Here is a 144,179-nt window from a genome sequence, read left to right as displayed (position 1 = left end):
ATAAGTACAGAAATATAAATTTGGGAGCAGTGTGTACATGACAAAATAAAAACCCTATTCATCTCAACAACATCAAAAATATGTTTTTTCAAATGCAAAAGTGATGGATAAGAAAAAAATATGATTTTTCTGGTATTGTTTAAAATCCACCACACTTAACTAGTGAACACCTTAACCAATAAGCCATATCATGCATTGGTTGTGTCATAATGCTTAAACGTACTTCTGAAATGCATTAAAAAAAGTAAATCTTTGAAACTATAAATTTTTAAATAAGAAATAAATTCTTCTATTTAAATATAATTTTAAACATCATTTAACAGCAGATCCATAAGAAAACTCCTTCTTCAGATACATCAAGGCAAATCAAATCTGTAAAGAAATGTATATTTGTCATTACACAAGTGTAAATCATTATGGAACTTAAAAAAAAACAATTTAATAAATTGAAAACATTTCTGTGGCATACTTATCAGCTAAACTGAGACTCCCGATCTGACATAGTAAAGCAACAATTGAGATTGTTCATGTACACAAACATATTATACAACAACTGAATGGAGTTTTTGAACATGATAAAATTCTTAACTGAAATCAAATGGCAATCTAACCTTAATATGTAAAATGAATTTAAACCATTGAAATGAATCATATTAAGAACTAAAATAAATAATTAGAACAATTACATGTGAATATATCCAACACAAAATAATGGCCGTTTGCCATTGAGCTCCAATTCTTGAATTAGAGCAGAGCTACATTTTTTTTAAAATGAAAGTGACAAGAGAAAATGAATTTGAACTGTAAATCAGAGGAATCACTGATCTGAAGTTCTATTCACAGCCATTGTTAGAGCCACACTTAAGCAACATTCAATTCTCAAATGCTCAAAATAATTTGACAAAGTACAAGATTAGTACATACTTTACACTTTCAAAATGAGCTGGAACTAGAGGTGGAAAAAAATAAAGCAATTAGGAAAAGGGAAAATGATTATCAATGCTAATTAAAAGCTTTTGCTAATTTTGTGAATTTGCTGAAATGAACAATGGCATGCTAGTTTCCATCCTTCTAGTTCATTTTTAATGGATATTAACACATCATTTTGGGCACGAGCATGAATAAAACCTACACTTTTAACACTTTGAGGATACATGACCTATTGAACTTACAATAACTGAAAGTCTGCAAGTGGACTTAGCAGCAACCGTTCACGCTTTATGAATTCCTCCTCTTTGGTATTGCTCCAGTGCTTGAACTCATACGAGGAGCTCTCTGGGGAAACAAACATTCTTATTAAGTAACTGCTTGACAAGATGATAAAAACCACTTATTCAAAGATGAAAAATATTTAACCATTCAAAAGGACAAATTATTAAATTAATGTTATCCTTACAATAATATCAACAAGTAAAAATCATTCCACTCCACCATGAATGAAACTTGAAACCTCCCCCTCAGATGTATAAAGGTATGAAACCTGTATGTATCAAACCATATCAAAAATGTTTCTTTATAAAGGCTCATGTACATGAGTAATTGTTTTAGAGTGTGAAATTTTTTTAATCCAGTGCATCGTGATACAAATAATGGAAAAAACTGCAAAAGAAATCATACGAGGGTCATCCGGAAAGTAGTACCCGTTCGTGAAATAAAGACACAAAAGTAAATATTAACAAACATAAAAAATTTTATTTGAAAGAGGATACTTTAAACTACTTCTCAACATAATCTCCAAGCAAATTAAGGCATTTGTCATAACGTGTGACAAGTTTCTGTATTCCTGCTGCATAGTCCTTCGCCGCCAGCTCATTGAGATACGCGAGGGACCCATCTTGCACAAATTTTTGCATAATGCAGATGGTGTTTAACAATTTCATGAACAATTGTTCGAGAAACATTGGGAAAATGCTCACAGATGTCATCAATTGTGACGCGCCGATCGTTCCTCACAAATTCGTCAACTGAGCTCACCAGTTGGTCTGTAATGACAGACGGTCTCCCCGAACGCTCATCGTCGTGTGTGTTCCCCCTCCCCATGTTGAAGTTGCGACACCACCGCCGAACAGACGACTCGTCCATTACATTGTCTCCATACACCTCCTTTAATTGGCGATGAATATCACATGGGCGAACGTTTCTTGCATTGAGGAATTTAATCACTGCCCTCACTTCACAACTGGCGGCGTTCTCAATTTTTTTAAACATTGTAAACAATCACAGAAACAACACAGGCAATGCTAGCGTCACGCAACTTGGCTCAGAGAAGGCAGACAAGCCACTGAAGCTATCTGACCTCGTCCAGCGGCTACTCGCGTCGTCAGCACTTCATGCGGCACGAACGGGTACTACTTTCCGGATGACCCTCATATAAATACAGGGTTTCACATTTGAAAAACTATATGGTACGTGATTAAAATGTTTCAAATTGTGGGAGAACATAAATTCCGATTACACAAGTATGACATTTAACTGTGGATGATAACCCCAGGAAGTAGCTTCAAGTTTTAATATTGATGGCTTCAGGGGATCTGTGAATGGCTTAATGGATTTATACTTAGGCACAGATCAATGGCAGGGATAGAGGGGCAAATTGAAGCCATATACATTGTTATAAATGTCATTATGAAAGAACTGCATGATGCTATAAAAACAACATTAAAATACTTTATTAACTAAATAGTAAAATTTCAATGCTTTGTTGAAGGCAGTTAGTGTTCACCAGAATAAAAGCAGTATGAAGACCAAAGACTGCTTATTTTGACTTTAAACTTATACTTGTGCAGTTATAATTCAACAAAATTCATGATTATGGCTCTTTAAGTTTGTACCTAAAAAGCCTAAAGCTGTGCCCAGACTCATTAGGCATTAGGGAGCATGCATTAAGGTGCCTAAATGTTAGGCGCCAAATGGAAAGCCACCTTGAGTGAGGACACCCTGCACAGTACCATTGCAATCTATGTAGCTAAGAATAAAAAATGAACAGATTATTATGTCCTCATGTAAATATTTTGATATTTTAGATAGCTTGTGCAAATGTACAATTTCAAAACCACGTAACATTTTTTGTGTAATTCTGAGCTCACTTTAAATTTCAGTCGGGTCTTTTATTTAAAATATCTATTTCTTTCTTATAGTGGGTGCATTTGAAAAGTGATGCAGGTGAATTTCCCGCACCACTCCTATTGGTCGGAGTGATATCCAACCACTTGGAGTAGGTGGAGGGGACGCTAAGCTTTGCTGCAAAACTGGTCTCAGTGTTCTCAAAGCTGTGGAAGCGGCAGGATATCAGTTATTGTAAACCTCTGTGTGCCAACTGTGTCACGAAAAAAATGGAAACGACGATTGAGCAACGCCATGTGATTACTAAGTTTTCCGCTAAACTGAAAAAAAATCTCTTGAGGAGACTAACAAAATGGTTCAAGGCTTACTGAGACTCTGCTCTGTCCTACTCACAAGTTTTGAGGTGGTTAATGACCTTTAAGGAGGGCCGGGAGGAGTTTCAAGACGAACAATGCTCAGGGCAGCCAACAACCAGCAAAACCAAAACCAATGTGACTCGTGGTCAACAAATGTTGGTCTCTGACCATCAATAGAGTATCAAGATGGTTGCCAATGATCATTATATTTAACTCCATAGATTATCCATCTTTTATATTTTGCTTCAATTATTAGCTCGGATAGGAATACATTTCAATAATTTAAACTTTTTTATGGTATTTTTCTCCAGGGTAATTTTTCAGTCATTAGTCCTTGTCAGTAATCATTTTAAGAAACCCTTTCTGCCATATGTAGTTCATTTATATTCATGGGTACTTTTATAGCTGAATGTTTCATATTGCTAAGCATAGTAGCAATTAAATATTTATCCCACAATTAGTCTTTGTCATCGCTTTTTCATTTTTTATGGCTTCATTACTTTGTGGGCTTACGTAGTGAAGTGGTAACTCCTTTGGCAAAGGTTTGACGAACGACCTATGATTACCCAGTTGGATTCATGCAGACAGCTATATTTTTACTAACGACATTACTAAATGCTTACACTCTCCAATCACAACATTACGCTCGAAGATTATTTTCCGTGATGTTTCTATATCAAAATAAACTTTAACAAGCATACAAATGAGGCATGGTTCCAAACAATGACAAAAACAATGTTCTCAGTCATGAAATGAAGCACCAAATAAAGAAATATATATTCTTACCTCTACATTTCAAATATCTGTATACAATAACTTGATAAAATAAAGTTATTACAAGAATTAAACATCGCGTGGAAGATGCCAAATTTCTCTTGCCTAAGGAAAGCTCCGCCTTCACATTTCAACGGAAGTAGTATAGCCATCTCACATTAATAAAGCCTAAGTTTTTTCAACTAGTAAAAGTCTACTCTCTCAAACAATAAACAATGTTATTGTGACCAACATATATAATAACCTACGCAGCCACAACATATATAATACACTCCTGCAATAGCGATTATTCATCTGCTAGTTGTCTAGCACTTTGCATTTTGGGATTGCAGTATGGCATATTTAGGATACACTTCTTGTGCTCTAAATCCAGTGGCCGAAATACAAGGTGTGCCAAAAAAAGACGACTGATTTTATTCTGCGCAAACCGTTTAACGGATTGAAATGAGAAAGTGCACCATGCAGTGACACATCAGATGACTAAAACGAGAGGTGTTGTGGTTTTTTACGTCAAGTCATTATGCAGCAGCAGCGGCATGTGCCTTAACCTTTTCGTTGCCACGTACAACGACAGCAATGAAGGAGCTAGAGCAACAGCGTGTGTGCGTGAAATTTTGTTTCAAACTTGGCGAAAGTGTTACAGAGACATTTGGAATGATTCAGCAAGCCTTTGTTAATGAAGCTATGAGTGCAAGCTAGTGTTTCAAGTGGTACAGTCGTTTTAAATCGGGGAGAACCTCGACAGATGAAGGTTGACGAACAGCCTTCCACTTTGACAGACCCCAACCATGTGAAATTGGTGAATGATTTGGCACGGGCAAATCACCGTTCAACTGTAAGGGAGACAGCCGAGGAAGTGAACATTAGTTTTGGATCCTGTCAGACAATTTTGACAGACATTTTGGGCATGACGAGCATCGTATCAAAATTCATCCCGCGGTTGCTGACTGATGAACAGAGACAAAAACGAGTGGACATTTGTCAGGAACTCCTGGATTGAGCCAATGCCGACCCAGAGTTTCTTACAACCATCGTAACCAGGGACAAAACCTGGGTTAACGGTTATGATGTTGAGACAAAGGCCCAGTCTTCTCAGTGGAAAGGTCCTCATTCTCCAAGACCATTGAAAGCCTGCATGTCCTGGTCCAATGTAAAGGTCATGATGGTGTGTTTCTTCAATTGGGAAGGGCTGATTCCATACGAATACAACCCTTAAGGTCAAACCGCCAACGAAGATTTCTACTTTAAATTTATGAAGAGACAGGGTTGCAGTGAGCCAAAAGAGGCCGGACATGAGGAGACAAAATGCATAGCGTTTCCACCACGATAACATGCCGGCTCACACAGCGCTGATCGTGACAAGAGTTTTTTGCCAGAACCAGAACTTCTGTGATCCCACAACCCTACTCTCCAGAAGTGAGTCCATCAGACTTTTTTTTGTTTCCAAAGTTGAAATCAAACTTGAAAGGGTACTGATTTGACTCTATTGTGGAAATTAGAACTTATTGTACAGCAGACCTGAAGGGGATCCCTAAGGCGGCTTACCAGGCAGGATTCGAGAGCTGGAAGAAACGTTGGCAAATGTGTGTGACGTCAGCCATGGCATGTACTTCGACGACGACAAGTTTGATTAAGCTGTATCCATCAAAATAAACAAGTTATAAAATCAGTCCTGTCTCATTTTGGTTACACCTTGTAGGTGTCTAAATTTGTGCCCTCTCACTGCCTGATGAGTTTGGACACCCTTCAAGATAGCATTCACCCTAAATGGAGCAATTTAGGCATTTAAATGATGAGTTTGAACACAGCTTAATTTATTGCCTTGGGAGTGACTACAACATGCAATTAAATAATTTGGGTAATGTTAATATTTACATGTTTTATTCAATGTTTTAGTATTTAATATTTTGCTATTTGATACAAATAGATGCTGTCTCTTGATATATGACCAAAAGATTTATCCAGTTTAGCTAATGAGGAGTCCTCTCGCACCATGGATTTATGTTCACATGAAGGATGAATCCACCAAAGTAATTGCAGCAGTATTTCCTGTAGTTCTTGGAATTAATTGAAATACATTTCCCAGTGGATTTACATTTAAAGTAATTTTCATGACTTATATCCTAAAAAAATATACTAAAAAATACGAAGGATTTTTTTCTACTATTTCCAATATTTTTTAATTTTCTTTGCATGAATAGCATTGGCTAATTAAACATTGATTTTATTTTTGTCCTTAATGTATTAACATTAAAATCCCCTTGTTGATTAAACCCGATTCATTCAACATCTTTGAAATCCTCACACTAATCATAACAAACCCAAAAAATAAAATATCACGCAATGTCCTCACTAGTATTTCCCCATAGTTATGCACACAAGCTTATCCCCCTGGTGAAAGAAGACTCTTTACTTTTTAAAATTTAATTTTTTTATTACGACCTAGGTTTTGTTACAGCATAACATCTGTAGCTTCAACCTGAAGATTTTATACCTGTAATGAAACCTAGGCCGTAATGAAAAAATTATACGTGAAAAATCAAAGTATCTTCTTTTATCATGAAGGATTTCTATCTACCATGTTAACCCTGCAACTGTCATTTATCCCCCTGAAAAAATGTTTATGTAGGTGTTGATTCTATTGATAATTTAAAGGGCATCATTCATCCATACACATTAGACCTACAACATAGTATTAGTTTTGGAAGACAATCTCACCAAAATCTTCCCATGCCGCCCTTGGATTTGCCACTCCTCATCCAGGTAAGTAAAGTCACGTGCTCGGTCATCATCAGTAATACTCTTATCTGATGATAATCCCATTTTTGCAGCTAGCTTTGACTCCTCCAGCTTGCTCTTATATGCTTCCAACACAGCAGTCGATTTCTTTGTTTTAGAAGAATCCATTGCACTGTGATTCCACCAATCTTGGGCAGGTGGAATCTTACAATTTTTGGTGTCATCATTATGCACTTTGGATTTAGGCACCAAATCATTTACACCACCATCATTATTATTAGGTTTCTTGTTTTTATCCTTAGAAACAGAGCCTGTAGACTGTTGGGGACTATTCCAAGGCTGTGGTGATTTCCTCTTGCCTTCATTATCATTGACTGAAATATAGAAGAGAGTAAACATGAACTAAAACCTAGAGACACAAATAACAATAATAAAAAATTAAACCCTTTAGAATTAAATTGATCTGCAGAAAGATTCTCGAGTTAATACCATGGGCACATTTGGAATGAGATATCTGTAAATGTAATTACCTTACTACCAAAATACATTAATTATTAAGAAAACTCCTGGTCAATGTAAGTTATAGTAGGGCAACAGTACATGTATTAAAAGATATAAAATATATTAATACATCCAAGTTATGTAGGATATCAATAATTCCTACAAAACTTGATTGATTTATTCTGGATGGTCACTCTATTATATCAGATTTACAGACTTTAGATTTTTTAGAGTTATCTGCTAAACAACTTTTAGTTAGTTATTTTAGAGCAACAAGTCACAATTTTAATCGGCAATCAATTTAAATTCTCAAATATGTATTATTACTTAAATAAAAGTTTAAAACTTCCTCTATCTTCAGTTCTAGGAGTGAGGTTTATTTTAACAAAGTAACAAACAATAGGCTATTAATGCAAATACTTATTTTCTTCTGCACATGAAAATTCATCAACGACTGACCAAGTTTTTCACCTTCATACCATTCCAGTTATTCATGATTAATGGCTATTGATAAACAACCACTAAAAAGAATACTACCACAATAAACAAAAACCCCTGAACAAGAATGGGAGAATGGAAGAAACTCACTGCAGCTGATGAGAGTTTGAACTTGGCTATCATCTACATCGGCTGCAGTCACATCCAAAATTGCAATTTTTAACACCCACCACCACCACAGTTAACAATCCAAAGGTCATTTTGTTAGGCGAGGGTAGAGCTTCACCTAGTACTAAGCTTAATGATGTAAGAAATTCAGACCTTAGGGTTAGCCATGCCAGTTCCTTACCTTGTCCGACCTATGGTTTCCCAAGAAGATCTGGTACCTAAAAATCACACAGTAATGATGAAGCTGAGGGTGCCCAGAGGTAAACCCAGGCCCTCTGGTAAATAGACCAATGCTCTACCCACAGCTGGTATACTACGTCCTTTTCTTTGGCATCACTTATGAAATTTTCATTCCCATAATTATTTTGAAAAATTATTTCAGATGCATAAGTAAATTTAAATAAAAATATTGAAAAGCTGAGTGTGATAAAGATTTTGTGAAAGCACCAATAACTCCTTACACCTAACAAGGTATCAATATCTATTCATCATGCAAACACTGGCAATAATTTTATGGTTTCCACTGTTTATTGCAAAACTTTAGCCTACATAAACCTTTTTTTATATTTTGCCTTTTTTCAGCCATTCTTTTGCTTCTTAGAAGCCTCTGAAGAAAAGTTTTGTATAAATGAATGTTTATACGATGTGTATACAGGATGCAGAAACTTAACTTCCTTTTTTCAAATGCAAAATGCTTTCAAAAAGTAAATTATGTTGCCGCACCCAGTAGAACAAACATGAAGCTTTCAGAATATGTATAATACTTTGCTCCACAACAGAAGTGACCAGGGAAATGTGCTTTCAAAGACCATGCCTCCAACGTCAGCAAGATCATCAATAGCAAGAGATATTTAGATGCACCCAAAATAAGAATAGAAGTGTACACCAAGAAATTGGCCAAGCTGACGCCATTTAGAGCACAGTCCAGAAAAACAATGCTTAGCAGGGGTGGTTCTCAGGATTGTCTGGATCTGGAGTATTTTTGGGATCAACACTTCTTCTCAAATTGCAGCGAGCATCTTCAGTAGAGAAGTTACTCAAGCAAATCAAAAAGAAATGGGCCCAAAATTCCTCCACATGCAGCCAATCCTAAGAACCACCCCTGTATCATCCCATTGCTGAGAAAACCTACAATCTACTAATAGTGAGTTTACATCACAAGGTTACTCATGAAATGAGCACCTATATAACAAAAGGAAGTTATGGCATACAAACAGTGGAAGTAAGGAGTGTTCTGGACAATTGCAAGGCTGGAAGTCTTTATATTACTATAAATGACCTTTGTGACCTGGAGGGCAACTAGTGTTCATATAAAAGGAGAAAGAGCTATGACACCAGAGAAGGTTGGCAGTGTAAAATTAATTTATTTTTGTTTTCGATAAAAATGCTTCAAAAGAACGATTAAGGATTTTACCATCCACAGGTGAATTAAAAAGGAAGTCTTTTTGATACTCTGGGTCAACGTTCATGCTTGCCTTCAAAAACCACATTCATCTTGCCTCAATAAACATGAAGATCTACTGATACTGATTGCTTCAAGTACTCTTAGATGAGATGATAACAAGATTTGCTTGAGGTAAATAATTTCAGGTCTATTGACTATGCTTCATTGGTTGTAAAAACAATCTATAAATATACTTGTAACACCTAAAATGTTTCACTAAAAACCAACAAGACATGTTAAAGTTGCATAAATCGAATTATATCATGGTCAGTTTAAATACAAGACATCAGACTCCTTTTTAATGACCAGATAGCAGTAGATGAACTAAAATTTTGAAATTATAAGAGAAAATGACTTACTGGACCATTGGGCCAATTTTAATGCAATTGACTGTTCCTTTGGAGGGCGAAGTGGGACAACTTCTCCTGGAAGGGTTTGACAAACTGCCCCCATAATGCTTTCCAGGTTAGCAGCATTCCTACCCACTTTTTCATCTTTTTTTGCTTTACCCTGGCCCAATGGCAGGCGATTTTGTCCACGCCCACATCCACTAAATCTTCCATTATCTATGGTAACTCCAGCTGCTGTTGCTGCTGCTTCAGTATCCATAGGCCTGAGAAATAACAGAAAGCTTTGAAGTCAAACATAATGGTGTGAACTTAAATAATGAAGTTTTTACATCCAAAAAAATCAATTAATGTATATAAACAGCATATCAAGAAATAGTAATGGGCTCGCTGAATTTGTTAACTGCATAATTTTACTATAAGGTATCACCATCCACACTCATTAATCACAGGAACCAAACTGTTTTAATGACACTAGTGGAGCAGTATGCAACCCAAAAACAACTACTGTACACAGTGATAACATAACTAGTTTCTCACATACTCCTACAGTAATCCACCATTTAAGGTAGATTTTGGATTGACACAGACTAAACATGCCTAGCCTAACAACACAATGTAAAACCCCACACAACAATAAATGTTAGTGGTTTCTACACAATCTATCCCCCTTCACTGCATTCAACAAGCCTATTATTTTCTTACCCCATCCTTGCTTCCCTAGCATTCCCCCTTTTGTCACAGTCTTCAGCTTTCCATCACTAATCCAAATGATCTTTAACCATCATTTCTGCCTTTTGATTTCTCCCAACAACCCTCTCTTCTTCCCCATCATATCAAGTACTTCTTTGTTTGCTTTCCTTTCTGTCCATTATAACAGTTCCATCCTTCTCCATAACCACATCTCAAAAGCAAAGGATAGCAAGAAAAAACTTCAAGATATTGGAAGTGAATGGTTACATAGCTAACGCATATGGTATACTGAAGGATTTCTACAGTTGGAATCTCAGTTGATGACAGATATTTTTTCACCCATTATTCCTTCTATTTCCATTCTCAACACACCTCTATGACATGATGTTTAATCCCATCTATAATTCTGTGAATTTTTCCTCTCTTCCTTATACCATGTTTGCCTCCTTTGAATTGTAACTTTTCATCTAGCATTTCTTGAACCAAGCTATACTTATCCACTCTATATCCCTTTACTATTTCTGAGACAACTGACCTAAATCCTTTGCCATAAAGTCAATAAACCCTTTCCACAAATCTCTGTTGAGCTCAAATAACTTCCCAGTCTTACCCGACATGCTAAGTATATTCCTTCCTTTAATCCAACCGGATACTTCAAATACTTTCTTATATGGCACTTCTAACATTCTTCGATTTCATTATCTCTTCTGTCTTTTTTTTCCCAAAAGAAAATATAATGAAACTACTTCTTCCAAGGTGATAATCTGATTATCACAATGACTGTTGGATCTGCAACCATTCCTTCCCGCTAGAATAGGTTGATGCTAGAATTCTTCTTATATGACTGTACTGCTACCCCGTAATATTTCCACCCTTCTTTGCCTTATTATTAGGCACCCAGCAACTGTCATTACAATTATATCAGCAACTGTACTTAAAGTTACCAAAACTAGATCCCTGCCCATAAGGGTGGTCATATACACTGAAAATGTTTGTCTCCAACACCTAGATAATCTTATTTCTCAAAAAGGAGTATTCGTGGAAACATATTATTTCAATTAAAATACGCAAGTAATGGCTTGATTTTGAAAGAAGTACATAAGATACTCTAAATTTATTTGTGATAAAATACCCCAAATATCATAGGACTATCCTAAGAATATACATGTAATATTCATTATAACGTTAAATTTAAAAAATAAATTTATACAATTAAATAATTCATATAAAAATTAAGTTCAACACGTACTTTCCATCGCGAAACTGCGTCATTTTCATCCTTTCCACTAGCCGGAAAGCCCTCCTCTCAGATCTAGTAGCTCCATGCTGAGCACTACACATGAAAATGCCAAAACAGAAAAAGCAGCATATATCAACATATACCTTCCATGGAACAACAACTGTCGATTAGTTTCATTAGAAAAAATCCAATCCAACAAGAAAGAAATAGGTTTAAGTACCGTAAAATTGGCTGATTCTCTAAGTGCTGAGTGGGGTCATAAGTATATGCAGGTTCAGAAGGATCATCCCAATTCTCTTCGCAGGGTGGTATATCTGGCAGTTTGTACGAAGTTACTGGTTCTGCAACTTCCGATGCCACTTCAAGGGAGAGTGGAAAAAATGTGAAGTGATACATACCCTCGCCACTACTTAAATTATACAATAAATCAACTATCAACATAAATACGTACTGAAATATCTTTCGGAATCGACAATTTTTCGGTTGGGGCAAACCTTCATATGCTCTGCCAATTCTTCTTTATTTACATGATGGGTGGCATCCAATGGGCAGATTACTTTTTCTTCCACGGCTCTATCCTAAGAGTTTTAAACGGACAAAAAACCATTACTAACAGGGGTTATACCGAATCCGGGCGGAACAGAACTTAAATGTCTTGATTAACCAACAGCTTCTCTTTTCCAGCACAGTATACATAATCAGTAAGCATTGGAAATATTTAGGCACTACGCTACGAGATGGAGAAACTTCCATTGTTGATCACAAATTTGGAGATACATTTGCTTGATAACATAACTTTGTAACACTCCAGTAATAGTAAATCATAAAGAATACGAAAATAACTTACCCTTAAGTTTCTACGACATTTCACCAAATGATATTGAAAGCGAGCCCGCAATATTCTGTGGCTCGGATTATAAGGGCATGAAGTATATCCAGGATCCATACCAGAATTGTCTGAATTCCCTTTGCTTCCGGAACCCATAGTTAATTTTATTTCATAGGACACTTAAGGAGAAATACAGAAACAATGGAGATCAGATTTGACCTGCCTGTCAATCCTCCGAACGACTTTCACAACAGTCTGGTCACGACAGACACTTTCAATTGAATAGCTAAACACGCAGTACTCAGTTTGATAACTATTTTAGTTAAAAACGTTCTCGTAAAATTTAAATTTCAAGTCATATGCATGAAAAATATTTATATTTATAAAAAATAATTTAAAGAGATTGCTTCTGATTTTTTAATACATAAATAAAAAATAATACGTGAACTTAAAATAACATTTGACTTGTATGAAGAAGGTTACAAAAAAGAAACATTTCTAATGCATGACAATGTAACGACCATTCATTCTAATTACATTAGAGCTTTAACTGTGTAATTTCGTGTTTGTTATGTGCCCAATTAATTTCGTACAATATTCCTTGAGAACGTAGAACTTTAAAATCACCAGCATGTGATACTAATTGGAAACGTTTCTGGTAATCCAATCCGCGGATTGGTTACTGCAGCTACTACATTCTACTCTATTTTAATGCAAGGCTGCATATTCCAGGGAGAATAATGTGGTAGTTTACCGTTGCCTTCCACCTCACAGTTCGGCGGCCGATGCCGTGAACTTCACTCTCACTCGCAGCTGTTGCCAGGCCGACCTACTTGGCCTGCGGTTTTTGGTATAATTATCAGCTAAATAACACCCCCTCAGCCCTCTTAGAAAGAAAATATTCTCCCACGAACACATTGCTCTTGAATTCGCATCTAATGCGCATTGTTAAAGGATAAAATTAAATATCATTTTATTAAACAATAGATTTTGAATTCCTTCAGGGAATTGAAACGGGTGGGTGGTGACGAAGGGGTTCATGTGACGCTCTCGGTCTGCAGCCTTGTCCCGAGGATTGATCGTGGACCTCTGATTTGGAGCCGAGTGGAAGGCATCAATCAGAGGTGCGTGCTTTCTGCAGAGATATCGGGGCGTCCTTCGTCGACCTTCAGCCAGCGATCCAATCATGTAGAAACCCCCTGAACCGTTCTAGTGTTCATTACACGTCTGAGGCCGCCAGGTGTGTAGCGGGTAGGATATTCGAGCACTGAAGGGCTTTTTTTGGATTAAAGTGCGTCAATTGGTGCGTATCTAACTTCTTCTGTGACAAATTCTGTAGCTTTAAATGAAGTGAGGTTCAGTGCTAGCAAATAATTCATTTAATACGAATCAGATAGAATCGGAAGGAAACATTTTTTAAGGGATTAAATATTAATAAGAAGACGATCCTTGTTAAAAATTCCAAAAAGCCGTTATGGCAAGGATACATCTCTATTGGCATTTGATTGCCGTAGATTAAAAAACAAAGTCTCAGAATAGCATCACCTTATTGAAAGCACAGTCGCAGATATAATTATTGGGACATGCAGGTGGTTAACCACTGAAATTGCCAACGGTGAAATTTTCCCAAAATGCTTTTCAATTAACAGAAATGATAGAACAAATAGAATCGTGGGCTGTGTCTTAATTGCAGTTGAAAATTATGTCGTCAGTAGGGCTGAGGTAATTCCGAGTAATGATTTGGAAAGCGTTAGGTGCTCAATTAAAAGTCCTCGATCCAAAAGAATTAATGTATGCGCGTTTTGCAGACCACCAGCCGACAAATTCAATTCAATACTAGAATTAGATCAACAACTCAAAGGTTTCTTATACCAACACAATGACCGCGGCGTTATAATCCGTGGAGATTTCAATGTCCCATCAATTATTTAGAGCACACATAATTAGCCGAATTGGACCGCGTTAATAAAATTAAAGAGATTAAGTGTAGAACGGATGGATGGACGTCTCTTTAGCAGTGCTGCTCAACATGTATTATTACCCCCATCGTACTACGGTAGGAGAGTTCATGCTAATCAAATTAGAGAGATTAAGTGTGGAACAGAAGGATTTAAGATGTCATTTTTTCCACGAACGATAGGGGATCATAATAACATTGTTATTTTCGGGCAAAATTATTCTGGAGTGTACTCACTCCCAACCACACACATGTGGCTTGCAGGGTATATCAATAAATAGAAAAATAAATAAATTACTTTAAACAATGTCACCAATCGTTCCAAGGTTTCTTCTGATTTTAACCTCGTCTATTTTTGTTTAAATTGCATGGATTTGTTCTGTTTTGAGTTAAATTTTGCTTGGGTTTTTCAAAATATGGTCCATGAGCTATGGAAATCGTTATACACTTTATCCGTTTTATTTATATTAGAATTTCTTTCCAAAATTGTAAACGCTCAGCGGAACCAAATCTTACCCGAATAGTTTTGCCCAAACATGACCCTACCGCGGTCGAACAATGTTATTATGATCCCCAATCGTTCGTGGAAAAAATGACATCTTAAATCTATCTGTTCCACACTTAATCTCTCTAATTTTATTAGCATGATCTCTCCTGCTGTAGTATGATGGGGGTAGCAATATATTTTCAACTTTACTGCTAAAGAGACCTTCCAATTTATGCTAGAGCTTCAATTTAACCTCCGTGGGTGATTCCCAGCCTAGCTGTTCTAATATTTTGGATTCGCTACTAAGTTTATCATAAAAACGTTTTACAAATGTAACTCTTCTACGCTACACGCGATCCGATACGGAAATCAATCCAACTTCGTGAGGATCCCTTATACTTGCATCATATTCTAAATGAGGCCTTTCCAATGACAGATAACATTTCTCTTTGACCTTTTCATCACATTTACCAAGTAAGCTTCTAATAAATCCTATTTTTTTGTTATTTTGTCCACATACTCCCCGTTTATGTTTCACCCAGTGAGAGTAACGCCTTGGTATTTAATTAAGTCTACACGTTCCATTTTGGCGTTCCCAATGCACTAGGCGTTCGGGATGGAATTACACTTTTTCCAAGAATTTATCACTGCGCACTTTTTAAGTTTAATTATAATTTCCAAGTGTAACACCTGCGTTGTATAGCATTATGGTCAGCTGATAAAGCTGCTGCGTCCACAGGATCACGGATATCACGGTAAACCACTCCATCGTCGGCAAATAAACGTATCTTACTAGTGACTACGGAGTCAATGTCGTTTATGTTAGCGGGAATAGAAGAGGCCCGATAGCACATATAAGTTAGTCTTCTTGAAATAAATCGATTCGTTTGATTCAGAAAAACGGGCGTGGAATGCAGTTAGACGTCATAAACACATTTGTTTCTCGTCTGCCATTGTATCACTGCCAGTTTATGGTGACGGCAAACGCGCTCGCAGTTTTGACAGTGAGGGATGACTGACTCTTACTGAAGATAGAGGAAGCCTTGTTGGCGGGCGTCGAAGCGTAGTTCAAGGGTATTTGAGACGTGTTGAGTTTTTTTTCCTTCCTTCTGGTTTAATTTTATTATTTACTGGGAGTTCACGAAAATTCCTGTGGCCAATTAGCTTAAAGGATAACTGTTTCTAAAAGGGAAATTCTAGACTGTCGTAAAAGGGTCAATGCAAAATAATGCGCGAGGCATTGAGTATCTCAGCTGTTGATTTTATTGATTGAACGCTCGTTAATATTAAAGGTCTGTGGGTAATCACCCCCTGCAACACACCCTAACGTTAGCTTGCGGGGTACCATGTGAGTGTGTGTATATTTCTCAACAAATTAGAGATAATCTAAAAGTGAAATGGAATTTCAGCTTTCCTCCATGAAGATATTATAATATTTAGATTCTAGCCTAAGCATTGGATTCTTTCAAATCTTCATTACATATCAAGGTGGAGTCTGTAGGCATTATCTGTGGAGTAAATTTATAGACATTGACTGAGATTTTCCACCTGAAATTAGCATCTAACAATTTTTTTCTACGCGGACAAGATTTTCACAGAAACATGAAATCGTTACCAAACTGGGCATATTTTCAGACTACGAAACTTCAGGATCTTTTCTAAGTAATTGCCTCGTTTCTTGACGAGTCGTTCCCAAAGTGGGCGCTACCACTCGTCTAGAGACGAGGCAAATACTTAGAAACCCCCCAGGGGGGTGCTCTAATCTATGGGGGCGAAAAGAGGTAAGGGGGCGGCCGGGGGGTGCCGGAGGGTCCTGACAATGTGACATTTGGGAAGGCTCGGTAGCCTTCCTTTAGTCTCCGTTTTTAAGCTTCGTTTTTAACTGTTACATTGTTTCCCGCATCTGGAAGTGATTTAAACCATGTGTTTACTTACATTTTAAAGTAGGAACAGTTAAAAAATATTTCCAAGCCTTTCTCGCGCAAGGGAAACTTTTGAAGGGGTTTTATCTCATTTGATATATCGTTGGCACTAATTCACGACAGTACTTCGGCAGTAAGGTTTTGCATTCAATATTTACCTAGATATGCATTTTCCAAACAATTCGGTTCCACCGATATTATCAAGGCTGCAATGGTAAGCTATTTTTCATCCATCGCATGATATCATTCTTGTTATAGTACTATCATATAATTTTTTGTATAATTTTACGTTGGCGAAGTATATTACGAAAACGGCTATAATATTGTTTATACTTTCATGAAATGGTAAAATATAGTTCAAAAAGAGGACCTTTTCTCTCATACCTCATGTATACGAGGGTGATTCGAAAAGTAAGGTCTCTTATTTTTTTCATGAAAAATCAAATTTATTCTCAACTTTGCGTACATCGTTGGAAAGGTCGAGCATTTAGCTATTTTTCAGCATAGTTGCCTTGACGATCAATCACCTTTTGTATCCTTTTAAGCAGCTTTTTAATACCGGCGTCGTAACTCTCTCCCGCCGCGTTGCGAAGCCAACTGACGACTGCTTCTTACACTTCCTCGTCTGACTTGAATTTCTGTCCTCCAAGGTGTTTTTTGAGAGAGGGAAACAAGTGGCAGTCGCTGGGGGCAACTTCCGGGCTGTAAGGAGGGTGGTCGATGATATCCCAGCCGAATTCATTGAGTAGGGTGGTCGTGCGGATTCATAGAGTGCCTTATAAACGAGCACATGACTATTTGCTTACTATGCGAAAGGGTGTTTTCAAATGAGGCGGTGAAGCCTTTCAGAATAGTTGATAATTTTTTTAACATTTTTTCAGTAACTTCGTGACAGAGTGCAAAATCGCCCAGCACTTTCAAGTATGTTGTTTAATGCTTCAAAACATATCACTGATGGTTTGCGTGCATCATGCAATATTTCACTATTAATTGCCAAATCTGGAAAGCCACATACAATTGGTGAAGAACTCATCTTACCGACAGTAAATTAATTCCCGAGTACTATTCTGCATAAGCCACCATATGACACAGTAAAAATTAGTCCCCTAAGCAACACTTCAGTTCAACGACGAATAGATGAAAAAGCTGAAAATCTAAAAGATATATTGCGCAGCATCCTGAGAACAACAGACTGTGCATTACAGTTGGACGAGTCAACTTTGCCAAGTATGAATGAATCTGTGTTCTGACTTACGTACGCTTTATTAAAGATGAAAATCTACCTCAAGAGTTTTTGTTTGCAAAGCAATTCGAAACTTACGTTAAAGGAGAGACAATATTTCGTATCGTAGAGCAGTTCTTCAAGGACGAACAAATTCTACTTTCTAACATACTTGCTGTTGCGACAGACGGAGCTCCGTCAATGACTAGTCGTCACCATGGTTGTATTGCATACTTGAGAAAATATGTACCACATTTTTTCGCTATTCACTCAGTCATTCACCGACTATATCTAGCGGCTAAAATACTGAGTGATCGCCTTCACAAGTCCTCAAACATTATTATTACAGCGGTTAACTACATCAAAGCCCATGCTCTTAATGATCGATTCTTTCGAGAGTTGTGTGATGAGAACGACGAAGATTTCAAACGTTTGTTACCATACACGGAAATTAGTTGGCTATCAAAAGGCAATTGTATAAGGCGCTTCTATAATCTTTTTGACGCTGTCGTGCAGTTTTTTTAGGAGAAAGATGCTTTTCTCAGCGGCAACCTTAAAGAGATTAGGAGTGACGTTGCATTTTTGTCTGAACTATTTGCAAAGTTCAATGAAATAAATTTACAATTATGGGGAAATGATAATGACCTTATAAATGCCAAATCTGGCGTCACTGTGTTTATTTCCTAGTTGATTTTATTTAAGCGCAAAGTAGGTCGCCGCGAGCTTTATCACTTCTTGCCCTGCTTAAGCTAGAAGAGCGAGCTGGCATGGATGATGGTGATTTGAGTCTTTTGTGACCATTTAGTCTCCTTGCATAGAAATATGACTCACCGATTTGAAGATCTTCTTTTGCTGGAAATTCCAGACTGGGTAATAAATCTAATTGTAGAATGGAGGAAGTTTGAGTATTAGAGGAAGAATTATTTGAACTACAAAATGACGTCGAATTTGAAACCAAAGTTTAAGATAAATTATCTAGTTTTGGTTACCGAAGGAGGTTTCCGATAGTTATCCTGCATTATGTATGATGGTTAAAAAACTCCTTGCATCTGTGACTGCAGATTTGGTGGAACGTGGTTTTAGTGCAGTTATTCAGCTTGTTTCCAAGCAGAGAAACATACTTCAGGTTTGTGAACACGGTGATTTAAGACTCCTGCTAAGTGACATTAAACCGGACGTTGAAAAACTGATATCAGGTCGTCAAGCCCATCCATCCCATAAAATTGTATGTGATGGAAATATGCCATTAAATTAGGCAATAGAATCTCTTTAAATGACTTCTAGGCCATGAAAAACCACAATAAATAGTCACATGATTGTTTAACTAATTTAAACAGCATGATTGGTTATTCTATTTTTATAAATTGAAAATGGTACCTTCATGGCTGCCGAAGATGAAAGGAACATGTCTACATCTACATCTACTTAATACCCCGCAAGCCGCCACAAGGGCGTGTGGCGGGGGGTGTTAGGACACCACCCGTAATTTAGAAAAGAAAAAAAAACCGCATGCTGGAACCACAAATTCATACATCCACAAAAAAACATGGCATAGATTCATGCAAGAACACTTCCACCCCACACACATGCAAACACTAAAACTACATCTTATATACACATGCACCTAAAAGTATACCTAACAGCTTTGTAGTGTTTAACTTTGCTCCGACTTGTAAATTCAATGTTTTTAATATTTCTAAAGTGACTTCGGTTTCTTACTATTATGATTTATGATATATAAAATATGAATATGTTTCTTACTATTATGATTAAACGATGATGTCCTAGCATACCACGGTTGTTTGGCGTACTATCATTGAAACTTTTACAATAAAAATTAAGCTAACAATGTACCATAAAAATAAAATATTGAACAATAAACAATCCGAATAAAAAATCAATAATCAACTTTCATCGAGCAACTCTTTTAGCAGTCATTGCTTAAATGAATTAATTTCGGAGAAAAAAATAAGTAACTGGCAGTATTGAACGAAAGCCGAGTTGAAATCACCAGACACAAATTATTCATTCCATAGCGCAGGCTGTTTGTTCATGGCTATGCCACAATAGGTCGTCAGGGCAAGGGGAAGGGAGAAACCATGAGGGGCTGATTGAGTGCTTGTGCACAGGAGAGAGGAAAACGACGTGAACAAATGTACACTGACGAGCCAAATCACAGATTAAGCCTGCTTTTTCCATGCATTTGCTGTAATCTGAATCACTAATTCATCCATTTATCGACGACTATGTTCTGAAATTGGGTCATTGCTCGTGAATGAATTTTCTCATCCTAATACTCCAACCTCACAGTAACCACTTGAACAACCTCCCCTCTTCCGCAATGCCCTCATTCCTCGTTCTAGCTCTGATTCACTGCGACCTAACCACGTAAAATTTTCCATTGCTCCGTATTATGGGTGTAGTAAGGATGGGGTAAAAATCGCGAGGTAACAGCAGGAGGTGCTTTAAGACGGGCAGGGGGTAGGAGAAAGAATAACTAAGTTGCATTTCGCGAAGAGCCGCGGAAGCTAAGACACACTGAAAAAGATAAGTATGTATGTTATAATAAATGAGTTTATTCCGTTAAAAAATCTACATCTACTAAATACCCCGCAATCCGCCGCAAGGGCGTGTGGCGGGGGGTGTTAGGACACCACCCGTAATTTAGAAAAGAAAGAGAAAAAAAAACCGCATGCAATAACCACAAAATCATATATCCAAAAAAAAACTTGGCATAAATTCATGCATGAACACTTACACCCCACACACATGCAAACACTCAAACTACCAACTAACATACACATGCACCTACATATATACCTAATATCCTTGCAATATTTAATTTTGTTCCGACTTGTAAATTTAATGTTTTTAATATTTCTAAAGTGACTTGGGTTTCTTACTATTATGATTTCTGATTTTTCGGGGAAAGAATGTATCTATCTGTACTGGAATCTATCTCCCTTATTTAACTTTGTGGTCTGATCTACCTAAGTAGTGTGGGGCCGTTATAATTCCTTTGAATATGTTTGAGTAAACTCAAGATGGGTGATAGTCCACGGAAACCATCAACAACCTACCTCTATACGGTAGACTTAACAGTGATATCAATGAAAACCGCTAAAGTAAAAAGTAAACACTGAAAGAGTATTCTCACCGACATTGAATTCAAAAATAAGACATTGAATGAAAAATAATTTTTTTTATTATCAATGGTTATCATCACACTGATAGAAACTTGAGATACTCGTATATGTGATTCGAATTTGACCTAATAAAATCCGCTTGTAGTTGCGAAAAAGCATTGATGCCGCCCTAACCCTTCCGCATATATCTAGGTTACTCGTAACAATGTTAGCATAAGTCGAGACTATACGAGTGCCTACGGCAGCAGTACATTTGATTTGTAAGTATAAATGTTAATTCATCTACAACAGCCGCCGCAAGGGCGTTTTTAATCAATTTATTGAAGAGAAAAGCATTCCCTGTCAATACAAGATTTGAAATATCGATAAACATAACATTTTTAGGTTTAACTTTGTGGAATTTCTCCATGATGAGGGTAAAGAAAGAAACTTTGCACTTCCACGTAAAGATTTAATATTTCACTAAATTATTGGTGAAATATTAAATCTTAACGTGGAAGTGCAAAGGTTCTTTCTTTACCCTCGTCTTGAAATATCGAGTTAAAAAGGCATGAAATGAAAATGAGGATACGGTCTTTGAGCAAGAGATCGGTGTATGGCGGCCGAGTCTGCTTCAGGTCCGAATTCTGGCAGACACAGATATATACTCGTATGTCGTTGAAATTAGTGGTTGGGATCTTCACCATGGTAGTCCAGTATGCAGATATGAATCATTGGTGATATCGAAAGTGTATTATGATCCCCATCGCACTACGGGAGGAGAAATCACATAAATAAAATTAGAGAGATTAAGTGTACATCTACATCCATATTACCCCGCAAGCTGCCGCAAGGGCGTGTGGCTGGGGCTGTTAGATCACCACCCGTAAAAGAAAACAAAACCACATGCAAGACCAGCATGTGAAAGCCATCCAACGACGGATGTGTAGAACAGAGAGATATAAAATGTTATTTTTCCCACGAACGACAAGGAATCAGAATAACGTTGTCCGGTAGCGCTTGGGGGGGTAGTATTTAGGGTCAAAAGTAGTCTGGTGTATAACCCATCCCAGGGGTGGTGGCTTGCAGGGTACATCATACATCTAAATCCAAAAAAACCCTTGTCTGTAGAGTGATTATAATGTTAGGAATGGAACGTACAATTTGAATTTTTCTCTCATTTTCCGTATTTAAGAGATTCGATGAAGGACCAGGAAGTTTTGTGAAGAAGTTTTTATTTCATTTTTGTCTATTTATGTACCCTGCAAGCCATCGCTAAGGTGTGTGGCAGGGGGTGAATACACACCAGACTAATTTTTACCCGAATATGACTCTACCGCGATCGGATAATGTTATTATGATCCCATATCGTTCGTGGAAAAAATGATATCTTAAATGGTAAGTTGATGCAGATTTATGCAGGATGTTTAACAGAGAAAGAATTCAGTTCGAAGGTGGAAATAGGGCGGCATTTGTCGGCATGTGGCAAGAAGAGCTGTAATTCCAGCAAAACCCCCAACACAGATGGACAGTGGAAGATTCTAATAATTGAAAAGATGTTCTTGATTACGTCAACGTGTTTTTTGGCGTCGGGGAGAGGAAAAGATCCTTTTCAAGGACAGTATTCTTGTGTGTGTGCTTAGGGTTGCCGTAGAAAGTTTGACCACTGGTTGAGTGGGGTTCAGGAATGGTGTGAGAGTCGCCCGCTTCCCTCCATCCCCCCCGCTGGTTCCTTCGGCTTCTGAGAAGATTCGGAAGCATAGGCTTGGGGTGTTGGAGGAAGGTTGTCAAATGTGTGAAGTTCGAGAGAATTTAAGAAACAGGGGTGGAGGTTCTGGTCAGGGTGAGTCCTTCCAGGCAGAGTGGAAACCGACGTAGAAGGAGGAAGCGCATAGCGTGGATAACTTTTTATGACGATGTGGAAATCTGTTCTTTAATTAGTTTAGAGTTTAGTTACTGTATCAAATGTGTGGCAGAGGGGGCTATAATATTAGTATTGGTAATGGGTATATTTTGTCGATATCCTGCATGTATTTCAAATAGATCCATCTTTTTAACAATCCTCCCGCATGATTTGAATATATCCTTTGGATGAAAATTCTTGGATGTGGGTAGCTTCTGTCGTGTGATTCCCGAACCAACTCCAGAAGAATTTTTGTGGCACTTATACTTTCGTCGGAAAAGTTATTGACGAATCTAGCCTCCCAGCGTTGAACCTTCCCAATTTCTCGAACGAGGCCTTCACCCGTCAGGTGCCACGCTCTACGTGTACTTAACTTCGACGTTTGACCGTTTCTATCAGCAATTTTTTACGATCCTCAAGGATTTTCATCGAACCTTATCCAAATATTTAATTGACGTTTTACCATATGGATCCCAAATACATAACGCATATTCCGAATGGGGTCTAACTAACACATCTCTTTTACTTTTTCATTACATTTCTCTACAACAGGTTTGGTGAAGAATTCTATGGTACTCGGATTAGTGAGGCAACCTTTATGTGGCAATTCATTATGAATTGTGAAAAAAAATTTGCGAGTTCCACTGTATTTTCTTTACGTAAAGCAACCGTTTTTGTCGAACAGTCGACATCTTCAGATTATATACAATTCAGTGGAACTTACAAAGGGTTTATATAATCCCGGAGAATTCTTACTTCCATGTTGAATTCTGTCTAAAATCGATCAGAAATGTCTGATTGCTGTTCATAGGAATCGTAAAGGGTTTCCAATTTAGGCATTTGCGAATATCTAAGGATCTGGACGGTAACGGCGAAGGGAAAATGTGAGTTGGAAACGGATGAGGTCAGCCTTTATTATTTTTCCTTCTTCTTGTGTCTGCATGCGGCCTGTCATGAATTAACAGAGCACGCTATTGTTCTCGCGTCCCGAATGATTGCCGTATTTATTCCAACTACTGGAAAGAAAGTACGCTCAATAGAGGGTTCAGTACTAACAACGGCCATTAAAGTTAAATATTAGGGGGTTGTTCTAACACCACGCCTTTCATGGGGAGCACATATCAGGACAATATACGGATCAGCTTTAAAGAAACTCAGCTTAATAAAACGGGTGGTGGAGACATATATTGAAAAAGTTAAAGAGAGGTGTTATTTTGCTCTAGTTAGACCTTATTTGGAATATGCCCCAAGTGTTTGGGATCCTTGGGAGAAAATTTAGATGAAGTCCAGGGAAAATTGTCCTGCATGCATGTCGGGTAACCTAACACCCCCCGCCACACGTCCTGGCGGCGGCATGCGGGGTTGCGTAGATGTGGAAAAGTTTCATCATTAAAATTTCATCTCAAGTAAAATGAAAAATGTCATTATATTAGATTTATTAATATCTAATAAATAACCAAAATGAAGGTATTAAACAATTAAATAGTGAGGATAGAGGAGAAAATCTTTTGTAGAAATCTCTTCTTGTGAGGGAACTATAGTACCCTCTATTATTCTCTACGGTTTCAGGCTTTTAGTGGAAATATTTGATATCCATTGGAAAAGATTTTGTACACTTTCACAGGCTTTATTTTAAGATACGCGATCGTACAACGCGTTTCACCGACTTGCGGCATCATCATGTACAAATTAAATTTACATGCAACACTTGAATATGCAGAACTTGGAAGGATGTCTATTTAGCAATGATTTTGAAAATGTATTATTTCGCTTAACATACTACGATAGGCGAGATCATGTCAATAAAATTAGAGATACTAAGAGACTACTTGCCACCCACAGCATCTATGAATAATTAGTTCTAGTCAAATTAATGCACTTTCATTATTCTCGTGTGTTTTGTTGTCAAACCCATACCGCATGGGACTGCCATCAACATGCGTATTGCTCGCTACAGTATTGCTTCTCCACCCTTCTTACTCGTCAAATTCAAGCTTGCAGATTTTTGGATACATTTTTACTACATTCTAAGGTACATGTGTATGTTAGTTGATAATATATATGTTTGCATGCGTGTAAGGCGAAAAGGTTTTTGCATGAAGAAATCCGCCACTGTGTGTGTAGGTTTGAATGGACATGTTGGTTTTGCATGTGGTTTTGTTTTTTTACGGGTGGTGACCTTACATCCCCCGCCACACGCCCTTGCGGTGGCCTGATAATAAAATTATACATACGCATAAGAAAAACTTCTCAAATCAGGCATTTATAAACTGTAATGCGATATTTGCAGCATGTGTTATGCGGTCAGACTGGGAGAAATTTAAAGACGGGAGCCGAAGAATACGCTAGTTGTCATAAAAATCAGAACTCTAATTCCCTCGTCGCACAACACCCCATAGACCCCAAACACATTAGCAATTTTTTCCCCGAAATAATGCATATCCTCTCTGAAGGATTAAAAATGGACGCTCTCGAGATCGAGATAAGAGGGCGCTTTGCAGATCCCAGAATTATCCTTTGTAACGAGTAATTGTAACCTGAGGCCTTCCCTCTCATTTCCGAGAAACTAACCTTGAGGGAAAAACAAAACGAACCCTTTAACGCACCTGGTCGCCCCGACCCTTCCCGTGCCACTATGCCACGTCATAGCCACGGCACGACCTCTTCTTTCATTCCCTTACCCAAATAACCCCGACCCCCGCACTCAATATCCCACCCATCCTCTCTCCCTCTAATCATAGCCACACCTACCTCTACTCTCTCCAAAACGTATAATTTCAAGTGCTGCATGTAAATGAAATCTGTGCCTGACGATGCCGCAAGTTGTTGAAACGCGTTGCACATTGAAAATGAGGTCTATGGAAAAGTACAAAATCTTTTAACGTGGATAGTGTATCCTCTTTGAAATAAATTACAAGATTCTCTCAGGATTTATGTAGGAGAGGAGTAGCATAGGGAATAGTGGATGGACAGAGGAGTAGGGGATATCCCTGGTTCCCTCCAAAATTCCTTTAAGAAAATATAGGATGCGAAGCGCTTTAAAACAATATAAAATAAATAAGCGAAGCTGGAATTCATTCTATATTGTTTATTAGATCATGCGATCTATATGTCAAGTTGTATAACGAGTCATTTTGAATAATTTTATCTGCAAAAAAATTTGCGAAGGCTTCCGCGGAATTGCTTTGATGGATATATTCATATTTGGGATCGTTTCACCGTTGTATTCAAACAGAATCTGCGGATAAAATTCCCAATAGAAATGCATTTATCAATTTATTATTTCACGTGCGTCTAACAAAAGAATATCACTGGCTGGTTCCGCTTAATTTTTCCTCTTGGCCTCACCTACCAGTTTTATCCGGGATAAAAAATTACCACCTCGATATCAGTGCCTTAACTCGTGAGATTTGTAATTAATTAGCAGGTTGATGACTATTTCTTGTATCCTTTTTGCACCGATGGACTCTCATCTCTGGTTTCCAAGCTGCGGTACGAGACACTTAATGTACGAGTACATTTAATAACATTTTCAACGAATTGAAGTGACTTGTCTCATTTCATGCGCCGATTAAATCTCTCTCCGCTTGGACCCAAACATTCTCAGCCAATTTAAGACTTCCCGACGAAAGATTGACGTCTTATTATCGTTTGCCATCACCGACTCCAATCGCTCCTGTTTTTGAACCACCGTAATAAACGGAATCGCTTCACTGGAAATTGCGTATACTCCCCCACCGAGCAACATCATTCGACGGACACTGCGTTCAAAATCAACCCTCAGTCCGACTCCCTATTCACACGGATGAGGATAGAGGAGGAGGAAGAGTGGGTGGGGGAATCTCTCCACGGGCAGCCGAGGATGATCTGCTTTTTCAGTCGTTTTACCCTTGCGAACTCAAGTCAAGGAGGATACTATATAAGGATTCATGCGAGACAGACTCATTTCGAGGGGAACTTTCGAGATGATCGCCCGCTGCGCTTTGATCTTGCTGTCCGCGTCTTGGGCTATCGGAGCCGATCCATGGGAGGGCTTCACGAAAGTCATGGAATGCGTCGACGTCCCCGAAAAAACCTTCCGGATAGTCGTCGAAAGCAAGATGAATCAGACTGGGGCGTGGGAAACGACATTCAACGCCGAGCAAGCCCACACGAACACATCGGATGCCACGAAGCTCGACTTGAAGCACTCGGTCGTGGAGTGCGACGGGAAGCAAATCCTGCGGATCAGCGGTGTTTTCAGGGGTGAGTGAGAGAGGTTTCCAATGGTCATTATCATTGTTAGAGTTTTGAAGGTCCTTGTGACTATTTCATATTCATTTCTATACTAAACTGGTAGCCGATATTCACCAATTAATTTTCCCACCCACGCGTAAAACTCTATCGTTTGCCTTCCTCTCTATTCCACTTTTTTTTCCCTTCTCCCTATCCATGCCTCTGATCTCTTGGTACAAAGACCACGGTTTGGATCGATAGGGCATTAAGCTCCATATAAGTATTTACTAATATTTATTTATTACTTTATATGGCGTCCCAAGTTCGCCCTCCATTCAAGTGCTACTTCCGCTGATGCAATTCTTCGTCTGATGCCCCTCGTGTATACCCCCCTGTATGATTATTGCTTGATCATGTCCGTTCGGAGGTTTCCACGGAAAGGATTAGATGAGTTTTGCGTACTTCTCGGGTTTTAGCTGCGTTTGTTTTTAACAATTTTGACAGCATTCCAGCTGGAGAGAGACCTGAAGACGCCAGCTGGAATGCTGGTGATATTTTTCTCAGTACAAGTCAAAAAACGTGGTGAAAATCCGAGAATCATTGAGAGTTCATGGTTTTGACCATATGCAAGCTTCCACGTCACATAATTTAAAAGCATTGACGATTACGGACAACCTTGTACCAACTCATGAGACCATGCTAATAAAATTAGAGAAATTAAGTGTAGTGCAGATGGATTTAAGATGTTATTTTTCCGCGAACGGTAGGGGATCGTAATATCATTGTGCGACCGTGGTAGGGTCATGTTCGGGCAAAATTATTCTGATGTGTATTCACCCCCTGCCACACACCCTGGCGGTGACTTTTAGGGTATATAAATAAATAAATAAAACCCTCTGCTTGTCGGTTCTCACTGAGAATGCATGCTCAAAGCGTGTACACTTGATTGATTGGGTACTGTACCTCACGTTTCATGTCCAGTACAAGGTTCCTTATTCAGTTGCGGTTTTAAGTGTCAGTCTGTCAGGAAAATCAACCGGCTGAGTACGTAACTATTTCATATATTTGGTAGTTTACCATTCAAGTTAGTGATGGCATTCGATATATGAGTATTTTTATTTAAGCACACGTTTTATTCATACCAACAATCCGTAATAAATGCGGATACGAGGCCATTTGTGGGTGTGAGATCATTACACGCGCTATGGCGCTGCTTAGGTGCTACACAGTGATTAGATATTAAACTCTGACGTGCTCATTCAGTTGTTATTAATCCTTTCTCCCCGGCAGATTTCGCTGGAAAATGTCTCAAATCAACTGTTTCAAATGAGAATCTCTCGAATAATAACGGAGACGAATACTCTTCGCAATTTTCCACTTAATCTACCACTGCACGTCAAAAAAATGAGAGAGATGAAGTGTGTGTCAAAACATGTCAAAAAAATTAAAGAGATCAAATGTAGAACTGAGGGATTTAAGATGCCATTCCTTCCACGAACGATAAGGGATCAGAATAACAGTTTCCGACCGCGGTACGGTGGTATTCGGGTCAAAATTAGTCTGGTGTGTATTCACCCCCTGCCAAAAACCCAGCAGTGGCTTGCAGGGTATATATGAATAAAAAAAATAAAAAATGACAGAGACACCCAGTGAAGGCCTATCGCACGTCACACCTATCGAAAAGATGGATGACATTAGAATTACAAGCGGAGGAATCACGGAACAACTCCTACACATGAAAAGTGATAAATCTCTCGGACCAGAGGATATTCCCGCAAGGGTACTGAATGACCTCGCGGCCGAAATGACACCTTTTTTGAATACTTATTTAGCAAATCGATTTCAGAAGGTTTCTTTCACCTTGACGGGAAAATAGCCAACATCACATCTGTTTTTAATAGCGGAAAAAACAAGACCCCCGGTAATTATCGACCAATATCGCTAACCTCCCTCTCATGTAAAGTCTTGGAACGAATTATTGTTAGTGACGTCATGACATTCCTCGACACACAAAACCTATTATCCAACAGACAACAAGGATTCAGAAAGAAGAGATCATTGGAGACACAGTTGGGACTTTTTATACATGACGTTCTACAATCCGGGGAAAGAAACAAGTAGATGCGATATTCTTGGATTTCAAAAAGGCCTTTGATAAAGTCCCACACGCCATATTGATTCATAAGTTGCAATGGTGCGGAATAAACGACAAAGTAATAAACTGGATTCGGGACTTCATTACTGACCGCAAACAAGGGGTGGTGATAGATGGCTCAAGCTTTGTGAAAGCGATTGTGCAAGCAATTGTTTAAGTAACATCCGGCGTCCCACAGCGTGGCGTCATAGGACCATTACTATTTCTTATATACACTGATGATATCACCAGTAAAATAAAAAGCAGCATATGACTCATTGCCGACGACACTGTAATCTACAGGGAAATAGCGAATGACGCAGATCCCTGCAAACTGACTAAAACAACATTTTAAAAAATGTGAGAAGAATGGGGGCTGGAATTAAATACAAAAAATTACCGTTATGCATTTCTTAAACAATAGAAAACACAACCGAACTTTACCAACTTACACACGTGGAGGTGTTCGGATGAGCGTTGTGGATAATGTAAAATACTTGAGGGTCACCATTGCATCGGATCTTTCTCGGGGATAACATCTACACACAATTTATATACTCGATATAAACATTTTTTTATTCATACGTACGATATAATTATTGGGACAGAAAGCTGGCTATCCACTGATGTTGTTGACGGTGAAATTTTTCCAAAATCCTTTCCCATTTACAGAAATGACAGAACAAACAGAATCGGAGGTGGTGTCTTTATTGCAGTTAAAAATTCTTGCGTCAGCAGGGCTGAGGTAATTCTAGGTTTTGGTTTGGAAAGCTTTGGGTGCTCAATTAAAAGTCCTCAATCCAAAATAATTTATGTATGCACATTTTACAAGCCGCCGGGCGACAAAGTCGATTCAATAATAGAATTAGATCATCAGATCAAAGGTTTCTTATCCCAATACAATGATCGTGACGTTATAATCGGTGTAGAATTCAATGTCCCATCTATTGACTGGAGGACATATATTTTTAAAACCAGCGGTAAAGACTAAGTCATCTGCGAATCGCTATTGAATTCTTTTACGTTGAACTCATTGAATCAACTTGTCACTTCACAAACTAGGGGCAATAATAATCTTGATTTGTTAGCAACGAATATTCCTGAAAAAGAAATAACTATAAAAATAACTATAAAAACTATAAAAGCAATTAGTGACCACTGGGCAGTAAATACTAAGTTTTCGCTTCGCGGGGTCCGAAAAAAGAAGCCTGAAAGGAAATTGATTTGGTTAAAGGAGGGGAATACAATAGCAGCTAGGCAAGGAATCACTAACGGAGCGAAGATTAAATTAAAGATTGAAGCTCTTGCATAAATTGGAAGGTCTCTTTAGCAGTGATATTGAAAATGTATTATTACTCCCATCGTACTACGGTAGGAGAGATCATGCTAGTAAAATTAGAGAGATTAAGTGTAGAACAGATAGATTTAAGATGTCATTTTTTCCACGAACGACAGGGGATCATGATAACATTGTTCGACCGCGGTAAGGTCACGTTCGGGTAAAATTATTCTGGTGTGTATTCACCCCCTGCCACACACCCTGGCGGTGACCTTCAAGGTATATATCAATGAATAAAATAAATAAATTTGTGGAGGGGCGCTAAAAAAGCTGGCAAAGGTATAGTCGGAAGGTGATGTAGCGAAAAAGTGAAGGAAACGTACTATTTATCTTTAGTAAGGCCTGACATTGAGTATGCGGCGAGCGTTTGAGAAACTTCAAAAAAACATTAATCGTAGAATTGAATAGGGTACAGAGACAGGCCGCAAGTTTCGTGAAAAACTCATACCTACAAAGCGTCACACATTTAATACAGAATCTGGGGTAGGAACCTTTAGATATGCGGAGACTCAGGCCTAGATTAAACTAACCATAAAGATAAAAAGCGCGCGGTTTTGCATCCGCCATGGAGATATAATTAGGCTCCCTAGTTACATTGGCAAGGCCGGCAATTGTCACAAATTAGAAGAAAGAATTCCAATCCGTTTTTCCTTTTGTTTTCCAAACCTATCCAACACGCTCTCCTCTTGTCTGCGGCCACCGTCGAATTAAAATATTCCATGCATTGTAAATTTAACTAAAAGTATACTAACGTTCCACTTCGGAGTAGTGCAGTTGCTAGACATTTTTCCCGGAAGGGCTCGTTTACAGAGGTGGACGCGTACCCAATAGGGTTTGTTTAATGCTGTTCACGTATACACATCCTACGTTGTTGGCTGCTATGGGAGCTTGTAGAAGGGGTTGCTGAGTCCTCAGCTCTGAGGAAAATTAGTTATTGCGTTGGGCAGGTGTCATTTCATACTCTCTACTCTCCCTGAAGGCCGAACCTCCCAACAATTTCGAGAATTTTCGCAAATAAAAATGTAATTTTGAAAATATTTTATGTTGAAATATTCCGATCATATTTTGGCAGTTTAGAATACGTCGCATGCCGCTTTTTTACAAGGGTTGAATGAGAAATGCTAGTACTAAAAAGATATGTAAGAATATATTTCACGGAGTGCCAGGTGCATGTGGAAATTGAGGGAATATATGTAGAATGGCTGGTGACCTACCACCCCCTGCCACACGTCCCTGCGATGGCTTTCGGGGCATTATGTGGACGTAGATATGTACCTTTTTTAAACGTGATTTTAACGTTTCTTACCCTCATCGTCATGATTCTAAACTGTAAGAATCTGCAGTTGTGGTCATCCGGTCCGTTACCGTTAAACTGCGATGGACTTTCCTGCGGAGCACAACGTAATACTTCAAACAGCCTACGAAACTGCTGCCCTTGGAGAAGTTAATACTGTTATGGGAGCAAATCAAAAGGAGACGCTATCATATGAGTTCGGTGAATACTCTACAGTGTCACATTGTCACCTTGGTTATAAGCAAGCAGAGCTGTTCCATCTGTCCAGTACATCATTCAAAAATAAATTCATACGTTATCCTTGTATGCGTAAAATAATGAATGCGGTTCTTTTTGACACCAAATAACATGCACGTAAAAAATTGTACACAAAACTAAACTTTCAAAAAATTATTTGATTAATAGGTAATCCCGGACTAACTCCCGCAATGAAGCAGGTACACTAAGGAAAACAGTATGGTTTTAAGTGCCCGACAGTTATACATAAATCTGCTGTTATTATCTCCTTAGGAACACTCCTCGAAAATCCGAAAGCCAAAATTGATAATATTTCGCACGAGAAATATTATCTGAAGTGAAATGACGAATGAAAATGTCTTCCGACTTTTACAGATTCAGCGAAAGGAAGTTTATTTCCAGCTCTGCGGTTTCATGAGAGGTGTGGCACGAACATTGCGATAACCAACAAAGGAAGGACTGTTCAAAAGCTCAAGTAAGTATCAGCTGTGGAAAAACAAAATTAAATGATAAAACCTGGAAAATTTGGAGCTCACTAAGTCCTTTAAATTTATTCAATGCTGCCATTATCCCGGTCCAGTGAATTGTGCGAATAATGTGGCATAATTCATCCTACTAACTCTCAGTCTAATTGCAACATTCTGATAAAATTTCGAGGCACGGGGAAAAAAATAAAGCATCCGAAGCCTTCAATTAGAAAATATCAGTGCACTATTATTCTCGTTTTCATTTATATAACATGGATGCATCATTATTGCAGCCACAGAAATTAAAAAATTTTTTACGCATAAATTCTCAGCTTCGTTTTGTGAAATTCTTCCCAAATTTACTATGAAAAAGTAACCACATAATTTCATATACACAGCATAGCTTCCGACATCCAGGAGAAGACCTTGCTAAAATATTGTCTGATGAAAAACATTCCGATCAATGAAAATATGCACTTTACAGTAAAATCACAAAGTACTTGCCAAGATTCTAGAAGAACCGCACTTTGACTACCAAAAGGGTCATTTATTGGCTGGCTAACAGGATACATGTACTTTAAAATACCGTTTCATTTCATTAAATGTCAGCATTTAATTCTTAATCGAAATGAAGTCTTGGCATATCCATCGTTTTTTTATAAAGATCGAAGCTTTAGTATGCTACGTATTATAGACATAGACATTGTGACTCATTACTTAGGTATTCATTTAATATTACTCCTTTCTTTTCAGTACGGAAGATCGTATAAACGCCGTTGCAATAACAAATCGTCCTCTGAGATCGAACGAATTATTTGAAGTGAGAGTGGACAGGAAAGTGATTAAGGATGGATTTTTCATGGGCATAGGAATGACTTCTTTGAGGCCAGATAAAGATCCCATTCCTCCTCATCTTAATTCCTTGAAGTGAGTACTCACACGGCAGTATCAGGTGGTGGTGCTAATCTCCTCGAAAAAGACTTTTTAATGTAGCCAAATCAATTTGATGATATTTTTCAAGAATAATTATTTAATGTTCATCTTTGAACGTCATCGTGGAAACGAAACCACATGACTACCGGAGACTTGGATGAGGAATATAAATGAAACAGACGAAATTCATAATAATAGATAAATTTTCTTCGCAAACATTTTAAAATGCTTTTTAACTAGAACTCAATTGTAATCTAAGCACTTAGCCATTGAATTTCCTTAGAATTAATCTTAAATTTAACAATCATCATCTCTTGTATACATATGTATTTATTATTATTGGGTTATCTACCGGTTAAGGTAGGTTTTGGATGGGTACAATTACCAAATAAATATTTTGTTTCTACTAATGAAACACAACCCAACATCCTACTGCCCAATAGGTCCCTCTTCATCCCAATATAGTTACTTCCTCTCTTCATCCCGTCCAACATCCCTATCCTATTCCTACCCCTTCATCGTTTGCCTAGCATTCTCCCCTCTATCACAGTCTTCAACATACCACTGCCGAGCAATATGATTTTTATCCATTTTTCCTTTCTCCTTGCGATTTCTCCCAACAATCCCATCTCCTTCCCCACCATACCCAGCACCTCCTTATTTGTTTTCATTTCTGTCCACTACACCACCTCCATCCTTCTCCACACCCACATTTCAAAGGCCTTCAATCTACGTCTTTCGTCCTGCTTCAGTGACCATGTTTCTGCGCCGTACATTCTTACGCCGACTTTATGACCTCTGTTAAAATACTGGTGATTCCGATGTTTAAGTGTCCATCGAACATGGACACTTACATTTTGGTCTGCCCTCAGCTTTCCCCAAATACTGCACTTTTGCTACTCTACTGCTACAGTCCAGAATGACCTGATCTCCATGAGATATCTTCCGTGTACCCACAACCCTCAAATATAAAAATCCGAATCCAATATTCAGAGCATAATTAACTCCAAATTCGATTCCTTGTTTCCTCGTAGGTGATAACTTTGACTTTTTTTCTACAGCTTGTTTTTCAGGCTTCCGCTGACACTTCTTGATTTAGTGGGAGAGGGAGTATGAGAGTGGATTGTTCGAAATGTTTCAGAACATCACCCTCCGTCTATTCTCTGAAATACGTATCTGTTATTGTTTCTGTTTTCAACACGATTGTTTGAACCTAATACTCTTTTCTCCAACTTTTCCGTGGAACAAATATCTTCTCCCCTTCTTTTCTACACAGACGATCTTACTTAAAGTAAACAGAGAATACTTAAAAACGTTTTGTATTGAGAAGAATGTTGAGTTCAGGACTCAACGTTGTTCAAAGTTCACAGACGTTTACAGGTGATGAATATCACTAGAGTCCACTTTAACGACAATTCAAAACAGGATTGGTAAACGGTTTTTGCTTTATTATATAACAATATTTTATGGTCGGTTGATTCGAGTTAATGGCTAACTGGTTGTCCTAAAAGTTTGGGTGCCACTGTGGCAGCTTAACAGGCGGAGCTAGTAATATCCTGTTTTAAGCAAATGTCATATTTTATTTTAAAAATCACGCAATCTCTTTTACAGAGTTGGAACGTGGATGTTCTATCACAGCCATACATTCCATAACGGGACGATGGTGGTGAAGACGTACGCGCGAAATTTGGATGTTACTCAGGTAATATTTTGCGAATATTTATAAAATAACCCAAAATCATTTTGGTCTTACCACGAACACATTCAACTGTAAATTTGTTGCAGTTAGAAAATCGCGAAACACTACAGACAGCATAAAATAGTCAATATCCTATATAATTTCTTTCAGAACGTACATAGCAAAAATATTGGTGCACAAAACGATGTTCCCCGCACAACCTAAGAGCTAATGAACGACATATTATTATTTTTATAAGAGAGAATAGAAGAAAAGCTCTGAAATACATAATCAATTAAATCCCCAGGTCCGGACGAAACCCCGACAGAATACTGAAGAAACTTGTGGGAGAAATCGCACGTTATTTAAAAACGGGTTTTAAATAGTTACGTTTGCTGACGACCAAGCTCTAGTTGGTCAGTCGTCCAAGGGGTTGAAGGCATTGCTGAGTGAATTGGAAATTCAGTACGATAGATATGGGATGAGAATAAATAGAAATAAAACAAAGCTTATGCGGTTTTTCAGAAAGACTAGGTTTTGAGCCTCTTGATCCTGAGCAGGTAAACCTTAGATTTTTGGAGAGGTGCAGGGCACTTAAGTTTTATTGGGACACAGAGGTAATTATTATGAAACGAGAGGCTAATGAGGAAGTTTTATGGAGAGCGGGTGAACATGGGAACCTAATGCCAATATGCTTACAGAAAGGGGAAATCACTAATTGGGGTATTTCTGGGGGGCGGATCCATTGAAGGTTATGGGTAATGGAAAGAATGTTGGAATGGATAGCTTAAAAGAAACTAAAAACAGAAGACAACAATGTTCGAAAAATTGGTAACGAGATTTGAGGACTACTAGCCCCTCAGTAATAACTTCGTTTCTCATGAACAAATGATTTCGAAAAGTTCATCAACCGAGGTCATATTTTTCCTTCTTGCACTTTTCAGGCTGGTGACAGAGTTGGAGTCATGAGGAGTGATATGGGGACCCTGCACCTTTTCTACAATGGCGTCGACCAAGGACCAGCGGCGTCCAACCTCCCAGCAGACCTCTATGGAGGACTGGAACTTTATGGAGATTTTTCCCAAATTACCATAGTTTCTTGAATTTTAGCGATTGAGAATCCATCTACCTTTGCTTCCTAAGTGAAAAATCACGTTTTAAATAGAAAACTTCTTTCCTCTTGCCGCGCCGAGGTCTCGACCCAAAGCTAAATTCCACGAAACAAGGTTTACAAAAATTGAATAAAACGAAATATTTACTATCCATTGGACAGATTTTTAAAAAAGCAATCAATTGGGTACGGAGATAGATCTTACGGAAAGCAAAAGGATTTGTGTTCTCACGAGTCGAACTTTTAAACAATATCTTTTTGTTCCCACGAGTCTTCGGAGGCGAAGACTTTGGCGTATACATGTTTTCTGCTTCCAAAAGAGTTGTATTTTAAAACCGTATCTCTGCATGTACCGTATTACCCACATCATTCCATGCAATTTGCCGCATGATTGCGCAGCAATACGAGTCACGTTACGAGCCTGTAAAAGTGTAGCAGTCGTTTGTTATGAAATTGTATCATGGAATGTTCATATAGGAGAAAGTTAAGAACAAGGGGTTAAAACACCAGAAATGTTTTGGTGTCAATCCTTTGATTTGTTATAGCTGTAAATTAAGAGAAAAATGAATATATTACTTTTTCACAGCGATTGTATATTTGTTATGATATATTTCCCCTGCCTTTTACAGTCTCCTCAGGGGGTAGAGTGTTTTGTGGTGCATGTTCATGTGGTGGTGGTGTTTCACATTCTTGCTTGTTGTGTCCTGGCTTGCGTGTTGTGGGATGGCTTTCGTGCTGCATCCTTGGGTGCAGTTGTTTGTTGATTCATGGCATATGTGTTTGCATGAGTATTGGATGAAGGGATTTTTGCATGAGTGTGTGCGCTGCTGTGGGTGTAATTTTCCATGTTGTTGTTTTGCATGTGGTATTGTTCCTTTTTACGGTTGGTGACCTGACACCCCCCGCCACACGCCCTTGCGGCGGCTTGCGGGGTATTATGTAGATGTAGATGTATTACTTAAAAAGTGCAACTAATCTGCCGATTGGGTTAATAAATTTCGATCCCATTTCTTTGCTTTCAGAAGCAAACTCTAGCGCATATTCGACACTGAACGGGCTCCCATTCTACAGGATTTGTATAATTTCTTTTATATCCCCTTAACAATTTCTTGCAACAATATTCCAAAGAATTAGCGGAAATTCTTTTAAAATCTTCGTATTATTTCATTAACTCCTCCACTGAATGCAGTCCCAGATACATATCCCGTAAATTAAAGTGACCGAACTGATGTGAAATAACACCGGTTCTCAGTTTTTTCATATCATTCTTCTATCACACGCCATATTCGAGTTAAGTTATTGAGTTGATCATTGAGTGAGTTATTGAATATTTTTGGATACCTGTGAAGAGGTTAAAAGATCGGAAGGTCTCAGCCTTATCTTACCAAATACAATTGAGATTAACCGACTAGCAATGTTGAATCAAAGTGAAGGACTGGGAGCATGAACTGCCAAGTCCAAAATCCAAATTTTTCAAGAGAATAAAAATTCTCTGCCATTCTAAGATTCTTGCACCAAACTCAAGGGCAATTTTCTTCTCTCATCCACGGAGAAAACGGACGGATGGAATAGAGAAAAAAAAGAGTTCTCAGTAATCTCTGCCCAAATCGAGATCTCGAAATGATGGAAATGCCTTATTCCGTGCAAGTAATGGAGAATAATATGGCCTTTCTTGCCCTTGATCCGCCCGAAAAATTTTAAAGACAAAAGGGACCATACATATTGAAATAAATGATAAAAAAATATACGAAATATATATGTTATCGGGTTCCCCTAAGTCCTTACGCAGTTGTAAATTTTGAAAATCTGCGTTAAATACGACAATTGTTGCGTAGCACACCATCATCGTAAATCTTGATTTTGAACGGTATTCAACGACTATAAAAAATTTTTTCTGCATTCAAAGACTTTGAAAACTTTGGAAAAAAAGGGAATTTTCACCTAGAAAAAAGCACGGAAATCTCGAATTCATGTACATTCAAAGCTACCCATGCTACCAAGAATAGGAGAATTAACATTTGTTTTGGATTGAATCTTCCTCCAGCATGTTTTAAATTTGCTAGTTATTTGGTAAATTTGTACTAAAATATTTCTCGTATACTCTCCCTAATCCTCCCGTATCACTAACCCTTACCGCCTGGTGCTTACACTCCCTGCCACACACTGTTTTGGTGGATCGCGTGGTATTTACAGGTATGTTGGTATAGATTCTGTTTCAACCGAACAGGAATTTACGGCATGAACCGAAAAAGGTTCCCTCGTGGGAAATCACCACAGCCCTTGCCTCTACATCGAGGATTGGGGAGATGTTGACGGCTTTTTTTAAATTATTCATTTATATCATTGTACTCTGCAAGCTACCACTACGGTGTGTGGCAGGGGTGATTACACACCAGACTACCCTTGACGAGAAATATCATCCCTTCCCCAATACTGTTTTAAAAAATCCTAATTTTTTGCTAGCTTGCACAAATATTCCCCGTACATGCTTCACATAGAATAGGTCGTGAGTGAGGGTAACGTCTAAGCATTTAATCGAGTCTGCGCTTTCTAATTCTGTGTTCTTGATGTGGATAGAAATGTCAAATCTATAATAGAAGGAGATATAATAATGTATTTTAAGAGGAGGTGAAGGAAAGCGAGGGGAGTGGTTGAAGGCAAAGGTGAAGGAAGTTACGGAATTCTGCACCATGTTAAGAGGATAAAGTCATCTATCGAGTGGATGAGAAAGTCATCAATGTATCGGAGTCAGATGTTTCGCCTTGGTCCATTGCGTGACCGCGGGATTTCGCATTTCCAGCCGGCAAGGCTACTGAGACGGGGAAAATTGTTGGACGATTGTCAAGACGATCTAATTCCTCCCCGTTCGGAGCAGCCTTGGCCTCTTCTTCGCTGTTTAGGGCTGTGTCCAAGCTGGCTATGGGGCGCTTAAGACGGTCCCACGACCAGACTTGGATGCTGGCGACCTCTCATTTGAGGGGAGCCTCCGATTTCGTCGCTTACTCAATCAATTTACCCGAGATTTCGGCTGAAGAATGTCCAATTCTTCCCACGAACTATAAAGGATCAGAATGATGTGGTTGGACCGCGCAACGGAGGATTTTTGGGGAGGAAGAAAGGAATTTACCCACGCGACTGTCTCTACTGCTGCGTCAAGCCGGAAGCTGTTTACAACAAGTTGCGGCGGTTGCATCGAAAGTAGTGCGGTGTGCAATCACCCGATGTCACACACCCTAGCGGTGGCTTGCAGGGTATCATGTATGTACATGTATGATTGAGTAAAAGTCAATATTGCTCGGGGATAAACCGACAAGTTACTATCACAAAAATATAAGTAGCGGTTAATGGTGAGTCAATGACTTGTTGAAGGCATGATCAATTATGTTCAGTGTTGGCTAACAAAAAATATTGGTTCCAGAGTTTTTGTACAGGCTTTAGAAACACGCGTACTGCAAGTAGTTGAAGGGAAACGGCTGACATTCCTTAAAATTTTACCAGTCTTCTTCTGAGAATGCCATTTACACCTTCCCCTATAGTCAGCCCGGGTTTTTCCATTTGCCTACGCCAAGCGATGGTAAAAGTTTCCCTTTTATGACCTCTTCCGTTAATCTCTTTCTCCTGCTCAGCTTGCGACCCCCCACAGAACTTTCTTGTCTGTGCCAAGAAATTACGGCGAGTTCAAAAATTCTTCTCCAAATTCGAATGTACCCGCCAAATGTTTGCATTTCCCTGATAATTTCATTTTAGTCCTTGGTTTTCAAAAAAATTTTAAAATATTTTGTAAAGTCTTCGAAAATCTCTCGCTTTCGTTGACTGAAAGAAATCGTTAAATTCGTACCGTGTCCTTAATTGCTGCCCTCTCACATTTCTTGTAAATTTTATAACCATATATGTACTTAGGAAAGAAATGGAACGCGAAAACTTCTTTTGGTGGGTTATGAAAAGTAGCAATACATTCCTGCTAGAGAAAAAATTTTTCCATGGGGTAAAAGACTTACTACTTGAATATTTGTCGATTTATTCAACAGTTAAATACACAGTAGATACCTACTTAAATCGGACGGCACTACATTAGCTTCAAATTATTCATAATATTATATGTAACAATAAGATAGTGGATTATGCACAGCTGTGGCCAGTTCTGTCATAATTGTCATTAATGAATGAATTGGCTCGGCAAATTCAGGCATCACCTTTTGGAAATGGCATACGTTAATTGAATTGAGTATTTTCTTCTACTGTTTAATTCAGAATATATTTCCACCTAAGAAAATTAAAAAAATTTAATGAATAATGTATTAAATAATAAATGAAAATAAATAAATTAAAATAGTCTGGTGTGTAATCACTCCCTGCCACACACCCAACGGTGGTTTTCAGGATACTATGTGATGTAAATAAATTTATGTGGACTTGATATACCATCAAGGAAGAAGTGTGCTACGATGATTTGACTGTAGAAAGAATATATGAAACAAATCATGAATCGGTTAGAAAAGAAAAATGGTTTTCATGGGAGTATCAATTGAAAAAGCCATGGGTTTAATTGTTTTCTAACCCTAAGTACTTGAGACAATAATGTCTTTGCAATTACTTGGATGTGTACAGTTCACTGATCTGGGAGGCGAGACTAGACGTTGGAGGGAATTATTTGAGGGAAAATAGGACATGGGGTGTCGTTTAATATAAGGCTGTGCGTGGGAACATGAGTGGTGTGAAAAAGGAAACACGACCATGGGAGAGAAGGAGGGGCATTAGCATAAATAACGGAGGAGAGCGGGGGTAGGGACAGAGCCGATGGGGCCTGAAAAGAGGAATGGAGGAACGGGTGGGGTTTGTTTTGATGAAACAGAGAGATTTTCAGGGGGCTGGAGGGACCATGGTGTAAAGAGAAGACCCTTTTATTTCCCTAACTACGTGTCTTCCACAAATTGGGTCTTCCAACCATTTTCTATTTACAGGGCTTTTCTAACTGCCATCCTCTCTGAAGAGATTAGCTAAAACTGGAATTCTGGATCATTGTTGCTATATAGTCTATATCATTTTTATTGTTGCTATTTCCTTCTATCTCCTGATTGGTGGCTATCGCACTGGCTTCCCACCCAGAGGGCTCAAGTTCAAATCCCAACGGTGTTGTATATTTTTCAGAGGTATCTCGACCCCTACCTGAGGTGCTTTGTGGAGGGCATTTTGAGTGAGTACGCCGTCTGTCGGATGGGAAGTTAAGCTGCGAACCCCTTGGTAACCACGTTAATTGCGCTATATAATGCCAGATTGGTCACTCCCTTAACCAATCCTTCATCAGGGCGCCTAATCTGTACCAACATGTCTACTCTTTTTCCACCCATTGACATATTGGTAGTTGTAATATTGGAACCTGAGCCTCCAACATCTAGAGCATCAGCATCTCCCCCAGACATTTTGACTCAACCTCTTCAAGCCCCTTTGGTGATGTACCAACTGCCTACTCTACAGCACACTTCCCTTATTTATTTAGTTCAAAAGCAGCATAATTTCAATCACATTGGACCAATAACAATCAAAACTAAAAGAATAATTCATATCAGAATCACATAAAAAATAAATTTCAGTTTTTACATAAATGAGGGAGGCAAAATGAAAAGTAAAGGAGGAGGTCCGAAGAACGAGAGGAGGGAGAAAGAGCAAAGCAGGAATGGACGGCATGAGGTGTTTGGAATGGGTGTAAGTCAGGGAGGTGTTTCTTCATTGCGTTACAACAGGTCGATGGAAGTCTAAAGATCAATGAGTGTTTTATGATTGAAAGGCGAGGGGCTACACAATGAAAGAAGTCATTCAACGGTGTTTTTTTTATTGCAGAGTCAGTACCTAGAAAAAACCTTGAGAAGAGTTTAGTGCTGCCTAAAACAGCAATTGTATTCATTTCATGCAAGTTTGTCGCAAAAATATTCATTGAAATGATGGGTCCATTTTGAAATTATTCATTTATTTTTAATCGGACTTGTGTTTGCATTAAATCTTTATTGAAATGGAATTTTTTTGGAATCATGTTCAATAAATACGCCAATGCAATAGGAGATGTTTTTATTTACGACAAACATCTCCCAAGCGATAATTAAAAAACTAAACATTTATCAGTATTTTCATTTGTATTTTCAATAAATATCTTGGCAACACACCACCTTGGGGAATATCTATATTGTTTGCTGATAATTTACTTTTACTTATTTTTGTTGTTTTGGTTCTTTCATGTAAATAAACTCTTGGGGAATCTGGATAATGTCCTGGCTTCCTACCTCAAGTACTCGGGTTCTAATTACGGTGTCCGTCAGATTTTTCAGTGGTTTATCCAGGTCTCAACTTGAGATGCTGATTGGAGAGCACATTAAGTGATGACACACCGTCCGTTGGATGGTGGGTTAAATTGTGGGCCCCTTTCGTGTGGAATCTTTTGTTATGAGTAAGCTAATGCCGACACCCCATGTTACTCTCCACCCACCATCGTATATGTATTATCTTACCTATGCCAGTAGCGGCGGGGTAACGTCCTCGTCCACCAGCCCAAAGGACATGGGTGCGATTCCCTAGGTGAGTTTTCCTCCATCTAGGGCTTGGGTGTTTATAATTGTGTCAATTGTTATATAAGTGTTAATACGATGTAAAGGTCAAAAAGTTTCTGGATTATTGATAAATAAACGAATAAATATTCCGCACTGTCCACTTGTCCCCTCTGGTACCAATGACCTCTGCTCTTGATTGGCCCCCCTAATGAATATTACCCCCTCTACTAAAACTCCACGGCTCTAATATTTTGCGTGACATATGATACAAAAAGTAGTCTGAAGTACCTACTTCATCAGAAATTTGAATATATTTAAATAGTAATTCGGAAAAACTTTTTCTTTCCTTATGACATGAGATAATCTACAGTTAATGTTAGCTAGATAGAGCCCGATTTTCCCCATAATACAGAATCGTTTCTACCACAAAATGCACCCATTTATTATCTTCTTGTTTTCGGGTTGTTCTCATCCAATGTTTTCAGAGGTGATCCTATTTCAAAAATTCGCCAAATCAGGTTGATATTTATTGTATAAGGTTTTCAAGAACCTTTTCAATATCTGGGAAGGAAAATACGTCCTTGAAATAATGAAAAAAAGCAATGTAATTGTTGTGCATTATATTTCTCTAGAATTTCATTTTCACTGAGTATTCTGCCATAAAATAGCAGTTCTTTAACAATTTGAGTGGTACCAGCAGTGCATAGATTAGGATAAAAGTAAGTGACAAAATTTCAGGAGTGCATCGCAAAAAAAGCCGTAAATCCATGCACAAAAGAGAATGAGAGGCCTGAAATAAAAGGTTCCTCATTTATGTGGTGATGGACATTTACCTCAAGAAAGTAAAATCATGGGATAATTTTTCTGCATTGCACCTTCTTGAGGCGAATGTTCATGCCCTATTGCACTTTTTGTTAGTCTAGATTTGCATGCATTGACCACTTAATTTACTTAACAGGATGATTAAAATCTTCGTGCAATGGCGTCAAGTTGTTAAAATTAGATCATTATTGTTATTGAAAATTAGAAGGTTAAGAGGCTTTGGTTTACTTGAAATGGCCACTTCTATTCATAGGCAAGCATTTAGTGCCCAAAGACAATTTATTAAAATGTGTCTCCTTATCATGTAAACAAACCATTGGAGAATTGAAAGTTAGCATGATCGTTACCCTCGCATTAGGCTGTCTGTTTATGATGTATCGATCCTTGTCCACAGAATGGCTCTCTATTCATATTCCTCTAACCAAGCATTTTCTTCATGGGCCTAACTTAAATTTACATTATTTTACACCATAGGGTGAACAATATTGTAAATGGAAATGAGGTAATGGTAATTGGAAAATGGATTGCTGACAAAGTTGCAGCTGCAATGGTTAATTTATGTATTACTTGGACCAACCAATATATTTCCTAGTTTGTGCATGAAAAACTATTCATGTCTGTAAATATTTTGATTTTTATATTCATAATTTAAGTCCTTTTTTATAAAGAAGGTATGTTCTCTGTACATCTGGCTCTTTGTGTTCCCATGAATGTATGTCTTTCAGGTTTTTGAAATGTTGTTTCCCTCCAGAATGTGCACCCTATGCCAGTCCCAAGAGCTCGGTTTTGTCCATACTACGGTTAAGCATGTTAGCAAGGTGATAGACACATGATGACAACATAATTATATACTAGACATAGTAGACTTATTCATGACCAGGGGGATATGTTTAGATCCTCCTCCAGTACATCAGTGTGTAATATCAAACACCATGACATATTAAGTGTAACAGAGTTATCCTGGGTGGCGCTCTTCACTAGGATTGGAGATATCAAGGGTGGGCTTTTTCCATTGCCAATGAATGATCATTTATCATGCTGGAGCATTTCATGAAGGATCTATCAAACCGATCTTTTGGTTTTCGGCATTATTTTATTATGACTGGATTATTTAAATGATAAGACAATGTTGCAATGACGGGTTATAGGATGCGACAATATACTAAAATTAGAAAATGAATGGGAGAATGAAACAAGAAAACTTAACTACTTTATTTGTATCAATTTAAAAAAACAGTCATTAATTATTAAATATAAAACATTGAAATAGGATTGTCTATAAAAATACGACAGCATATCGAACATTTGATAATGGAATGAGGAGAAAGGTAAATCATGAATTAGATGTCTTCTTTTGCTGCACCATAATTTTTTCATTAATATGAACCCCATATTTTTGTTAACTTTTGTCAATTTAAGGGTGGCACCTCTGGGTTCAACATTACATGTTAAAAGAAGTCTTGTCCCAATTTCTATCACATGTTTGAATTCAAACACTTTCCATCTCTTAAATAAAATTACCTTAACGACATACGTTTCTTCCCCTCCAGATGTGAACTGATGATTAATAAATACCTCCAACAGCCATCAACATTTCTTTATACATATAAGTTTCAGACTTGGCATTTCTTTTTTTTTACATAATAATAATGTAAACTGTTAAGTGTCTCATTCAAGAAGTCTTAACATGCACTTGAGGTAAACTAGTTAATCTTTTTCTCCAGGTGCATACAGTCAGTCTGCTTGCTCGACCAAGTCCGGCCACACGAAGAGAAAATTTTCCCATACTCAGGCATATTGCTGACACAATTCCTGAATTCTTCTGCAATTCGATAAAATTTGGTATATTGTGAAAAACAGGATGTCAAAATTACCTCATCAGTATCAGACCACACCAACATTGAAAGATTCAAAGTCATTATTTTGTTTACAGAATCTATATTCAAATATGCTAGTGAGCAATAGTTATTCCTGTGTAATATTAGAAATTCATAAATCAAAATTTTGATTGAAAATTTGTAATACAAACCATAGGTTACAAAGCCTTTCCCTCTTATATCAGCCATCTGAAATATTCGCAAGGCTTCATGCCTTGGAAAACACAGTGACATTGATGATGCTGCATCTTCAGTTGCAATACCACCTCTGTGTCTTTGAAAAACCTAAAAAAGAAATTCATTAGCAATTTATAGTTCCATTTGAAAAAAAATTGATAATAGTCCATCAGTGGAAAGGATATATTGCTCTAATTGTTAAATTATGTGCAATACTAGCGTGGCTGTCGAAAAATCGTCAACTCAAACAGCTCATTAAGTCATTTTCAAAACCTAATCTCTTAGCCTTTTACTAAAATGTTCAAGGTTTGTGGACATTACCTAATCTGAGAGACTTGATTCTGATCTGTAACTTTGATGCAATTATCCTCACTGACACTTGGCTTAATCCTAATATTGCAAGTAGTGAACTAAGCCTTGGTGACTTTAAAATCTACTAGAAAGATCAAAGTGTTTTTACTAGCTGAAAATGCAGTGGTGGAGTCCTGATTGCAGTGAGATATAAATATTTGTTCTATTTAGTAGAATTTGACCTTAATCTTGAATCCCTTTTTTCTTCCATTATCATAACTTCCTGATCAAAAATATTGTATGGCACAATTTACTTGCCACCATACTCCTCAATAGATTCATATCATGCTTATTGTGAGGGAATTTAAAATTACATTCACTCAGATTCGGGGGTTTCAATAATGGGTGATTTTAATATACTTCAAGTTTTTTCCAGGGATTTCCTGAACTCTACAGAACAGCCATCATGTTCAACCTCCTCTCTGCTTGTTCATGCTCATATGCTAATAGACTCTATGTGCTACTTGCAATTTCAACAAATTAATAACATCTATAATTATAATGGAAAATTATTAGGCCTAATTTTTACATATTCAGACTTCACTCCCATTTCCCAGGATAAAAATCTTCTAATATCATGTGATCCCCATCTCATGACAGCAAAATCTATCTGTAGTAAAAAATTCTATCCTGCAACATTCAGCCAGAAAAGGAATCCACAGTACTTTGAATATAGACTATGCAATTATGCTATAGCCCGATTAACAAATACATAAGACCTAGGAGCTATATTAGACTCACAGTCAACAGTCCATCAACATTATAACTCTGTTCAATCTAAAGCATACAAACGTTTGGATTTATCTTCCAATACTGTAAAAACTAATCACACACACAGCCATTTAAAGTTCCGTTCATCTCATTAGTTAGGTCACTTAATGAATACTGCTCTACTGTTTGGTTGCCTTACTACAAACTCCATATTCATACAATCAAATATGTTATATGAAAATTTGTGCACAAAATTGCATTCAAATTTATTTTTCACAAAGATTTTTTTTTTGCTATCTAGAAATTTTTCCTCTACTAAATCTTCCCTCCTTGCATAAATATAGAAAAATTAATGACATAGCTTTTCTTTATACATTACTGCATAACAAGCTTGATTCCTTAGAACTCCTAAGTGTAATATCTTTCAGAGTACCTTCACATAACACAAGGTATGAAGAACTCTTTGAAATTTAATATCATGCACAAAATTACACTTACTACTCACCTATAAGCTATATTATGAGATATATCAACTGTTGTGATTGCATTTACCTACTTTCTATCTCACCAGGATCCCTTATTAAATGTTATAAAAAATTCTTGAAGAATTTTTAGAATGCTAATCATTGCTATGTGGATATCTGCACATGTCCATATATTGTTCCTAACGCCCATTGGGTATTGAAATGAAATAAAATAATTTACGTTGTAATTCTACACACTCACAAAAAAAATGTGTGGAATTACAAAGTAAATTATTTCATTTCAATATGTTATGCAAATTCCATTAAGTTATGCCTGAGACAACAAATTCCATTGGGTATATTTTCTCAACTGATGCCACAAGGTCTATTTAATGACTACGAGTAACATTTATCATTCTGTACTATCATCCGGCCTGTAACAATTACTATAATTCTTATGTTTTGTTTCCATTTTTTAATTTGAAATATTATTTAATATTGATGTTTTGTTTATATCAATTAATCTAAGTAGGCATGTATGCATACCTATCTGAAACTGTCTTAACTCTCAATAATGAGTGTGCATCTTTATGTAATTTGTACCTGTATGTATATATTTTTTATAATTGTAGAACTAGTCTATATTTTGCCTTTATTTTTATAAAAGTGTCATTCCCATCAATAAATTTCAAATATTGGGGGAACAATCATATTTTAATCAACAGAAATTGAAACATGTTTTGTGCACAAAAGCCAAAGCTTGCCTATGATGTGGCTTAGCATTTTTAGAGTGTTGCTGGAAAATAGGCTCTTTTCATTACAAAAAAGACCCTTGAGGAAAAACTTAAACGTAAAATCTAATTTCTCCAAACTGGACCCTTAATAGTCTCCTCTTTCAAGAACATACCTAGCTTACTTAGGTAATGTGAATTCAGTTTACATATTAAACTGTTAACTGCATTAAATAAAGCCCACAAATTTGTCCCCTCCAGCTTTTAGATTTGTTATTGTAGCTCCCACAACAAAATAAGAGACTAGAAATTGCAATAGTCAATCAGATAAAACTTAGTTACTTTTTTATCATAACCTGTTCCATGTAATCATCGCTATGTAATGTAATGCTCCAAAATATGGTTTTTAATTTAGTAATAAGTATTCCATTGGAAAATTGCATTTTTGCTCACTCATTTTTTCAATTTCATCATATAAAGCTATAATATCCTCCATTTAATCACAACAAGGACAATATTCATGTAAATTCTAGTGTTTACTCTCCTTGGCTTACAAAGGACTCCATTCAGCCTCAGAATTCTCACATAATGCATTATTTAAGATTGAATCTATTCCATTTTTCCGATAAGAAGAATTATCCACCAAACTATCCCACCACGTCCCTCTGCATGTTATCAATTTTCAATATCTCTTAAACCCAAGTAAGCTGTCACCTTATTTTAGCTCCTAGCATCCATTCTTCATCTACCATATGTATCATGTCTCAATTTATTTTCATTTCTCCAGCTAGCCCTTTCTAACTGCTCCTAGGCCAGGCTCCTGAAGACTTCTGGTGTAATTTCAACTTCATCATTTTTTTGCTCTAGATGGCTTGATACAATGGTTTTAATGCAAACTCTTCCTGACCTCTTACTCAGTTATCCTCTGTAGTGCTCATTTTTATGATTCTACTAACTGGCACTCTGTAAACCATCATGTTTGAATTTTAGCATGCCTTGTCATACTTCTATTACTATTTTGCCGCACAGATGAGAACAGTGCTGGAGATGATAGCCACAATGTTTAATACCAATACATTTTCTAAGAGTTTATTCTAAATAATTTCTCCACTCTTTGATTGCAATAGCTCACCTGGAAGGCTAATTGCACCATATCTTCTGCTGTACTGGCTTTCGATATTGCAAGAACTCCAAGCAAGTATTCTCGGAGGTCTATTTTTCCACATGACTCCTGAAATTATAAATACATTGCCATATAAATTGAAAGCAGACTTCTGAAATTGATATCACTATATTGATATGAAATTTATATATATTATATGCATACATTTGCTGATGGTCATAAGGAAAACATAATTACTTAATTATTCTCTCATTAACTTACATTTTAGTCCCAAAAGTTTCACAAAAAGAGACCATTAATAACACATACAAGTGTATGTATCACACAGTAATTAAGTTTGCACACTCAAGTATTTGGTAGTCACAACAAAGTCTATTAATATGCATGCTATTGAAACAAGCTAATTCGTGTCATGCACATTGAATTATTGGGCAATACATACCTTGTCAAAGAGGTTGAAAAGCAGGTGGACTGCAGGATTAGAGGGAGATACATTGAGGTAGCCTGCAAAGCCATTGATGTCTACATGCCAAGCAGATGAATCATACGACATAATATTGAGGCTTTTGATCAAATCCTCTCTCCCATTTTGTAGTCTGCAATAAAAATGGAAGAAAGGTTATTGACTCACTTAAATAAATCAGTGGGAGTGTTATAATATTGATTATTTTTCTTACAAAACAATCTTAGAAAAGGTAATTGAGAGTTTCCATTCACTTAAATTGCACATGCTGATGAAGACAAAATATGACTAAAAAGGGCTTAGAGGTTACTTTTTTAATCTGCTGCATGATGAGGGATGGTTTGACTTTCAGAAGAAATAGATAGTCACCATCGGTGGCAAAATTGTGTGAATGGGGTTGAATTTAGACTCAATGTGATGGATAAAAGCAGTATTTACACATTAAAACATAACAACTGTGACATATTCAAGTTAGCCAAATGAGCTGAAAGTGTACCATTAGATAGGAATAACATAGCAAAATTAGAGGAAAAAGGGAAAAATGTGACTAAATTTTTGCTAAAATTTTTCTCTGAAACTATTCACAAAATTGATTTTCATCCAAATATTTTACATGTTAACAAAGGTCACAAACGGGATTTTTAGAAAAATTTGGAATCATACAGTAACTCTATTTCCAACATAACTTCACAAGCTGAACTCAACAAATTCAAAATTCCCCTTCTTGAATCCTCTTAAACAGCTCTCTTTTCAACTTATCCTCCCTCCCCTTTTACCATTTTACCTTTGATAAAGTTTGCCATTGATTACCCTGAACCTAAAAAGGACTTAAAGACTGTGTTTATATTTTCTATGAAATCTGCAAAACACTTCCCCCAAACCTTTTTGCTGCTGCTCGTACAAAGAAAACTCCCACCCTCACCTCTAATTATTCATGCTTCACATTATAACCTGTCTCCCCAATCTTAACCAATCCTCTCCCCCTACCTTTTCTGCAGGTTTTTAAGGGCTTGCTTCAGATTTACTTGTGTGCTACAGCTTGATAAGGGTACAGTGATGCGCCTGAAACTGGTGGGCAGTCTGTGGATATCATGCCAAAAAAGAACAATGGTTTCTATTCCAGTACATATAATACTTCCTTGAACTAAGCCCAATGATGTGTAATGAAAGCAAAGATGAGATTTGATACTTGTAGAATCAAAGCAAGTATTTGAAGTGCCCATGAACCACCTTCTACCCTTTCCTACTATCCTCAGGCGCAAACACCAAGAAGTAGCCGTGTTGCCACACTAGTTACCATAAAGATACACATTACACCAAGTACTAAATATGATTTAGCTCTGCCCACATCTAATAAATGACACAGTTTCAGGCGTAACATGGTGGAAATCTTTCACGATGAAAGAAGACACTTTGCTTTTCCCCATAGAATATTTTTATTATGACCTAGGTTTCCTTACAGCAAAATACCTGAAGGTGTTATGCTGTAACCTGAAGATCTGACCTGAAGGTTCCAAGAAACTGCGGGAGATGCCACAACAGTAACTTTTAATGAAGTCATCCGCTAATATGTATTTCAATGCAACAATATCAGAGTGTAAAAATTATTTGTCTTGACCGGGATATGAACCCAGATGCCTTGATGTCCGGCCGAGTGCTTTAGCTAGTTAAGCTGTCACTCTCCTCTTAACTCTGAAATATTGTCAATCCCAACAGAGGCGAATGATTTTTATTTTTTGAAATTGTTGCATTGACCTGAAGATTTTATGCTGTAATGAAACCTAGGTCGTAATAAAATTATTTTATGTGGAAAAGCAGTGTCTTCTTTCATCTATCCACACCTATACATCCAATCATGAATGTGGCTGGTATCTAAATAATTATCTAGCTATATTTAATGTGCTTTGAATCATGACATATGGACACATTTATTTTTCATTGTTAGACAAATGTTAATTTAAAAAAAAATAACTAACAGTTTATAATAAGTGCAGCAAGAAGGAGTTCTTAAGAGCTTTCTGATACAGCAATTACACATTATCCATCGACACAGCTCATCATAAAGTGGAATTTTTGAGGAAGCATCAGCATTATAAACATATGATACAATAATGATTCAAAGGGTGTGATGCAATAATAACTCATAGGGTGTGATCCAAGGGGGTGATAGCCCCATCACTACTTGAGTCTATACATAATTTATATGAAATTAAGCTGACATATAGTACTTATAATTGCTGTAATTCATTACAGTGGATATGCTATCGTACAAAGTTATTGAAAGACCGACTTGAAGACCTCTAAAAGAGTTTTTAAAATATCATTTGCCCAAATGTCCCTAAACAATCATAAGTACACAATGTTGGAGAAAATGTTTAACCATGATCAAAACCCTCAAAAATTGCAGAGGAAAGATATATGGCACTTCATAAAATTTTCTCACCCAAGACGATGCCGCAACCTCTGCACTTCTACAAGAAGGCCGCCGGCATCACTTGGAATCAGCATTCGACGTGCTCTTGTCATGAGACGGCAGTCATCATATGTGTAGTCTGAGACAGGAACACCTAGAGCCCTACAATGTTAAAATGATAGAAAATTCAGGAAAATGTACAAATATCAAAGACAGGAGCTTGAACAAGCGGCATAAAAAGTTTAAAACAATATCTATTATTTATTTACCTGGCATCTTTTTTCAATGGTATTTCTATGTCTCCATAAATTATTCAGTTTGGCTTATTGAATAGTGAAGTATTAAGCAAAATGTTTTGAATAACATCATAAAAGGAAGGGCTAAAAGAGATCTAGCAATTGAAAGAAAAAATTAGCATTTTAATGATTCATATTAACGAATAATGCTGCTTACTGCATAACTACAGGACCAAATGAGCATTAAAGGACATTTAATCAAGATATATATGTGTAACAACTACTCTTTGTAAAGTGAATCTTTCATCTTAAAACACATCTTCTGAGAAGAATATAATCAAATATGCTTTGGAATATTTCAAACTTGTTGATTAAAATTGTAGACATTATTATTGACTGTTAAGCTACACAAATGCTTTGTGCCCATATATTCATTTGGAATTAAATTTGACAGTTGACAATGAGTTTCAAGAATTCCACTGCTAATTTCACTTTTTCCTTGGTTTGCTTGGGTGTAATTCCATTGCATCAGGTTGGACAAGCCAAGAAAGGTATGAGACAACAAAATTGCAAAAACATTGGTATGGTCCCACCCGATTACCGATGTTAAATTTATTATGAGGATCAAACCATGGTGATTTATTAAAATAAGTTTTATGCAATTTGCAGGGAGTAGCTATGCAAACAAAATTTATATTGATAATGGAAAACCCTTATTACATGGACAGACAGAGATATTGTCTACAAATGGTATACACTTGGTGTTCACAGGGAAAGGATTTAAATATGATGGAATTAAGGGTAACAGGATAGCTACCAAAAATAGCATAGGATCTTATTAATCATGCAGATAAAGAGATGAACTATGACTTTTAGAAAGATTACTTAAGAGGCAATTTAATCTACTTCTAGCATAATGTAAATTATTAAGATCCAGCTCTCCTCCAGGGATTACATTTCTAGGGTAAAACATGAGATCCCACCCTCACAGATATAAAATTAAATGCAACCATTTTTTCCCTTTAGATAAAATACCAAAAATCTAAGGTAAAATTCCGCAACAATTGCTTTACCTCGAAAGATTGTTTTGTTCTCTTGTTTTCCTTTCAGAAAATGCATCATTAAATACATTCACAACTCTCTGCAGGTATATTAGAAAATGGCTGGATTTTACAACACTTGCTGCTACTACTTGTCTACTTATACACTTGTATACTACTATATTATAGGACATGAAATAGATTTGTTGCTGTCAAAGAATGAGGTGGTTATGTCTATAATGAAATATTTAGATGCTTATTTAGAATGTCTCTCTCCTCAAGTAAGTAATTTGATGCTTTAGTATGGAAATATAACATGATCTCTCAACTTACTTGGCCATTACTTTCCGGACATTGTTAGCATACAACTTGGGATCTGCCTTTTCTGCAGGACTTGGATGGTACACTGGAAGGAACTCAATCTCACAAGTACTTTGGATCTGTGTTAATGTCAGCCATAGGAGTTTTAATCTGGAAGTTTAATTCAGTAAATGATAATATGTTGAAACAATGCTGAACAAATTAGCTGAAAGTGAATGTACGTATTAATGAAAATCCACTTCTTGTAAAAAAAAGGATTAACATTCAATTAAATAAATAAGACTAAGTTAAATACTGTCAGCAGTTTCGTAAGGCCAATTTTGGTAAAAGAAAATGAACTGCTAAAGGCAAAAAGGTCATCAGAGTCTGAAAAAGTTTTGCTAATAAAACTAAAAAGTGTCAACTGTGTATGACAATAAATTGAAAACAATTTATATGAATGAAAGACTGTTCAAATTAGACAGAAATTCCATCATCAAATAAAATTTAATATAAACACATGTGGACATATCGGATATTCTTATTTAATGGCTAATATTAAGTGACAGGAACTCAAGGTCCCAAGTTAATAAAATTTAAGAATGGTCTTAAGGCACCTACAATAATAAATAATAACTTTCATTGATAACAACTCAAGAAACCATGGCAAATCACTAACAAGAAACCTTACAAGACCAAAATACTAACGCTCCAGGTCCTTCCCACGTCCAGGTGACAGTGTCTAGCCTGTTGGGATAACGAATGCAGACAGGCTGAACAGGAACTCCTGGGCAAAATGCTCCATGCTTGAAAGTGATGAGACATGTCCGATTTGTGCACGTTCCCTCTGGGAAGATGAGTACCTGCTTACAGGATGGAAGGAATTGTGAGGAGAATGCAGAAACAATTTCAACTGGGGCTAGGAAAAAATAAGAAATCGTCCATCATACTCAAAGGAAGGATGCAGATTAATAAGAAATTATAGACTACCTATATCTTTTTCATTTGGGAATTACTGAGTTTCTCAAGCGTGTTAGTAAGAAGTGCTCTCATTGTGAGATCTGGTTTGGTGAGATATACTACCTTGATCAAAAATTTCCCGGAATTTATTCAGAAAATTAAAAATACAAGTTTATTCATCTAAATCTATATTGTCCCCTTCAAAGTAATCCCCATCGACTGCAACACACTTATGCCAGCGCTTGATCCAATCCTCGAAACATTTTTTATATTCGGTTTTCGGTATGTCCATCAGTGCTTCCTGCGATTTTTCCATTACTTCCTCTCGGCTGCTAAAACGCGTTCCCCGTAATGGTTTTTTAACTCGATTGAACAGAAAGAAGTCACAGGGAGCCAAATCAGGTGAATTCGGTGGCTGTTGGATGGTATTTGTTGCATTTTTCGTCAAAAAATTACGAATAATGATAGCACTGTGCGACGGTGCGTTATCATGGTGCAAAATCCACGAGTTTTCTGCCCACATTTCTGGTCTCTTTCGGCGAATTGCTTCACGCAAACGTCTCATAACGCCCAAATAATACTCTTTGTTTACTGTCTGGCCTTCTGGCAAAAATTCATGATGAACTACACCGTTGTAATCCATGAAAACCGTCAGCATTGCCTTCTTTTTTGACTGAAAACGACGTGGTTTTTTTGGTCTCGGCTCATTTGGTGAACGCCATTCACTTGCCTGATGTCTGGATTGCGTGTCGTACTCATAAACCCACGTCTCGTCTCCAGTAATGATCCTTTTGATGAATGTGGGATCGGATTCAGCCTCGCAAATCATGTCTTTTGCGACGTCAACACGGTCTCTTTTTTGCATGAAATTGAGGTCTTTTTGCTGCTACACGACGGAAACCCAAATCATTAACCACAATGTCTTGGGCGGATCCATAGGCAATGTTCAAGTCCTCCGCTATTTCTCTGATGGTTAATTTGCGGTTATTGACCAACATTTCTTTTACTTTATCAATTTTTTCACCGACTTTCGATGTCGATGGTCTGCCACTGCGTTCATCATCTTCGATTGACTCACGACCACTTCTGAACCGCTCGTGCCACTGGTAAACGACCGTTTTTTTTAGAGAATCGTTGCCGAAACACTTTTCCAACATTTCCAACGTCCGTGCGCCACTAAATCCGTTTTTTACGCAAAATTTAATACAAGTTCGTTGTTGCAAATTTAAATCCATTTCTGCAATTGTAAAAAATCGCCAACACACACAGAGATAGATGTACTCTTGGCTACGTAACATTTGCAAATGTCAAGTTATGACACTAAGATTTAAAGGGAATATCAACAACAGATGTACCAATTTAACAAAAAAAACAGAACTCAAATCGGAACGATGGGAGCGCCACACGGTGGTTATTCCGGGAACTTTTTGATCAAGGTAGTACTTAAAAAATCTAGTGGTTCAGAATGAACCATCATCGAGAATGTTTTTTCTTTTCTAGGAGTGAATATGCAAATACTAATTTATCCATAAATATTTTGGAATGGGTACTGATGTTATTTATATAGATATTGACTAATATTAAATAATTTCCTTAATGAAAATTGTTGATCATAAGGCCAATGAGTAGCCTATGCTTTGCATATTTTAGATTACATAAATATTTTTTAAACTTCTATTTTTATTTAAATGGAAATTTTGCTATTGGTAACCATTGATCCAGATCAGGAATTGGCACCATTTTTTGACCTCACCCAGGCCAGCAATAAAAAGTTATCGAGTGCTAAATAGCCATACTGTAACATTGACCATCACCTTCCCTTCATTAATATGCTAACAGAAATGATTTGAATGATACGTATAATTTTGACCCCTAAGTAGGTATGATATCATGGGAATTTTGAATTTGTGTTTCTTATCTCATTTTGTAAGGGGAGAGAGTCCTGAGTTGGGAAAGTATATCCACTAGGTTACTGAGGTAGAATATCTGGCATGTTGAATGTTTGTATATTAGAATGATAATTTGTGTCACGGTTTTCACCTTTCGTGATGTAGGATCGGAGAAGAATGGAAAAAGTGGAATTCAAAGAACAAATAATAAATGAATGGGTGCTAGACATGGCGGTGGAGGAGTTAGAGTTGTTCATAGAAATCTAAAGAAGGCAGGGCAGAATGGATGCAGAGCATTCTGATTTGCGATGAGATGTTGAAGATGGCAAAAGATGGGAGAAAATAAGGCAAGTAAGGAAGGGGAAAGTAGAGGATAGATATATTTGGATGAAATGGAGGGTGGTGGAATCCATGCAAAATTGAAGAAGGGTTTATTTTAGCATGCGGTCTGGCTGTGTTTTGGGGTGGGCAAACTAACATATGTAGGGGTGTTACATTGATGCCCACTCAAAACATACCTTAAACAGTAGACTACTAAATAATAATCTACAATTGCCAGAAATGAAAGACTATAATATTTAGAAAAAATGGCATCATCAATAAAAATACAAAGTTGGGATATTTGCTCTTCACTTGGTCATTGAGTTTTAAATTCACTTTTTTGAGGAGTAAAAGTGAAACATTTTATTTTTATAGATAGTGCACTCATGAAGTGAGAAATATCAGTATTTTATTTTCATATGGTACACCCTGATGATATACATACCAACTGAAAATATACCAGGAGTTGTTTAATTTTAATTAATTTCATCAGTGTTTGTCATGATTTAAAAAAAAAATATTGAATCAAACTTGATTTTTCAGAAATTAAAAATTCAAGTTGTAAAGATTTTGAAAATAATATATTTGTACCATTTATGAGGGAAATTTTTCCTCAAGAGTTGATCATTTGCGTCACTTGCCTGTGGCCAGTCAACAGATGATGTAGTCCTCTGCACTATTTCCCGGATTGTTTCCTGCCTTGATTCTGGGTCTAGCCTCCAAACATAGATTGGTTGTGTATAGTTTATAAGCTCTGAGAAGGAGATATGAAAACACCAACGTATTTGATATCAGTCATGAAGAAACTTTAGAAATATTATAAAATATTAATGCAGTGGCAGGATTTCATGAAATGTCTCATTATTCTTGATTAATATATCCAATGTATTCGCATTGTAAATTAATAGCTTCACATGTAAGGAGTTATTAGCTTCAGGGAGTTATAACTGATGATGCAATTCAGTGAGCGACTTTATAAAATTGATCAATTTTTCAAAAATTTAAATTTCAGCAAATGGTTACATGCTGAACCTCCTTTTATCTTGGGGGTTGTAATTACAACTTTTTCATAGCCTGGCAGAGGCAGACCGATGCTCATCTTTCCAAGGAGGTTCATCTACACCACAATGCTGAGTGGGGCATCAATAGAAGTCCATAAAAACTAAAATGTAGCCGCTTTGATACAATCAATTAATTTGGTGCTTGGTAATTTTTAATAATTTACTGACACTGAGTTAAAGAGATATTATGTATCATAATGTGGAAACATCTACAGAGGTTCAAGGTCCCTGGTTCCCCCACTCTAAGTTGGTCTATCACAAAATGACATGTTGGGATGACTCTACACATCCAAATTTTTACTGGTAATTCAAAGACCTATCACTGAACATTCAGAGGGGCTGATTTAAATCCTTTGTGAAACATTGGTTGTTGTCAACTAGCCATATAGGGATTATTAGCATTTAAGGCTGAAATAAGACATGTTCTCATTCCAGTATTTCCTATTTATCCAAAGAAATAAAATACAATACTACCTTTTATGTCTTTGTACTCTTCATAAGATTTTGCTTATCAAGATTTGGGAAATATTAAAATAATGTCAAAAATCATGAAATAATTTGTAATAATGGACAGTTTATTTGAATTAATTATTTTTTAACTTTAAACATGATAATCAGTAGATTCAATCGTAAACTCTTTATGAAATGCAAATCTTTATCAAAGAGATGATGAACTAACAGCTTTCAGGTGCTTTTCCTGAATTCAAAATTTGCCACTCCGGAACAATTGGAATTAGAATAGGTACCTATTATTTGTAAATAGATGTAATAGAAATAAAATACTTGAGGAAACCAAGGGTTATTTTATATATTGAGCCACATTTGAACTAACTTCAATACTTTGCAATTTTGCTGCTGCAAAAATATGGCAATGCAATTGTCCTTGATTTTGAGATGATTACAGAATGGGTGGGGATTAAAATGAGAATTCAAATCTCCAATACTCAATGTCATTTCTTTTTTTTAACTAGATGGCTACCTGAACATCAAAAAATATACTAAAGATAAATTACCCCTGGGGTTTTTTGAAGTTATGGTATTCTTGCATAGCTATTCCAATATACATAAACCTCCAGTGGAAATGGCCAAGGGTACAAAGCATTAGCATTTCCTATTGAAAGGAAAGAAATTCAATGGAGGGTTCACCTATAAACAGAATTAATGATATGATTCAATGGTCAGTTCCTAAAAATTTCTCAAGAGTTTAAATTGGTATCAGCACTCCGTTACATGCACTGAAGTTTGTTCAAATGAAAGTTGTCACATTAAATATTCAGATAATACTTTGGAAGAAGTCTTCCAAATTGCATAACCATGAAAGCCTTTACCTTTTAAAGCTACTGTGTAATTTTCAATCTGTGAATCAATGCATGCATAGGTTTCAATAAATGATTTATAGTAGGAGGAGGAGACACGCTACTTAAATGATATTTCTGGTACTAAAATGTGGGGAGTAAACTATTTTCCGATTAAGCCGAATTTGGACCAAAAATGACTTTAGTTCCTTGCAATAAGCAAAGGGGATGGAAGAATGGGTAGACTGAAACGTAAAACGGTATTGTACGGTCAAATGTAGGTTTTGGATGGTCACAGACTTAACATAGCTATATTTCTACATCACTAATGTTGCAAAGTGCGTAAGAAACAAAATAGCATGAGCGTATTCACCAACCTACCGGGAGTCGTAATTCGCGCGGGGTATGGCTTGGGTCTACATTAACGGTGACTTCAATGCATGAGGGCCTACTTCTTCTTGTGGCACACACTCCTATAACCAAGATTTAAAAAAAATCATATCACAGGAGAAAGCCATAATCAGATTACAGGATGCCCACTTCTCAGGTAATATTCGAATATGTGACCTTAGGTTATCCGACGAGTACGTCAACGAACAGGCTATCTTGGCTGGCATATAGCTCAACTATTCTTCATATCAAGGGTCCTCATCACCATTTGCTATTTACCGACAGCTAACTCAGGAGGAAACCTTAAAAATGGTGACTTACCCACAAGTGTTTATGAAGTTTAAAGTCATGCAGTATTCGTATATTAAAAACATTATTTCTAGATGGATAAATAACCTCAAAACGAATAACGTATAGAGCATGAAAAACTCCCACAGCGTGACATTTATGCGCGAAAAGGATTCAAAATCGAGACATTTCGCGTTGACTGGCGAGCGCACTAACCCACACCTCTAACCGGACCGGCGACTTACTTCCGATGAACGGGTTGAGACCGCTTTCCCGCCTCACGATGATCGACGGATATCCCGTGAAATAGACGATCACGGCGTCCAAGAATGTGGAGTGTGGGGCAATGACGAGTATGGGCGCCTCGCTCCTTGTCGCCTGACGACCCTTCAGCGTCACCTTCATCCCTCCAACACGATAGGTGGTCTTGCTGACGAAACAGAGGAGCTTCGTGAGGGACCTGCGAGGAGAGAGAAAGACACCAATCGATGAGATATAACTCTAATGTGCCACTGATATTCTTCAATAGTTAACAGACAAACAATGCAAAATTAAGAGTTGTATTCGTTGAAATAAAACGACATGAATTGAAGACCAAAGCGAGGAGTTTGGCAAAAATCTTATTCAATCTTTAAAATAGATGACAACAGACTATCAGTCATTGATACATATATCCTTCAGGACATTTTCTTCCTGGGTGAGCACAGTAAAGACTGGTTTTAGGCTATGACAGAAAAACAAAATTTTTCTGATTTTCACTTTACTGCCCTATTCTTGCGTAGTTCCTTCACTGTTATCAAATACAAAAATTGTTTTGTATAAAAAAATATATAAATAAATATATGTATATGTGTGTGTGTGTATATATATATATATATATATATATATATATATATATATATATATATATATATATATATATATATATATGAGGCATGGGAAGAACTGGAGGTAGGAATGAAAGTGGGCGGGGAATTCGTAAAATCAGTTAGGTTCGCGGATGACCAAGCTATAGTTTGTCAGTCAGCCAAGGGGTTGCAAGCATTGCTTAGTGAATTGGAAATTCAGTGCGACAGGTATGGGATGAGAATCAATATTAATAAAACAAAGGTTATGCGATTTTCTAGAAAGAAAAATGCTAAGCTAAACATTAAAATAGGAGGGCAAAAACTGGAGCAGGTGGAACAGTTTACGTATCTCTGAATTGTTTTGGACCAACACGGTCAAAGTAGTAGGGACGCAAGGAGAAGAATTGCGCTAGGCAAAGAGGCTTTCACAAAGAGGAGGGAATTGATGACGGGGACGTTGAGTACGGATGTTAAGAAAAGACTCGTAAAAACTTTGATATGGAGCGTAGAACTATGCACGGCGCGGAAACGTGGTCATTGAAGCAGGAGGATAGACGTAGACTGGAGGCTTTTGAAATGTGGGTGTGGAGAAGAATGGAGAAAGTAAAATGGACAGATAAGAAAACAAACAAGGAAGTACTTGGTATGGTGGGCGAAGAGAGGGGTTTGCTGGGAGCAATCCTATGGAGGCAGGAAAAGTGGCTGAAGGGGGTATTGACCGGCAGCGGGATGTTGAAGACTGTAATTGAGGGGAGAATGTTAGGAAAACGAGGAAAGGGAAGGAACAGGATAGGGATGTTGGACGGGATGAAGGGAGGAAGAAAGTACTCAGAGGTGAAGAGGGACCTGATGTAAAGTGGGATGTTGTGTTTGCTAGGGGTCACAAATTATTAAATTAGTAATTATGTCCATCCAAAAACCTACCTTAACCGGTAGATTACCTAATTATATATATATATATATATATATATATATATATATATATATGCTTTTTTGTTCCTGACACAATTAACCTTATTCCTCTTGAGAATCTCTTCGATCACGATCACCCATAACTTCTTCGGTCCACCCTTCCTTCTTCGGTCCCTACCCTTCACACAATTTACTCTTCTCTCATGCATGCTTCGCGATTCCACCCTCATTCATTCTCTCAACGTGCCTAATTAGCGTAGATTTCACTTCTTTCAGAATAACCTATTACGGGCCCATACATTCCAGCATTCTTTAATGATACGCTTATTCCTCACCATGCGATATCTCATCTATTTTTATCACCTACACTCCTCTAAGTGTAAACACTCCCCCATACCCCCTACGTTTAACTTTTTGAATGTACCGACAAACAAATTTATATTCTACATACTACCAACAATTTTGCTGCCGGCATACGCGCGCTTTTTCATCCCTTCTTTTGCCTGCAACTCTCACGAACGCTCCGCCAAGAGATGCAAAATATCCATCTTTTGTGCATAACGTCTCTCACCAATCTCTAACAAAAAAATTTACAAGTTAGATTTGACCTGAGGGTTTATAGCTTTACGTTCCCCCTCAATTTGCTTTTTTAGCCAATACGAGGTCCGTAAATTAAGTAATGAGACTGATTTAAAAAAAAATCATTCAAGTAGTAGTAGTTTTGAGGGGAGGCGAGCGAGAGCTGAGGTCATTTGCGCCATAGGGGATGGACAGGAAAGGATGAAGGGTGGAGAGAAACCCGGCGTCGGCATTAGCCTACTCTTTACGAAAGGCGCCAAGGGGTCCGCAGTTTAACGTCCCATCCGACGGACGGCGTACTCCCTCAAAGTGCCCTCCACAAAGCACCTCAAGTAGGGATCGAGATACCTCTGAAAAATATTCAACACCAAAAATCATTCAAATACAATTACAATTTTTTTTATTGTCACACCCAAAATAACTCCTTCTGAAGCCACACAGCGCTGGAGACGGTTCTTCCACTCCTCATAGCAGTGCTGGAACTCCGATACTGGAATAGCCTTCAGTTTATCGGTTACAGCCGTTTAAATGTTTTCGACTATCCCAAAATGAGTTCCCTTGAGGTGATTTTTCAACTTCGGGAAGAGAAAAAAGTCACAAGGACTCAAGTCAGGAAAATAAGGAGGCTGAGGAGCCACAGGAATGTTTTTACTGGCCAAAAAATCGTTTTTTGAAATTGCTGTGTGAGGTTTTTTGAGCCGTTTTTGCGCAGATTTTTCTCATCCCCAATTCATTGGTCAAAATCTGATGAACGGTGGTGTGAGTCAAATTCAACTCTTCCCCGATCATTCTGACAGTCAACCGACGATCTGAATGCACAAGATCCCGGATTCTGTCGACATTTTCATCGGTTCTTGAAAATGAAGGCCTTCCGCTTCGTGGTTCATCTTCAATCGACTCTCTTCCTTCTGAAAATGCCTTAAACTACCGAAAAACCTGGGCTATTGACAAAACCCTATCTCCGTAGGCCTGCTGAAGTTTGGCAAGAGTTTCCGTTGCACTGTGCCCAAGTCTGAAGCAAAACCTGATAGCACACCGTAGCTCGAAATTGATGTCACTCATTTTTAGAACGCAATAGAGCAAACTTTTTCACAAAAAAATCGCTACGGACAACTAAATGACTCGAGCAAGTTCAAACCCGTACTTAAGGCGGGTCACATGCTCCCTTACCACCCCTCCAAGCCCAGCGCCTCCAGTGTTGCCAGAACGAACGCTACGTTGCCAGTCTCATTACTTAATTTACAGACCTCGTACATAAGAGGAAAATAAGATTACATAGAAAATTACAACATTCGAAAAATGTAGTCTTAGTATATCCGGTCAACGCTTGCACTGTCTCTTTATTTATACACGTAGTGCACAACAGCAGTAACGACATCAAAATATGCGTGATGTCATTAGTCTCAGCTATAACTAAAATTCTCGTCGACGTATGAAATAAATTCGCTTTCTCATTATGTGCTGTATTTATTTGCATTTCGTCCATAATGAACATTTTACATTCGAGAGTAGTTTACCTCTTGATATGCATGCCTTATATTAGAGGTCAATCGAAAATGAAACATTTGAAAAATGTAAATATATATATTAACGATCTCACCATTGAAATAATTAATATAAGATACATACTGTAACGAAAATTATTGAAAATAAGAATATTATAAATTTTACGAAGGGCACATTGGATGAATACCCTAGAATATCTCCTGAAGGAAGAGCACTCTCTCGGAGATCACCAGACCGTGGAGAATGATCTCCTAGCCGGCAGCGAAATAGCATCACGACAGAATACATATTTTATAAGTCGGGAAGGCTTTCAGTAGGTCCCATTACCCCATCCGCCACCAATTGCCCTTCTTCTTTACCAGAGGCTTGAAAAACTGCAAAAAAACAGAGAAGGGCAAAAACTGTGGCGAAGGGAGAACGCAACGAAAATAACACGTTCTCATGGCTAAACAGCAAACGCTGGAACATTTGCTTTTGGGATATGTTAATAAGTTTTCGGAAATAGCAGTTCACGATTGGCATTTATGAATTTTTATTACTAGACAATTTTATGAAAAAGAAAGGTTTTTGGATAATTAAATAAAATATAGATAGACTTATTCAGTATTTTTAATCACTCATACGTAGACAGGCACACGAAGTTATACCAACTAACAGTTTTGTTCTTTTAACCTATAAGCATTTAATTTTAATATTAATGATTATTGAAATCATTGATATTAAAATCATTTAATTTTAATATTTTATGACAGTGGCAGTGAAAAATGTTATTATATAAATAGTGATGAAAACATTTCACATCATTAAATTGGTTTAGGATCACTCCATAAAAATTGGAAAACCAATTACCAGTAGGGAGTTCATCCCACCTGCACAACGCCACAGTCATCAACCTGAAGGTTAGTTTGATATGTGAGGCCACATAGCACTTAGCCCGACGACGTGTGAAATCCACACATCAGGGTAGTGGAACCAGTTCCTTTCCCTGGGCCGCCCATGTTTTCCAAGGAATTACAGGTGCCCGGAAAACATCATACAGCTTGGGAGAAGCGGAGAGTGCCCAGAGGCGTCCCCAGGAATCGAACCCGAACCCTCCGGTCAGCAATCCGGCGCTATACCCATTGAATCGTCACGTTCCCCACTTTTAATATATTATTATGGATCCCAAATATTCGTAGCATATTTTTACCTTTCCAGATAGGTCACAAAGTCTGCACACTCCATTCCAGCATTCCACTCGTGGTCTAAATGTGGCAAATCGGAAGTGGACCCCTTAGGTTTTTTTTTATCGAACGGTAGATTTGTTAAGAGGTGCTTAAGTCTTCAAGCACCGATGACGAATTAAATGATTAACATTGGATTGGGAAATAATAATCGTATAAAAATAGTCTATTTCCTGCGTAATTCCCAGAATAGGTTAGGCAGGCAATGCGCAATGTGCCACAAAATACTGTACTTCACGAAAAGGTGTTTATCATTCAATATGTACTTCCAGATAGCAAAAGACGAGGAAAAATAATGCATTTCATGAAATATACATTTTTGTGAACATTGAATATCCCCGGGGATCGGGATGGTGCGGTGGCTAACGTCCTGGCTTCCCACACAAAGAACTCGGGTTTGAATCCCAGAGGTAGCAGATATTTTTCAGTGATATCCTGATTCTGATTGAGGTGCTTTGTGGAGAGCACTTTGAGTTAGTACGCCGTCCTTCGGATGGGACGTTAAACTGTGGCGCCTTGCGCCTTTCGACAAGAGCAGGCTTATAACGACACCGGGTTTCTCTTCACCCTTCATCCTTTTCTATCTATCCCAAATGGCTCAAATGACCTCAGCTTTCGGTCGCATCCCCTAAAAACTACTACTACTTGAATATCCCCTGATATCTTTACTCTGAACAAGCGCTTCGAACGGTGTTCATATTTTCATGGACCTTATAATGCACTCGAAATTTTGGGATACTATTATTTCAGTAAATGGCCCAGGAAAAATTAAGCACAATTGTTCACTGGAGAGAGAGATAAAGGAGGGGGGCATGACAAACGATTAAGAACGCTAAGTAGCTAGAACTAAGTAGCAGTTTATCGAATCTGTTCCCATTCAGCGATTAAAGTGAAACTATTTACAAGAAAACATGCTAATTTAAGTTGGCTGCGGTTAAGTCCTATTTGAAGTTTTTTGTAGATATCGGCTGTGTATGTATGTATGTATGTATATATATATGTATATATATATATATATATATATATATATATATATATATATATATATATATATATATATATAAACTCGCACCTGGGCAGTCGGAGACATGTGCATGTAGACATATATATAGGAATAGATTGGAGAGACGGGAGGCTAATCCGTAACCTGTCCATGTCTCAGACTGCTCAATAGGGAACGGAGAGCTCGGATGAACAGTGCTAGGAAGAGTAAAGCAGAGATGTCCATTATCATCTCCGTCGTTCAACTTATATGCGAAGGAAATGATTAAGAGAAATGGGAAGAACTGGAGATAGTCGATGTCATAGAGTCGATAGTCGAGATGAAAGTCGGCGGGTAACTCGTAAACTCAGTTAGGTTTGCTGATTATCAAGCTCTAGTTTGTCAGTCAGCCAAGGGGTTGCAAGCATTCCTGAGTTCATTGGAAATTCAGTGCAATAGATATGGGATGAGAATCAATAGAAATAAAACAAAGGTTATGCGATTTTCCAGAAAGACAAAGGCTAAGCTTAACATTGAAATAGGAGGGCAAAAAATAGAGGAGGTGGAACAATTTACGTATCTCGGAAGTGCTTTGGACCAAAATGGTCAAAGTATTAGGGACGTACGGAGAAAAATTGCGCTAAGGAAATAAGCTTTCACAAGGAGGAGGGAATTAATGATAGGGGCGTTGGGTAAGGATGTTAAGAAAAGGCTGGTTAAAACTTTGATATGGAGCGTGATTATGTACGGCGCGGAAACATGGTCACTTAAGCAGGATGATAGGCTTAGATTGGAGGCTTTTGATATGTCTGTATAAAAAGAGATGAAGAAGGTGAAGTGACCAGAAAGGAAAACCAATGGGGAAGAGTTGGGTATTAGGAAGTTAGCTCCGTCTTCCTCGGAAGAAACGATAGTACTGCTTGCTGGTACAAGGAGGCGAAGAATGTGTGAGAAAGACCTACTAAACCTACCTACTAAACTACACCTATCAAACCGACCTACGGGTTGATTACTGTGTAGTTTAAATGTATATTTGACTTGCCTTGTACGAGGGTCATCCGGAAAGTAGTACCCGTTCGTGAAATAAAGACACAAAAGTAAATATTAACAAACATAAAAAATTTTATTTGAAAGAGGATACTTTAAACTACTTCTCAACATAATCTCCAAGCAAATTAAGGCATTTGTCATAACGTGTGACAAGTTTCTGTATTCCTGCTGCATAGTCCTTCGCCGCCAGCTCATTGAGATACGCGAGGGACCCATCTTGCACAAATTTTTGCATAATGCAGATGGTGTTTAACAATTTCATGAACAATTGTTCGAGAAACATTGGGAAAATGCTCACAGATGTCATCAATTGTGACGCGCCGATCGTTCCTCACGAATTCGTCAACTGAGCTCACCAGTTGGTCTGTAATGACAGACGGTCTCTCCGAACGCTCATCGTCGTGTGTGTTCCCCCTCCCCATGTTGAAGTTGCGACACCACCGCCGAACAGACGACTCGTCCATTACATTGTCTCCATACACCTCCTTTAATTGGCGATGAATATCACATGGGCGAACGTTTCTTGCATTGAGGAATTTAATCACTGCCCTCACTTCACAACTGGCGGCGTTCTCAATTTTTTTAAACATTGTAAACAATCACAGAAACAACACAGGCAATGCTAGCGTCACGCAACTTGGCTCAGAGAAGGCAGACAAGCCACTGAAGCTATCTGACCTCGTCCAGCGGCTACTCGCGTCGTCAGCACTTCATGCGGCACGAACGGGTACTACTTTCCGGATGACCCTCGTATCAATAGCAAAGATAGGATCAACTATGGAACTCCTTTCATTTTTCCAATGGCCTTCTTTCGACAAAATTACTAAATGTACACAGAGCCCTCACCAACCACTGAGGCAGGCCATTCCAAAAATAAATAACCATAATCCTAACGTTGTCATTTGAATATTCTGAAAATACTTTTGATAACATGAATAAGAACGAAAATTTCTCATTGTTGAGCGTCAGATAACAGTTCCATTTTGTTCTCTAAAAAACCAAACCATAGTTTGTTATCAAAACAAAACCACACTGACATATTCTTTTTATTGTGCAATGCTGTGGATTTTTTTGAGAGACCTGGAAAATTTACATGAAAAATACGAACCTCCTCCACCCAGATAGTGGCTTCTTTTGAAGGTCATCTTCGGACAAGCCAGCCAATCCAATGACTGCTATCGACCACGCCACAACAAGGAGTACAGCGATGATTAGCACTCGAAGAGGCAGCAATGCCACGGTCAGCACAGCCGTCTGAAATGAGTTTATTAATAAAAAATGAAGTCTCTCTTTAACACAAAAAAGAAACACACGGATGATTTGGATAAAATTAGAAAAATCAATTTTATGCGCCAGTTTACTCGTATCTACGAGACATTTTCGAAAATGGAAGGGTAGTGTTCTTATGCTCTAATATTGGCGGGCCAGATCAAAGATATAAGCATGCAGAACCATCTATTGACTATTTCCGAAGTCACTGAGGTTATTGTTTTGATTCAGTAGTAGTTTGTCTGTCGTTGAATGTAGATAACAATGTCCGCGAAACTCGTTTCTCCCAACAGGTGGGAAGTACGTCCTGTGATACGATTTTTGTGTGGGAAAGGATCATCAGCCACCCAAATTCATCGCGAGTTGTGCCTAGTTTATGAATCTAGAGTACTGGGAGAAGGAAAGGTTAGAAAATAGTGTCGAGACTTCAAAAATGGCCGTGCAAATGCGCATGATGGAGAGCGGAGTGGCAGGCCCAATATACAGACCGATGAAATCGTTCAACAAGTGTACCAAGAACTGAGATTTGATCGAAGATTTACAATTAGTGCTCTGGCTGATAAATTTTCTCTTGTTGGACCCACCACTATTTACACGATTGTGACGGAAAAGCTCGGATATCACAAATCGTATGCAAGATGAGTACCAAAAATGTTCATCGACCAACACAAAGAGCGCAGTATGTTGAGAGAACGTGCGTTTTTGGACTTGACTTTTATCAGAGATGACTTGACTTCGCACCTAGCGACTTTTTCCTCTTCTTGCACATGAAATAGTGGCTTCGTGAACAACGGTTTTTAAGACCGCCGGTGCCAACTGGTTCAATCCCCAGGCGGCGAACTTCAATACAGAGGAATTAAAGAAGCTGGTGTAGCGTTACGAAAAGTGCTTACTTTGAAGCGAACGGAGAGTATGGAGAAAAGTGAAGTAGGTTTTCATGAAACGAAAACCACCAATAAAACTTTTTCTCCAAACCAAACGACCCCATACTTTTCGCATATGCCTCGCAATATCTATCTACAATGGTTAGTAAGTCTTTTATGATTGTTGAAAAATTCGAAAAACATTAATAAGTTGTTTCTAACTATCGTTATTTGCCCCGAAAAAGACCACTGAAAAGTAGGCACCAATACAAGTATTGTACCGGAGGTGGGTGGGAAGCAATTTGCGTTCCTGAATTTAGCCTCATTCTCAATCCACCGTTTCTGAGACACTGAGAACGCTTATCAGTTAGCACTATTCTTTAGGCAGGTCGTGGAATCGTCAGCAAAGTATATTAGTCTGTCGCTGCCCTGGAAACCTAACATTTCCAAGAGAATAAACTAAACTGAAAGTTGAAATCGTGTCACTTTGAAAACTGCCCTCATTTGATAAAAATCAACAATGGGGAGGAATTTTCAAGCAATTAGTGGGATGAAAAGTTGGCAAAATTAGAAATAGGGTCGTTAAGGACAATTTTGATAGGAGATATTAATTTCACCCCTCATCGTATTAATTTTTTTCCTTATAATTTTACTCGTGTTCTCAATGGGAATATGGTTTAATGTGTTCCAATAAAAATTGGTCAGCAATTTAAAACTAAATTAGGTTTTCAACATCATTGCATTTGTTTTTCATATTACATTGTTTTCTCGATGATGCTATTAAACCTTCCTCACTAAAAGAAATCGTAATTTTTGAAGAAACGGGAGCAATTGATCTTCCAAATAGGGACCTGACGTCCGTAGTTACATTGAAACTCTTCTTGCTAATAACTTGTAATATATCCCAGGGATAAGTGGTTTTGACTGTTGACCAAAGGTGGCGAGTACCGTTAGAGGTATTTAAATTCTGAGATAATAGGGGTCATTTCTTAGAAAGAATGATAATTGACCTAATTTCGCTTATTAAAGATGATAATTGATATTAATGCAGTCGAATTGTTTCCTAATAATTCCGTCAAATCGTTTTAAAAGCTTTCAATGTAAATGGCAGGTTACGCAAGACCCACTGTTAGACCGTATGGAAAGGCTGGTAAATGATGTGCATAAAGCTCTATTGTAAACAACTGATTGGGCAATGTGTAAATCTCGTCAACTCTCTTACCCTCACTGCATATTGATACTCTAATCAATTTGCCTTTCAATTCATGCAAAATTGAAAGTGCGCAATACCCTCTGGCCAAACATACTATCCAGCTCTTAGTAGCAATCTGATAGAGAGTTCAAGATCAGTGAGCAATGGCGTACATTTTAAGTAGTAAACGTGATGGAATTGTAGGTAAAGGGAGTAGTTATTCACCAGAGGGCCTAAATTTTATCTTCTGATCATAAAATACGATTAAATGCCTCGAAAAAATTTGTCCATAAATGAGGAATTAACTTGATAGTGTCAGCAAAAATGGCAAAACGAAGAGGAGTTTGTTCCTTAGAAAATTTAGCATTCCTGAAGCTGGGCAACACTTCTCTCTTATCTTTATATTGCGTTTACCTTAAACCCATCTAATTAAGCCTAGCTTCTTCCAGGCTGGTTGTACGTTTAACTCGCAACTTTTGGTCTATTTTAAGTTGCTTAATTCGATCCTGCCTATTTTATAACATACGGCTAACATTTATACATATGTAATTCAAACCTACGTTCTTTGCATCTCTCCGATGTATGATCTAAACTGCTAGAGGGTAGCCCACAATCTTCCGGTGTCCTTAGTTATCTGTAAATAATGTGTTGTCCGCGAATCATTTAAGGCTGCTGCTAATATGGATATATGGGTCATTAAGGCTTGCTAAGAAGATTAGAGGCACTATAACACTTGCCTGTGGTGCCCCTGAAGTCGGATCTGCCTGTAATGAACTCAATCCATCGGCGAATAATTTTTGTTAACAGTTAAATAGCAAGGAGTCTCTAATACAGTTGGCCATTTTGTCATTTATTATTAGGTAATCTACTGGTTAAGGTAGGTTTTTGGATGGGAAAAATTACTAATTCAACAATTTGTGACCCCCAGCAAAACACAACATCCCCCTCTACATCAGGTCCCTCTTCAGCTCTGAGTAATTTCTTCCTCCCTTCATCCCGTCCAACATCCCTATCCTGTTCCTTCCCTTTCCTCGTTTGCCTAACATTCTCGCCTCAATTACAGTCCTCAACAACCCGCTGCTGGTCAATACCCCCTTCATCCACTTTTCCTGCCTCCATTTATGCTATTATATCTTAGTTAGTGTATCTATTTCTTGTGAAGGACCATGTTTGAGCGACTTTAATGAAATTTAAAAATATAGCTATCCACTTATGCATTCCTTTCCAACGATTTCAGAATACCATGAATGAAATTTTAAATTGTATATCGCATGAACTGATTTTCATTAACCCAGACTGGTAACGGCAGAGTACGTTCCTACTCTCGAGAAAGGACATTATACAGGACCTGTACATGTAAATTGCCTGTATTGCTAGCAATGACGTTTGATAATATTCTGCTAGATTATCATGTAATCGGTGTAAATCGGTGTATAATTACTTGGGATCTCCTTATCGCCGCTTTCATAGAGGGGTGTTGTGTGAGCTGAACAGCTAATCATATCTTGATTTAGGAAAATGTGTATAAAAACGGCGCTTGTAGGAGTACTCGTATGCTCTGAGGCGTCACCTGAAACAAATTCTCTGTTTTCATTCTTCGTTCGAACTAGTGGTTTACTTATTTGAAAATGCTTCCCGGAAGATAGAGAAAATTCGAGAAAAGCATGGCTGCCTTCTTATGTGGTGGTGTGATGTCGACTTGTTATCAAACCTCCATAAACTATATTTTTGAACTCTACCACACGTTCATTTCGTCGTGAATACAACACAGGGATTCACGTTCAAAGTACGCTCCCTTGATTGTTAACTCATTGGGTATTAGGGATTAGCGCAAAGCAATAAGGAGGAGAGTAGCCCTTATTGATAAAAGCTGCTTCCTGTCGGCCGTTTCCTTTGTGTTTGAGCAGCGAAATTGAACAAGTGGTGAAATTAAGGGACCATGTTTACTACATCAAGAGCTAACTCTATTTGGCAACTGGATTAAAATTTGTTCTGCAGCCGATAAAAATCAATAATCTCTCGGACTACTCATAAAATCCAATCGGTGTTATCACACACCAAAGAAGTATATTAATGCCTTAATCTACCCAAAAGTCTTATCTTTTAGTATACATAGGCAACGACGATTTCGATATGAAAAACTAAATTTGCCGCGTGATATTAAAGAAAAATGCCACGGTATCGATGACGAGATGCAATAATTGATATACGAAACATTTTATAATTAACTTATCAAGGTAACTTATACTGTCCGAAATATTAATGTATTATGCACGCTTTGCACACCCATTAACATAATCAAATCAATATAGATACAACTGAATGGTGCTCACTGAATAAATAATATTCGTCCTCCACCAAAGAGGAAAGAAAGTTTCAATCGGTGTTGGATTCGAATATTGAGAGGTAGATCGGAATGTAAAACACATAATAAACACGTGCCGTGTTTTTTTGAACCCATCATTGGATTAATATCCACAATCCAAACCTCTGATCAAATGTTGCAGTGTTTTTCGGAATTGGATAAACCGCGGAGCACCATTAGCGAGAATAGGAGAATACTATACACTGAAAAAATACGTACATATTTGTTCAGAGTCTAGTATAAATAATATAGGTCTCATCTAAAATATTAAAATATTGTTACGTGAGACATACGACGAGGTTTACGCTCTTTTTGCATTGAAAACTTGATATATTTAATGACTAATGTCTACAACGCCGAAGAGTGAGATTTTCCTTTTCTCATGTGTAAATGCATGGCTTTCATGTGACTAATGACACTGACAGAAACCTAAATTTTCAAATACGTTATTGCCCAGGGTTTTTAAACAAATATACAAATAAGCACCTTCAGTCATCAAAATATAAAGCATATAATAACAATTGGAGATAAAATTTTCTGCCAAAACTATCGGATAGATTCAGAAGATTCAAGGAAAATTTTGAGCTTGGGGAAGAGATGGAAATCTGATGGAGCCAAATCAGGCGAATAAGGTGGGTATGGCAACAATTCGTATCTTAGTTCACGTATTTTGTATTTCACGACACTTCTGCGTGGATGTACATTGCCTTGATGAAATATAACTTTCTTCCTTAAGAAACCTGGACTTTTTTCGTGTATCTTTTGCTGTAACTGGTCCACAAGGTTAGCGTAGTATTGTCCAGTATTTCTTTGACCAGTGGGAAGATAATCTATCACCAGAGTCCCTAAAAACTGAAGCCATCACCTTAATGGCCGACCGTATTGCGTTTGCTTTCTTTGGTGGTGGTGAAGCAACATGCTTCCACTTCTTTGACTCCTGTTTTGTCTCTGGAGTATAGAAGTGAACCCAAGTTACATCTGTCGTCATAAACCGGCGCAGAAAATCTTGTTGGTTGCTCTTTAAACGGGTCTGACATAGCTCTGAAATTGCCATTCTAGTGCGTTTGTGATCCTGTGTCAAGAGTCGCGGCGCCCATTTAGAAGATAATATTCTCATATCCAATTCCACTGTTAAAATGTGATGTGCCCGTTCAGATGACATCCTTAATGCGTCAGCAATTTCTTGTACTTTCATTCCACGATCCTCCATGACCATTTTATGCACATTTGCAATAATCTCTGGGGTAGTGACACATTTTGGCTGACCACTACGCGGATCATTATCTAAGTTGTCCCGACCAAACTTAAACTCATTTGCCCACTCGGAAACAGTTGAATAGGAAGGAGCAGAGTCCCCCAGAATGTTCTGAAAGTCCGCATGAATTTCATTCGCTTTCATATCTATCTTTGAGAAGTATTTAATCACTGCTCGAATCACAATTTTTTCCATCTTCACAAATCACTACACGGGAGCAACAGCGGAGAGACGTCAGCGCCACAGATCTCTTCCGAGAGTACTGGCGCGTTTACTCATTAAGGATTACCTATTACTACGCGGTAAATTCGTTGCTCTAGGGCTGACCTCTGGTGGCGATTATGAGAACCTTTCAAACTACCCTCGTATTTTCAGACAGTAGACTCCTGAGAAATTCTTGTAAATCACCACCTCACTCTTTGATGTCCCTGGCTCTTACAAAGGAAAATCACCATTCCAGCTTTTTTTCATTTCTAATAAAATTTTCCGATAAAGAGGTACAGTATGAGGATTTTCAACAACTCATTAAAACAAATAGCAATACCGACCAATAGTGGAAAGTTTCAAGGATTATGCGGAATACTACTCGAGTGTAAAACAGAATTATGCAGTGAGTATAAGGAGCATTTGTATAAAATATTTACATTCCCGTGGAACATGTATACTTTTCGAAATACAGTAAAATAAATTCGATTAAAAATGATAATCTCTATCGTCGTGTTCACTCTGAAATGTGTACAAGTATGCTTCGTAGAAGAAATTTTCGTTGATTTCATACGCGATTGCTACTAGGAGCCCCCGGATTGCCGGAGACCTTTTTTCAAGATTGATATCCTAGCTGATTTTGTAAATTGAGGCCATACCGAAGAAAAAGCCCTGGAATAAATATTTTCGTACTTTCATAACCGGCAATACGATTGTACATGACTGCGTCGCCGTTCAAGCGCGCGGAACTTTCATCAATTGAGTCAAAGTTGGTTCCATTTCTCTAGAGATGTCTGATTTTTTTTCACCAAAATTTAAGATTTTTCCTTGCTTTCCCAAAATAATAATATTGCTCGATTATGCCTTGGCCTAAAAAGGTATCTCGCCGGATCACTCGACAGTTAGGCCTACCGGAAAACTCGCCGGACTCAATTATACCTGTCACCACCGAGAAATGCGATTTGTGCGACCAAGTACAACAAGAGAACAAGAAGAAGATGATGGAAGAAGGACATCTACGAAAAATACTTAGAATGAACGCCATATGATTGATGGAAAAGTAAATAAATTACCTAATTCTCATACACAGATTCAATTTGGAAATTAAGTATAAATGGATATGAACAGAACATTTTTCTATTGAAATTTCGATTTTTCTGATTAAGTTTAACATAAAGACATACCAAATTATAGTTTAAAATGGGTAAAACTACCAATCAAGAGTTGAAAGAGCTGATTTGGGATGTCTTCAGTAAATTGGGGATATGGAAAGTATCGAAATTAGTCTACTGTTTGAAAACTGCATTGTTTTGAAATGAAACTGAAAAGCTTTCTACACATTACGAAATTTCATTTTCTCAATCGATTTTAGCAAAAAAAAAAAGATTTTTCACAAATGGAATATATCATTGTTTTTCTATTTAAATTAGCATAATCGTAAGATGAATTTATCGAGATGTTGTCGAACCTAGTCAGAGCAATGTGTACTTACAGTCATGAATTATAAGCAAAAAACATCCAAAATTACTTGTTGTGGAACAGAGCATGCAAATGGTAGCTTTCCGGAATCTTTGGGAAATCATGGAAGAACAAAGCAACCCTTTCGAGACGACTCAATTGTTTTTTCGTCTCAGTTGAGTAGTCCGGCTTTCACTGGACGCTCTACCGAAATTCAATCACCTTTTCCTACCAATCGATGTTTTGGCAATCTCATGCATTAAATCCGATTGCAGCGATTATTTATAACTGGTCATTCACAAAATTTGGAAATGGTAGAAATGGACGCCATTTCCTATGCGCGACATTTGTTTTTAGCGAGGATAGACATAAAAAAGAATGCTCGCTTGACTTGGCAAACTCAAAGCAATAATATAGAGAATCGTTATACTGCTGATTTCAACACTTTTCCTAATCATATTATTATCATCATTCTTCTATGCTCCACATTTTAATTTCCTCCGACCAAAATTTTCTTCAAACCACCTAATGCTCAGGAAGCATTAAATTAGACCCACCAATATCTAGGATAGAGCAAAGAGTGAATATAATTTTTTTTTCCTCAATATTTGCCGAAGATGAGATCCACAGGGATAATTTTTTTCTAGAAAGGTTATATTTTTCGTCTTTGGAGTGTTCCTTTTGGAGTGAGACCTTTTCTTTCCCCTCGGAATGGAGTAATCGATAGGATTACTCCGTTTGCACGCATCACTAATTTAGCTAATAGTAGTACTTGTCTATCTGCTATACTTTCTATTTAATTCGTGTGGTTTTTACGGGGGACACAGGACTTGATGGCATTTGAAACCACGTGTTCCATGAAAGTGAGCACAGGTATCAAGTTCAACTTCTTTTCCTACTTTTGAACGCAAGCGTGTCATTTGTAACGCTGCACGCAATGCTCCTAGAGTGTGGTGAATGGATCGAGCTAACGCTTTCACCGTAAGCACGAATCTTAAATAAACAATAAATACGCAGCTCGATCAAATAAAATTAAGTTACTCAAGCAAATGACAACACTATAGAAGTCTCTCGCGTACCGTGCACTTGTGGATCGGTCAGAGAGAATATAGAGAGGATGAAAAGTGACAACGCCCTAGAAATGCTGTGGCTACGTCTCACGGGAACGGGGCGCTTCGATGCCCGAGGTGGTGGATAATTTTCGGACGAAGAGTTGTAGACAGAGGGAAGAATGAGAGAAACCCATGAGGTTGAAAGCAGGAATACTTCTACAAAAGCTTCTTTGAGATGGGTGTCTGAAAATCATAATTTTTCTTTATGATTTTATCATTAATAAATAAACGTCAATGCATTACCTGTACTCATCCTTAATTTGAACAGAATACGGGGAATGGATGTCCGATTCGTGATTAAAGCTTTGGAAGAATACTAAGTGTCACGAAATCATTAGAAAATCTGGGAATTCGTATCCACTTGAAAAGCGAATACTAACACGGAATTAAACATTTAACAAAGGTATCAATCGTGCACACTTGTCTGTGACGTCGAAGGAGTATAAACCAAACCCCGTAGATATTATTGACAAATTGATTGATCTCATTTTTATTGGTTGAAGTAGATTAGCAATATAATGAAATAATAACAGTCGAAAGGACAGATTCAAGGAATAAATTGTCACTTTTTACATTCGCGATCATATCATAAGTTGCAGTGACAGATTTAGAAAACCTTGAAGGTGAGCTATATGCATATATGAACACAAATAACTTTCACTCACAACGAGAGATGAAAACGATGCTAATTTTGAAACGAATTGCACAAATTTAGAGACCGAAATGCACCCAACAGGAGATAATTTTATACAAGAGGAACAACAGGCATTCAAAAGTTGCGCTGGACATTAAAGTAATATTTATTTTAAAATTCCATTAAAGCCATAAATATTCCACTAAAGAGGGTGGGGGGCATGGTACATATGACCTCCTTCTTGGATCCGCCTCTGGTAGAAAGAGACGTTAAGTTTGATAACAATCCCGCTTTACTTATTTTATCCTCCTCGATTCAGGACGGATTCCCTAAAATCCCTCGTCACAAATAATTACGTCCAATTGAGGCACATCCGGTTGATGTACGAACTCAATATGCTTTTGGTGAAAGAAATGCATACACATAATTGAAACGGACACATCAGATAAGGATTTTTGTTTAAAATTTTCCCCAAGGGAAATGTTTTGGCAAGACCTCGAGCCCTTGGTATGTGGGCAACCAAGCTTGGGAAGCTTTCTTCTTCCCTCCCCATCCCATCAAAACGGCTGACCTACCAGCCACCGTGCACGACGAATCGCTCTCGAATGAGATCCACGCCAGTTTTCTTCCACGCGAGCGAAATCTATTGCACGCACGCAGAAGTTGGCTTCTTCTCGAAGTGGGGTATCGTCCCTCACACCCATTTAGCGACGCGTGCCGCGAGGAAGTCACGCCGACCGTGGCACGTCCACCGCTGGAAATGAATAATACGCGGCACGCAACGGCACCCTTACCCACTGGAGTTCTGCGCCAAGCGTTGGCTCATTCCAGCCAAGGGCACCTTCCCACTTTTCCTTTCAGCGGATGCGCCCGCTCGTACGCTTGATGAGTGATTTCTGTTTTTGTACGTCTAATAATGCTTTTAAAATAGTTTATCTTGATGAACATACGGCGAAGTTCCTAGTGGACAAGACGTTTGGCTACTGGCTGAAGGGCCTCTAGTTGAAACCCCGGGTGACGCCATTAAACAGCCCATTTCAGATATCCAAGAGGTGCAATTATCTGTATTACAGAACTCAAAGGGGAAAATCGCCGGTAGCGTATGGATAGGAACTGACCCCATTCCGTAAATGTGTCAACTATAAACCCCGTAGGGAAGTGATGCAAAACCTCCGTCAGTAACAGCACAGCAGTTATTTTCCAAACACCCAGTCTGGGTTATGGATCTTATACTAAATGGCGAAATTACTTCGCGCATTTGAATTATTTTCCTAAAAATATTAGAATTTACATGACGTTACACAGATTGAGATATTTTCGATTGAATTTAACAAAATCATCGCAAATGCAAAAACATTATGCGAAATTTCAAATGTCGAAAGTATTAAATATCCACTTGATAAGAGAAGAATAGGCATTCTCTCGAGGCGAACTCTACCCTAATCCCATTAAAACCTCCGGGTTGGTTACTGTGATGGATTGATGTTTACAGGCGAGAGGTGGGGAATTTGCACGTTCATGGTTAAAGGGGAAAGTTAGGTGCTCTGTGTCGCTTGAGGTTTATCTGACAGTTTTGGTGCGCAGGAAAGTCACGCAATTTGTGTTCGGTTAGGAAGGAGTTTTCCGAGGCAACGTTTGACTTATTGTTTAAATCCGGGACCCTCCGATCACACCCATGTCTTCCTCTACCCACAAAACTAAACCCGACACAGGTTTCTCAGTAGTTTTGAACTGGACGTGCCTTCAAAATTTTCAAACAATTTACACCGTCAAGATTAGGTAGACGGGTTGTCTATGGCCAACAATTTTATAGTGGATGTATCAAAGACGGTGAATATGCGGTCAACGTAATGGAAGAAAGTGGATAGCTGAAGGAGTATTTGACGGTGGTTTCTCAAGTCTTTTAAAATAATTCAGCTAAGAGATAAGTAATATTATAATAAGATTCCTCCATTCCCTTCCACTTACTGCCCCCTTTTCACATTTTTACTGTTTTTTATTAAGCGTCCGCCAAATGAACTGGGTTATGGTTAAGTTCGAAAAGATTTTTTTTTATTTTTTACTCGTTTTGTGTTGTCTCCAACGAATAATAATGCATGAATTTCGTTTTAAAGCGCTTAAAACCGTTCATTTACTGACCCTCCCGCGACTAGCGGCAATGCCCACCATTTCCGCGCGGTGACTCAAGACTGACATTCTGAAGATGCATATGGATGTATGTATACAGTTTGCCTATCGATCCACGGGAAAAAATAATATCTATTTACTCTTTCAAAGACGGCAAACTTGGAACCTTTTCGTTGTAACAATGAAACAAGGTAATGCTAACAGTATTTTGTCATTAAAATTTTTTTCCTCTCGGAGAAAATGTATATGGCACTGCGAAAATTGTGAAATCAATTCCGTATGCACCCAAATATATCCCACATAATTTAGGAATACACAAACTTGCTAATTCACCAAGCATGCGAAGGTAATACAAAAAGCACGTAATTTGCACAAGTTAAAACCGTATCACGGGGGTGCAAACACCATTGGAAATGGGTGATTAGAGAGAAATGGGTTTTAGTGATCGTATCAGGGGACCTTTTTGTTATGGAATCCTCGTGGAAATAGTATATTCGTTTAGAAGAGTGTGATTGGACATCAGGTGCGAATAAACAATCGGCAATACTTTTACAACCTAGGTAAAATCCTCTCTGCGTCCTAAAGGGTAATTTTAAGTCTGCACTTTAATGTAACATCTAAAGATATGTTCTCCAATAATTGAAAATCTTCCGTTCCATAATGATCTGCAAACCAGCAATGGTGGTATTTTAGCGACACTTTATATTTTGTCATAAAATTTTCTACTCGAATCGGGCTGCTCTGAACTGAACCTCCTGCACATCATGAAATAATTTGTTCTCAGTTGGATTCAATACAACTAATTAAATGTATGAAGTGAACGGTAACTACGGTCTTATGAATACTGTGGGAAGAATAAACCCCAGATGTACTGTTATAATATAGGTTTTCTACCATATTTTTTAAATTGGAGCGAGTATTAGAGTTAGTGTGGGGTGGAAAGGTAATTTTAGGCATTCCTCTTCATCAGTGGGTAATAATGTGTTGCTGTCTTGAATTAGTTTTTTGTGTTTTTGTTTTTTGAGGATCTTATCGATGATGTTTGGGTTTTAACCATTTATAGCGGCGGTTCGTTTAATGTACTCCAATTCTGATTGAAGTTTTGCTTTGCTCAATGGGACGTTAACGAATCTATGGTCTAGGGAATGAAACGACGCGTGTTTGTGTGTATCATGTTCAAGAGACGACTGATGTATGTATGTTGTTGTTGGTGTGTGTGTGGGTTTTCTGTAAATGTCGAAAGAAAGTTTATTTGTATTAGTCCGGTTTACTCTGATATCTCAGAACGGGAGGGATTGATTGGTTTATTTTTCAGGGGTGAAATTAATCGTAGGGTATTGGCTATTGAGGTTTTCGAAGAAGTGCTCCAGAGGGGCTAGGTTGGTAACATAAATTACAAAAATATCATTGACGTATTTTAGCCAAGTGGCAAGGAAATAGTCGAAAGTGGCTTTACAGTTATCCTCTAGTATACTGCTTCAGAGAGTACGGCTGGGGTTGATTCTTCCAATAATAATAATGAATCAAATGTTGCATTAGCGCGCCCTTTGATGTCATTTCGATTCAGCTGAGTTGAACGCATGTTGGGGACCCATACTCGTAAAGTGTCCATCATGATTACCCTAGGATATTCAACCGAGTCAACTACGTTTTTCAATCGACTCCTCCTATTATAAACAAAAAAATCCCTGACTTGAGTCTCTCTTTTTAAAAATAGTCGTGTTACGGGAGAAAATTACCTGGGGCCATTGAAAAGTACTTCCTGAAAGCGCAGGAAAATTATTTATTTTTCTTTCCAAGTAAGGGGTACTACTTATCCAGAGCTCGGTTCTTTGTTGAGAATACAAAGAGCACGAATCATTCTCGTTTCATACTCAGACTTGACTCGATGACTCGTGAAAACTTTTGTGGCAGGAGTCTTATGGAAAAAAATACTGATGGGTGAAATTATTAAAGTGTTCTGCTTTGAAAAAGATCGTTCGAAATCGTCCTTTCACCTCCCTTGTATTCGCTTTACGAATCACATTTCTGTATCATGCAGGATATACTATCTTATTTCCAGCTCACAGCCTCATTGATGGGATGCATTTGCTGCTAACGGCAGAGGTACCACGACCAATTTTACTGCGTCTGTTTACAACTTTATCTCAGGTGGTTTGCGAAACTTCTTTGTTTTCAAGTTTGGATTTAAATGGAAGAACATAAAGAGAGCACAACCATAAACATGAATGTTCGTTTAATGCTTCGGGAGGACAAAGTTCACCCTCCCTCAGCCCTACATCAAGCTGCGGTTTCCTCGAAAGTTCTACTATCCATAAAAATCCACCCAACAAGGAGTTTCTGGGTGCATCACTTGAGTTCATATCTGGGTGCTTCCAGTTTGAAGTCGATCCCGCCACGTGATTACTCTCATTTGTGAAATATGAATGAAAAAGCTCGATGGCGTGAAAGAAACGAACTATAGGACAAAAATTCGAACTAAAAAGACTAAAATAAGGCGAGAGTAAAGGGCTAGGCGCTGTGGAGTCTTCATAATAGATTACTTCTATCTATAAATCGTAACCCAGCACAACCTATGCATATAAATAATGTTCATTGTTTGAAATTTCTATTGCAGTCCTGTAACACAACATAACAAATCTTAAGGCAAAGCGGGGATCGGGATGGTGCGGTGACTAACGTACTTCCCATCGATAGGGGCCGGGTTTGATTCGTGAAAATTTTTTCATTGGTATCCCGATCCCTACTTACGGTACTTTTTGGAGAGCACTTTGAGTGAGTATCCGCCCGTCCTTCGGATGGGACGTTAAACTTTGGACCCCTTGGCACCTTTCGTTAACAGTAGACTAATGCCAATACCGGGTTTCTCTCCACCCTTCCTCCTTTCCCATCCATCCTTAATGGCGCAAATGACCTTAGCTGTCGGTCGCCTCACCTAAAAACTACTAACTACTTGAGGCAAAATCCCCGACTGCGATTTGAGTTTCAATCAAAGAAAATAAATTTCTTGTATATTTGTGCTGTGTTATGCTTATGTACTCGTAATATGGAATTAATCTATTATGATGACTCAAAAACTCACAATATTTAACTATTGTTAACACTCTTGAGAGATGATGCCTTGTTCTTGCCTTTTTAGTTCGTTTTTTAGTTTCCTTAGTTCAGTTTTTTCGTTCAATCGTGTTTTAAAATTTTTATTAGTTTTTATTATCGTCCACTTCCGTGGTCAGACAAGTATAATTTACAAAGAGAAAATGGGTTGATGGACGAAATTTAATATTGAAATCATACGATTTTAACTGATGGTAGCAGTTCAAGGCGCGCAATCACTTAGTTCTTGCGCAAGCGAAGCATACGCGAAATATTTTGTCGCATTAGGTTGGCGAGCAAAGATTAAAAATAGATTATGAATGACTTGGGCGGACGCGAGAAATCGACCGAATGATGGCATCGAGAAGTTTAATTTTACGTAAGATTGGTTGGGACTGGCAAAAAATAGTTGCCGTGCTTCTATTTCCAGCACACATTTAATTTCTTTTATTTTCACGCGACTATTTATCCTATACATCTCTACATCCTATAAAAATCAATTAATTTGATATTGTTTCGCACTACATAACCTATATTGTTCTGCATAATGCACAGATTCAAAAGACATCTCATTCATGAAAATCGGTTGAGCATTGAAGTCTTGGTATCTAAAACGGAACCAAAAAAACTCACATGCATGAAAACTGAAAAAAATACACTCCTTTTTGAGCGGCCCTGTTAAAAAGTGTTGTAAATTTCGACGTTGAATATTTAGTCTAATATTTAATGTCAATATTATTATCGCAGGTTGCAGTATAATGGCGAAAATTAATACAGAGGATTCACTTATTTTTTACGAAAGTATCATTAGATGCATGGCGGAATGGTTGCATTTGTACGATCTTAAACGATTTGTACGAAATTAATGCTCCTCTACATTTGAGAAAGAAGAGATAGCAGCGGTCATTAACAACGATATTTCTCATTTGGAACTCTACCGACAGACAGCGAAAATTTATCTTAAAAATCGTACAGGATCCACGTGTACATCAGGGTCGACTCCTAACTGACAATGATTTATGATGAAAGCAGTCTTCGTGACGGTCCCGTCTAAAACTATTAAATTTTAGCCACGCCATGTGGCCACCAAATTCATTTCCGCCAACCGGCGGTAACGGCCTCACTATGATTTTTTTTACCTCGGTAACATACTCTAGATTTTCTTTTTTGGATTTTAATCTTGCGCGCCAACCGCAATTCATCGAGTAGAAACTAATGAGATGATTATAAAAAGACCTCCCATAAAATTTTTCGAAGACTTAATTAATCGTTTGGGTAATTTAGCTTATGACCAGTGCAGTACTTCCTCACATACCCAAATTTTTTCATTCTTGATTATTCCCTTAGAGATCTTGTGAATAGTTTGTGACTCTCAGACGTGATTTAGAATCACGAAATTTCATATTAACAATAAATCCTTTCATTAATCAATCCATGCTATTGGGGAAACCACGGCTGACACAATACATTTTGGTGAATAATTAATCAAAAAAAATCTTATGTTCCTCTATGTTCGAGCTTAAGAGCGATAGGACACCTTTCAAGTAAATTAATCCTATTCAAGGAAATGGAAAAGAAAAGGAATTATTTCAGTGGAACTCAAATCAAATCATAAGATTCGCTGGAAGAAAATTTTCCTAGCGAGCAATTTTTCCTTTCGTTCCTGCCTTTGCAATTTTATTCAACCAAAAAAGGTTTTGAAATCGTTTTCCTGCGTGAAATTGAGTTGTTTTTTTATATATCCTCATTGAGTGATCTAGGGATGTTTAATTTGGTGTTTCTGTTGCACTTTCTTCATTATCAGAGGGGACAATCCACTAGCGGGCGACAGTTTTGACCTCCTTCTAGCTGCTTAGGGGGTTAGGCGATATTGTATCTTTGATAATAATTCACATTCTGTCCACAAAATATCTATGCCTGAACCTGGATTCGAATCAAGGACCGTTAGCCTTTAAGGAGAGCTGATCCGAGAGGTCGAATTGACTCAATCGAAACTTCAAAAAGAAACCTTCCACAGAAAATCACCTCTTTTATATTGACTAAAAAACTTCAGGTTTAGTTTACTAAGTGTTTCAGTCACCTCCAGACCGTCCGGTGTTATTGCCAACCCTTGAAATATGGCGGCCGGGCAAAACGATCTTCTTCATTCGCAATTTTAATTTATCGGTAGACCTTCGACATTTTCTGCCATTCCAGGTAAGAATGACGATTTGGTTGGCATTTTCTACTGTTTATAAAAAACCCTTGCCACCACACCTTGGAGCAAGTCGTCAGAAGAACAGGAGATGAGGACGCTCACAATTTTTATTAATACGCACATGAATAATGGCTGTTAGATAAAGAGTAACCAGTTGATTTGCAAACATTATTTGAATCATAATCATAACAATAGTCGTCGGACGAGTCATAAAATTGGTACAAGTATATAAATGCTAAATGAATGGATAATATTTTAGACAGTGAAAAATCTTTTTGATTCGATTAGCGAGAGATCTAATGACTTGCGTTTTGCAAGCAAGAGTCGTGAATCTTTCAAAAATATAAAAATCACTTGCATGGTCCATGCAACCCTAGAAAAATTAGATGAACGTTTCAGTAAGCCACGAAGAAACGTATAAAGCCACTTTTATCTCAAAGTTTCGATGTATCTATCGTGTAAGTCATGTCACATGTCTTCGATACAAGAAACTGCATGTGACTGTTTTACTAAGGGAGCAAAGGAGAATTGAGTAATAAGTGCAATGAATTGGAATAAAATTATTGCCACTGAAACAGTAAATTATCAATAGAACTAATAAAACTACCAACATACGATAAAACTCTAGACTATTAATTTGAACTCTTTAAAGTTCTAAGATACCTATCAGATAAAAAATAATATAAATGTCTAACTAAAATACCTGGTAAATTGTTTTAATCTCGCATTATATTGATATGCGAGACAACACTGGTAAATAGAGGCTAAGAGACAGTCAGTGGTCGCAACTCAGTGCAATTGAAAATTACGCTGTACGTGTGTAAAGCACGTTTTCACCGTTTCCAGACAATGGTTTCATTTTCACTGTTGTGATAGTGATGGCTTCCATTGCTTTCCTCTTTCGTTATTCATTACTCACGATGGGATGTTGAACCCATGGTTAATTTTAGTCTTGAGACATCAAAACAACTGCGACTGTGATGAAAATCTGGACTCCGTCATGAAAGGGTAATGGAGCGCGGTCGCACCGCCCGACTGCCGGCGTCTTCTGAGTTTTCCCTCCGTGTAAGCAATCTCGTCGAAAGCCCAAACCAAAGACCTCAATACTTTGAATGCATAATAGACATCTGCTCGGAGAATGGGAAGGGGGCGTAGAACCCTATGCGAAGAGGAGAAAGGAACGAACTCGGACGTCTAAATCCAGAGAACGGAAAAATAACATTGCAGGTGAAATACGCTCGCGGAAAAATTATTTTTCTCTGGAGACCGCAACGACGCCCACGGTTTGACTATCTCTTGAGCCCTGGGGCGTGGATTTACGTACTTCTATTCGACTTCTTCCCGTGATAGTTTTTCCCTCCTCCCCGTCTGATCGAGCGACTCCAGTGAAACGAGGTCCCGCTACATCCACTACCCATAAATCGCACCACCTCTCTGCTGAATTGCTATCCTTAAAAGTCAGGGATTTGCGCCATGCTCCACTCATCTGTCGTGAACGTTCACCTTAGATTAGATTAGCGTACATGATTTCAGCGAGGGGAACGCGAGAAGAAAGCAATTGTGACGGGATTATTGGATGAACTAGGGTGTGAGTCCTCTCGAACATGTGGGAAGCACATGAGACTAAGGCTATATGAAAGGTTTTCGAGAGTCCTCGAGATTGCCTGTGATAACGAGGGAGTTATTGGAAGTCCGCAACCGATCGGGTCGTTAGACCACACGGATAAAAGAAGAAGAATAGCCTCAAGCATTGACATATTTAAATATTTTTTCTTGCCTCACGCAGTTCCTGATCACGACATAACCTCAAAAACCAGAATCGAAAAATGTTATTGTCGTCTTCCGTTACTTCGTAACTCTTGCTTGCGTAACTTGCGAACTCGTAAAGATTATCCTCAAATGAATTTTATGAAGGCTAGTGTCCTAACACCCTCTGCCACACTCACATAGCGGCTCGCAGGATATCATACCTCCGCAAGAATGGGCGTCACCATCACGTCAGACGTAACTTAAGGGTAAAGTTAACAGTATCATAGTTAATGCTGCCGCCAAAGAAGTAGGTTATCTATGGATTACACGGGAGGAGAATATAACGATGTAAAATCGAAGAAAATAGTGTTTTATAGTTGGATCTCAGATAGAAAATTTAGTGATCGCTTTGATCCCGTCTCAAAGACCACTGACTTAAAAATTGGGCATAATACGGAAGAATACTTCCTGGTGTGTCAAAACATGCCAAGAAATTACGCAAAGCATCACATAATCACGAGTGATGCATAATCTGGGAGGCTTTGGAGACACGAAGGCTACACGCTAGATTAATTTCTATCATACAGATATTTTTTGCGTCATTTTACTTTCCCTATCGAGAAAATGATTCAACTTCCACTCTACACAGGCAGTTCATTCAATAGGGATGGAATTAGACAGAGCATGACTATGGAATGGACAGGCTGTAGGATTCGTTTCCCCCAAGTGAAATGCACGACCAGGACGAATGGAGAGGAAAGCAATAATCCAGCATACAAGTACATCTCTTATTCACAGACTTCCTCCTCTTCTCTTTTACGGCATACCTACAAACAGCAGCAACACTTCCTTATGGCAGCTTACGTGATAGGGAGTAATATAGACGCAATAGAATGTGTTGCGAGAACGATGAAAGTATCTGTTAAGGGGATTTAGCAGCTAATTAACGTGGAAAGTTAAATACATTCGCAGATTTAAACGTACACTTTCTGGGTTTTGTGCGATTCTTAAAGAATAACCTGAGTAAAGAGTATATCCAGATTTGAATTGGGCTCTTGTTAAACCCATGAGGAACCCGACTCTTGATCGGATATGCTGATAATCAATTAGTCCGAAAAAAATTCAACGTCATCTCGAGGCCGTTAATTGAACTAAAATCAATACAAAAAATAAAAAAATACTGTTTTAAGTCAATAATTTTTCGAAACAAGAAATATTTAATGAAAGATATATTTTTCATAGTGGGTCGCGGTGGTCCAGGGGTAGAGCGTTGGACTACTGTGTTCGATTCCCGGGCAAGCCCCTCAGAGCACCCTCAGCTTCACCCAAGCTTTAGATTTTTTCGGGTTTTATGGTTTTTATATTTTTTCATGTGATATACTTACAAACTCGTTCCTATAGAGTTTTGTGTCAATTAAGAAGTACCGCTGTAATATACGCGGTCACAGTTTATTTTAAATCGAAATTTCGGAGTCTGTTTTTTTACCGTTTTGCCTACTGAGTTGGATTTAAAGAGGGATTCATTAATTTTAAAACTTATTTCAAGATGCTTTTTCCCGTCGATATTCTTTTTTTGGATCTTATTTCCCCGAAGAGTCCGTAATCTAATGATTCAGAATATTCCTAACTGTATACCCGTAAAACGAAATGATTCTTGACTAAAACTAAAATAATTTAATGAGACTATTTAGCGAAAAGATAAGCATGGTTTTCCTGAAAAATCGTGGTAGCATGTAGAAAGTATGTACAGAACACAAATTGGAGTTTTGCGCTCGTAATTGACTCCCCACAGAAACGAAATTAAGGCGTCAGGGCGGTTAAGGCGAGGAGGAATACGAGGTAGTCTGCTGTACTTATTAGAATCGAGAGCAGGTCTTCCACTTCGAAAACCGGCATCCCCAAAATAACCAGGACACGTGAGTATTCTGAAATCCGTTATGATTTTTACGCCACATGTGCCATGAAAATTTTCTCACGGACTCTCAACCGTGACCATTGGACACTGCCGGTCGTGTGGATGATGGAAGGCACGGGATAGGAACTTCCAACCCCGTGACACTTGAGCAAGGGAATAATTTCCCGTGCAACTAGTGGGTAATATGAGAACTGAGATTGTGCAAGTGTGTTTGAATTCTCGAACCTATGGTTAAACCTTACGGGAATTTGCTATGCAAAATGAATTTCCGAGACGCTACGATTTAACGGGCCGACACGAAATGGGTCTCTCATTGTTACGTTCTAAGAGACGCGACGGTGTGAAGAGAACAAAAAGGTCGACACGATGGAAATGCCACGATAAAATTGCACATCCTTTACGACTCAAGCTTCGCATCCGGTGTACTACCTCGATTTTGTGACGGCAGGTGCTACACTTAGCAGAACGGATTCCACTCCGAAATGGAAGTGGTAAAATTACGACAGAGCATATTCTGGACATGAATAAATCACAGTGACAATGGGTACTTGCAGCATTCTACTTACCATTGGCACGCTCTATTAAATCGGAAACTGCGAATACTGATTGTAATTGCAAAGCAGTTCCTCATCATCTGCCCTGCGTATATCATATCCATAAATAACCCACAATTCGCAATGGATAATATTCAAAAGATAATATATTTCAAGTTAGATCTCATAAAATGTACCGAACTTAGTAGTTATTTCCTTAAAACACTGAATGCTGTATGGCACGTCGTGGGACACCCTTAAAAAATTTGGTTTAATTTCACAAATTCCAGTAAAACTAAATGTAATAACTAAAGGAGGTGTGTGTTACTTCACATGAGTCAGGGCGCATTCACTCTTAGGAAAGGTACGCGGCGAGATTTTTGTAACCCTTCGAAGAATGTTAATAAAAATGGAATTTATGAAACTAGAGAAAAATACGTTTTATTTGTAAAAAGAGATACAAGGAGACAACAAATTACGACATGAACTACTGTAAGGTGGGGTTCCCTTCATGCGCATTGGGGAAGTAGGACTAAAATTTTACCAAGTTCCAAGGCAACCGACTTATGGCAACGAGATTTTACTGCTCTACTGAGGCGGGGAACCCAAATTTTATCGGGAGAAATGACCACAAATTCAAGGTAAAATGCCGGGCACAAAGAACGAATAAAAAAAATTTCTTTTCTAAATAAAACAATTGTTGATTGGAACACCTTACCTGCAAACAAAATTCGAGACCTTTCCTAACAGAGTGCATACTTTTAAGAAAAGATGTAAGGAATATATGTTATAATTTGATTGATGTGTGGTGTAAAATTATATGTAACAGCTTAATTTTTTTAAAATATTTATCTTTTTTTTTCTTGCTGATTGATTGATGTTAATGAGATGGGGTATAATTTATGGGGAATAATTTTCCTGCTTTGTGAAAGAGATTTGTGTTTTGAAGTTCCCTTTTAGTGTACTTTTGTATGTTGACTGATTTTACCTTTGTGATTATTTGAGACTTGTGTGCCACCTGACACTGTCTATCAGCACATGTGGATTTTTAGTAAGAATAATATCGACAAGGTAGCCTATATCGGAAGAGAAGTCTAACACCAGGATAAAATAAGAGATCTAGATCCGTATATTTCCAGCTAGACTGGTGTTCTGATACCCTCTGCCACAAGGCCATGAGGCGGCTGATAAGGCATGATGCAGACGCACGAATCGCTATTTCGTTAGGGATAAAAACGGTACCCCGGTTTGACGAGATGTACCCGTATACATTAGAGAGTTAGATTCGCGAGTATCAAACAATAATCCGTTTATTTCCGATTTTGTGAAGTTTCTGGATTGCGATAAGAATTTTAAAAATTACCCAGTGATTATTAATATTGTATTAAACCAGTGATAACTCATTTTCACAACATTGGCGTTAGCAACATCAAAATGACGTCGCAATTTTTCATTTATTCTCTAACGTTTCGAGATACGACCGGAAGAAATGTGATTCGACCCGACGTCTTAAGAGCTGACAAATTTTCCAACGCATAAGTGTTCAACACGTGTAGTTCATGGATAACGGAATTATTTACGAGACAAAAATATGAACCCATCCGCAGACATAATTGGAATTAACCAAATCTAATACCAAACTCCCTGACATTTTATTTACATTTACCATTCAAACCTGTCGGTCGTTAACCAGGATTTGTAATGAATTTTGAGGGCTCTTTGAGCAAAGCCATCACCTTTACTCGGGTCAACCCAGCCGAGTAAGAAAACAGACACAAATTTTGAAAAAAAATCATTGACTGAACCTAAACATTTAAGGTCATGAATTACTGGAAAAAGGTAGAAGCATAAAATTGTACGGGTATGGTTGTTCGTCGAGCAGCCTAGTTTCACTCCTGCTAGGAGGTTTCCTTTTCAATCTATGGCAATGAAACACTCCAGGATTTCTTATCTTTTTCCGTTTATTTTCACCCGTTCTGTATACTTTGGAATTTTTTCTTGGAACTTTCATGCTCATTTGGAATATGCCGTTAGTATTTGGGACCCTTGGAAGAAAATTTGGCAAAAAGAATTAGATAAAGTCCAGAGAAAATTCGCCAGTTTCGTTCAAATTCTTATAAAGAGAACACAAGGGTCACTTAGGGACTTAAGGCGGGGAGCCACTTAGAATACAAAGACAACAAGCGAGACTTAGACTTTTATAAAGGTTCAGAACAAAAGAGTTTAACGATGACACTTAAGGAATTATAATGGCCCCACACTACTTAGGTAGATCAGACCACAAAGATAAAATAAGGGAGATAGATTCCAATACAGATAGACACAAATACTCATTCTTTCCCCGACCAATCAGAAATCATAATAGTAAGAAACCGAAGTTACTTTAGAAATATTAAAAGCATTTAATTTACAAGTCGGAACAAAATTAAACAAAGCAAAGATATCAGGTGAATTTGTAGGTGCATGTCCATGTTAGTTGGTAGTTTGAGTGTTTGCATGTCTGTGGGGTGTAAGGATTTTTGTATGAATGTATACCATCTTTTGTGTGTAGACTGTATAAATTTGTCGCTTTTGCATGCGGTTTTTTTTCATAATTACGGGTGGTGCCCTAACTCCCCCCGTCACACGCCCTTACGGCGGCCTGCGGAGTGTTAAGTAGATGCATATGTAGATACTTGTATTACCACCTCGACACCATGCATTACGAAGCCAAGGAATTGACCCCGTCTAGGGATTTGCCCTACTCCACTCCAAAGCTATTCCAGCCCAACAAGACACCAACGGTGTGTGGCCAACCAACGAAAGGATTTGAAAGAGATCGAATGACGAGTGAAAATCATTGAGATGTTGCCATTACGTAATGTTCGCGGAAAGAAATATTCTTAAATCTGTTAGTTCAGACATGGATTTTTATGATATTTTGCTCGTGCGAAGTAAATAATTTGGTTATAAAAATTAACTGAAACCAACCGGTCTTGTTTATTGGGGACTTCAAACTAGCATCCAATGTTTCCAATCACGATTCCAAACTTAGACGTGAAAGTCCTACAGTTGCGCTTTAAATTTCCACGTGCATAATTAAACGAATATCGGGTTGAATGATTAGATATTACGGATATAATTAATTAAATGTTCAACGGATAGATTCAACATACGAGGGTCATCCGGAAAGTAGTACCCGTTCGTGCCGCATGAAGTGCTGACGACGCGAGTAGCCGCTGGACGAGGTCAGATAGCTTCAGTGGCTTGTCTGCCTTCTCTGAGCCAAGTTGCGTGACGCTAGCATTGCCTGTGTTGTTTCTGTGATTGTTTACAATGTTTAAAAAAATTGAGAACGCCGCCAGTTGTGAAGTGAGGGCAGTGATTAAATTCCTCAATGCAAGAAACGTTCGCCCATGTGATATTCATCGCCAATTAAAGGAGGTGTATGGAGACAATGTAATGGACGAGTCGTCTGTTCGGCGGTGGTGTCGCAACTTCAACATGGGGAGGGGGAACACACACGACGATGAGCGTTCGGAGAGACCGTCTGTCATTACAGACCAACTGGTGAGCTCAGTTGACGAATTCGTGAGGAACGATCGGCGCGTCACAATTGATGACATCTGTGAGCATTTTCCCAATGTTTCTCGAACAATTGTTCATGAAATTGTTAAACACCATCTGCATTATGCAAAAATTTGTGCAAGATGGGTCCCTCGCGTATCTCAATGAGCTGGCGGCGAAGGACTATGCAGCAGGAATACAGAAACTTGTCACACGTTATGACAAATGCCTTAATTTGCTTGGAGATTATGTTGAGAAGTAGTTTAAAGTATCCTCTTTCAAATAAAATTTTTTATGTTTGTTAATATTTACTTTTGTGTCTTTATTTCACGAACGGGTACTACTTTCCGGATGACCCTCGTACATTGGAAATTACCTCTGAAAGAGAATCGACAGTGTCAACATGGTAACGTTCGTCAGCATCGAATCCTTCCTACAAATAGGAACTATGTGGGTAAACATGTTAATTTATCGTACCCTCTTTTCACAAATAATTTCCAATCCAGGCCTGTCAGCATCACTTTTCATTTTTCTCTGTCGTGCTAATCTTTAACTACTCGTACTACCCATCGTATAACCGCTTGAACTAATCGTATAACCGTCAGTATGGTATGACTGGATCATTCATCGTTTGGTTCCGTACACTTGACGGGTACTTTTTGAAGTGGGGTGTAAAGAAAGCAGATGATATTTCTTTTACGTAGTTCGTCACTCCATCTACATTTTCGTGCCCATCGGATCTTTTTTTAGGTAGTTCAACAAAGTGCCTCCTACATTTTTCCTGCGAAGTATGCAGATAATAGGATGCAAAAGGTAATGTTTGCATAGCCACAGAAACGTAACCAGAATTTCAGATCTCATCACTTTTTTATAAAAAATATTCGCGTCTATTTTTTTTGTCTGTGGCGAGTTCAGAAATATAACTACCTCGATCAAAATCTCCAACGAACGGAAGAAGGTTGTTAAAAATTCAACGCAGTAGTAATTAAAAAAAACAAATACATGCGTTTAACATCTTTGAAATAATTCCAGTAACCTGTTTCCATGTTTACAGTGTACTTTAAATAATTACAATAAATTAGGTTCACATAGGTTCAATAAATTAGGTTCATAAATTAGGTCTTCTGCTCTCCAGGTCTACTGTGGCATAGCTTTTACACATAAATATTACGTTTGTTATAAAATACAAAAATCCAATATAATCATGAACACTTTCCTACTAAAAAGTGAATAACTGTCTTTATGGTCACTGTAAGTTAAAGAATATAATTTTCATTTAGTTGAAGATGAAGAGACCCTTGAATGATAGAATATCATTCAAGGGTATAAGAATATCATTCAATTCTTGAATGATATTCTATCATTCAAGGGTAAGATGGACCTTGCTAGAGCACACTACTTTACTCCTAAGTCCTAACTAACATGACACAAAATATCCTTAAACCACACACTTCATATTTATCATGATGGGGATAAAAAAATATACTTACGACAACTAATGAATATCTAAGAGAATAAAACCAAGAATTACTCTCGTATATTTTCTCGCATAATTGCTATTAAAAATTCAGTTCCCGGTTTGTTTCGTAAATTTCCTCCGCCCTTATGAAGCTTTCATTTTAATGAACAACTAATTCGCCAACCTTGAGCTGATTTCCTGCACAAAATAGCCAACAATATTTCTTAACTTTCTTGTTACAGCTATATTTATTCAAGAATTTTCTCTTTCGCTATGGATTCGCCCATCCGTAATGCCGTCAAACCACAATTGAAGTTTCGCTCTCCTGTGCTAGATTTGTAATGTCTCGACACTTTTCTCTTTTATTCGTGTTCCTCTGAAGGATTTTATTATAAAGTGAACGCAAAATATTTATTAGATACACATTAAGTACAAGACATTACATCAAAGGTCGTAGCTTCTGATCAACATCATGATGCTGTCGTAAACAGATCGATGATTCGTTGGAAATTAAGTCTTTCTCACAGTTTGATCGAACATGATACTACATTTTAGCGCCACAGATGCCTTTCGAATTCTTCAATCTTTGGATTGCTAATGTATCCGTCAAATGAATAGTGAGTATACTTTGAAATTACTGTGATACTGAACTTCAATAGAATGGGAATTTGAAGCCTGTGATAGAACGAATAACGCTGGGTAATCGAGATACGTAAACGAGATTGCATATTTTGGACGGGATGAAGAGAGAAGCTTGAGGTAAGGGATTTGAAAAATGGTCCATTGTAATAAAGGCTGTTAGGGGGGTTAGGATTACTGTAGTTTTCGGTGAACCTTTGATGTGTAGCAGTGCTTAGTCCTCTGGAGACCGCTACACTGTGTATTATTTTTTTCTGGGTAGCTTAAACCTTCCTCTTACCGATACTGTTGATGAAATATGAAAACAGAAAATGCTTTTGCGTGTCGCGGTATCTCAATGATACAGTGGGAATACACATCAACGATATCAGGCCGCAAGCAGTGTGCAGTAGAAGTTCATCATTACAATGAGAAATAAAATAAATCTAATGAACTTTCTAGTTATTAATAACAACAGTTTTTCCAATGGCAGTTCAATCATGATATGGCATTATAAAAATCCAGGCGGCCGTCCGGCCTCTTTGGTAGTGGGTCATGAGGTGAGGAGGAGAGATTGAAAGTCTCCCGTCGCCGAATTAAAACGTAGAATCTGCCCGGAAGTGATCAGCAAAGCTATTGTCACCTAAATTTAGGACTGCTTTCGGGGATCAATTATCGCCGCGAATGCTTTCAAGAACTATTTACTCTCTTCTTTCGTGAAGGAGAGAGGGAGAGAAAGAAAGAGGAGTCGGCTAAGGCGTAACTTTCTCCATGCGACCTCATAAACATTCCTATGTGTTCCCGTGCGTTTGGAAGTGTTCCCGAAAGTTACAGTTCAAATATTGTATAGTATGCCGGAGGCGTAATCGGAAACATCAAGGTACCCGTGGAATGGGATGCGCACGATTTGGCCAGTATGCGCTGACTGGCTTGGCAGTTCGTACGCAGGGATGAATTTTGATGCTTGAAACTGATTCCATTAAGCGAAAAACCTAGAATAAAAACGTCCAGTTGATATCTGCACATTAAATAGCGGGCTCGCTCTCTCGTCTCAGTCCGAATTAAATTGGAGAAAACAATTTAATTTAGAGTGAAAAACTGAACGGAGACAACGTCCTTAGTCTAAGAATGTGAGTAGGAAATGCAAGTACAAGCACGCGGACAATTACCCTTAAGGACCTTCCGGGGAGCCTTCGAGTCGTGCAAAATTCGCAAGAGCAAAAGTATGTCCCTACTACTTTGACCATATAGGTCTCAAACACTTCTTAGATAGGTAAACTGTTCTACCTGCTATGTGTTATACCCTCCAAATTTGACGTTTTTCTTCCTCTATCTCGAACACTTCACAACTTTCTTATCTGGTGAGTACGGGAGTAAACAATGATGAAGATACGTAGGGGTCTGTATTGAAGCAACTAACGGGACTTTCCCATAGTCACCACACAACATTATTTTGTCGCAAACGCTCCCCTTTGGGATTTCAGGACTTTGGGAAATTTAGGTAGATTACCATCAAATAACATTTTCTCTACATTGAAACAAGTAAACTTCAGTATAAGAATCAACATATTTACAACTTCGATAGAACATCATGTAAAGTAGACTGATCAAAACACTATTTTTGATGGAAGGGGGACACAAAGTTGTAGGTAGCAATAAAAGCCCTGAAGAATCGCAATGAAAAATATTAAGTTTGGTATTTTCCATTAATATCGGCATATACATCGGCTTTTACTCTGATCTATGGAAAACGAATTGAATTTTACATTTAGTTCCCTTTAATCATTGAAAATTAGAAATGTGTTCATAATTGAGGATTAAAATAGGCAAATATGACGGTGTATTGCATGAAGTTGCATTTTACGCGGAAGAGTGTGTACAGATAAAGGCCCAAGTAATGAGATAATCTCATCATTTCAATCTTGCCATCAGAAAGCAAGCGGTACACTTATATTAACCTCCCAAATTCTTGACCGCACTCGCGCCTTGATTTCCGTTACTATAAACTCATATTCAAATGAGCAAAGGTTAAAATCCATCGCTGAAGACATTTTCCCAACTATCTGCAACACTTGGGTCTGCCTGACATATTTATTTAAAAAGAAAGAGTAACATCAACCGTCAGAATTGAACAATGGAATGTCGATTCTTTGAATCTTCTCGCGGCGCGAAAGAAGAAAAAATTTATCAAATGAGCGTGAATATTCTCCGTTCAATATGGCTCAGGGAAAGCTGGTAGAGATGTTGATCCATCAAGGAATAAAAAAATCTCCAACTGCGAAAGCCCACCATATTTATTTATTGCGACAAAGGAATCCAGAATAGAAAATATTTTCGGTAATGCAACTGAAACGCAGACTGATGAAACATGATCGAGTATACCGATGCATAGGCACCCAAACGTAAAGCGGCAAACACCAAATCAGCTGGCCAGACGCTAGATGGAGAACCTGGATTAAGCAGCCATTCGAAAGGTGTGACAATGACAAAAAACAAGGTGTTTGCAGTGCTAAGTAACAAACGTGAGCCGAAAAAGGCCGATTGTTATCCAACATTTAAGAAGTTATCCAACGGAAAATTAACCACGTCAACGTCACATTGACGTCAACCACGCCCGTTTCCCTGTAAGAGCTATACGAGATATACTGCAATACAGTAAGGTCTCGATCGATGTCAGTCTGCATGGTACCCTAACCATGTCCAGGGGATACGTTGCCCCGTTGAGGTTAAGCAAGTTTTTCCTACATTCCTCAATGTTCATGGAGCGAAGACATCAATCGCCCAAATCATTAAAAAGGAGAGTAGGAAAGACAAAGAAGTAAGAACATTTAGAAAGACCGCTAAAATATCAAGCAAAATGGATATTATTATGTAGAATTCTAAGAGTATATTTTAAAATAACGCCTCGCATGATATCAAGTAGTGTCATCGGAACAAAACAGTCAAAGAAAAGGTAATAGTTAAATGCTACAATTTCAGAGTGTAACAATCATTCGCCTTGACTAGGATTCGAACCCAGATCCCTCAAATCCCTCCCTTGGTCGAGTGCTTTAGCCAGTTAAAAAACGCTCCGCAATTTTGCGGCATCTCCCGCAGTTTCTTTGGAATTTGTCAAGGTAATAGTTACTTCAAATATAGTTTCCATGAGTAAGCAATCGTTCACTCATAGTAACTTTGGAATAACCAATATACGAGTTAAAATACCTTAGGATTACAAGAGAATATTTGGAAGAGCTACTCATGAACAAATAAAATGATAGCATATTTTTGAAATCTAAAGAAATTTGTTAAGCATTAGATAAACGTGAAACATTATGTATTGAAACGTCAACCATACCTCAGGGTCAAATCGTGCAGCTATGCAGAAGTAAGAACATGGAATTTCACGGTGACGAACGTCTTCCCCAAAATAAGGACCTCATTTTTCTTCCTCGGTGAGAGACAACCCCATGATTGACACGGTTACTCCCAAGCCGACTGTCTTCCGGTGTATTTTATGAGGCCGACGAATTATACAGGTACTTCTGTCCCACGACAAGCAAATAAAAAAAAACCACTTGGTCGGGCCTACCAGCTGGTAAAATTTTCCGCTGCGGGCGTTTGCGGCTTCGATACGTAAAGGGACCATACTACAGGGGTAAACTCTCATTTGCCGAGGCTTGGAAGTGCGAAGCTGGGTGGTCGAACGAGTTGGACTGGTCGTTACTTCACTTGAAAGTGCACTTCTGTTGGGCGCGACTGAAGCGGCAGGATGCATCGAAAAAATGCTCCGCGAAGTTCCGAAAATCCTAACGGAAGATTGGCGGGCGGAATGACTCGAGGAAAAAAAATGCAGAGCGAACACAATGCGCGGCCCCAATAGGCACGACGACCTCGTCTCAAGTCGAGTGAAAGGCCCGCGGAGGGCGCAAACCTCTTTAGGCTGTCCCGGAAGACGAACACAATTCGCACCACAGCACGAGAAAGATTCATCTGGGTACAACCCTACAGGGAACCACAAGAGATCTCTCGCGACTTATGCCATGAAAGATACGAAATACATTTTAAACTCGATCATAAAAACATTCAAGTAGGGTAATCGCTCGGTAAATGTTTATTTTTGAAGTCAGTTTTGGAATTTTTAGTTATTTCTTTTCGTTTTCACTGCTCTGATAAGCAAGAGATTGCAGAAAAAGGGGTCTGTGGGTCAGTTGGTTCTCCAGCATATTTTTTTCAACTTCTCGCATTGGTTTCGTAAAATGCAAAATGTGATATTGGTGAATATTTTTACAAAAAACCTGATTAAAAAGTGAAAAAATCGATCAAAACTGATTACCCAAAAGCAATTTCTACTCATTTCCCTTACAACAGCTGTTGAGTTTCTCTCTCCCGATACTTATCATATATACATACATATATATATATATATATATATATATATATATATATATATATATATATATTGTATATATATATATACACAAACACACACACATATATGTGAGCTCAAACTATCTTAAATGTGAGTGCCCTTAAACGTGTTTCCTATGCATATTTCTGGGTTCTATTGTGCCGTTCATGTGGTGTTACATTTCTCTCGTGAGTGCTTCTACATTATCAATAAATGCATGTGTGTTTAAATATATAAAAAAACCATAAACACATTAATCAACCCGAAGGTCGGTTTAGTAGGTAATGGTAGAGATCACCCAGTACTAAGCCCTATACGGCGTGTGAAAATTCACACATCAGGGTAGGGGGCCAGTTCCTTTCCCTGCGCCGGATGGTTTTCCAGGAAAACCTGGTACCCGAAAAATCACTAAGCTTGGGTGGAGCTGCAGGTGCCCAGAGTGTCTTACCCGGGAATCGAACCCGGGACCCTCCGGTCAGCAGTCCAACGCTCTACCCACTGGACTACCGCGATATAAGGCGGAATCGAACGGATCACAAGGGTAAAAATATTTCCTTGACCGGGACTCGAACCTCGGATCTTTCCACTTGCCGGGCGGATGCTCTTAACCACTTGAGCTATCGAGGAAACGTAATTTACCCTGAGATCCGTGGGTCTAATATGTCGCCAAGCGCCCCGATTCTTTAGCCAAGAGATGGCGTCAGGGGACTGTTTCACCCACCAAAGGAGAAATAGACAATACACAAGAGGAAAGGAAAGTGGTTTTAGAATTCATACAACATCATACAGGAAAGGAACTATATGTTTGTAATTATTACATATATATTAAAAAATTATACATAATGCATATACATTATTAGCTGAGAATTATATTATAAAGAAAATATACTAATAATATACAAATATCTGTTCTTGTATTTTTTCGGTGTACTCAATTTCCAGGAGCAATGCCTTCCGTATTTTTTCTTGATTCTTTATTTCATTAAAGGTTGCTAATCCGTTAAGTACTCTCAATATATTTTTTGCAAATCATTATCATACAGCAATAATAGACGTTATAGAATGATAATTGCATCTAAAAACACCTTCTTTCCGTCTAATTGTTGAACGTTTAAGTTTTACTCAATTTCCATAATTCGAGTAAGAACATTGAAATTGCACTTTAACTTAGCAATGCTAGCAGATTATTGATGCGTTCTCACCATCTTTAAATTACAAAAGCAAAAGAAACTTCGGAAAACAGTGAAATTTGAGTCATCATGAAAAAAGAGATAGGCAAATTTTACCTGAAAAACTTCCTCTATTAAATGAATCGTAAGATGTTAGTCTTACGAAACATTTTAAATAGTTATTTTTATTCCCATGCGAGTTTACATCATGAGGTTCGCCATTGCACAACCGTCGTCGTCTTCTTACCGTGGCGAGCACGCCCGCAAACCGAGATGCATTCACAGATTCAACGCTGGTTAACTCTCCAATACACTCGCGAAAGGTTCACCCAACAGCCTCTAGGACATAATACGCTGCACATGTCTTCCTGTCGCAACTCAACATCGGTTTAGCCTTGCGGCAGAGGTGATGTGGTCGTGGATGAACGAAAGCCTGCACGCTACTTGCAAATGAAACAGTAGTCGGACCAATTTTTTTTAATAACATCATTACGAAATATGTAAGTAATATCAATACATGATGACATAAAAGTCCTTAGTAAACAATACCCGAAATTATTTTTTTTGAGTAACATCTACGGGAAACATTAAACTTACATAACATATAAATTCGGGGGAATATAAATATATTCCACACAGTGAATATAACTGTGAAATGACGGTTCTTTTGCCAATGGAAAATGTCAACAGTACAGAGAATAGAAAACCTGACAGAGCCTCGAGTCGTAATCACTTTTTATCTATTTGAATCTAGTGAAACTGAGTCTACTGTTATCAAAACTCACTTGCTTCACTTCATAACTACAGGTGAAATAGTGCAAAGCTGGAATGTATAACCATGATTTTTACACGAATCAAAAATTTACTGAATCAAGGTCTGGAAAGGTTTCATTAACTTTTGTTAACAAAATAAATTCTTATTTTCTATCCAACAAGACTGATCAACATGCGTGGATTTGAGGCCATGTTGGCGCTGTGAATATATTTTACTAAGGCTTCTGTGTTGGTCGCAAATAAGAACATTTTCAAGTCCTATACAAGAAGCATACTTTTCCTTTTCCTTCAAGGTTTAAGCCTTTTGATAAGTACAACATACATGTAACTATACAACTACCTACTTTACTACCTACTCTAACTACTCACTCCAAATACCGACTTTAGTTTATCAAACTACTACTATTTATATACCTACTTGTTTCCTTTGTCAAACTCCGTGGTTTACCTTCTTGTGAGAGAATAGGGCTCTTTTCTTACGAGATTCATTGCTGAATTAAACCACGTATTGAAGGAAGAGCGAGGAAAGTTTAGTATTCACCTGTGGTGCCTATGATTTCCTAGATAAATTCGTTACCAAGAAGGTCATAGTCTGAGTTTCGTTGAGTATCCTACGCATTGCTCAATTTTGAAGCCAGGATTCTCAGTAGTGTGATCTATATACAACACCAGCATACCACTTAGGTTGCACATGAAACTATGTAAACGCATGATTTAATTCAAGGAAACAAATACTTTAAATCGTGTATGAACATAGACTAGAAAGTTATGGCTAAGTTGGAAATACACTAATTTTGCTGGAGTCAGACACAATATCAGTCAAAATTTTACTTTCATCTCAGTAGCGTAGGGGTGACGACCTGGAATGCTATCCAGAAATCGCGTGTTATATTGCCCGCCTAGATGAGATTTCCTTTACCCAGGGACTGGGTGTCCGTGATTTCAAAATAGATATGTCCTTTAATTGCTGTGTAGGGAGGGATGTAAATGCAAAAGCATAATATTATATATCCAAGAAATCCTTAAATTACGTCTCGAAGAATCCCGTGAAATAAAATAGTTCCAATTTAAATTTATCGCGAAAATATAAACGGACGTCATTAGGAGATGAAATTAGAAGTTTCGTCCAGAACAACAATATCACTGCATTCACTTACCTATTTTCCCCGAGTACGGTATTTCAATCAAGGGAAAGGTTGTAGCATTCCATTATCAAGGGCTGCGACCGGTTCATTCAGTAATGGATATCAATTTCCTACCTATTGCTGTGAGCTTCGATTTAACCTGTGATTAAGTCTTGTGAAGCTACATAAAATGCCATTTACGCTGTTAATTCAGTTTGGCACTACTCGGAAGGACTCAATTTGTGGGATCATTTACTTCGAATGCAGAACAAAATGCTTGGGTCAATATACCAAATAAGTGTGGTCGGAGACTGTTGTGGAAATAGTGCAGCTGTATTTACCCGAAACGGAGGGATGCGTCATTGAATCCAGAAATTTTTTCTTAAGATGTGTTTCCAGAGGCGATAAATAAGCAGCATGGTGGAACCCGGTCTATGTGAAGCCAAAGCATGGCCTACAACTTTCTTAAACGTTGGGCGAGAGTTGTATATCATTGCCAACGCAATAATCCGTTTTCGCTCTTTGCATTGCATTGGAAACATTTGAAAATATAAGTCTTGTCAGATGAAACTGAAACTTTTTCGTTTCTCATGAACTTACACGCAGTATACATACAAATTCATATTTACAGACTTACTGGCCTCAATTGTAGCAAAACCAAAAAGACATCGTTGAGGAAAACTAAGAGAAATTCTAAAAAACAAGATTGATTTCAGTGATTTGGAGCCTATAATTATTTCCCAAGGATTAGAAGTTTTTAGATTAATTTATTATAGCGTGAATTTGTCAAAACGGACCAAAATTAACCCCATTTCAGTTAAAATTTAGAACGGAAAATGGATGAATACGGTGAGGGATAAATATGACAACAAAGAATTGATGCGCGCCATATTTTGAACAAATAATTGATTTCACACATTTTTATAATTCATATTTTCACAGTACAGTTCTATGGATCATGATGGCCGAGGTAGTATGGACATTGAAAGGAGAATTGCGCTTGGCAATTAAGTTTTCACAGGGCGAAGGGAACTGATGGCAGGAACGTTCAGTAAGGTTGGTAGGAGAAGATTTGCGAAAACTTGGGTAAGGAGTGTGGTTTTTTACACCTCGGAAGCTTGGCTATGGGAGCAAGATAGGCGTATATTGGAGGCTTATGAAATGAGGGCGTGGAGAAGTACAGAAATGGTTGGCAAGGAAAACAAAAGAAGACGTACATGGTGGGGGATGAGAGAGAATTTTTGGGAAAAACCAAGGTAGGCAGGATGGCGATTATTTTAATAGGTGGTGTAATGCTGGAGACCGTAATATAGGGGAGGATGTTAAGCAAGCGCGGTAGGGGGAGGAGAAACGATAGATACACGTATGTTAGACGCAATGAAGGGAGGTAGAATGTGCGTGGAATTTAATAAAAGTTTCTAGTGGTATCGGGTATCAGGTTGTGTCTTATTTGGCGAGGATGAGAAATGGAACAATAGTCAGTCTGTGTTAATCCAAACCTACCTTAAACGGTACTCTGCCTAATAATTAAAATAACAACACAGTTATCAACTCGACGGTTGGTTTGATTGGTGAGGTACTTGTACTAAGCCCAACGGCGAGTGAAATTTGCACATTAGGGTATAGGTTTTTTTTTATTTTTACTGAAATACTCATAGTAAATAGCAAAAATTTCTTAGATTTTTTTGCTAATTGCGTTGTCTATCCCGTGCATTTGACTGTTTGCTTTGGATTTGTTTTGCTCGCAGTCTAGATTTATAAGAATGACGTCAAGATGCTCACAATTTGGAGCCGACGACGGAATGGAATCCTGAACTTGAGCAGTTCGCCATTTGGTACTCAAACAGGAATCTCAATACAAGAGAAAAAGCCGTTGTCCGACGGTTTAGTACCCTGGACCTAAGCGTGGGAAGAGACTATCTTTGCAGGCCGCAATTATCTGATCCTCAGTATGGAGCGAATTCAGACGTTGCAACATCGTATTTCACCGAACTCGTCGGTGGTATCCGGTTCTCACCGTCGAGTCGGGTTGTCGGCCAGTTGGTTAGTGTCCCACCGACTCGACTATGCCTCTTGAAGGACTCGGAACACCACTGAGTATTCTCCACACTACTATAACCACAGTTGTCGGTTCGAGATCACCATTTCGCTGTCTACGTCAAAATTTTTACTAACGCGTCATTTCATTCTTCCAAATACAGCAATCAACCAAATTGTTGGGGATCGAGATGGTGCGGGGGCTGATGTACTGGCTTCCCACCCAGAGGGTGCGGGTTCAAATCCCGGTGGTAATGAATATTTTTCAGAGGTATCTCGATCCCTACTTGAGGTGCTTTGTGGAGGGCACTCTGAGTGAGTACGCCGTCCGTCGGATGGGACGTTAAACTGCGGACCCCTTGGCGCCTTTCGTAAAGAGTAGGCTAATGCCGACGGCGGGTTTCTCTCTACCCTTCATACTTTCCTGTCCATCCCCTATGGCGCAAATGACCTCAGCAGTCGGTCGCCTCCCCTAAAAACTACTACTACTACTACCAAATTGTTGGTTTGATTGGGTGATTTGAATGGTTGGTTTGAATTGGGTTGATGCGCTTTCCGAGATGAGAAAAACGTGGCCATAAGGTATGTTTAAGTCAATCAAATTTTGCATTCTAAGGCATTGCCGATAACGGAGCTGAAGTGAAAATAACAATAATCAAAATGGCGGATCCAATATGGTAAATATATTTTTATATTTCTATCCCATGGGAATAGTTTGGGTGCTATGCAGACTGACATCGATCGAGACCGTCCCGTATTGCAATATATCTCGTATATCTCCTACATGAGAGCGGGCGTGGATGACGTTAATGTGGCGTTGACATGGTTAATATTCCGTTGGAGAACTTTTTACATTTTTGATAACAATCGGCTTTTTTTGGTTCACGTTTAACATTTGATGTTTATAACACACGCAACGGCGTGTGAATTTCGCGATTTAATACTGTGGGTTCCTGTGCAGCCTCTTTTATTTCTATGAGAAGATCTGGAACTCGCAAATACTCACAGTTTGGGTGAAGCCGGCGTCGGTGGCGGCGGGGTAACACCCTCGCCTACCTCGGCAGGAATCGAACCCGCGACCTCTGAGTTGGTAGAACTCAGAGGTCGCGGGTTCGATTCCCGCCTAGGTGGTTTTTCCTTCACCTAAGGCTTGGTTGTTTGTAATTTTCTTTTATGTATTATTCAGGTTTAATGTATTAAAGTCTCAATTTCGCCCTAATGAAGCCCCTAAATATATAAATGAAGTAAAGAGAGAAATCACCGGGAATCGAACTCGGGTCTACGGTCGGTATACCATCGCTCTATCCTCGATACCATCACGCTCCATTCGGATAAGGTAAAATGGTGCAATTTTAATACATTTTGGATAACTAATTCTATGCTAACAGTCTTGCCCTAATTTTAAGAAGATAGTAGCATATTGAACATCGCCGGTAGGGTAGCACAGCCATGAAAGACAATAAAATATCTATGAGAGGCGTAGGCAAATTTTATATCCTCGAAGCCGACGCCAAGGAATATGATGACTTAAAGAAAGCTAACTCATTAAAAGACGTGGTCATAAATACAGATTCATCGCAGAACATAAATAGTGGTAGTTTAAATTTACGCCGAGGGAGTTTATAGCGCGAATTATGCATCGCATGTCAAGTGTAATGAATTCACAAGAGCAGGTTGACATTTGGCCTTGTTTAGCCGGACAAATACCCATTACACTCCCTCTCAAAAGTCATGAATCAAATCGACACGGGAGTCGGCTGCTGGGGCGAGAGAGAGAAGGTGATTTGAATTGCATTCCATTGTTTAACGGTTGACCGACAAAGCGGAGCCACGTTTACGCAATGGGTCATGTAACGCTTTCCGGCGGCCATGATCGCGTACATGCGGGGTTGACTGCGCTAGTACATTAATTGTCCGATCGATTGCTAATCCAGGCTGCGGGCATTCGATCACGTCTTCACAGGAAGTTGACCATTATCGAAACGACGATTCGCGATATCTACTGCGAGTACCACACCACGATCTGTCCGCGGATCATTATGGAACGGCTTAAGACACTCCTTTCGATAGTGATGGGATTTTGGGATTATGTTTTTAACAAATTTTTTCGAGGTCAGAGAGACAGTCCAGCTACAGATATTTCCACGTGCATATGGAGGTGCTTCGTATTGCAACGCTCGAAACGTGTGTATTTTTATTTGAAAAATTCAGCAAAGGCAACATTAGTGCTGGGTTTTGATTTATTTGTCCAACTATTGTATACATAGGACAAACAGCCTGGGAAGTGTATCTTCGCTTTTGTTTTTTTCAGAATTTCTCTCTAAATCATTAACGACTCAATTCGGTTTTAATGACAACTTGATGAATTAAAACACAACAGAAAACTGATATTACAATGCATGGTTACTTGTTTATTTATTTATTACTCGCAGTATTCTGCCGGATTAGGCTGGCTTTTCGAAGAATCTAGTATCTCCACCATATTGTGCTTTAAAGCTACGACTTACAATTGTTAGCAAAGTTTTCGTGGAGTTTCAATTCTGTTTTTACAGTTTCTCGACCAGTTAATCTATTATAAAATAGGTACTTACAGATTAATAACTCACAAGTCGTAATGAAAATCATTTAGTTCTCATATCAAATATTCAACTTCAGACTTCAGAAAAAAGTTAAATGGTAAAGCGTATTTCGTTAGCGTGAGGAGAATTTATCCGATAATGATTTTATTACCAACGCTCATGTTTCAGCTGATTCATATATTAGTATGAGATGCTTACCAAAACCTAACTGCACGGTGGGTCAAAAAATAACCCAAATACAAGGTTTTTGACTTTAATTAATATTTGACGGAGGGCGAAAGGTCACATTTACTGCGGGGGTCACCAACTGCACGTTATTTTTGAGCGCCAAAACGATATCAATAACAGCCTAAACCTTTAAAACAGGCAATTGAAAAACACAAGAATTGAATAAGGTAACAACCATTGTTTTAAGGCCTCGGGGTTTTGCTCGCAGATCGCATTCACCCACGCAGTTCAAATCGAACTATCTTCTCTCAAGAATTTTTCAGTATTCAAGTAAGTTTATTGGCACAAGAATCGAGGAATACCGACGCATGGATCGTGTGTTGGCAAAACTATCTTGAAAAAAATGTTACGAATACCGAGCATTTCCCAAATTTCAGTCAATCAAAGTGGAAGAAAACTTTTTTAGTGCGTACTTCACCAATTCTAGAAAATTATGTAGAAGTATCATCTGAGCTTTCGTGTTTTCCCTGACGGTAAAAGTATAAAGTTGCCGATAAAATCAAGAGTGAATGGGAGTACTAAAGGCGTAGCCCTGAGCAACTATGCATCCATCAGAAGATTGCGACAAGTTACAAGAGACTTACATGCGCAGTCAAGCCAAAAACGTAAAAATCAAATCCGAGAAGACAGAGATTGCTCGTTTAAATTGGATGCCAAATTGACAAATTATATTCTTAATTTCCACTAGTTTCATAACATAATAACAAAAATGTAATTATTTTAAAGAGTATGCAAATATTGGATGCATGAAAGTAATGGATCTTGACGCAGGAGAACACGAAAAATGCTCACACTAGGACATTATTGATTCCTGCAAGCGTTCTAATTTACTGGAACACGAGTTTCAGAAAGCAATTACCGATCTTATGATTAAAATGGATTGCGAACGCGGTCTAAGTTACTCTTGCCCATTTAGCACTTCTCAGTCGTGATAAACGACGCGAGACTGAATTCCCTGCTGTAGTAACGGTTTGTAGCGTAACGTGGAGGTGAGGGGCAAACTTTCACAGACATCACATGGCAAACTATCTCAATGGAGCAGGTATCTAGTTTCTTTACGGCGGACAACTTTTCCATGAGAGTTTCGGTGGGTGGGTTATAACCACTGCGCAATGATACCCGTAATCTCCTCAAGTCTTTAATATGATGAGAGAGAGAGAAATTACCAATTCGAACGGATGGAAGCGTAAACAAACTCATTTGATCAATGTACTATATTCTTAATATATACCAGCCTAAACTCGACCGCGAAGTGTCTTAAATTATATTCAATCGCAGTTCAAAATAGGTATATAAATTTAAGAAAGGAAACAAATATACGATGATTCAAGTGCTCGAGGCGGTGATCACGTAGCTATTTAAAGATTCCCGTACGATTTGAGTTTGAGACGAGCCCAAAAAGGAATGTTTACTGCCGAAGAGTGGGCCACATCCGTAGCCCACTTCGGTGGCAATATTCACACGTTTCAGGGGGTCCTTGCAACTGGTCTCACTTTGCACAATTATGACCGCTATGTTAAACGAACCCAACAGTAAAAACGTAGCGCACAAGTCGAAAGCAGGGCAGAAGCTACGGGCTACCTTAAAAATACACCGACCGCGGCCACAAAAGAGGATGGCACGTTTCTCTCTCATGCACAGAAACCATAATATATTTTCCAAGGACACACGCTCTATTACCACTGATCGCCCGAAAATAAGAAACATCACATCTATTCTCGCGAACGTCCATCGCATATGAACTTCGAGTACCCTCATGTTTCGAAGTTTGTAAACTTGAGATTGGATGCTGCAGTAGAATTCATTCATTTGCCTCTAAATGCAGGTCAGTGTGGTCAGCTCTAGTCCTCATATTCTTCCCTTCCAATCCTAAATACTGTATCCTCTAACAACTCTTCTTTTTCTCACGTATCTCTTCATTTAGTCTTCCCCTTTGCCCTCCCTTTATTCAATCTATTCATATCCCTTCCTTTATATTACTAATAAATCCACTGCTTTAAAGGTGTATCCAAAACAGTCATTTTCATCCAGTGTCTTTTTCAGAAAGAACAGAGCATGACCTTTTCTCCGACATTATTTTATATATTTCTCCTTCGCTTTATCTCTGGGGAAGATTTACAACTTCTGTCACCAGCGCCAGGTTTCGAAAGTACTTACTCTCCCCCAGTCGGCTTTTCGATGGCGTACATTTAAATAATAGCACAGGCCGTTCGTCTAGTTGCATTGAACTCTCCACTTAACACCAATGCTTGAGTATTCGAATGTCAGTTGGGTTCGTGGACGTTGCACTATCCGACTTAAGTTTTATTTTCACGTAACACATCAAGTTCTGAATTATTATGAGTCGAAGTCATTTATGGAAGCAACATTTTATCACACCGAGGTTTTGAAATTGGAAAAGAAGTTTGAAAAATCAGACTCCATGACTTTGGCACATCACCATGAATGATATCGCAGTTTTATTAGTTGATGACAATTATCACCTCGCGCTATTTTCATTACTATTCCATTTTGAGCGGTACATGGCAGGGGGTAATTACACATCAGATGTGCAACATCAACAATTAAGTTTATCTCAACTTTAGTAACAAAATATATTTTTGTAAAATAATTGAAACAAGGATGATCGTATCCAAGTGAGATTAACTTACCTACACACACCGGAGGAACTGTTAGCTACAAAATGGGCAACTTAAGGTAGATGAGATAAAGACAATATCGTAGACGATTTAGAATGAAAAAAATAAAACACTATTTCCCCTAGGGTGGTGGAGTAATTTTACTCTAATCCCTTATTGTTCGTGGAAAAAATGACGTCTTAAATCTATCTGTTCTACTCTTAATCTCATCAAATTTTTTCACATGATCCCCTGAGGTGCTTGAAACTACATTCAGGGTTCAAGGATGTGTTAACTGCGCTTGCCCACCAAACTCTCTGGTCTCTAGGAGATCATACAACCTGAAATTTTGGCCCCAAGGACTCTTCAGTCAGTCGCCCACTTCCTTATTGGGTTGTCTTAGATTATTAACTGACTCTGATAATAACTTATTCAGTAACACAGGATAGCATACGTCATATATAATATAAGTGACTCAGTAAATTAGTGGTTTCAGGCGTCATTTGGTGAAATTTATTCATGTCAAATAAGTAAAACACTCGTATAGTTTTCCACAGTACTTTGAACTTTTTACGACCCTGGTTTCGCTGTGTCTAAACACCATTATTAACATCTGATGATTCTACGACGTACCGAAATCTGGTTGGCACAAAATTTCAAGCAGTGCGGAAAGTCTGAGATGTCTTCAACCATCTCGATGGCCTTGGTTGAAAACTTTATGATTTAAAATATTTCATTCTTCCCGCTTCCTGATCGCGATCACATAATTAATCGGCTCAATTTCACGTCCCGATGCTATTAGGGAGCGTCCCTGAACACCTGTGTGAGGGGAGGGTCAGGAACATTGGGTCAGGAACATAAGTGTACAGAATGTCCAATTATTTGATATTAGAATTAGGATCTTTTTATTATCGAACGATATAGGATATTGGTTTCACAGTCGTGTTGAAGTCTAGTGATTTAATGTTATGCTTTTGAATAAAATATTCTGGATTCACACTTCTGGTGATGCCTTTAGACTACTTCATATAAAATTCAATTGGTGGGGGTGTTCTACTCATTAGAACTTCGTAGGAAAGCGAACGGAGGTATATAGGAAGGAGTGGCCTCTTCCCCTTTGCTAAATCTTTATATTACATACTTCTTAAGGCTTATTTCGAGGTGATGTACACACTCCGATGTTAGAACTAGTCTTTTTGTCTCCGGGTCAATTACTGTGGTTATAAGAAATCGATTTTACCAATGAAAATAGTGTCCGCGACGCACTTTTTCAATAATCGCGATGGTTTTCCAGTTCGATATCGGTCAATGAAATTTTGTCGAAACTTTTCAAGAGGTAAGTTGAACTGAACGCTCGATACCATCAGGGTCGATCCAAGATTTAAAATTTCGATGTCGTTCGCCGACATCGAGTCGTCTTCAGTGATAAATAATGACCGACAAATCATTTAAAATTTTGGAATCGACAGACTATAATTCGGGTCATTTGCCCTTCGGCGCGCGGAATAGAATTTTCGACGCCGCTGTGATTGATTCAGCCGAAGGAGACGACTCCAATGATTTTTAGGTTCAGTGACAAATGGTTATCGAAATTTAGACGAACAATTCTGACCAACTCTCAGGAGACCCCGTGCCGAAATGGCCGCAAGATGAAAGGGTGATAAACCGAGCCGCGACCTTCCGCCTTCTTCTTCTTTGAGACGAGGTCCATTAGCATGCAGAGGGGATGATCTGAGTTAGCACGCGTGTGGAGATGGAGGGGACGCTCTGGAATATTGATAAGTTACTTTCTACGGAGGTGTCTGCACTGGGGAATTCTGTGGGTCATCGACGTCGTAGCCCGCCGCCGCCGCCCACCTCCTCCAACATCCCGGCCTCGTAAACCGGTTGGGCCAAGCTCTCTCACACCCTTGGAGACCTTGAGCCACATTACGCGGGGGCTTGTTTGTGGGTCAATTCCCTCTGACGTCTTTGGGGGAAAACGTACCGCGATGACGTCGACACGGGCCGAAGAATGGAAAAAAAAGAAATGTTTTGATGACCGAACGCTGGGCCCAAACGGTGGGGGTTCTCAAAAATGAAAACTGTCACGTCCTAGGAAGCATCAAGTTCACGAGATGGGAGGAATCACGGACTACGTCCTAATTACGGTAGGACTTTTGAGTTTAATATCGTAAATTTAGATCTACAAATTGAGACTGTTATTTTCTCCAACGCCTTTCGACTTGGCGATGGGTAATTAACTATTTATGCTGGGGATCTGGGGGAGAGGAATATAATATCGTCATTAATCTTATTATGTAGATCGCACACCTTGATTGATACTGTACGCCCTCTTCGACGCAGTGTGTGCCGCTCTTTAATTTTTCTCTGCATGTACCGTAGAATTTATCTCCCGAGACATCGCTGTGAAATTTCACATTGCCAGGAATCCTGTGCGAGCTGTGAAAGCCTTTACATATGGCACTCTATTCTTACAGGTGTCCCAGTGTCGAATGTCGTCAAATTTACACAAAGAATGAACCACGAGGCAGTACGCTTCACAAAAAATTTCAATTCACCGATTCAGTAAACCATTTACGCCTACGACGAACTCACAGTGTCAAGGTGAAAAAATTGTGTTAGCCGTCTAAATCTACAGGTAGGTCAGTGATTTTCCCGTGGATTCCACTTACTGTTTATTCCCTCACCTAAATCTTCACATGGTCTCAGATAAGCGGCGAAATATTTTCGGCTCTTATTGCCTATTAGTGAAAACAAATACTGATTTTTCATGAATTAATGAGAATTCCTATGCGCTTTTTCAAAAACATTTACTTGTACTCATTCGAAACCAAGTTCTGACGATGTGGAAGATAACTAATGATTTTCCATCTTCAGAGAATGAAGTCCCGCAATATGGTAGAAAATAGCACAACCAGATGAATTAGTAAGTGGATATGTTGAAATGAAATGATTCCACGACTTGACACGGTACACATGAAGGCTAAAACATTGATACAAGTGACCCAGTGCATGATTTACGTTTTATCGATCAGAAAATAATTAAATTAATGGTGCCTACGAGGTAGATATCTGGTAGTGGCGATAGGTTACCCGCAAATTAGAATACATAGAGCTGCAGCACTTATCGCTTCGCTGGTGGATAACCTTCGAGAAAAATTGATTCGTCCCTGAACTGAATGAATGTTTCTTAGGTAATACGAAAACTTATAATTCTCGCATATTTGTTTGGAATCTGTTACCATTGGCGGAATAACCAATTCAGAAAAAAAGTGAAAACCCATTATGGTCCAAATAAATTTGAAAACACAAAAATACATTTTAAATAACTTTCTTGTGCGAATTGATTCCCATACCTTGGGGAAAAAATTCCTCTATCATTCAGCAGTAAATAGGCTCCTTAAAAAATCTTTTCAGTCACTTCTCAATATTTTTATCAATACTTGCTACGCAGTTCCCATTTCTCAAGAGTGTTAATCAGCGCTACTGCACAAATTATAACCTGACATAAAATCACGCAGAAAATCACCCCTCCAATGGAAAAGGAGGAGAACTTGCTTTTATCAAACAATTTGCACTTTTTCTCCGTCATTTCTTCAGCATCCTAAGACACGGAATTCAATATGGAACCCTCAATGTTTAGTGGAAGACCTCTAGTGCCCTTAGGCACTTGGATCTATTCAATCGGTTTATTATGCTAAACACAAACTCTCGATGTTCATTTATTATTTTTTTGTGACCGTCTACAACCTTGTTACCAATTCGTTTTTTATGAACAGGAATGTTTGGATATGGTAAGAGTTTATCCTATGTCTGTGTGTGTATAAGGTAATATGTTCCTTAGTTCCTAACTAGGTTATTAGAAATCCAAAGAGATGAGTCATTTTTCTGATATTCAGCACGAATATTTCCCCATTTGAACGTATGATTTTGTTGATAGGATTTTCCCTCAACTCTTTTACTTATGTTCTCGCAAAATAAACCGATATCCATCGTAAGCTACAAAGATTTTTTTACTCCTGGGTTGAACATATCCATTTAAACTTTTCAAATTAAATCACTTAAAACTTAAGACATTTATTTCTCCAGAGTATTCCAGTGATTTAAATGGGGTTATGGATGAATGACTGAGATTAACTGTCATAAGATTCAAAATCTCCTTGCATATTGGAAAACCTGAGAGGAACCATTGTTCTTGGGTTTTTCACACGTAATTTCAAGACTGTTTGGGCATTGAATGGGGACTTAAATATGTGCAAGGAATAACTCGTATTCACATAACAAATGACTTTGCAGTCAACATAGATTTAAATAACTAATATTCACGTCAAAATTGATTGATTAGCCTCATTGATATAATCTAAAACGAACAACACGAAAAAAGGAATAAAGACTGAGACAAAATTATAAATATATTACGGAAACAATCACAAAACCAACTAACCCAAATTATGGCAGCAAATTCTTCGAACTGGCTGACTTTATTTAAAGATAACATCAAAGGCCAACTTTCAAATCATTCAGGACGGTTAAAAAGTAAATAATTAATAGTGATTGCCTCCTTTTAAATTACTCAGCACAATTTTAAATCAATCTTATACGAAAGAGCATTCTTTCTGTGATGTAGGAGGATAAATAAGCCTTATTATGAATTGTTTCCATGCAGGTGAACTTCTTTCAATATTAAATGGAAGCAGCTGCGATAGCAACACAAGAAACTCTTTAAGTATTGCTTTTCCTTAGGATCGTATTTAATCTTCAGCTAGTAGCGAATCATTGTATATTTGCGAATTCGCTTTCCTAGTCAGTACCATCTAGTTCACCTAAATGTAAATTGGCGTCATTGGCATATCGTATGCATGGCCTAGTTTTGAAACTAAATTCCATCGTGATGCATATGACTCAGCAACTTCATCTGGCTGTAATGTATCTTTTTAAACGGCCTCAGAATATCGAATGAATGATCAGTTAACTACCATGCATTTTGCTATTATATTACTCGGACGAAAGCAACGAAATAGAACAACCATCTCCAACTGCTATTTGAATTATTTCTTCCTAATGCTCTACTCTTGCAGGAAAAAAAATTGGGATATATTCTAAAATGTAAGTAAAATCAAAAATTTGAATCGCAGCAACTTAATAACATGGTCCAACCGCGATAGGGGTAAAAATATTAGGGTCAAAATTAGTCAGTTGTGTACATATTCACCCCCTGCCTCACACCATAGCGGTGGCTTGCAGGGTACTAAAAAATACAAAACCAAATGCGGAAAGACAATTTTCAATATGCGTATATTGTTTTTTTGCCGTTATTTAAAGGGACAGAGGAACAATTTCATCTTTAATGATTTGTGATTAAATTTATCCGTAAGTAAACATATCACACTATTAAATAAGTCAACTTGCAGACATTTTATGTATCGATCAAATTATATTCTACAGTGTCTTCATCAATTACAAAAAAAATAAGACATTTTAGCTCCGTCGACTCCCATTAATTTACTTCATTTGCGTGATAAAAATGAATTAGTCAACTTTCTTCATCTGCATTGTCATTTGGGCTCCAATACACTCTCTCCTTATCTAGCACCCTAATGCTTTCATAATATCCTGATTTCAAAACCTTCTGTTACCTATTTTAAAACGTATGGTACTGGTTCCTCTTATTCATATTCCCTATTTCCTTCCAAGTCTCTCAATTTCTCCGATCTATTTAACTCCCATTAATAATTCTTCGTAATACTTATTCAGTTAGAAGGTAAAATTCGAAACAAAATCTGGCATTGTCTTTACAATCACGACCATATTTGTGTCACCTGAAAATTGGGATCGTAAAGAACGTAAACTAGCCGAAAAAGTATTGTTTTTTGTATTAATTCTCGGAGTTTATTGGATTTTAGACATTCCAGGTCTTCAGATACGCTTATGGTCATAAGGCAGGAATCATGCTAGTTCGTAGTCAGCGTAGCGTGCTGTGATGAGCCCGCGGAGACGTCAGAGCGGAAAGAGGGATCGGTGGAGCGGGCATCTTTTGGATTTTATGAACTTCCCGGAAGTGTCCTGTTTTTGATAAATTGAACTGTGGCGGTCTTATTCGCCGGGTGAATCTTATTGCTTCCTTACTACCGTGTTTCTCAATTACTTAACTAACGCTACTGAATTCATTTGCTTTGTCCACTGTGGACTTTCACTGCTCTTTCCATTAAAACTTATATCGCATCCAAGATAGTCTGTAATTTCAATCACTTACTTTAAAGGAGAAATATCGTTCTATAGCTAGACAGGGATCGATCGGTGTTTATTTGAGGAAGAGTATTATTATCGTTTCGTGTTTTTGACATGGAATTTGATGGACGGCGACACTAGAAATGACTTCTAACTTTCAAAGGAAGACCAGGAAGAAAGAATATGGAATAGAAACAATGAAGAGTTCAAAATATTTACTCTGATGCAATTAACCTGAGTATATAGCAATTGGGTGATGAACTTAAACCTATGGAACTAAGCCAAATTTAGATTAAGCCTAGGATCACGGTGGAAAGAACTTAACACATTGGCGCAATCAAAATTTCAACCTGGTGTGGATAGAAGCGGTAGAACGTAGCAAAGCATGGAAAAATTCAGGCAACAAAAATTTGAGTATTGTTCACATTACCAAGAGAAAACTTATAAGACCATAAACACAGTAATCAACCCGAAAGTCGGTTTGCTAGGTGATGGTAAAGAGTTCCCCAGTACTACGCCTGACAGTATGTGAAATTCACACATCAGGGGAGGGGGGGCAGTTCCTTTCCCTGTGCCGATTATGGTTTCCTAGGAAGATCTGGTACGCGAAATATAACATAGCTTGGGTGGAGCAGAGAGGCTTGTCCAAGAATCAAACCCGGGTCCTCCTATCAGTAATCCAACGCTCTACCCCAAGACTACCACGATCCCATATATATATATATATATATATATATATATATATATATTGTATTGTCCATCATATAAATCTTGGGAATGATATGTGAGGTAGTTTCCCGTTGCCTTCCTCAATAGTGTTTTTAACGTGACACCATCACTTACTGGCCGCCCCACTGGGGTCAGATGCCATTGCAGCCGCCTCACTGAGGAACAGACGCTGCGTGGACTACCTTTCGTCTGGCTCCTAACCTTCGACCTATCTGGCATGGGTGACCCTACCAGGAGCAATTATTATTACTCTCGCCAGCACAGCTCTAGGGGTCATCGGAACGCACAGGCCCTTCCACCACGTCAAGGTTGTAGTCCGGGGAGGGATATATATATATGTATATATGTATATATATATGTATATATATATATATATATATATATATATATATATATACACATACACATGTGTGTGTGTTTTTGTGTGTACAATATAATATTTTTACATTCACATTTTTCACCCCTTGTCTCTCTCCTTTCCAAGTCCTTTCTTAAGCAAAACTTAATTTTGATGCTGCATGCCTGGTGTGGAATGACCCCCTATCGCACATTCTAGCGGTGGCTAGTCTAGTGTCCTATAAACATGCTTTGTGACGGAGGTTAGGGTTGACTTGTTCACTTCTCTACTGGGAAGTTCAAAATCTCGCGACGGCCTCGCGGGACACGAACAGACACTTTTTTGGTAGTAGTGCGGACGTCTAAGGAATGATCCACGAAATTCGTTCAGGGGAGAAAAAATCTGTCCATTACGGATGCACGTGGGTGAAAAGGAAAAAAAATGCCCCCGGGCGGATAACACTCGAGCCTTGCGTCTCCCCTCGAGGAATGTGCCATGAAGTTGCAACCTCTTTCCTTCGGAGGAGCCGATAAGGAGCGAGCTATTCCTCCATGGGATGGGAAAGGAAACAATAGAAGGCTGGGAGATGGACACGTGAAAGGAGAGAAGAAGGGGAGAGCTATGTTCCTGGTTGTGTGTGTGTGTGTGAGGAACTCCATCTCTCGCCTCGAGCCTTTTCCTCAAAAGCTATGACGGCTTTCGAACGGAACCGCACGAGGCACAAGTAGGACAGCGGCGTCGTTTCCGAACGCGAGCGAGCGAGTAAGATGAGAGAGCGAGGGAGGAGAGAATTAAGAAGAAAGAGGAATAGGACCGTTAAGTCTTTTCGGATACCTCCTTCGGAACCTCCTCAGTCGAAACGAGCCCACCAATTCCCTCCAAACCGACTCTCTTCTCCTCTTTCCCTCTCTTCCAAATCCTGCACAATGCACGCGGTTGAATTCGGCCACGGTGACAAGTGCTAAATTCGTCAAGGACCCCGCCACTTCTAACGGACAAGAGCAAAAAATTAAGGGTGCTAAGAATATGAGCACAAAGTTACTCTTACTTCACTAGTGTATCACACGCTAATATGGGTATATATATATATATATATATATATATATATATATATATATATATATATTTACACACACATATATATATATTTTTTTACACACACATATATACATATATATATATATACTTTTATATATATATTCATTACTTCTATATCTTCAGAGGAAGACGGATTGTTTCCGTCGAAATATCAAGAAATAACGTGTGAGTGTTCTTCTTTTTTTGTGTTTCTATATTGTGTGTTACTGTGTATTGTACTATATATATATATATATATATATATATATATATATATATATATATATATATATATATGAATAGAGTTAGTGGAAGTAGCCGCTCAGCTTTGCATGAAATATATTGAGGATAGAAGGTTACGAGATAAGAATACAGCAACACCGAAACTTAATGTTCTCGGTATGTTTTCGGTTAGCCGTCATCTAAGTCTAGAGGAGACTGACCGCTGCTTTCGCTCGAAGGTGAAGGTGTCGTTAGGGAGGGTTCCAAGGGTGATCGCGCTCGAAGGGCGGAAAGGCAAGAGTCCTTTTGTGTGCTCTGTTACATCCAAATGTAGTTTTAAACCACTTGGTGTGTCTCTCTATTATATGTAAATACGTATATGTATGTGTGTGCGTGCACACACATGCACATACATATATATATATACGAGTGTATATACATAAATAAATAAATAAATAAATAAATAAATATATATATATATATATAATTTATTATCCTAAGGTAATCTACCGGTTAAAGTAGGTTTTTGAATGGACACAACTACCAAATAAATATTTTGTGACTCCAAACAAAACACAAAATCCAGCAACCTACTCCACATCAGGTCCCTCTTCATCTCTGAGTACTTCCTTCACACGCACACACATATACATACATATATATGTATATGGACAAGTACATGTAATAATAAAATGACTTATGGAAAATAGCATTGCTGGCAGAGAAACAAAGGATACCCGAAGTGTGATTGAAGAGCATTTTGAGTGGTGAATGTTGTGATAAAAGGGAAAACATTAAGCAAGTAAGGAAGGGGTAGAAATAGGATGGGCATGTTGGAAAGAATGAAGGGAGGAAGGAAGTATGCGGAATCGAAGAAGTTTATTCTAGGGACGGATGTAAGGTTTTGCTTTGTTAGGCGAGTCAGAGAGATGCATTTCCTTCCTTTGATGAGTCTGCGCCCACCCAAAATCCTCTTCAACGGTATAAAACAACAATAATACCATGCATAAACAAAAAAAATGACGGTCACAAATTTGTACCCTTTTTGCGCTTCCTGTTTTGTTCCATCTGTTGCCAAGCTTAAATTCACTTTTGTGAGCATATTTGCGTGTGTGTTGTGAGTATACTTCCTTCCTCGATATGCTCTAACAGCAATACCATTAGCATCTAATTTTCCATCATATTGTTTCTTGAAAATATTCAATAAATTCCCCCAGTTGCTGTCATAATAAAAGTTCAGAGTAAAAAATCATATAATGTGTGCGTTTTTTGTCGTACACTATGAAAAATAGTAACATCATATAGCTGAGAGTGGATGGCGAAAGCGTTTTAAAGACAAGTGTGCATTCGTAAGGGGCGCTACGACCGTCGATCTCCGACTTGTTTTTGGAAGATCTCTGATGGCTATTTTCCTCCGCCGTCCCTGCGATTTAGGAAGCATATTGTCTCTGCCCAACTCTTCCGCTCTTACCTATGAAGATGCATAGTAGATCTTCACATAACTGGAAATTATTAATCTGCTCTGAAGCTGTAACTAAACACCTTCGGCATAAACTTTAGCCAGGTGTGATTCGAGAGCGGCCTTTTAAAGTTCAGGTCATCTTGTGACACTTCCGCGAGCAGAGGCGAAGTTCTCCGCTCCATTGGAGATCAAAATGTTTCAAATATCAGTACCCTCCTTCTTTCTAGCCTTTCTAATCCTAAATGCTTCAAGACTCGCTCTGTTGACAGTTTTATTACAACCATATGATTGAAAAATCCTGCTACTCGACAGCGACACTTACATCACGATAATATAAAGAGCATTTTGAACTTTAAAACACTCAAGAAATGACGTATGGTAGACATTTTAGGTCGAGCCGTGTCATTAAAATCATAGTAAACATAGATTTTACGTCGCGCACTTAAACTAGTTCGTTACATGTCTAGGTGTATAATGCAACTGTGAAATATACATTTCAAAAATAAAATTTCAATCACAAAATAATTGGAATTAAAGGAAAATTACGAAATTATACGAATCTCTAATATCGCTTATTTTAAAATAAATCAACATCAGCAGTCACATACCTCGTAAGAAAGCTGTTTCGGAACGTGGGTTGTACACTACTGTCCACGCATACTAATGACAATATCGTGACATAAAAAACAGGACGCAAATTATTTCATTCTAGTCCCCTTTATCCATCAACAAAGCATTCGTGTATATTCCATAACTCCTTTAGGAGCGCATCTACGCCACAACTCTCAATACCTTCCCCCCCAATGACCTGTGGTGGATGCTGCCAGGACAACAGGCTTCAACTATGAAATTATAGGGAATTATGACTCTATCATGGTGGCGTGGAAGCACAGTAGGTCAAGTTTTAGGATACGGACCTGAGAACCTCGGATTCAGATCGGGAAGATGATCTTGAACGCCTCCAGCCAAACCGAATGTGTGTTATTTAACTGTGAAACCTCAGGCGACACATAGAAATAAACCGGTATCATTCCACATAACAAGAGAATTACGCATACCATTAAGCATAACTCAAGGTAGGCCCTGCCTCCATCTTTTATGCAACCGTTGAACAAGATCTTATGCACCGCGAATTTTTGAGTGCTTACTCCTGACAGCGGTCCCCTTCGCATTTTCAAGAAATACAGATAGCTAAAATCTATAAGTGGGGAGATATGCCTGTCTTAATTTATCCCGCAATTCCCGATTATCGGTATTATGCAGTATCTAGTGATTTCTTTGAATTCAGGCGTAAACTGTGTGACTGTATCTTTGTATTATTAACTCTAAAGAACCATTGTTTATTATCCCCGGCAAGTCTTCAAGATTTCACTCATTAAAGTCTACTTTTAATGCTTTTATTGCTCATCTCATGGGATTTTATCTCCCACCAAACACTCAATTTTTCCCACTCCTCTGACGGTCACTCGCGATAGGCACATGGAGAAGCTATATCCTCGTATTGTAGGAAACTATTAATGACTATGACGTTAGCGTATAGTGTGACATATTTCAAATATCAGTCGGTATCATATAGAGGTCTCCGCTAAAGTCATAGTAATTAATGAAAAAATATATTATCCACGACAAAGTTACATATAATAAAAAAAGAAACGTGACCGAGCTTCAAATCTAGGGCACCGTACCACTTCAAGTTACTTTGGCGCCCGGGTCATGCTCGTTTGCTTAACTGTCTCGTTGATCCTCTGATGCACGTAAGTTTGACCAATATTTGGGGCAATAAGGTAACATCTTAAATAGCGTAGGACGAATTTCTTTGGGTCCCAGACATGCCCCACCCTCTCCTTACTTTCGTTAGGTTATTTTTCTGTTAGCCAGCAACGATAAACGGATATTTTACGCATCAAGCATCATTTATTGCAGCATAATTTAGCGATGTACAGGCCAAGTCGCATTTCTGTCGTGATCAGTTGCCCGAAACAACCATTCCACGTGGTTTGCCAATTTTTATCATGACAACTGAATTTGCACAAGAGGGAATCGTTAGTTAATCACGCTTTTGGATAGGTTAAAAAACCCGAGGAAGAAAAATAGATATGCAGGGAATGACAAGAAAATCGTTTGCTTTGTTTCGTCCGTTTTATATCTATCATTCGTCATCAATCGCGCATACTCATCTCTGATGCGACCAATTTACCAGAGCACATATCGATGATCCTTATTTCAAAGTTCTTCTAACCTCATGCAACTGTTTTAGGGTGTCCGTGTTTTGTTCCGGTATGGATAAACTGAGGGTGTGCCTGGAGAATGTCAATGAATCGAAAAATTCTTAGGCTCAATTAGATGAATTTTTCCAATTTATCCATGCATACTTCTAGAAGATTTCCAATTTATATGTGATACTATTTTATAAAGTCAGTTAATGGTCAAAATTGATGAACCCCGTGCTGTCTGCACGCTGTCGAAACCAACGAAAGCGAGGTCCGTCAGTTTCGACGGTCAATCCATGGAGCCTTGTTGCACATATCAATGCTTGTGCACACCTTTCGTAATTTCTCAGCATTCCTCTTTTCGAGATTCAGTGCAACATCGGTGATTACACGAAGCATTCTCCCTAGCTTAAATACAAAAAATATCGACAATAAGTTTTGAACTCACTACGTGAACGAGCGGCGAAAACCATCTTTGTATCCGTTAAGCTCATTTTTTCCATCATTTTAGAAAAACTCCTCTGAAATCTTTCTGGTTTAGACTACCATAATGTTAATAATCTGAAGCGTATGTTTACTAAACATGAAACTATGGGGTCATCGTATAGTAATTCAGGGAGAGCTCTAATAAACTACAAAAGTTTTATTCCAGTGAAAATATCTAATTGAGAGGCATGCATCAACTAGAGAGAGCTTCTTTCTTTTCAAACGTACGGATATTTCTTTCTGTCGGGGGCAAAGAATGTCCAAATAACCAAGAATCGAAACGTAATTTTGAAATATTAGGAAAAAATACAGAATCGGAAACTGTAATGGCAGTCTTTTATGTTACAGTGAATTCCGATACTCAAATTAATGAAAAGGACCACTGTGAGAAACATTATCGCAAGGAGTAATTATACGTATTGGGGAAATTATTTGGTATAATTTTTTTACAGGAGGAGTCATTTCTATTTCGATGCCCACGAAAAACGTCCGACAGATTTTATTGCACTATATTTGAACTTGAGCTTTTGCACCATGGAGGTTTGGGTAAAATTGAGATAACCTCGCAGCATTTGCTCTCCATCTGCGATTCTTACCGTTCAATACATTTCAAAATAACTTCCAAGCTGTCCAAATCACGTCAGCTTTTTTTGAGGGTAATACCTTTACAGAATTAGAAAATGTATGGAAAATTTCTTACCACATAAATTTTACTTCAAATAAATATGCATTCACTTAACCGGAGTATTACTAATAACAAATACAACAATGGCGGTGAATCATTTTCTATTTTATATTCACTTGAGTATGTTTTGGGATAAGAGCCATGGCGATAAACATAGGATCTATGGACACGCAACGGTAAAGGTAAAAGGACAAAGGAAAGGATTCAGGACCAACCAACTAACAGTAAAATAGATAAATCTCGTCTCTAAAGGGTTCAAAATTTACATTACAGCAGTCTCGATTATCCGAGCCCCGATTTTTCGAGATTCTATATTTTCCGAGACACGTATTTACCCTTAAATTAACGCATGTTGTCCCCACGGGAAGTATAAATTACTTTCATTATGGCTACACCAAACCAGTGGCAAGGTAAATGAACGTCAGAATTTGGATGAAAATGCCAAAAGTGAAAACAGCAACTTGTCAAAGGCAACTAATATTGTGAGTTAATGATAGGAGAAATATTTTCTTCATGAAAGTATAATTTTCGAGGTTATTCTTTTAAAATGTAAATATATATCCAATAGTGTGAATACCTTCTCATAATCATAATTTACATTGTATTAAAACCCTTCCGTATTGCTAAAGTTTTCGAGGAAATGGATTATCCGAGGCACTCTTAGTCCACATTACCTCGAACAATCGAGAAACCACCGCATTTTAAGCCCTCCCGAAGATCTGTTCATGATAAGAGTCGCGACAGAGTCTTAACGTATGTTTCCGACTGCTTGCAAAGAGAGAGCGCTAAGGCCACACCTGGCACCAACTAGCAGCTACTGCTGTGAGTTATTCATCTTTGAAAAATCATTTGCGCCTACCATAGAACGCACCATTCAATCCAAATGAAAGCTCACACATTTCGAAAGGAAGGTTTGGCGTGAAAAGTAAACTACACATTAGCACATGGAAATATAAACACGAATGTCGACTGAATGACTCTCCACTTGCGACATCAGGGACCAAAATTTTCGATGGTGTCAAACGGAAGTTTGAGAAAGGCTGGTCATGCCACTGACCCGTATATCTAACTGTTCCCAAATTTATGCAGCAGGTGGCGGTCTGCAAGTAGAAGCAAGATGCACACGATTCACACAATACCACAATGGTGTTTACTTAGGGAGGGAAGTGGTTTTTTTTACTGAATACAGGTTTCAAAAGTATTAAGTGTTCTCTGCAATTCATTGATATGTAAAATAACGACTTTCCAAATGTCTCATGCTTTTTCGCGACCTTAAAAGAAAAGCTAGAAATATATTAGCCTATTTGGACCCCATGTTTGATGAGCTAAGGCAGTGACTCCGCTTAACTGTAATGTTCAAACCTGCCAATAAAATAAACAAAGTGTTTACGATTTAATTCTTTTGCATGTAAATAGAATTTCCAAATTAGAAGACGGTTGTGAGAATTATTAAAATCAAGGTAATTCAGGGATGGGAAACAGATGCATTCATGAATGGTAATATTTATTTTTGACAGATTTCACATATACTTTACACTTTCGGGCTTCACTTCGTGGAATTGTTTGATGTCCATATTAAATGAGTTTGTAATTTTCCAGACTTTCCATAGACTTACCACAGACTTACGTCTGTGGTAAGTCTGTGGAAGATTACAAACTCAGTTAATATGGACAAATTTCATAGAAATGCAGCAAGCTATATGATCCATTCTACGGTTCAAGAGATGACCTTCACTTAAATTTTACTTAATTTCCAAACAGGAAAATCCCATTGAGCCCTAGGGCGATTGGATTCATCAATAAATATTCCTCCAAAAGTATAATTGCACAGTAAGAAAATTAGATAATACGCTGGTCAAGATTTGAAAATAATCCTATTCCGATGTTGTTGATGGAAAGATGCATGAAATGTAAAAGCCTAAAAGTGATATTCATAGTTTCTAATGGTAGTGCATCGCTATAGATGGATTTACAAAAACAAAATTTATATTCGACTGCAAAGTAGCATGCACATTTGAAATATCGAAGGAGTATGTAATTCCTTAACACTCAGTTAGTGTCGTAGTAGTGTCATGTTAACCAATAACATGACAGAGCTACGAAGGCAAAAATGATTGACTTTGTAAGCACTACTTTATTTATTGGATATTTTACAAAGTGTTCAGAGTGTAATTCAATCATCTTACGCGAAGGTATTGAATTCAACCCCATCAATTTATCGCATAACAGGACCTGGTATCACTAACATAGTAACGAGAAAAAAGTCTCTGCTTCAACGGCGCTTCCACCACTGTAGACAATTTAATCTATGTCACGACACCAGATTGACGCACACGGATGGTGGTCTCTCGATAGTTATCAACGGCCGGTAACCGCGGTCTACGGAAGTCCAATGAAGAGCGACGACGGCAAGATTCAGGGGTATCGAACTACGGTCACGTACTGACTATGCGGCGACATTGCATAACACCATTCGAAAATATCCTGCTTGATGACGGACAAGAGTACATGTCTGAGTGGTAAGACAAGACACTCACGCCCGCTACACACGGTAACCTACATTTGGCACTCGACCGTGATATTAGTTGGCGTACGTGGATACTCAGAAACGCAAGACCCAGTAATGGAAGGAAATCGAAACGATTATAGAGTCAAGCAGAATTCTGTTTCAATATTATCATTTCTGGGGCAAAATGTGCAAACTTTTTGGGTCTAAAACTGATAAAGAAATCTCAAAGTATGAGCAGGAGTCGATATTACTCCAAATAGTGCCGCCGTATGGTTAAGCAATTAATGAATTGATGTACGCCAGAAACCCAGCTTATATTCTGTCATATGGTACAGGTGATACCTTTTTAAAGAGTTTCGTTCAAAGCGTTCTGTCGATTGGTGAAGAGGAAATTAGTATATTCATGATTTCGATTTTCCCTCAATGTAGTGCTGCAGTGACCTTAGCATTTCTTGCATTTATGGATAGTTTTATTTCCTAAATAATGATATGTATTCAGCTATCATGAAATACATTCGTGTTTGCACGACTCATTGCGATTCTATTCACGCGGTCCACCACTGCGGTGACTTATATTTCTGTCTACACTATTGCGTCTGTCCCACACACACTTTGATTTCACACACTACTTTAATCAGGTGCATGGGAGTTTTGAAACGTTTCATCCGTCTCCCGAAATTAAATTTCACCCAATGGTGTAACTGTACAACTCGCGGAGTATCTCGCTTCGTATTGGGACGAAACGAAACGATAGCCTCATAGGTCGGATTCATTCCGGATCCAAACAAAACTGTTTCGTTCCATTTCGATTGCCATCACTACCCCGCTCATTGGAGTCGCCACCGCAGGAGACTTCGACGGGCGATTTATCGCCCGGCGAGCCAAGGCGAGGAGAGTGACGCGGATTCGGAATTCCGCGAAAGCGACGCCCTGCTGATGCGTTGATGTTCACGGGAAATGGATACATGAAATTTCGGGGGTAGAAGACCAGCGACGTCGGAATGCAATTGGTCTCAATTAGCATCACCACTCGAACGGTCTCTCGCGGATGGCAGACCTATTTCAACTCTCCGTCATAAAAAAAATCCGGCCATAAAAAGATAAATAAACGAACACAAACATTGCCACTAGGTGTGAAAATGCCCAAAATTTGATATTTGACAATATGGTGCGACATTTGATTCATTTTGCGGTCGTCGTACCGTTAATTAATGTGAAAATTATTAAAGTAAATTTAATTTTTATTTAATGAATCGGCTGAGGTTGCTTTAGATAAATCGATACAAAAACGTTTGAAATCAAGTTATTTCTATTACAATTAAATTTAAAATAAATAAACACTTTTCCTAGGAGGTTTTCAACCCTGTGATCTCCTATTTGACTAAATAATCTTTTAACATATATTCGTTTATTTTGCCATTTGCTTCTCTGTTGAGTAGTTTCTCAAATGTATAAAAGCATATGCACTATTTAAATATAAGGACCATTTGTCATTAGTAGTAGCCGGCTAAAATACACACAAGACCGATGAACTTTCCTGATTAATCATTACTTCCTTTCTCAGGAATATAATTTACTTCCTGCGCATATTTCATACATGTAAGGCCAGGTTAACAAAAAATCACTGTATCTTCAGAATGTGAAATAATGCGAAATTTAAGGCCGTTACTCCGCCCACTCCCTGGTAGCACCCATGTCGTATGATTTTTCCACATAATTTTAATATAATAATTATGCTATTGATTAAGTTAAGTAACATTTTAGGCACATGAATTATACATTATCATTGGTAGTGATTAATTATTCGGTTCCATTTTGACGGTATTGATTGATAAAGATTTTATAACCACAGAACTTTCTCAGTATAAATGTCAATAAATAAATTTAATATTTTCATATCATGATAATTCTGTGTGTCAGCTCAGGGTAAGTTAAAGCAACTAAGTGTTATTTAACAAACATATGCTTTCTATGGCTAATAATACCAAACCTTTTCTTTTGGGTGGAAGCACTCTTTTAAGTATCTTATAGTACCTTATCATCGACTGCTCTGGTGGACCAAACAATTGATTCAGGATTTAATGCATGAGAATGATGAGTAGGTATCAGTTGTATGGCTCTGGAAACGCGTTTTACTACAGTGAATCGAATACGTAAATTGTCAGATACAACCTCCATGAGCCATATTTTAGAAAAAGCATACGAATTATGTATTTCACTGTAAGTTCAACTTTCAATCTTCTGTGTTAATGGACCTATTAACTTGAGTTGACTTATTTTTCTCTAAGCTATTTTTATTCTTACTTTTTTTAACAATTAAATTAATTAGGGTGTATAAAAAACGTGAAAAACCTTAAATGACTCCGTGAGTACGTCCTGTAAAATCAATTCAAATATCGACATCAGCGAAGCATCAACATAAAAAAACCCTCTATAGAAAAACATTGAATTTGATCATGTTAAATTTTATTATTCATACATGGCATGTTATATTTCATTTTATATGGTTTCAAGCGATAGTTAGATTTTCAAAATGAAATTTTGTCTTCTAGCATTAAAATAAAATAACCCGAATAAGTTAAGTAGAAACAAAAGATAAAATCAGCTGAAAATTGAATATATTACTCTAATGGGGTCATACTATATATTGTAAAATAATATCAATTAAAAGAACAATTGTACATTACACAAATATAATTGTGAGTTCATCGAAAATAATGGTATTGTCCGCCGAAAGCTACTGTTAACAGAACGTCTTGTGATGAGCGGTGGAAGTTTGAAAATTACCTCACCTGTTTTTACGCAGAAAGGCAACTAAAACAGAAGATTATGCAATAATGATTCAAAAATTTCAATAGAATGAATAGACAGCCGAGCTAATTGCTAAGTGAAATGCACATTTTTGAGGTCGCGCGATATTAACACACAGTGATGCAAAGCGGTCAGACCGCTTCAACTAAGCAATTCGAAGGTGCTGGAAACGCATTTCCTCTCATGGCAGAAGAAACGATATCGTCCATGTCATTGAATTTAAGCGAAGCAATCAAATCACTAATTTTGATAAATCAACTTACTAGAAAATATGCCTTTAAACCATTGACCAAGGATATGACCCACACATTTGCCAACGAAGGAAATAGATGGACAATTATCAATGGTCAACTACTTTAAAAGAATTTTAACGGAGAGATCCCAATTGAAGGTACATCATATAAGTATCTGAAATATTCAGTTGACCTTACAACTTCATGAAGTACGGGAAACATTTTAATCAGGGAAAACAGAAAGTCATTATTTTTTCATAATGCAAGGCTGAGGCTTCAGGGGCGAACAAATGGTTTGGAGAGAGGAGGTGTCAGAAACTCCCCACCGATTGATTCAGTGTGTTGGATATAAGATAAATGGTAACCATTAAGTATATTAACTGAAAACTATGCCTCTTTGACCACCCTCCCTTACTCACGGAGGCTGAGAAGTTTCTTGGAACTGCCGAAACAGCGTATGCCTCAGCATTAGCAGTACCCTTAGAGCCGGCTTTTAACGAGACAAAAAGCGTAAACGAAACATATTGAACGAGTGTGACTGATTATTTGTAGATCACCTGCCTTATTAGTTGGCCCTCAGCTTGACAATGAGAGTGACTTGCAAAACATTCGGTCCGTGATGAACACCTTATGGGCCACTGGCTGGACGCATGAGCCGACCGAAACGGAAGTGGGCGGAGTTTGCGGCGAACCGAGACGAAGTTAAATTCCTTCTGGCTGCCCAAAAATGAGCTTCTATGAGCCTCCAAGCTAGTCTCATAAGAAATGATTCCATGATTTCAATTTACAGAATTGCGCGCCTTAATTTTCTTCTCTCTCCCGCTGACTCGCGTGCTAAACGTACCTTTACATCTCCCCGATTATTCTTCTTACCGCCAGTATCAATTTTCAACCTTATCCCGTAATTCCTTGTCAACGGAACTCCTTTTTTTATCTTCCAACGAATTCTAACATTCCGTGCCTGAAGTGATTCGGATGAAGAAGTTTTGAAATAGCTCAAAAGTTCACCCGCTTCTCTATTCTCTTTTTCCTTCCGTGGTCTTTTCATCTGCTTATCAGTTCGTCTCAAGAATTGGGATAATTTAAAATTTTGGTTGAGCAAACTGACAGAAAATCTATCTTTGAGCTGAGGTACAGGTTGGTACATTTTTTATCGGAGTTGTTTATGAAAATTGCATGAACATGGCCTTCGAATACCATTTCAATCATATCAAAATGAGGAACGTTGTATTCGTAATGCACACTTAGTAACTTAAAACAATATAAATATACAAGTATACAATACTTATACACACAAATACACCTCATGAATATATATATATATATATATATATTTATATATATTAATATATATAAATTATATATATATATATATATATTAATATATATAAATTATATATATATATATATATATATATATATATATATATGTATAGATCATACAATAGAAGAGAAACTCACGTGAGTCGATCATAATTTCCCTCGGCACAACCGACTTCAGTGAAAGGAAGGAGAAGACTCAGCTCCGAGTCATATCGTTCCTTCCACTGAAGAAGGTGGTTGTGCCACCGAAATTTTAAACTCATGGATAAGCAAAAGAAGATATTGTAATAGTTATTAAGGGTTAAACCATAGTTTAGGATAATGAGCTTAGTAGAAAAAGGGTTTAATTGCAAAATTGACATAAAAAACTTCACCACTCACTCTAAGAACCAAAACAAACACTTGGTCCTGGAACGAAAATAAATATTTTCATCTATATTTTGACGACCACAGCCATATATCAAGTATGTAGAGGATTAATAAATCAGAATGCTAAAAAATTACCTAAAGGCCAAACAAAAAACGTCTGAGAGGTAGACCACTAGCGAATGTATTCATATATTCTAATCTTTTCCCTAAAGTCAATTCTAATCATGCATGTAAGCATACTTTTGTATTCCCATGGGATAAAATGCAAAAGACCTCGTGAAAATAATTAACCGGTAACGCGAATTTAGTTAATCAGTAATAGACAATCACGAAGAATGGATGCCACTTTGATTTGGTCATGTTAAGAGGATGAATGAGAGTCAAATGAGAGCAGACACTTAAATGCTGGGAGGAGTAAATGGTTTGAGAGAAAGTGATGGAGAGTAAAAATGAATCAATTAATACATCGCTGAGGCAGAGGCCCAAGAAGTATCCAAGGGCAGCAACAGGCAAGGGTTGGAAATCAGTAAAAGAGAAAAGAAATCCTTTCTGAAATTAAAAGCGGGCTTTTCTTAGCTTTGCATACCCCGAAAGGAAGCAACGTGAAGGGTAGGTATGCAGAAATAAATGTTTTCCATTCAAAGTATCGACTGATTCAAGCAAAAGTAATAATGGAAGTTTAATCCCGCTTACCCTATAATATTTCCACATTCAAAAGCATCACCCTCTAAATCTCATGTACCGCGTTCCACTACCATAATAGTGCCAAAAACATTGGTTTTTGACTTCAATCAAATTCAAAACATTTTCCCTCCTATTGGGCATTGTATTTTTGAATATTTAAATTTAGTTCGCGTTAACTTTCATGTAATCATTCACTATTTGTAGTAAAATATGCGCGAGAGTATGGATAGGGGTAGGAAAATGGACTTTGTAAAGCTTGTTTTGTTATTTCAACTTTCCTTTTGACAAACGCATTTTAGTGTCATTGCATTGAGCTATGCTTAAAAAAACTCCGCACACTTCTGGCTATCAATTTGTTGATTCTCTCAATCTAATAAAATTTGGATTAAAAAGTGTAACATGTAAATTTTTAATAATTAAATAATCCTAATCCCAATTGGATGAATACTGGTTTCACTCAGTGTTCCAGGTTTCATGGATAACCTTAAAGAGCTATATGACATTTCCGGAACTCCTGGGGCATTGCCTTGTTCTGCCACTGCCATTTTTGTTGAGTTTTTAAAGAACACTCAATTTGCAATATACTAATGCTCAGAAGTAAAGAATCAAAAATACTTTCCATGGGACTTCAATGACCTCTTAGCGTGTCTAAAGATAATTACTACATTAGACATTTGAAGATTTTATCTCCTGTGCTTTATTTTTTTTTAAACGGCTGTTCGTGACTCAGTTGCCACCACGACTAAACCTCCTTTTCATATTCCATTGGTTAATTTTGGAAAATCTCCGAGTGTCCTCTAGGCTCACAATAGATTTTTTTGTCCATGTGCTTAAGGAAAATTTGAACACAAGAAATAATAGTACGATAATCACGAAAAAATTTGACGAAAAAATTATTTGAGGATTTTTCTAGATTCCAATATACATACCAAATAAACGATTTATTGCCATCGGTGATTTGTGGTTCATTACACGAGTTCTTATGATAGTCGGCGCCAGAAGTCCGATAAAGTGTTCCAGTGCTCTCGACAACTTTAGCAGGTAGCTATGCTTATAAATCAGGGTGTGATTTTACACAGCCATGAATAGTTTTTTGAAATAAATAAACAGTTGTCCTTTTGCTACCATTAACTCAAACACTCGAAGTTGATTTGAAGATCAAGGTCAAAAAGCCTTTCTTTGTGGAGATAATTTCTCTACTAATGACGTGTTTAATTGCCCGGTCGGCCCCTTTTTTATCATATCTCTGTGACACTGTGAATTCCGGTAGTGAATTTCTGGTTGAATTTAGCGAATTCGAAGATACAAATAAATTTACCAAGTCAATTTATGCTCTTCAATTGATTGGTTTACGAAATTCGGTTGCGCTGGTGGATAACTGGCTGACTGATCGGATTAGAGGCATTATTCCCTTTCGGACATTGATGTATAGTAATAATGAAATTCTATTATTATGAAAATTTAAGATTAAGATATAATCTTGGCCTTAGGAACATGCACAGAATACTAATACAGCTATGTAGCTTAGGAAATCTAAATTTATAATATCGTCTGCATCATGTATGGGCATCAAAAGAGATGGAACTGGAATAAAAGTTGGCATATTCATATTACAATTATTAAAACCTTCAAAAGGCTGATTTGTAGTGGACCGCATAATATATCTGTTTTTCAGGTAAAAAATATACACAATGATACAAAAGGAACTCAAAGAAAGTATTAAATTTACTGGGATTAAATAATTTTTCTTTAATAACTTTCACTGCATATGAGTAAGTAATTCAAAGAAAATAAACTATAGGGCATAAGTAGAATTTGAACGGTAGAAAACTCCCATACCATTCTGCCGACACACAATCTTTTTTCTTTTGAAGTTTTCTTATTGACTGCTGCTGACTCAAATGTAACTTATACATCAACAAAATGCTACGCAGATTGCTTTTCGTCGTAATCTCACATGCACAGCCGCCCAGAGAGGCTTGCTTTACGTAGAGTAAGTGATCACAATGCATAAATCTTACGATGTTTCCGGCTTTGAAAGAGTTCCTCCTCATTCAGGTCCCATCTTTGACAGGTTCTACTGTGTTTAGAAATGATACCAGACACAAAATATAAACAAATCCCGCTGTTCATCAAATGACTAATAACATCATACCTGAACTTAAGCACCTAGATAATGGAACTGACCTGATGCAAATTTTCAAGTTTCACGTTTTTACTTTTAACCTTTGATGGAAGGGGAAATGTGTGACAACGGCATAGTTTGATAAGGATTACACATTGGCATCCATTCCGGTTTCTCTTGAGATACCGGTTTTGATAAATATGTATTCAAAATTGATCGAATACTTTCTTTAGCCACGGGATAGAAAAATGATTGCTGGTAAATCAATGGCTAATGAGAAACTAATGCTACTTCTCTATTTATTGAGACACGCAACTGACAAGGACATTTTCGCTATTTAGGGCATTACCTTAGTGCGCGTGAGAATATAAATATTGATATTAATTAAGTAATTGCAGGGAGCCATGAAGTTACTTGAAGAAGCGATCTTTTAGGGAAAAACATGACTGAAGGTGGAACAGGGTGGAAGAAAACGAAATCCGGGGAGGAAATCAGTGCCGTGCCAGCATTACCCTTCCCCTTCTGGGGCTAGAAGTGTCAAGGAGTAAACTAAGTGCATTTATGTCACGTACTTCTGACGAATGACACGCCCCTTTTGATGCTCCTGTTAAGTATGACACCCTCTCATTGGGAAATGGATACACTCACCATTTCCTATTTAGAATACACTATTGGAGATTATTTATCAACAAAAATATTTCATCTAAAAGTATTTGGAGAAACATAAGATTTATCACACCAATTTTCCTTTTACCTTGATTTAATATTAAGGTTTAAAGTATAAATGCCTGCCCCGGTAGCGGTGGGGTTAAGTCCTCATCTGTCAACCCAAGAGTGGCGGGTTCGATTCCCGCCTGAGTGGGTTTATCTCCTGGGGCTTCGGTGTTTGTAATTATGTCCATTGTTATCATTTTTAATCGTCCGATGTGAAGACCAATGGGTACTGTTTTCGGACTAGTGCTAAATAAAAAAAATGTTACGCGTCTGTCAGAATGGATTACTTCTAAAGGTCGCTATGAATGTCCAAGGTCTGTCAGTCTCAGGTGTATGAAAAAGAAAAAATAATGGAATTGCCTTGTGTATGTGGAATGACCATAGGTTCGTCGAAGCATACGTCTGTTCACTGAAACTACTTGTACTGCCGTTCGCTGAAAGTGTTGACGGTATATTAAAACTAGTCTACGCTAAATAAAAAAATACGTGCAGTAAGATTAATTTTTCATGGTTGGTCTATTTGAAGGTATTGCAACTCTTACAACTTGAAATTAACGCATCGCAGAGCTAATGTTTGGTTTCAATTAAACTAAACCTAAAAATTAAACACTTAATTTTCATTCGTGATTTTAAAAGTTTATCATTTTCTCAAACCGACCTATGACACCCTTTCTTTAAATTTTAATAGCTATTTATGGGGATTTCTGAGCTGAGGTTAACTCGTACCATTCCGGGCACTTCGGACTATCCTGCAGTCGATCGGCGGAAGCTCTTGGTCGTCTTATTGTTACCCATGTTCCGTTGCACCTCTATGATACAGAAAGTAATGCACCGTGAAAAAATAATAACTCGACAAACTACTAAACAGCCCCCTATCATGATTGCAAGAAATTAAACAAACTTCAGAAGAGACAATCGTACTTCGAGGTGCACTCCTCCATACGCCGCAACCCGACCACTAGCCGTGAGAATTTTCTCTCGCACCAGATGGGTTTCGCGAAGGAAATCTCGCAAGCTTTGGCTTTTTCCAATTTTTCGGATAAGTTAGGTAAACATAAATGCGAAAAAGGCCGCAACTGAAATATATCATTTTTACACGCTCTTTAAACTTATTCCCAAATACATCTCACATTAATTGGCCCATCTAATAAATCCATCATCAATACACATCAATTAATGGATTTTAAATGTTCAAATCAGAAATGATTAAAATAAGCAAGCATGTATCGAAATGGAATTTGTTGGGAAAGGAACTGGCCCCCCACCCTGATGTGTGAATTCCACACGCCGTGTAGAGCTTAGTACTGGGTGAACTCTATTATCACCTACCAAACCGACCTTCGGCTGGATTACTTTATGGTTTTTTTAACTAAAATACATAATTAGACAATCGGAAGATATGCTTGAGAATTTATATATATATATATATATACACACACACACACACACACATATATATATATATATATATATATATATATATATATATATATATATATATATTTATATAATATATATTTATATATTTATACTTTAAACCGGAATGAATATAAGAAACCTTATTCAGACAATATTGAGAAGTCCTTTAATTGATTATTAGAAATAAAATTTCTCCACCCTTCTTTGATTAATAGTTGGTATAACTCATATTTATATGGATTCAGAACATATTCCTGATAGGCTGAATCACCGCAGAAAATAATCCCAGCATTTATTCGAAAATCGATCTCTCAAAGTACTTCGTTAATTATAAAGTAAACAGGTAACTGAATGGATTTTTGTTTCTTAAAATTCCTCATGCTTTTAGGGACAAACTTTCGCTTGACCGCTCAGGATGTACTCCTAGAACATAGTTCACAAAATAAAGCTCTTAAGTAGACAATGACGCTAGTTTATCGGTGCATTCAATATTGATATGCTATAGAAAACGTCTCCTCTACGATAAGTCATTATTTTATGTGTGGAATTAAAATAGGGAAATCGAGCGGTTTGGACAATAAGCAGGCGTGCAAAAAAATACCACGATAAATAGTGATGACGCGCAACTTCGTCTAAAGCAAGCAGTACCAACTCAATTCACTATTTACGATTTCGCTTTCCGCAGCGAAGTTCATAACGCTTATGTTTCATTCCGGTCGTAGGTTCATGGCGAAGGCAATGACTGCGGAGTTACGAATCTCATCAGAACAGAAATGACTTAACATTAGGTTCTCCTGCATATTCTCAGAGGCCGTAGTAAAAATTTCCGCCATGGATGAATAAATAAACATGGTTTTCACGGTTCCCGCGACTTACCATCGTTATGCGTTATTTCCACGTAATTACCAATGCCATTCGATACGCTAGAGTTAGTTGTTATTTTTTTCGTATATCCGCTTAATTAAACGCAATATATAATTTTTAGTATTGAGCCAACGCAATTTGGATGAGCGTCAATCGGAACTACGTCCATCAACAAGTAAACTTAACGCGGCCGTGTGGGACGTTGGTCCTTCGGGAGGGTTCCTATGCGTGTTGAATGAAACTGATAGACGGCCAAGTAGCGACGGATAAATTTGAATGCTTAACTTACGGAGTGAGAGGTTTTTACTTTATCCGAACAGATTACTGATTAGTAGATAGGAAGCCGGCAGTAGGAATTCTAGGATTAATATCATACTTCACAACCATAGCCCTCCAAAATAAGTAAACACGGCAATTTTCTGTTTATTTAAAAGTAAGGTATCATCCTCCGCTGAAAGTTTCCACGACCGTAATATCAGATTTAGTGTTTCAAAATAACAACTTTATGCTGGCTAAAATCAAATTATATTTATGCACATACATTAATTCACATGGAAATAAATAAGGAAAAGGGATAGGAATACATATAAAATACGAACAAAGGAATGGTGGAGCAGACGGAATCGATCAGTTCATAATATTTGCAGTGTCAAAAGTATATTAATTTTGCAAGAGTAACGACATGAATCGATCGCTCACATGACGTGTTTAATTACAGAAATATAAAGTAATTCATTCTCAACGTGAAGTCTCTATGCTTTCATATCCATCCAGAAACTGCACGTTTTATAAACGCATGCGTTTGGAGAACAAATATAAAAGTTTCTAATCCATCCATCACATCAAGAAAAACTGTATCACCGCCTGGGGAGCCTATAGAACTATTTTCTTCAATGCCCATTATATCCTGGCCAATACAAAAAAGAATCAAAGAGCATTACATATTTGCTAATGCCTCTCTTTTTTGATCCAATGTAAATCTCCAAGTTAACTTCGCCACCTTTTTTGACCCCTGTGACTGACTTTTTCGATGTGTAAACCTTATTACGCCCCGGCGTATGGACTGTCTCCTAAATGAACGGTAAGCATCAGCTACTCCCCGATAACGCGGACTCGAATCCTGTCTTTATCATGAATGTTTTCGAGCCTCGTGAATTCTCACACCGCAGATGGTATGCTGTGATGACATCGGCCGTCGCAATCCCTGAAACCCATATACGCGCTGCTTACGTTGCAGCCAGTGCAAGTGTGTCCCCATGACCTTGAGAACGTTGACTTATCTCAAAGATGAGACTGTTTCATTTATAATTCGATTTTCATAAAGGAAATCATCGAATGCCTCCAATTAAAAAAGAAATTGAAAAGTTCCCAGCTCTAAGTGGAGGAAACCTCACATTAAACTGCCTTCACAACTCTTAATGGTGATTCAATTTTTGTGTATTAACCCTGAAATAACGAAATCAACGGAATAGTTTTTTTAGAAGTGGCATTTGCGCGAAGGTACTGAAAATATCTTTCCTAAGAATGGGAAAGGACTAGTAATCGCTTGGTTGTCCTCCTAAGAAAATGTATCTCGGCTTCCAAATTGCAATCCACTGAATTCTCCTAATCTGCATTCTCATTCTCTTAATTTTAATCAGGAGTCAATGAAGCCAATTAGAAGCTAGCAAGCATGAAGTGCAGTGATAATATAATTGATCTCAGACGTCGCAGTCAGAAAAAAATTTTCTTCGGCAACTAGAGCTCAATGGGTGGGGTAACCGGTCGTCGACACTTGAGATCGGTATTTCTAGTGTTAATACTCACGAACTAAGCAGCCGTGCCCTTGCGCCAGTTACCCAGCAACTTTCAAATGAAAAAGTAACATTTGCATTGCGGTTTGAAATAATCCCCGTCACCCATGTTATTACTTTTCGATTTGTGATACGTCTTTTTCATAAATGAAGGGATAGGTATCGTACAGCAGGGAAGCATCACATCAATTGAGTGTGAAATCCTAAAAAAAATTCAAGGCCTCAGGAGGTCATGCACACTCACGGACCGATGGACCGAATAATCATTATGTATGGCCCTCCCAAGTAAATTCTGACTACGGGGGCAAATTGCTTAGGTTTAGAATACAAACCAAGTGCAACATTTAGCATATCGATATGACGGACTCAATCGTCCGCTTCATGCCGTTCCAATGTATACAATAAAGTGCGAGCTGTTTCAAAAGTTAGTTACTGCAGATATTTAAAAACCGTCTAGCAATAGCGACTGCATACGGTTACAGGGAAGATCTCATCAACAATTTAAAACCTGTAAATTTTCCGAACCCCTCAGCCAATTCAATGTTCTTGCCAAGTACTTCCCGCATATCAAAATAAATGTAAAATAATGTTCCTTTTAAAAACAGTAGCGTAAAAATATCGCGCCACCAGTCTCTTTTGGCTTGGTTTGAAGAAAATAAAATAACAATCTTTACCACGACTTAATAATAATGCCGTGCAATTTTTCCTAGGGAATAATCTGCAATCCAATGAATTATTCGAATGTCACTACACTATTATTTCGACGGACGAAAGCAATTTCCTTTTGGATGTCAAGTACTGAGAATTAAAAAAATGTAAATAATACAAAACCGGAAGTTATTCAATACCAATAGGCCAGCAACGAAATACCTTACCTGCTATCGTAAGGACATCAGAAGCAATGACCAGAAGGTATTGAAATTGTCTTGGTCAGTATCAGCTTGCAGTAGGGTTTTGGAAAGCGTCCCCAATAACTAGCAAGTGTGTCAGGCTTTAAACCCATCACTATTAGAACCTACACTTTATTCGTCTTTTTAAGTCCATAGTTTTCACGCGATAAATGAATCTACGAAGACAGACGAAATAGCGGCACACATCACTTTCATTAAGCCAAAGGCGCAGCAGTACTTATTATTGTTTATGCTAATGTCAACGAATTATCGCAGAGCGGAGAGAAAGTTCCTCCTATTAACTTCGGGAAATGCACTAAAATGAAAACTGTACCTTAATCTTTTCGTAAGCGCCCGAAAGCTCCAGGTGATGAACGAAGGGATTTGTTAAATCACCGCCGAAACCTGGCTCCTCTTCCGCTGTCGGCTTCCCGTCCATGCTTCTCTCTATAAAGAATGGTCACTTCACATAACGGTTACAGGTGCTCGACTTCGGAGCACGAACCTAACCTAACTGGCGGAGGATCGTTCTGCTGAGAGAGTCTGTTATCCCGCGCGGGTAATGTCCTCTAGTTACAGACAACACCATTTGGAGCGCTGTGAGTTGCTACTGTTGCCGCCAAGAATGACTGTCGCCCTGCGAAATTCAAGTTCGAAAGTTGGTATTCAATGGAAGTGACGGAAACCACCGAAAAAATTCTATTAGTGTTCGATAGAAAAACGGAAATTTAAAAATATTATGCAAATTGCCATTTTTAGTTACAATTCATGGGTAATCATCGAAGACACTGCCGAAGTTTACGTTTTTAAGTCTCAAGATGGAATCTTTGTGTAAATCGCTCCGAGAATATTTTAAACATCTTATAAAGCATAACAGTGCTATTAATGAACTCTCAAGAAAATCCGAGAAACCCATTGATGCTCTTAAAAGTCTCGCGGAGCAGCACAGATTTGTTGCGAAGTATGTGTTCAATGGTACTTATTTATTACGTAGACAGTGATGGTTTTTCTGATCGTTATGTTTTTTACCTGTAGAGCTGAATTGGAGAACCTTCCGATAAGTAGAGTTCCAGGCATCAAAGATAAACTTCTTTTTAAGATAGAAGCATCCATTGATGAAGAAGTAGTAGAACTTGAGAAGATCATGTCAGTTTATGATTAATAGACACTTGTATTTAAGTGATACATTTTACTCTGGTTTTTCTTAGACATGTCATAAATTATCGACACTAATGTTTGCTGAACAACTTTATTACAGTTTGGAGTGCAAAGGGAATAACGCGCTCTTGGAAAAGAAACTTTGCAATGTTAAGAAATGCCTTGAAAAGGCAGGTGATTTGACTAAATTAGACGATAGAAAATTGTTGTGTTTTGGCAGTGCAAGTTGCCCTTCGGTTATGGAGATGGTGGAATGGGCCGATGATTCTTGGAGGCTTTTTCATGCTTTGTATCCTTTGACAGAGTAGTAAATGCATTACTGTGTGAGTATGCATTTCATACATTCTGAAGGAAAATTCTCTGATTAGACTAAGAATTACTGCAACTATGGATGCAATGGTTTTATGGTTGTGTAAATTCCAGTATTTTCCTTAGCTATTCATCAAACCAGATACCTGAAAATGTCCAATGTTATCTTGACGGTTCAAAATAAAGATGATCGTGAGATAATGGACCTTAGTAGGCATTACTTGCATTCCGAGGAGCGAAAAGTATTTCTCGAAAGTAAGTTGTGTGAATTTTCGCTTCGAAATTTTTATCTGTTTATATATATTGAATTTCTAAACATTTTTCTTTCAGGAGTTTTTGCCATGACAAGGAAATTTATAGACGACACTTGATTATTTGCCATAGGTTTGTATAGTTTATGATTTTGTTAATATTGTTTGTAATATCGTTTTTTATTAAATAACACTGATTTATTTTAATTAGCCTGATATTATTATGAAGATAATGCCGTACATGAAATGCAGCAGATTAATATTTTGTTTTGCAATGGTGACCCCCCCTCCCTAGATATGGAGTTAGCCTGTATTTCGTGAGTAAATAAATATATTCCGTGGAGTAAATTAGTTATCCTCCTGACCACATATCCTTTTCCTGAGGATTATGATAGTCGGTTATGTAACAAGATTATTGGGAGGGAAGAAGCATACGAGTAACTTAATGATCCTATGAGCCTATTTCAGTCTTATTATCACATGGAATAAAATTTCCCCTGTATTCAACAGGAAGTGCTTCAATTAATAATTCTCATTTGTAAAGTAAATGTTATGCAATTACTCATGATTATCCTAATCCCATTACTGTCTCCCTGAAACAAATGGTGCTGGCTTGCCATTTCTGGGCCTGGATCTTCCCGGCAAAACTGCAGGTTGCAGAGGAGTAAATTTTACCTGATAGCCTTAGAATGAGATGAGCTTTACACTTAAGTAAAAAATCCAACCCTCGGGTTGTTATGTGGGTTTAGTTTTTTTGGTGAGTTTGTTTGATGAAGACTTCTTGAAACAGCCTGCAGTATTGTGTGAAGTCTACGCTTGTGCAAGAAGGAATATTTTACATCATTGATGGCTTTTCTCTGCTTTCCGTTCATTTTAGTGTTCCCACATTGGCCAAGGGTATTTTTATCAATGTATTTCATATCTTTTCTGCTTTTTCCTTTGTACAAATTCATATTCCTTATGAACTTAACATATTTGAATTAGGGAAACTTTAACATTATGGTATTTAATTTGGATCTGGTGAAATTTTAAATAATGCTGATACAGGTAGAATCATACCTAATTTGTTCTTTTTGCTCGGAAACTTGAAGCTGTTAATTATTTTTAAGTCTGCTGAAAGATGGAAAGGGTGAGTTAGAACAAAGAAAGAGTTGCGTAAGGTATGCTCTAAGGAAGATTGTGCATTCAATTTTTATGCCAGTATAACAATAGAGGTTTGGTAAAGTGTGGTATTAATTTGTTATAGTATTGTGGTAGATGGTTGAACATTTATCCTAATCTCAATTACCAAGTTTTGGAGGAACACAAAACTACACGTCATACCAATGCTTCCATGAGCTCTCCTTGAAAATATTAATTCAAGTCCTTTGATGGTTTCTGGCTCAATTTAGTGGAAGTTCCATGTTCATTAAATGAAGAACCCAATGTATTTTTCCACTGGTCTTTACTCTGGTACTACTAGTTTCAACGCTTTGGCGTCATCATTGCCTAATGCCTAAACATAAAAACTAGTAGTACCAAAATAAAGAACAGTGGAAAAATACATTGGGTTCTTCATTTAATGAACATGAACTTCCACAAAGTTTAGCTGGGAACAATTGAAGTTCTATTTATGAACTCTTTCCTTTCCGTAAGATCTTATTTGCCTTTTTTAATTCCTCCTCTATTGGTATTACCATTGTATGCACTGCTACTCAATGATTAAGCAATGGAAATGTTTACGGTACCAAGTGCCCAAGCCCTCCTCAGACACTTGTCTTGTTGCATCTGATGTAATTTTTATGAATTTGTGTGTCACTCTGTATACATTAATGGTGAATACAAGATTATGTCAAAATACATTCCCTGAAAGCCAAGGAGAACATTAGTCTCTTGGGAATCAAGTCACTGTTTTAGGATGTAGAAAGAATTTTTTGTGTCCTTGATAGTTTTATTTTAAACTTTGGCTTTAGCCACGTTTTCATGCAATGCATTTTGCAGTAAAATCTGCAACTATGGTCTAGGCACCTAGGGAAAATACTATATGCATTCAAACGACCTCCTCTACCTCATGCTTCCTCCACTCTACAACAAGTATATGCTATTGTCTTGTGTGAATTATGAAGTGCGAATTCATTATGAAAGATATTATTTTAGCAACACATAAGCATGGTGCTCAAGGTAAAAGCTCACCACATTCTCCTCACACCTCATTGCAGCTCCTCCCTATAAGTGTATTTTTATTAGAGTTTCCTTCAAGCTCTTCCCTGAGGGTGCTGTGTTTTGTTCAGTGGTGGACTCCTCGTCTCTCTGGTGTTAACCAATAAGTGATGGAAACACCCCCTCACCAGAAGAGCCAATGAGAGTGTACATTGTGCATATTCCAGAAAGCATAATAAATACTTGGAATTACATAGAAGAACCCATAATTGGTTAGTGCAGGACAAATTTAGAGTTTTTAGGTTATCCTGACAGCTAAATTCTCACTTAAGTTGCATTAAATGTGAGTAGTTCCATTGGAATGGGCTAAATTTAAGGAGTTGATGTTTCAAATATTTTATTTATCTATTAAGATAATATGGACTAAAATGCTTTCAATGAACTACAAGCGCTGGATAAACATTTTAATCATGTCATCATTCAGGTATCCATCATGGCATGCATCCTAACAAATTAGGCAATGCTTTAGATGCCTAGCCTATAAACTCTCAGAATCTCTCGATGCTGCCTTCGTAATTGTGTGAGATGGTCAACATTAGGCTGATGCCAATGGCTCTACTATAACCTCCTGGTTTCTCCCAACACTTATGTCCAAATAAATAATAAAGGCCTCAGTAAATAGATTATTTGTTTAAAGTATTTGTAGTTCACAAAGCCAATAGTTTGAAACACCCTGCAGGTAAATTTACGGCAATAAAGGCAAAACAATTTTTTCTAGAAGTAAACTAATCCCCGTGTCCAGTGAGTATATCAGCCAAGAGTCAAATTTTAGGTTTGCACCCTGACATTTTACGAAATTTAAAAATCTGAAATTCAAAATGTGAATTGGGTTTGATATATTGAGTATATATTATAAAAATGACCTAAAGGAAACTATTGGGGTATAATTACATTATCATGCTTGGGGATGTGAGAATTGAAATTTTATTTTAGGAAATGTAAGAATGGGAAAATGAATGTCATTATGCTAGTGAAGTTTCATCTTGTACAATGAAATGATAATGGTTTGGATGGCAATCAGATTCCAGGGCACAGTAGTGTAATCGAACAGGTCCTTGTCGTATCATGATGAAGATGTGGGTAAGTGCACTGTAGGTATCGAGTTAAAAAATTTTAAAACAGAATAATATGATAATAATTCTGATAGGTCATAGGTAAAAAATATTTTGGAATAAAAATTAATAGAAGATACAACTTCAGATGATGTAATGAAAGAGTGACTAATGTAGCATTCCTTGAAAGGAAAACAAATTATTATTCAAAAAACCATTTTTGAAAACTACTACTGAAGTAAATACTCGAGAAAAATGCTGGAGAAGAGAAAAACTAATTGTGTGAGGAGGGAAGGGCCCTCTAGTTTTAAGTTTAATAGTGCATAATCACTTATTGAAAGAGGTCTCAGGATGATTATGATGAA

The 144,179-nt window shown here is 37.9% G+C and overlaps 4 protein-coding genes across 4 annotated transcripts in view; 2 read left to right on the top strand and 2 right to left on the bottom strand.

Moving 5' to 3' along the window:
• The window catches only part of LOC139696646 (uncharacterized), a 14,836-nt gene extending 1,984 nt beyond the window's left edge, over window positions 1-12,852 (bottom strand). Inside the window, exons 1-8 of the mRNA XM_071595461.1 lie at window positions 12,611-12,852; window positions 12,215-12,341; window positions 11,984-12,122; window positions 11,773-11,856; window positions 9,843-10,096; window positions 6,912-7,306; window positions 1,173-1,275; window positions 1-372 (exon numbers count right to left, since the gene is read on the bottom strand). The exon at window positions 1-372 is cut by the window's left edge and continues 1,984 nt beyond it. Coding sequence (XP_071451562.1) covers window positions 1,219-1,275; window positions 6,912-7,306; window positions 9,843-10,096; window positions 11,773-11,856; window positions 11,984-12,122; window positions 12,215-12,341; window positions 12,611-12,748 — 1,194 coding nt within the window. The 5' untranslated portion in view covers window positions 12,749-12,852 and the 3' untranslated portion in view covers window positions 1-372; window positions 1,173-1,218. The remainder of the gene's footprint in view (window positions 373-1,172; window positions 1,276-6,911; window positions 7,307-9,842; window positions 10,097-11,772; window positions 11,857-11,983; window positions 12,123-12,214; window positions 12,342-12,610) is intronic.
• Window positions 12,853-27,172: 14,320 nt separating this feature from the next.
• Window positions 27,173-37,173, top strand: LOC139696527 (neuralized-like protein 4). The gene is made up of 5 exons (XM_071595327.1): window positions 27,173-27,453; window positions 32,803-32,902; window positions 33,648-33,821; window positions 35,439-35,529; window positions 36,450-37,173. Exons 1-5 carry the CDS (start codon window positions 27,174-27,176, stop codon window positions 36,606-36,608), a joined length of 804 nt encoding a protein of 267 aa, XP_071451428.1. The 5' UTR covers window position 27,173; the 3' UTR covers window positions 36,609-37,173.
• A 7,992-nt stretch (window positions 37,174-45,165) lies between these two features.
• Window positions 45,166-139,335, bottom strand: LPCAT (lysophosphatidylcholine acyltransferase). Its single transcript, XM_071595147.1, has 11 exons — window positions 139,180-139,335; window positions 68,276-68,421; window positions 60,313-60,527; window positions 57,675-57,787; window positions 54,572-54,726; window positions 53,897-54,034; window positions 52,318-52,449; window positions 49,854-50,007; window positions 49,421-49,519; window positions 46,007-46,139; window positions 45,166-45,799 (listed from the first exon to the last, which is right to left on the bottom strand). Exons 1-11 carry the CDS (start codon window positions 139,282-139,284, stop codon window positions 45,681-45,683), a joined length of 1,509 nt encoding a protein of 502 aa, XP_071451248.1. The 5' UTR covers window positions 139,285-139,335; the 3' UTR covers window positions 45,166-45,680.
• Window positions 139,336-139,497: 162 nt separating this feature from the next.
• On the top strand, window positions 139,498-140,824 carry LOC139696696 (AFG2-interacting ribosome maturation factor-like). The gene is made up of 5 exons (XM_071595532.1): window positions 139,498-139,806; window positions 139,881-139,991; window positions 140,104-140,292; window positions 140,455-140,567; window positions 140,643-140,824. Exons 1-5 carry the CDS (start codon window positions 139,664-139,666, stop codon window positions 140,681-140,683), a joined length of 597 nt encoding a protein of 198 aa, XP_071451633.1. The 5' UTR covers window positions 139,498-139,663; the 3' UTR covers window positions 140,684-140,824.
• Window positions 140,825-144,179: the final 3,355 nt, after the last annotated feature.

Source organism: Hetaerina americana, unplaced genomic scaffold (genome assembly GCF_022747635.1).
Source record: "Hetaerina americana unplaced genomic scaffold, ioHetAmer1.1.p SCAF_7, whole genome shotgun sequence".
Classification (NCBI taxonomy): Eukaryota; Metazoa; Arthropoda; class Insecta; order Odonata; family Calopterygidae; genus Hetaerina; species Hetaerina americana.
Note: the sequence above shows the minus strand (reverse complement) of the source record. Positions and strands in the feature narration are given on the sequence as shown.

Excerpts from the sequence above, each read along its gene's own strand:
- LOC139696527 (XM_071595327.1), top strand. The coding sequence starts at position 27,174 with ATGATCGCCCGCTGCGCTTTGATCTTGCTGTCCGCGTCTTGGGCTATC. Across the intron at positions 27,454-32,802 it reads GATCAGCGGTGTTTTCAGGG|ATTCAGCGAAAGGAAGTTTA; the intron begins GTGAGTGAGAGA and ends CGACTTTTACAG. Across the intron at positions 35,530-36,449 it reads GAAATTTGGATGTTACTCAG|GCTGGTGACAGAGTTGGAGT; the intron begins GTAATATTTTGC and ends TGCACTTTTCAG.
- LPCAT (XM_071595147.1), bottom strand. The coding sequence starts at position 139,284 with ATGGACGGGAAGCCGACAGCGGAAGAGGAGCCAGGTTTCGGCGGTGAT. Across the intron at positions 50,008-52,317 it reads AGGTTGCGGCATCGTCTTGG|ACTACAAAATGGGAGAGAGG; the intron begins GTGAGAAAATTT and ends TTTTTATTGCAG. Across the intron at positions 49,520-49,853 it reads TTTTCAACCTCTTTGACAAG|GAGTCATGTGGAAAAATAGA; the intron begins GTATGTATTGCC and ends TTATAATTTCAG.
- LOC139696696 (XM_071595532.1), top strand. The coding sequence starts at position 139,664 with ATGGAATCTTTGTGTAAATCGCTCCGAGAATATTTTAAACATCTTATA. Across the intron at positions 139,807-139,880 it reads CAGCACAGATTTGTTGCGAA|AGCTGAATTGGAGAACCTTC; the intron begins GTATGTGTTCAA and ends TTTTACCTGTAG. Across the intron at positions 139,992-140,103 it reads GTAGAACTTGAGAAGATCAT|TTTGGAGTGCAAAGGGAATA; the intron begins GTCAGTTTATGA and ends ACTTTATTACAG.